General features: G+C 41.9%; 1 protein-coding gene across 1 annotated transcript; it reads right to left on the bottom strand.

Moving 5' to 3' along the window:
* Window positions 1–37337: 37337 nt before the first annotated feature.
* Window positions 37338–120680, bottom strand: LOC104350435 (N-heparan sulfate sulfotransferase 4). The gene is made up of 13 exons (XM_086463968.1): window positions 119700–120680; window positions 90128–90215; window positions 84964–85118; window positions 75906–76091; window positions 74075–74203; window positions 50250–50432; window positions 48436–48532; window positions 47159–47282; window positions 45411–45585; window positions 44130–44300; window positions 42307–42416; window positions 37811–37913; window positions 37338–37457 (listed from the first exon to the last, which is right to left on the bottom strand). The coding sequence occupies exons 1-13, from the start codon at window positions 120678–120680 to the stop codon at window positions 37338–37340; spliced, it is 2622 nt and encodes an 873-aa protein (XP_086320094.1).
* Between the last annotated feature and the right edge of the window lie 23499 nt (window positions 120681–144179).

Genomic DNA, 144179 nt, shown 5'->3' with positions numbered 1-144179 from the left:
CCTGTGAGGCTGGAGGATGCAGGAGAGAAACGTTTCTGTCTTCCATATTGGGGAACTGGACTGTGAAATTAAGCATATGGTTTTGCAACCTTGTTATTTTGCCTTTCTATGGATATTCTTTTCCTAGAGTAATGTCACTCCTACTAATCCCATTGGATTGTTTGTGAAGAAATGCTCCGTGTGATTTCTAACCTGCAAATGGCTCTTTCAACAAGTTCCCTCCAGTCCCTGTGCCATCAGCAGGTATTTGCTCCCTTGCCACCTTCTCCAGAGCGTGGAAGTCTTGCTTGGCCACCGAAAGGTAACCTCGGGGCTTTTTTTGTAAGCTAAAGAGTCCTGCTTTGCTTTGTTTCTCTCCAAATGGAAATCCTTCAATGCTGTTTCAGGTGCCTGTTATCCTTTTGCCTCCATTTTTTTCTTCTCTATGCCCTTTTTTTTTTTGCAACTTTCTGCAAGAGCTCCCTGCCTCTTTGGGAGGTGCTCAGAAGGAGACACAAGTGTGGCTGGGGGACACCTGAGCAGATGCAGGAGGACAGAAACTGTCCCAGGCACTGTCTGTTCCTGATAGTTGTATTGTACCTTTCGGATGAGCAAAAATCGCTTTCTCTGCATAGGAAAATGTGACTTTCACAGGCTTTGAACTTTGATTTAGTATTAGTATTATATCAAAGTAAATGAGGTGTATAATAAACAGCGATGCATAGAAGCTTTTGTGGTTGTTACTCTAAGCTAGGAAAATAGCCTTTCTTACACTGCTTCACTGAAATCTTGATGGTTTAAATAATTTTACTGGCCAAAGGCTTTGAGAAGAATATTTTGTCAAATTCCTGATTATAAAGAAGAAGTAGAATAGACTGCAGTCCTCAGTTACAGAAGTGATTTCAATCACTCTTCTCTTACAAAAGGAGTACTTAGACAGTTGACATATAACTAAATCCAAATGTAAACCAGAGATTTCATGCTGCTCATGAAGTGGGAGCCTGTGGAGTTCACAGCTGAGGCACATGAGGGAATAGAGAAGTTTCTACATGGAAGATGTTTTCGGTAACATCCGCATTTACAAAGTGTTCTGCCACATTTTGGAGATGGACCAAATAGATTATAAAGAAAAGGTTCATTTACTCTGGATGGATGGTGCTTTCTAAAATAAAATGTCATCAGATAGATTTTTATCTGACACAGAAACTACCTTGTAGACAAGGTCTTCACGATGGATGAATCTGGAGCTCCAAGCCTGAGCAATTTGGCAGATCTCCCAAGATGACCAGAATTTCATATATTGCAGCTATTTTCTCAGCGCTTTAGCACATCCCATAGCTGCTGCCTGAATGTTTGCGCAACACAAGCGTGCTCTAGGGGTCTGGTGGCCTCGCAGTCTGTTTGGGGCAGTTTGTCTAACACTTTTAGTGAGGATAGATATAAACATGGGGAGGCGCATATTCATCTTCTCTGCCATCTTCTCCTTCATACTCCGGGCACCACCAGTAAGGCGTGACAGAGCTCAAGACCAGTTCGAAAAGAGTCTAGAAAATATGTTCCCAACTCTACTGCAGGTTTCTGTGCATTTAAAACCTTAGCAGAAGTTGCTCAGTCTCCCCAAGCAGGGAGTGTTGATCCATGGCACGCTTGCCCTCCAGCACACTAACAGTCCTACAGCCTTTATGGGGAATATTTACGTGCCTGAGCTCACATTTGCATTTCTTCTTTCAGGAATAGGGTCTAAATGATCGTTCTTGTAGGATCAAGCCCTGATTTAAGGAAGCTCTGCCACTGCAGCTAGCCTAGTGTATTTAAACTGTTCAGCAATGAGAAATGCCCAGCATGTTCTCCTTTGTGAGGGCCACCAGAGTTGTGTTGGTGTTAATCCGGTTCTTGGTGATAGATACTGGAAAGGGATCTGTTGGGTGGCATTTACTGCGTGTTCTTGCTTTCAGTCACTCATAAAAATAATAGAAACTTTTTTTTTTGCACTCTACTAGTGGTACTTCCTTAATAATCCCTTCTTCAGTTATGTTTTGGAGGAAAACATGAGGAAAGTGCAAAAGACGTGTGCCAGTGAGCCTGTTAGGCACCTGGGGATCAAATGGTGAGGGAAGATGGGATGGAAATAGGCAGGGAGTTGAATGCAGTTGTGAAGAGTAAACTTAAGCACAGTGGAGTGGGGGGAAATCTTTCTTAAGACTAAGATTTATGTGAGTTCTTAATTTCTTTTTCTCAAAAGCCTGTAGCATTAGTTACTGCTGGGATTTATACTGTGAAGTAGCTGATTGACAGTAGGGATTGACATCTTGTGAGTGAGTTCAGTCAGTGGCTTTATTTGCAGAGAAATTAAGTGTCCAAAAACATGAGTCAAAATTTATATATAAATGAGGACAAACACGCTAAGTGCATTGACCCAAGCTTCACGCTTCGTTCCGCAGCCTGTCACTGTCTTGTGGAGTGTCATTGCATACGTCCTGCTTCCCTGAATCATCGCCTGCAAAATGGCGATACTTCTGATACGGTTAATAAACCCGTATGGAAGATCTGGGGATTTGCTGTCAGACAGGAGGAGGGCAATGCCAATACTGGCTAGTGAAAGCTGTACTTTTTGTTTGATTCTTGATTCCCCAGAGGCAGCTGACAGAACAGTGACAGAAAGACGACAGTCTTCGTTATTGCAAAGGGCTACCACTACGCAGCACGCCAGGAAAATGAAAAATGCAACATGAACAAGAGATACAGAGTCTGCAAGACACTTCCTACTGTTTTCACTTTATAGTGTGTTTACTTGTCAAGAGCCCCACAGGTGGTATAATGAAACCCTGCCAAATTATTCTTCTGCAATAAACTGGGGACATGGAAGCAAGACTGCCCTAATTGCAAATATCACCTCGCCTAGCGAAAGCCTCCCTGATACCTGCAGAAGTGCTCAGAGCAGCTCGGTGAACATCAAGCACCTTCAAGGCTACCAAATCTCCTGGGGTGAATCCTTGACGATAGCTTAGAGTTAAACAAATACTCCCTTACAAATGTGTTACACTCGTTAACCAAGGGTCTTCCATCTGAACTAGCTAAGGACACTCACCACCAGCTCATGGTCTAAATTCTTGGCGTCTTTCTTGGAGCTACCAGAAGAGAACAAATAACTCCACAAAAGGCTTCTCGCTTCCGTGTTTCTGAGAGAAGTGGGAACAATGGGGTGAACCTATGATTTTACCAACTGGAGGGTGCTGTCTCATTTGAACTGAACAAATGGGACATGGCCTGACCAGACCTGGGGCAGAGACTTCTGACAAAAAAGGGGAAGCAGCTGCCTCTGTTATTCCAATGCTGAAGTGAGATACCATTATCTTTTTTAAGAGTGGCTGCACAAATGGAGGAAAGTAACATTTATTTTTTTCCTAATGGATAGCCCAATCACTATCTCTACAGATAAGTATTTATAGAAATTATTAGTTTACAAATAATTATAAAATGCATAGTAACTGCAAAGTAAAATGTATAAATATTTGCAAAATTAATTGCTGTTTGTTCCCAGTGTAGCAGATGCAAAAATTTCTGTTAAAATGTTCCTTCATTGCTCACTAAATATATAAAGAACATATTCAAATCTAGTGATAATAAGAGCTTAAAATAGGTTATTCATTTTTGCTTTTACTTTGCCTGTGTGCCATGAAGATTAAATCAGAATCAATCTTTACATTTGATTGCCATCCCAAAGAAGAGTAATACTGAGTAGGCTTCAGCTTGCACTACAGAAAATATGCTTGAAACCACACATTTTGACCAAATTATCTAACTTTGCTGGTGGAAAAAATTAATAACTTCTGTTTATTGTCTGAAGCACAATCTCATGACAGAGGCCTTTGTGATAAATCACACCGGTAGCTATATGTTATTTAAATCCTCCCTTTAAACACAAAGTTACACTAGTTTGTCTTGTCAATCTTTGAATCACCAGCTGGAAATGGCAGAGCCAGGGAGGAGTGATCATGCAGCGCGAGCTGAGATGGCCAAGCAGCGCTCCTGGGTGTCTGCAGAGACCTCGCCGACAATACATGGCAATAATATTTCCCAGCTGTTATTTCCCTTGTTTCAAAGCAGCACAGCTGGTGCGTCCCTTCGCGATATGGACTTGTATTCCTCTCCCACCACGGACCCAAGTCTCTCTTTCTCCTTTAGAGTGGGACTTCTTCTCCCATGGACACAACAGAAGTCCTATCTTTTTTGAGCTAATAGGATTGAAATTGCCTTTATACTAATGACTAAAATAGAGCAGTGCTTTGTCTTCTCGGGGGACTCTCCTGCTTTGTTCTGGCTGAAGCTCATACAGTCCTCAGGCTGACTGGGACCTGGCAAGGCCACGGGTTTTGTACCTGCAAGGATTTTCTCTGTAGACATAGTGAAGGAGCAGAGCGTGTTAAATCTGCCAGCCTGTAACTCTGAGCGCCTGGTGCTGCTCCCCTTGGGATTTTGTGGCTCCGTAAAACCTTCCGTTATCCTGCAGATAGCCTCGGTTTAATTCTAGTTCCTCCCTTGCTATGAATCATCCTAACGAGGATGGAAAACAAAAGCTATGGGAGCAAAGGAGGTAAAGGACAGCAGGCTTCTTCTCAAAAAAGAAGTTCGAGACATATCTTAAATTAATGGAGGAGTTCAAACAAGGATTGGTTGTCTCATCTGATCACTCAGCCTGTGCTGATACCAATTATGTGCCTCTGTGTAAGACGGCTTTCTATTGAGAGAGTAATTTTATCAGTGTGGTCACTGAACCCCCTTACATAAAATAATAACTGCTTTCATATTTCTCATGCACTTATATCTGTTGCAGAATTCTTCATTCTACAGGAAAAAGGGTAGCGTGCAAAAATTGTATCTTCATCTTTACCTCGTGACTGAAGATTTCACGCGGTTTGCTGTTTGGCTCCCACGCTTGCTGTTTATTTCCACAACCTCCTGGAGGGGCTCTTTTATCTATATATTGAAAAATATTGAACATGTTTCAAATAACCTCCATCAAATTAGAAGCTGAGTGGGAAATGTTCCCACAAATGTTCCTTGGAATTCATAAAAGCTGGACATCAAAAATTATGAAATTATTTAAGGTTTTATTTTCTGCAGCTAGAACAACACACGATAAATCAGAGGAACGACATAATGTTTTCCAAGTGTCTGGATCCAAAGCTTTTGCAATTTTGTGTGCATCTGTATACCAGAGACCGTATCTATTTCCCCTTCATTCATATGCAGATTTCTCTTGCAATACACTGGGAAACTAACACATCTGATATTTAATGGGTAAACATTTACAGAACAAAGTATTATAGTTCCCAAAATAATTTAAAAATTGGCCTAGCTGCAAATTACGTTGAATGATGTTCATCTGTGGGCCCAATCGGATGCAATTAGCATAGGCCAAAGTCAGCAGAGCTGCAGGTGAGGGTGCGAGGACGCTGAGGAGGATGCCTGGCCTCGCAGGAGGGGGAAGAGGAGCTTTGGCATCAACTTCCATCTGAAAGCCCCCTTTGTCTCTCCCAGTGGCTATTTGGCTTGGAGGGGACCTCCTCCAGGCCCCTTGCAGGCCGGTTGCCGGTGTGCCTGCTAGTGACCGCTAATGGCTGCAGTAGATCTTGGTCATCAACTGAAACACGTGGGAATGGGCACTGCTCAGCCTCTCCCCCAGTGACACCTACTGATCGATGATTTTCAATGGCTTTAAAGCCAATTTGGTTAAAGGGTAATGTTTCTTTTCTACTGAGTGTGCTGGACTACTGTGGTACCTAAGATTACTGAGTAGCCCAGTCCAATGCCGTGGGGTAGCAGGTAGATTTGCTGCTCAGGAAAGGGTTGTTTGGCAAGCTGGACGTGGCAAAATAGGTAAGAAACAAAGCATTTTTCAGTGGAAGTGACAATAATAGGTCTGTTTAGCACAAGCCAAGGTAACTAGTTTTATTCAGGGAATGATTTACCTGTCTCTTATAATACTTACACATTGAGCAGCAATGCTGCATGCGTGTGAGGGTCTTCTATTACCTTTAAATAGCAATGGCCAGGTGTTGTCCATCGCAAGATACCTTTGCCCCTCCTCAAGAGTTCGGGTTTTTGGATTCGTCATTGATTTGCTGGAACATGTTGTAGTTGTGTTAAGACCTTCGTAACTTTTCCCCTGCTGAAGTGTTACTATGAAATGTGTATGGAACAGTTGGTGGAGACTTTATGAAAAAAGAAGCTCTGAATAATTTGAATCATGGTTATAAAATCCCCTGAACTAAGGAAACTCAATTAGAAATTCAGAAACCTCTTTTTTTAAGGAAGTGTTTTATGAGGTGGCAGAATATTGATGAATATAGCTGATGCTAAGCCATCCTCCCAAGCAACAGCAAAGGCAGATGGTGTTTGCATCAGGATCGAAAAAGGGAGCCCCAGGGCTGTGTGGACGGCTCTGTTTCAGCTATAAATCTCTCAGAGCTTGTCTTCATGCTATGGCTGTTACAATTCACATGTACTGGTGAACTGTCAGCACATTTCTTCTTGTTAATAAGAAGTCTAAAATGGGTTTTATTTTTCCTTTCTGAGTGTGGAAGATTTCAGATGATGCTAAAAAAACAGATCACGACATTGTTCTCAGAGGAGGACGCCAGACATTGTAATTTTGTGTTACAAACGTATATAAAGGAAGAGAGAGAATTAATTACAAGGAAAACAAGTGTGTGAAAACCAATTCTTTTTCAGAAAATCATCTTTATTTTCCATTAGAGATCATGATTCAGATAGACACTTAACCATCTGCCCAAAATTTAAGTCCAGGAATATTCCACTGTCACCTCTTCTCTTGCTTTAAGCTAAGTATGTTCTTGAACACCTGAGTGCCTTGCTTTGGAAAGTGGAGATAAAATTTATATGGCTGACTGCATAGAAAAAAAAGTCAGTTTGAAAATGTATGACCAAAGTCAAACTGCTCAGGTTGAAGACCCAGCAATCCTCAAGAGAAAATGTGTCTGTTGAAAACTTTTCTCTCCGTGAAGTGTTAAGGAGAGGAAGTTCTAATGGAGTCTTGTGGGCACAAGACAATCAGCTCGTGGCAGCTATGGCTGCAGCAGGGGACAAGGGAGAGGTGAAGACGTGGCGCCTCCCCAGCACCCTTCTGTTTGCTCTGCAGGTACCATTGCTGCAGATGAGAGTTAATATGGGGAGTTGCGAGGGATGTGAGACTAATAATTTGACTGCAGAGGAAAGGAGAAAAAAAAGGAACAATAAGAGTTCTTTGTTCATGGCAGTTTTGTTGACCACTTATTAAATTTCATCTGTTGTATGATTTGAAAGAATTCTTCCTTTTATCTCGACAGCCATCGGGATCGAAACAGTAATAAAATTCTGTTGACAAGTGCCATAAAGGTGACTTTGTTTTCGGAGTCCCTCTTAAATTTCTGCTTGATCGGGGAGCAAATAAACCCAATGAAGTTCTCACTGGGCAATTTTAGGAAGAGGAGGAGTGTTGTAAATGCTCGTTTTAGTTTTGGCTAACTCTACTGGAAGACAAAAGAGGTGCTTTAATGGCAGATTACGTGTACATGCTAAGCCTGCAAAAGCCAGAAGTTGAGGCGGAGAGGGTGGTGCACTGGTGACAGCTTTGTGCAGATGACTCAGAGACTCAGTCTGTTTAACCAGCGCTGCTGAAAGCCCCTGTTATTTATGCTTCTTTGGACAAACTTCTTATCAGGGCAACACACAGGGCTGCAGTGGGGGTCTGCACTGCTGACTCCTCTGCTCCGGGTGTGTGAGGGCTGCCCGAGGCTCGCAGCAGGAGATGCAGGAACGACCAACTCACAGTAAAGAGAAATGACACCGTCCGATCTCTCCCTAGCGCTGATGACAAAAGGCATTGTAGTATCATGACAAAGTGCAATCTTCATGGCTATTTTTGTGTAAGTGTTAGCAGGATTTCAGGGGGCTGTGTATGGGGGTCCTCTTTTCCTCCCACCTCGCTCCACTGACCTCCGTCAGCCTGCTCTCCCTGGGGAGGGAAGGGGCAATGGGCTTGCCCCCAAAGCTTGGGGGGCCTGTCCTACTGCAGCAGGCATGACAACCACAGGAAAACTCGGGAGAGATTTCTCCCCAACCTCAGGCAGAGGCTGGGGAGAGGTGCTGCTGGTGTGCTCTTGTCCTTCACCACTGGAGCAGAGAAGCCTGCAGGGGCAGGAATACAGCAAACCGAAGCAGGCAGTGTGGCACATGTATTGCAGGTATTGGAAATGGCATCTGATAATTCTGAGTTTGCTGAGGATGGTGTACGTTTAGAATCACAATATCATCATACCGATAAGCTGCTAATCACTGCCCATCACAGAGGTGAGTAAAGAGAGCAGAATGTGGATCACCACACCCTGACACTGTCTATATGAACACTCTATATATACCTATATGGGGTCACCAGATAGTTTATCACATTTTTTGACTCAGTACAAGACATTTTATGACGAGACTAGCAGGTGCTAAGCTAAGAGCAAAGCCTCCTACCTGGCAGCACGTAATTAATACATAAAAAGTAAAGTCAGGTTCTCTCTTCATCAGCTTCTAAGTATTCCAGGCATTGCAGTGTCATATACTTTATGACAGCTTTGAGCTTAAGCAATAATAATAATAATAAAAAAATCTATGTTCAAGAATTTAATTCTAAGCATTTAGAGATAATAAACTCTGAGGGTGAGAATTTCTCCTTGTACCTTGTACGGTGTCTGTGGAAAGCAGGGCTCAGTCTCTGCCTGTCTGGCTCAATAGTGTTTGCTACCTGTGGAGGAAATGCCGACCCCTAAATTGGGGCCTGATTCCGATTTCTAATGAAAGAGCAATGTAGGTTCTACAAAATTGATAGAGACAGGTTGGGGGAAGACCAGAAGGACCCACTTTTGCGGCTTTATGCGATGTGATGGGATGCTGCTGGTGGGAAGAGTCTGTCATCATACTCTGGAAGTGGTTCATCAGTATTCTGCTCCTGGCAATGATCTAAACACCAGCAGATTTCCTAGCTCAGTGACTTCCCAAACCGCTGCTGGAAAGCTCCCAGGAGAAGCCCCAGCGTGACCTTGTGCAATCTCCTTTTGCCAGGGAAAATGGTCTGTCAGTCGCCTGTTCTTACAGTGCATCGGTGACAGGCCAGGGATCAAGGCTCATGCACACGGGAGGCCATTGTGAGTCAGCAGATAAGAACAGCTTAAATTTAACTTTTATTTATGCCTTAAACGTGGAATGATTTTTTTTTTTTCTCTGTATATTCTCGGAGCAGCAATTTGGGGGAGAGTTTGGAGCGGGTGCGGAAAGTCCCGTCTCTTCCCCACCCTTGGCTATGTGCTAGGCAGCTGGTCGCTCACCCCTGCGAACCCTGGCATTTGGTGGTGAGTTTTTGTGCTGATCGTTCAGGATACATGCACCTAAAATTCTCTTCCACACGCAGAGGGGAGAGAGGGGCCATGGTCATCTCCTTGCTGCACCTCTCCCCCTTGCTACAGATCCTCCTGGCAGGCCGGTGGCTTCAGCATGCTCCCCAAGCCAGCACGTTCAGGCTCGGAAGGTAGAGACACAAACAGTGTACAGCTGAGCACAGAAGAGGGTTTGCAGGTTTTGGAAACTTCATTAGGTGCCGTGGCTCCTCTCGGTGACTCTGAGAAATGGAGCTCCTTGAATCCAGAGCGTATCGCTCAACGCTACCGAGTGCCCGCAGTCCAGCTACTGGTAACGATCGTGGTGCATTAGCCAAATCATCAGACAAATTAATCCAGCTGATAGATGGCACTGGGCAGAGGGGCGAAGTCCTGCAGTCCTGCCACGCAACCACCCAGTGCCACAGGCACAGGCTTTTTTTTCCTTCTAAATTAATTATTCTTAATACAGCTTTTAGATATCAACCGATCACATCTGAACCATGCGCCTGGATATAAGTGCTGCTTTCCCTTGCGAAGGCCAGCGCTGTCCAGGGGGCCTGCCAGCACCTATTTAACTGCTCCCCTCCCGCATAAAATACAGCACCCGGGTAGGCTTTTAGTAAATATAAATCCTTTATTTCCATGCTTTAGGAAATGAGTGCATTGAACTCATGATATGTGATTCCCTGTGCAAATGGTTTGAGGTAAGAGCTAGCTCTTACCCTTGGAAGCGCTCTGAGTTAGATATTTATTAACCACAAACCACCAGTGAAACAAGGCAAGATTTTGCTGCTTTATTTGTGGGTAGATAATGAGTACATAGATATATTTCTGGTCCTCAGGATGTATATTAAGATTCATTAACTATCTTGAAGTTCACCAATTTAATGCCATATCTTCCAGGAATAGCCTTTTGTTAAATAAGTTTCAAGATTTTATGGCCTTCCTACTTGTGGAATTTTTTTAAAGGGCATAAAAAGGATAGCTATCTTCTTTAGCTCTGCCCTGGAGAATTGACCTTCCTGCTAACAGAGCAATCTTTCAGTAGGAAATGTTTGGGCTCATTTTTCCTGCCCTTGAAGTTGATTTTGCTGAGCACATCCACACAGTCTCAAAGCAAGAACAGATTGTTGCTTTTAACCTTATGATGAAACTTGATATTAACATATGTAGAAGTAGTATATAAATGATTAACAGATGTTGAAAGTCTGTAGTGGCTACACAGCCTGGAGTATACGCATATTCTAGGTGGGTAGGTGCTTTTGAATGGGAGGTATCATGAAGTGCCAGCAACGCTTCAGTCACCTTTTTGACCTTACTTGACTCTCCAGGCTATTAATCATTTAGCATCTGTTGATTATACGCTGAATCTTTCTATACTGTACAGTATTCTAGCATAGCGGGAGCAACGCTTGTCTGATTGTACTGGTTTTGATGGGGAAGAACGTAAATGGACTGAGAGCCGCAAAGGTGTGGGTGCAGAGTCACCTCCCGCCCCTCTAAAGGTCTCACTTCTGAGCCGTTCCTCCCTCCATGCCCAGGGTGCCTCTTCCAGCACCAGGGATCCGTTTTGGCTTTTCAGCCTGCTATAACAGACCAAACGCTGCATCGTGCTGGTGTCGTTATCAGCATCCATTCCCGCTGCCGGGATCTTTGCACAGTGCTGAGAGCACTTACCAGCAGGGAGGGTGGGAGGAGATGGGGGGAAGGCGTAAGGCAAAAGGACCATTTTGACGTACAAGAGAGCCCAACAAGTCTGGAGCCCTGCTTCAAGGGGGAAGGTTTAAAGTGCGGTGATATTAAGGAAAGTTTAGTTGAGAGGGAAACACCCATTGCTTGGTGCTCTGTATAGGTGAAAATTGCAAGCCTGGCTGGAGTTAGAGGAATAAGTGTGTTTAAGTTAGCCTATTTGCTTCTTTCGTGTTTGTGCGGATGCTTTCCCAGCACTAGTTTCTCCTTGTTTTGGACTTGTGTTTGTACCGTGGTAATTTCTGAAAACTGAATTTTCTCTGCTGGATGTGAAGTTCCTTGTTCCTGTACTATTTCCCTGCGGAGGCAGCAATACCTCTTCCCGTGGAAAGCGCTTGAGGAGCACAAACTGTGTGTTCAGGCATCAAGGCAGCTGGCACACTCAATTAAGACCACAGGACACTGACTTTCTTGACCTCTGGTGTGACTTTTCCGCTGCTACTGTCTCATTTCCCCATCTGCAAAATGGAAATACGGTACTTTTGGACTCTGCCTGTACTCGGTGGCAATGGATGCCCTCCAAGGTCTTGGGGTTGGGTCTCCTGGCCTGGCAATGCAGCTGGGTGGTGATGGGTGCTGCTCGCCCTTGCACACCCTCCTGTGCTTCTCCCCAGGGGGTTGTTTTGCCCTGAGCTTTGTGGGGGCAGCTTAAATATGTACCTGAGTATGCTCCTGTGTAGTCTCAAGGACTACGGTAATGCCAGTTGCTTTAGAAATGCCACGTTTAAACAGATTGTTGTTATTACCTGATGTTCCTTCCTCTGTGTTTAGGATGGGGACAGTGGTCCTGGTATTTATTTCAAAACTATCCTCAGTGCTTTTTTGTGAGTTTTATAACTCAGCATATATTGCCTGGCCCAGAGGAACTGGTTTATCAAGGCCTTTGCTTCATCATCCAGTACCTGCTTGTTTGTTGGTTTGCACTTGCTTGCAGTTCATCAAAGTCTTTTTTAAATGAAGGGGGGTGTGTGTGAAAGGCAGAAAGTGTTTAGCACCTTTGGGATTGTCAGAGGTATGTCAGACACCTGACGATAACGTACACTTCCCGCTGCTCAGTGCTATTTTCAGTGCAAACAAAAACAATTTTCTAGAATGGGTCGAAAATGTGTGAATTTGCTCGGTGCTTTTTTCAGTCAGAGCAGCAAGTGCGATGGCCAGACACAAATTGGGTACGAGGACTAGGAGCATTGCTGCCTCATGTGGTTGTGTTTCCCCAAACCCAGGTCAGTAATGTTTATCCTTAGGTCTGTGCTTCCACCGGGGAGCTTCCTGCTGGCCCTGGATGGGCCAGTGCGGTGGCTGGGAGCATGGCCTGAAGATCACGGCCGGGCTACAGAGTGCTGTGTCATTTATGATAAGAGGAAAGGGTGTAAATCAAGCAGTCTTCCATGATCAGAGATCTTGTAAAACCAGAAATGCACTTCTGAAGTTAGAGAAATTCTACTTATTAGTGTGATGCTAAACATTGAATTTATATATTTGTTTATTCTGCATATATGTGCGGTACATTAAAAAATAATGGGAGCTACCAAGCTGAACAAGAGAAGTGAAGAAATTCAGCATTAAGATTGATTGAGCAATTATAGTTTGGTTTCCTTATTTGCATATATTAGGTTGCACTTCTGTAATTAAAGATTTCATTGCCTGTGTTGTGTCCTGGGTTACTCAGTGCTCAGGAGGAAGAGAGGCCTGAGAGTGTGAATTCGCTGGGATTTGTGGCGCATGTACACAAATACACGACACTAGGGTGCAGCGACTGAAGTGTCACAACGGTATGTGAACTCCCTTGCAAGCGATACTCGCTGCGTACACTGACTCCTTTTGTGTGACAGTGACTCTTATTATTCACAATGAATCGATGAGAAATCAAGAGTTGAAACGAGTTGCTTCATTCTGAGTATCAAGTAGGGATTTCATTTGTCAGAGAACTTTGCTTTGTGTAGCTCCCAGCCCAAAATGCAGCTGCAGGTTGTGAGAGCAGGGATGTCCACCCTTTTATCTGAGTGAAGAATTGCAAAAGCAATGCGTAGCTTTGGTACTGGGGTGACTACAGGGTTTTAGTTCAAACATCCCTCTTCCCCACCCCAAAAGTGTTTTGGACAAACGTCTCTTATGGAAAGTTTCTGTCCCTAATGCTAAAGCCTGGCATGATTGCAAGCAGTTTTCTAAAGAGAAGTGCTGGGTAACCTCCACCCTGTGTCACGCCACTGGCCCCAGCTGTAAGAAAGAATGTAGCTGATACTAACGCCGGTCTGACAGGGTAAGGAAGGGTATGGGCACGATAATCATGGCTCGGGCAACAGGCATTTCTGGTTTGGTTATACCCACATTGTAAAGCTGGTATTCACGTTGTTGTCAGTGCCATTTTGTAAAAATGGTGTATATATTAAGGATTTTAAGAATTCAGCCTTCTCATGAATAGAGTTATCTACCTTGGGTGACGAGGTCTGTAACCTTGTTATTTCGACCCTGTAAAACTCATACCGGAGACAGCTCCTGTCCCCAGAAATCCTAAGCAGATGTGCAATGAGTGGAAAGAGATGCAAAACATGAAGCGACTTGGAAATCAATGCTGGGGCTGGTTTTCTTGTCTTCTTCACAGCACCTATTCGCTAGAACAAACTGCTTCTACAGGGTATCATGCTCTGCTTAACCTAATGGCCAGTGATAAATCTTTTCTGGCTTTAATTCAATGTCTTGGCTGCCTGTCGGCACTAAATTACATTAGGAATGGCCAACATTGCTGCCGAGGGATGTGGCAGTGATATCTGTAAAAGAAAAGAGTGCCTGGGCCACTGATCACACGTGTGCAGCCTGTAGCATCAAGATCACTCTCTTGAAAAGCGAAGCTGAGTCTGGTATTCATCAGTCGTCCCACTGGTTTGTCCTCAGTGTGGGGTGGCTGGGAAGTCAAATTTAGAAATGACGGCGAAGGAAACATTGAAGAAAATCAGTTTATCAGGGAAGGAGCAAAGGGCAGGGAGAGAGAGGAAAGCTGGGAGGGGTAACATTACCTAAAAGGCTGTAATAAAGTGGACAAAAATCGGCTGTTTTCCATGGAGGCTGGAGAACAGTGAGGAGTTATGAGCTTAATTTATGGAGAAATCGGAGAGGATGGAGTGGAGGGCTGGCAGCCATGCAGTCTCCCTTGGAGGCCCTCAGGGTGCAGGTGGGCAAAGTGGCCGTTTCCCCCTGCCGCTGCTGGTGCTGGTCCTACTGGGGCAGCTCCCCTGAAGCTCACCAGTTTCCCAGTGGGATCTTATGGAGAACTTGCTGGTGGGATGGGTAATAAGACAGGGAACAGGCTGGCTGGGGATGCTGCTAAGGAGAGGGCTTACAAAAGCAGGGTTGGGCTGACATCTCCTAGTGAAAACCACTGTGTAACTGGTCCTGGTGCTGTAGCCAACTGGTGTTTGGTGGGCTCCCAAGGCCCATTTTGGTGCGGGGTTTCTGATTCTTTGATTGCACGTGAGGGGGCTCGGTGACATTTTAATAGTTTTTTTTGTTCTGTGCTGGCTGTTGCTTCCACGTTAAGCTGTTTGTAATACCGGTGTTATTGTTTTCCTTTGTGCTGCTCTGAATGCGAGCGGTATTGTCTTTCACATCTCTGTAGTGCCGAAAACCCACGCTAGGCAATTCTGGATGTGTTAATATGTAAGGGCTGGAATGGAATTGTTACTAGGAGCCCTATATAAACCCAGGAAATTCAATGAATACAATGAATGCTGCACTCAATAAATCCGGTAAGCTCCACTGTGCTATTTCTGCCCATAAATGCCACACTGAATACGTACTCGGAGCTCTGTTGAATTATACATCGCTGGTTAGCCGTGCTGCGTGGCGCCCTTCTCCGGTGCGTCCCCTTGTAGGCACGGCTTTCTGCTTCTGCACAGGCTGGACCCAAATCCCGTCTCCCTCTTGTGCGACACATTGGAACATTTTTTTTTTTTTCTGTATTCTTTATGAGAGTGAGTAACAGCCCGACCTGCGATGACTTCACTGCCTTGTGTTACCTTGCTGGGTTTTAATGTTAACCTAGTCTACGCTCTCGGCTGCCCAGATTTGCGTACGGTCTCTAGCTGCGTGGCAGCGGCTGTCAGGGAGGATGGCAGAGGAGGTTTTGGAGGCTGGAGGGAGGTGAACTCTGCAGTGCAAGCCCATAAATCACCACATTTCATACCTGGAGAACACATGGAGCCTGCCCATAACAAGATTTTAGGTCATAAACTGTGCACATGGCTGCTCTCCCCTGCTCCCTTATATATATATATAAAACCATATAAATGCCATACTCAGTAGCCTCTGAGAGTCCCCTGGGTACTTTTTGCCCCCACCTTCTCTCACAGGTCAACACAGCTGAAAAACCACAGGTGCTTATAACAGGAGACGGCCGGCTAATAGCAGCACCTGAAAGCTTTTGTAAGCCTGGGAACACTACCCAGGTAATTAATTCCCTGGGATGGAAGGGGAAAGTTTGGTGCCTGCATCAGGGCTAGTTGGTGGAAATGCGAGTGCCTTGTGGGTTTTGTGTGTGAGAGAGGTATTTGGTATTTATTTTTTTTAAATATATGTATTGTACACATATACTGTACATATAAATAGTGGAGTGGAGTGTGTGTGTGTAATATACAGCTCTTATTTGAAAGAGATGGCTGTTTCTGAAGGATATAGTGGCTAGTTTAGGAAGGCCAGATCTCTTTTAGAGAAGTTAGGAGCCTGGATCTGCATACCCGGGCTGCTTCTGGGGAAACTGAGGCAGGTCACCCAGCAAAAGGCGTAACAGGGATTTAACAAAAATAATATCGAGAAGCTCGTTAATAAGAGGGTAGGTTTGCGTAAGTCTGGGTGCTTTACTGCTAGGAGCGAGGCTGCGGTGTGTGTGAATGTGGCTCCTGGTGTGCTTGGGTGGCCTTCAGAGTTCCTACCGGTGGCTTTCCTGTGGTGTCACCTGCTGCTGGAGGAAGAAGTAATCGTTAGCATCTCTAAGCGGGAATGAGAGCAGCAAAATGCAGATGTGAATCTAGACCATATGGGTTGATTTATATCTGAATACAGGTTTTAGGTTAAGCTATCCCTGCCAGCAATATCCCCCTCCTTCTGATGAAGAGCTGTGTGTATCCAGAAGTTGTTATAGTGCTGAGCTCTTGTCCCAGGGACATGCTTGCTGTCTGCGGGGAGGAAGGCTTAGTGTTTGTGCCTTCGTTGCAACACCAGGATGCTCGGTGAGGCTGGAGGAAGATGGTCCAGTTCTTTGGTGCCTCTTGCAGCTGCTTTTGCTGCTGCAAAATAAGTGGGCAAGGTGGCACAGTGGAGCTTCTTACCCTGGGCGCCTGATAGTGTTAGTGGGAGCAGAAAGTGTATGTGGCTTTTTAGCTCTGCTTTTCTGCTTTACTTACTGCTACATCTCTTATCTTACATGAAATATATCTAAAATACTCCATTTTTTTTTTTTTTTTAAAGGAAATTAATTTGAACTTGAATAAATTCAGTTTGTACTGAGAATATTTAAGCTCTTAAAGGCGGAGACAAAAGAGTTAAGGGCCTTCTGTATAAGAAGAGGGCACCTTGTTAGCAAGCTAAACTAGCTTTACAAAGGTGTAAGCCCAGGAAAGGGGGGTGGAGGAAAAGCCCTCTTCTGAGGGCATTTTTGCCTTCTGTTTTTCCTGATAGTTGCAGGTAAATTCCTGCTGGTTTTTCATTTCTAATGGGAAAGGGCTCTGGCAAGCCCTGTGGGAGGAGCAGCTTTAAATACCTGAATTCACGGTGTGGACCCGTTGCCCCCCCTTTATTTTAATGCAGCTGCAGCAGGAGAGACTTCAACCCCCCTGTTATCCCTGTGTCTTTTCTGATGTGTTGCAACAAAACTGCAGCTTCTCTGGTTTGCTGCAGGCATCCTCTCAAATGATGAGGTCTTAGCTAACCGAGTTGCCACCCTGTAGTTTTGAAAAGGAGGAAAGCTTTTCGATCAGCGTTGTGTTCGGAGTTGAGTCGCTTGTGCCACGTGGGTGGATATTTATTGTTAGGATAATGATGCTGCTCAGTAGAAGCAATACTTGGTGATGCATGTAACCATGTGGATTTCCTTGGGCCAGTACGTGCTGTGCTGGTCGTGTGGTTGATTCTGCTGGGGCTCAGGAGGTGAGCGTACCCATTTCCAAGTGTTCTGGTGTGGGCACAGTCTTATACATTTTAAAGAAAAAAAAAAAACAACCAAACAAAACCAAACTAAAATCCAGTGCACCTCTGTAGTCACAGATCAGCAAGTACTTCAGCGCAAACCTGTCAGTATTATTTTGTGGGGAGAAGAGATTCTCTACAATTGGAGACAGACTATATCTCGCTCTCCAAACAAACCTTACGAGAGACAAATCTGCTCGATACTCAGTCAGCTACCATGAGCCGTAGTATTTATTCCCAGAGCTCTGTCTTCCCTAAATATCAGATCTCTGTAAGTATCAAAGGTGCTTCCAATCAATGTACCATGCCTTTGACATCAATGAAAGACAGGCACTTATAGATAACTCTTCCAAAATGGTTTTATAGCTACTTAATCAATATATCACAGCAGACGTATTGCCTTTTATTTTCTGTTTATACACCACCCAGGATCCTTGTATATAGTGTTGATGCCAGCACCAGAATACAGGAGCTTAGAGATCAATATGAAACACTTCTGCAAGTATATTGATTACCAGCTGCTAAGAAAGGGATGACAATAAATTTTTGTATATTACCGTTCTGTCTGTGCGCCTGTTAAAAGGAAAGAAATGACCTGTTTTTATTTTCTGTTTCTCTCTTCTGAGAAGATGAAAAAAAGCTGGCAAGAGCTTGGGGATGTTTGGTCTTTTATTTTTTCAGCAAGTAGGAGAATCTAATGTATTTCTTATTTGACTTTTTGTCCTCTTCTTCTGTCTTGGGAGGAGAGAAAACTAAGATGACAGCTAAAAGGGAAAGAATGCCAAAAGAGGGGAAAAAAACCCCACCCCAAACATCCAAACCTGAAAAGACAACTCCTGAAATTCTTCTATTAATCTAATCAGTATTTGTTTTAGTATTGAATTATTGAAAAAATGAATTGAATTACTTTTCATTGCTATGGAAAGTGGAGGCTGTGTACCGCAGGCTTCTGTAGCGCCAGGAGCTAACCTTATTTCTGCAAACACTCGAGACCTTTACTTGGCACAAATTTTCCCACTCAAAATGCAGAGGCTCTCGGAGCACGGGCTTGCTGGGTGTGCTCAGCATATTGCAGAATTAGGCGAGCAGGAAGGCCACCCGCTCAAGGACACTCGTCACCGGTTTATCTCCTGAATTACGCTGCAGGAGCTTGAATTGTTTCCATCGGCGAGCGCCTCTCGCGTTTTGGAGAAGCTCTGTGATAAGTGGAGGACACAAATGAAAGAAGTGGAATATTCCGAGCTTGATATCTTTAATAAAATTTAGTTGTTACAGTTAATTTCAGGGCGGGTGTGGGGATAGGGTTGACACTGAAGCGTTGCGTTGCTCTGCACCCACACAGCACCCTGAAGTCTCGGTGCTGCTCCCATCTGAGTCGGGCACCAGCTGCTTCCCCTTGCTCTTGGGTGAGATGTTCGTAGGGGAAAACAGCAATCAGAGCAGCGTGCGAGTGTGGCATCAGGTCCTGAATGTCTGCCCTTCTTCAGAGAAGGGAGGGAAAGCACGTGAGTTTGCTAAAGGACAGCTATAAAACAAAGCTTGTTCTTCAGATATGCCCTTTGCTTGTCAGCGAAGAATTACCATGCAATCTTTCGAGATTCAGAGTGTGCCTCAGGATCATTTCATAAAACCAGCTGCAGTTCACGTTGCCTCCTTTTTCTGCCGTTCCAGTGCATGTGTTGGAAAGTGAAAATGATCCAATGATGCATATGTATGTGGAGGTCATAATTTGATTATTTTGTTAATATTTTCTTAGCCATTTTAGTAAATTAAGCTTTTTTGTTTGTTTTTGTTTTAAATGCCTGCTTTGGGAGAAGAAAGGAAGCCTTGACTCTGTCTTATGCTTTGAATGACCTGTACTGCCCAGGCTGCACAAGGAGGCTGGTCCGTGCAGCTCCAAATTAACAAGCCAAGTCTCAGAAACCGGTCGCTTTTGGAAATGAGGCTGTCTCTCTCAGACATGAGTTTGGTCTTTGCCTGTCAAAAAGGAGTTCGTGTCTGGGGATCGTAGCTCTGCAGCAAAACAAACAGTAAATCAGGTTAGAGCGGAGATGAAACCCGGAGAAGTGAGTGACTTGCTTAGCGAGGTCTTAGGGAGGAAAGAGCCGAAGCTTTGTGCCCTGGTTCCTAGTTCCTCATGAAATATTGCCTGTCACTGAAAAGTTCCCAATGGAAACATGTACGGCTGTGTGGCCGCTCACTGAGTTACATCTGCTAAAGTTTTTACCCCTATGGAGAAAATTATGGTCAGGAAAAATAACTATGTCTGTGACAAGTTAGTGAGCTTCACGGCATCATCCCCCGGCAAGGGGAGATCTCTGAGCCAGCGTGTGTTTCTGGCTGGAGCGAGCCGCATTAATCACCCGAGGAAGCAGCCGTGCATGCCATCCCTTTCAAGGGTGTTGCGGCAACGTCCTTAAATTTCACTTTGCAGACCTGCGCTTCTGGCTGGGCCTGCTGCGGGCGCTCAGCCAGAGCATCCCTGCATCCCTGACCTCCCACCTTAGCCTTGTGCTGAGCACCACCACAGACTGGAGGCTGTGGCCGTGCTGCGTGGCCTTGGATGAAGCTTTTGGGCAAGGGAAGCCACCTGCAGCCCAGTTTGGCAGGGCGGGGGGCTGCAGCCAGGTCTCGCCTGGCCACCTCACCTCCTGGCCACCTCCATTAATAACATAATTCGTATCGCTCCCATAACTGTTTGCTGGTGATGGAGTTAGGTATGAAAAAAATGAGCCTTGCTGAGCTGTGAGTTCTGATGGGAGGGTGGTATGTGGCTGGAGGGTGTGAGTGGACAGGCATCGGTAAATGAAAAATCATGTTTGCTGGGGAAAAAAAAGAGATTTCTACATTTGCATATGTTGTGAGTAGGGGCTGCCAGCGGTGTTTTCTGGGAGTGTCTAACACCAGACCTGTTTATCAAGTGTGTGATCTTCTAATACCTAGTGAAATCACCTAATTTTAGTTTTTACACGGATAATGGTGAAGTGTTAGGAGGAATTGGGAAATCTGGGTTAATGAGAGGCTGCTGATGAAGCTGAACAAAACACTCACTTTGATGGAGTTGAACTTTGGGATTAAAAGAAAAAGCTGGGACCAGCCAGGGGTGAGCAAGTGCGCTCCATCTGTCAAAACTATCACCTTTGTAGAGGATAGTCTGCAATCAACCAAAACCTAAAAATCCTTCCCCACATCGGTTTTAACCTTCAAAATGGAGGCTCTGCTGAATTTTTGTGTGGCATTTGTGAGCATGTGCATGTCTGTGGGTTGCCACCTGGGTAAAAAACCTTTTGTCATGTGCTCTGTGCAGCCTGCTTGGAGATCGTGTGTTTTTCTTGTATTCACTTTCAAAATATGTGTTACTCTCTCCTCTCATAAATACCATGTGCCATAATCTTACTTTGAGTGATGCTAGTGCCTGTCTCTGAAGTGAGCCGTTATGTGTGCGGCGAGGAAGGCAGAGGGGATGAGGTGTCAGGGTACAGCAGATCCTGGAGAGGTCCCGTTGTGGGAAGAGGTTCCTGCTGGGGATAGTGCTTGGGAAAAATCACGGTGCTCTTTTTGGAAATTTCCAGAGAAAATGGAATGCCCCAAGATATACCCATCCTCTGTTGGGGTCACAAGTAATGTTCTGTGTTCATTTGAATCCCCTCACCCTTTTTTTCATACTCTAAATAAAAGATAAAAAGGGTGGCTGCTTTTTCACACTGTAGGTGAGATAGGATGAGCCAGCACAGACCCCCAGGCTGTTTAGCTGGGGACAGCTCTGTGCCGTGTCCCAGGCACTTGGCAATCGGCCCCATCGGCATAGCCCAACTCTGCGGGCAGGCATCCAATTCATCATAGTCTAATCACACCAGGACAAGGGTCTCGCTGCTCAAATAACAGTGAGGCAATGCTGCGCTGGTGGTGTAAATTATGCAGTCCAATCTCGGGAAGGCTGCGGGAAAGACAGTCTATCAAAATGCCATTACACGGCGTGCACAGCTTGCTGCTGCTGGTGGCTGGGCAGGCAGGTAGCTGCAGACTCTGTTTAATGACAAATTTAATGATAGATTCCTGAAAAATTACTGTTGATTACTCTTCTCATGTTTGTTTCAACCTTTCTCCCCCTGGACGCAGACAGGCACACAGCAACCCTGTTTTAAATCACCCTCCAGCCCTGTATGAAATAACTCGGAGCACCAGCTGGAAATAGCCAGGTGTGGCTTTAAAGGAGGGAAAAAAAGGAAAAAAAAAAAAAAAAAGAAGAGAAGGAGTGTGTATATTAAAGAGCCAGATTGCCTCCCAGCAGAAGGGGATGCATGTGGGGAGTTAGAGGGGGCTAGGGATGCCTGACTGCGGAGGTGACCATCCCTTTAGGGTCTGGGTGGAAGGAGAGTTTCCTATTGCTTTATGTCCCAAATTCTCCACTTCCCAGGCAGTCCCTTGAATCATCTTTACAGAAACAAAACTCTTGGTTGCACCATCCCTGCCTGGGACTTCATCCAAGACAGGGGAAATGAAAGAGGGTGGGATCACTGGCTTGGGGGACTCTGGGCCGCTTCACAAAGTTTTGGAAATGCATAACAGAAAAGCACGTATATGTACGCTAGTGGTGGCCATAGCATCACGTCTGTGGGGGAAAGGTGAATTTGAGCCATTGCATCTTAAGTGACAACATGGCTATTAGAAATTAAAGCTTTGTTTAATCCCGTAGAATGACAAACATTTTTTCCCTTGTGGGAGAATCCTCCTTGCCTGAAAGAAGTGAATCTCATTTGCTTTGCGCTCTGTGCGAGGGACAGCTTTAGGTGGGGCATGAACAGCAATCCAGCCAAAGCCTCAACCTCCCCTCCAGAAAAGGATAAGAAATGTATATAATTACATTAAGATGGTTTGATGCCAACAGGGCTCTGGTCTACAGATCAGCTCCCTTGAAAGTACGTCATCTCCCATCATAGATTCCCCTTCAAACTTCATCATCGCTGTTCCCGGTGCGGAATGTTGCTCTTTCACGGCCCCTTTGTATTCCCCAATGTGACCGCCTCAGCTACTAAAAATAAATCGCCTGTGTTATCAGGGAATAAAAGCAGCTGAAGTATCCTGGGAGCTGTTCCTACGCAGAAAAGCATAAAGTCAGAAACTACCTTTCTCAAGACATTCGTAATTTTGTTACGATCCGTTTTGGATCACGTATTCAATAATTTCAGGACTGACTGCAAATCCTAAAAGCGCGTGTAGGAGGTGTCGGCAGGGTGGGATGGGAGGCTCGAGGGATGCACGGCTGTAGCTGCTTTCATGGGGACATCCAACCCTGGGTGTGAGAGGGTAGAGCTGGGCCAAAAGTGGTGTTGGGGTGGATTTGATCCCGGCTTGGTAAGAGCCTACTGACTCGAAGAGAGCTTTGGATGGGGTCCGGGAGCCTGTATTTCACTGAGTCCACCAGGCCAGTTGCTCAGGTGTCTGGTAACTAGAGATGGATGCATTTAGGCAAAGTTACGCTACTTTTCTTCTGGTATCTAATACTGATACCTTGAGATTGCTATTAAGACACAATTAGGAACATAGATTTCAAAATAATGTCATCATCAGTGCTGCTGCGGTGGGGGTGTTGGCGGTTGGTTTGGGGTTTTTTTGAGGAACAGGATTTTGCTGTAATGTTGTTTTATGGATTTTTTGCTCATTTTGCCTTTTTTCTAAATGATTTATGAACATCTCTGTCATCGTTTCATTCCTCCTGAAAAAGCTTTGTTTTTTGAAGAAGCTGCAGCATGTCAGATTAAAGTGCAAATACCCACTTCAAGGCTCTAACAAGTTCTGTGCCACTAAGAGCCTTTGATTTTTGCATTTAATTATGTCTCATTGGATTATAATAATCCTATTCCTCCTTGTTTCTCAAACTCAGTTTTCCATACTTGCGCTTAATTAAAAGTGCCTCCTTCGCTGCTAGGCTGGTAGTGAAATTAAGGCTGACACACGGGGAACTTTGCATCTGGAAGAGCCTTATTTTTAACCTCTAAAGCTCAGCACCTACCAGGTTCCTGGAGGGTGAACTTTTATTCTAATATTGTGAAATCTGACAAGAAAACAGTCCTATTTGCATCGCCGAAAGGTTGGATAAGGTTCCCCGGAGACCTGTCCCAGATGGTGCCCACCTTCCAAAGTGATTCAAAATCCACAGCGCCGTACATCATTCGCCTGGCTTTTGCTCTTTACGCTTGTAATTGCAGATGTGCCCCAGGGCTCAGAAAATAAGGGGGAGCTGACACCAAGCAGTGAGACCTGGAGGCTGGCGGGGTGCTGGGGCAGCAAAGCCTGGACCACCCGATTACCCCTGCTGGGGAAGCTGGTGGTGATACGGCAGTCTTTGCTGGCCACAGTCCCTGTTGCGTTGGGTGGATGGCTGACCCCTGGCCAGACCGTGGGACCATAGCCACCACCTCAGGGCTCTGCGCCGGCTGAGGACTCAAATTTTCCTCTGGCAGATCCTTTTAACACATAGCGTATTGCCATTGTGCTAATCTTAATCAAGTCTTGTTTCCCCATTTTCTTTCTGTAAATGTAAATCCCATCTATTTCATATTGCTGAGTATAATGATATCAACCGGTAAGGGTGTGCAATAACATGGATGCGATCAAGACATCTTGAAAGTTGTCTATTTTCAACACGTGTCGCGAGGCATAGATGGTCTTCAGGTTTTTGGTTTTGTTTTGTTTTTTTTTTTTTTGCTTTTCCAGTCCTTGGTCTGCTTCAGGCATGCCTCTTTCAAATGACAATGGTTGAAATTCTCAGCTTTGACTAGTAGGCTTTTCAGTACCTCAAGGGAAACCAGCTTTTCAAAAGTTTGGCATGCCTGCAGCTGCTCACACGCGCACAAAAAGGGCCATCTTGGGTTTTGGCGCCCCATTTTCGTTTTCTGGGAGCAAGAATACATATATTTAGCCCAGTTTCCATTCTTCCCTTGCATAAAGAAACACTCATCACAAGTCTAAAAAAGCGAAAGGTTATTCTGGAAACCTGCTGTTAAACATTTGCAAGATATTTAGAGGTGCAAAGAAAGAAAGAGTTGAATACTGTGCTAATTTCTAGCTAAATTTGGGTAAATTCTAGCTAATGTCTTGGCAAAGCTTTCTCCACCTCCCCTTTTTCTTTTAATAGTAACATTTTATGACTAGTGATGAGTTTGTCTTTGACCTTTTTTTTTTCCACTGTGAAAGCAGCTTTGTTAGTAGAGATGGAAGCAGCAGCAGCACTCAACCCTTTTCTGAGAGCCTGGAGCCCAGGCAGATCTGATGGACTTTGTGTAAAGCATAAAAACTGGTGTGGGGATAAGAAAAACAAAGCCAAAACACAACAACTTTGGGCAAGCGAGAGAACTGCTGTGTCTAAACCAGTGCTGTATTATGGAGAGGTCTCTGCGCCGGGGTGAGAGACACAGAAAGTGTTTGGCACTTCTGCTGAATGCAGGGCGCCTCAGCAGACAAGAAGATCAGTTTCAGAAACACTGGGCCAAATTTGACTGTTGTGCAGCTCCACTGCAGTGAACGAGAGTTACAGCAAGGAAAAATTTTGCTTGGTGCCTAAATTCAGTGCTTTATGGAGAATACTGATTACGGCCCATGCTGCATAATGCCTGCACGATGCTACGAAATCCATGGCGTTGAATGCAGATGAAGTTGGTAAAGTTCTCTGATTTGTGTGTCTTGTAAGTGCAGGGTTTACAGTGGTTTTGTCCCGTCTATGCTTGGTGTACGTGAATGCGTGGGAAAGAGCCCTCAGATTTAAGAGAGAGATTTTATTTAGTTATTTCACAAACTTATACTAAAATGTTTAGAATGCTCTCTTCAGGAAAATAATAGCTAATGCAGCGTAATAAGTAGCTCAGGTCAAGTGCTTTCAAACAATTTTTGTCAGAGCTGTATGCTCAGTAGTATTCTAGTAACTTAATTATAGGATTAAAATGTGGTTCTCGCATTACCCATCAACACGAAGTGCTGCGGGGAGACAAAGCAAATGTACTTTTGGCATTATATGTATCATTACATTTTGAGTCGGCAGCTGCTTTGAGGCACAATATCTGACTTTGAGGTCTGTGTTATTCATATCTAACTTACCTGGTAACTTTCTGCTGGGGCAGTTGAGAAAACTATTTAAAATTTTCCAAGTACATGCAGTTATTTTTTTCAGTTCTTATCACTTTATTTCAGTTTTATTCCATTCAGCGCAGTGAATTTTCCTACATGGCCTATGACTTAAGACCCTTGGATCATCCCGGCTTCTTGGGATCAGCCAAACGATTTTAGGGTGTTACGCTTCTTATTCCTGAAGCAGTGATTTGAGATTTTTGAGATTAACGCGACTTTTTCCTTTGCTCCCTATTGTCTCCTTGCCGTGGTGCTAGAAGGTGCAGATCTGGATGTGGTCCTCCTCTGCCCCAGCTGTACCCACAGCCACCTGGCTGGGTTTTCAGGAGGCTCTGTGAATTTTTCAGGAGGCTCCTCCAAAGCATTTCCAGCCCAGTCCAACTGCTGCGCTGCAGGGATCCGATCATTGCGCTGGCAGCTAAGGGAAAGCGTTTAAACTCTGCCACCGTAATAGGATTACGCTTTTATACACAAATGATTCCAGCTTCACAGAAGCATTTTTGAAATCAGATTTGGATTCCCAAAGGTTTTGATTATTTTGGGAACCTGGTGAGTGGTGGTGCCATTTATCGAGCTAATTACGTCGAGGCATACAGAGCGTAGGTTTCACGTTGGAAGGAGTAGAGCTTGCTGGAGAAAACCAGCTTTGGCTTTCCCAGGAAGGCCACAACCAAGAGAGACCTTCTTCCAAGCTGTCGGATGGGTCAGGACCTCCAGGATTGCCCCTTGTCCGCAGCTCCATGCGCGATGCACGTGGTGGGCCCCAGGGGCTCCCACAGCAATGGAAACTCTGCTGAGGTGGTTTTGCTTCCAGCAGGCTGGCTCATGTCTGAAACCAGCTCCCTCCTCTCACCCTGCTAAAACATTTAGTAATATGGAGCATTTAAAAGTGGCAATTGCTCCTCTGATCTAGTCCCTGTAAAAGTACCTCTTAAGGCAGGACATCTAATTTGACTGCCACTGAAATCCCTCTGTTGAGGACTCTTACTTCGTGCATCCACCAATTTTCTCCTACTCTCACTTGCTAAAATAATACATTGCACTTGCCTCTTAAATGAGACACCAGCCTAAACCTCTAACAAAGTTCACGAAGCCTGTTTGCTGTGAGGATAGATTCAAATGTGCCTTTTTTTTTTTTTTTTTTTTTTTTTTTTTTTTTATATTTGGGAAATGCCACCTATATCATGTCTGTCAGCTGGCTTTAACCTGGCAATTGTGGGGCTTGCTTTTCCTGAAATGGTTTGCTGTGACTCAAGGCTTTTTCTTTGCCACAGACAAAATCCTCTCTCCGAGCAGTGCTTTCTGTTTCAGGATGTGTTAGTCATTTCCTATTCATTATGGTTTTCAAAAACTTCTTGCTGGCATTGTGGTCTCCTCTTCATTAACACATCTCTGACTGTGGTGATGATTAGTAGCAATGCAGCAAAGGAAGTGATTAGTCCAAGCTGGATCTCGTAGCTTTTCTGATCCGGTGTGAGAAGATACTCTCCTGCAGTGCTCAGCGTCATGGTAAAGAGTTCTGTAATCCTGACAGAGAAAACTGTAGCGTTTTCCTTTGCCCTTTTGTTACACAGAAGTATGGGTATCTGCCCCAGAATTCAACTTGTCTTTTTCAACTTGGAAAAACAACACAGCTATGAAGGGATAAATTATTAAGATAATTAATCAACAGGTGGCATATGAAAAAGGAAGCCAAAATGAAATCGAATTATCTGTGGACATTTTTGAATTGGCTCTAAACTTTGCAATTGAAGGTGCAAGAGGGCAAAATTTATCATTGGTAGGAAACCAGAAAGTGGATGTACTTAAGGTTGGGCATTTATGACAGTAGTTTTATTGCACATTACCAAATTTTATAATATCTTCATTGTGTCACTGTTAAGTGTCCAGAATTCTTCTTGTTTAATGAGTAAAATAAAAATGTGTTTAATGTGCTGGTATTAAATGGGTCCATGGGAAAGTCTGCAAAGGATATTTCTACTTTAGTGCTCAATATTTTGTCAAATGATGTCTTAGGGAAGACATGGAAATAGAGAGCAAAGAGCAGGCTGTTGGTAAACGCTTCACTTCATTCTTCTCAGAGCTTAATTCTCCAGGGTGGTCTTCCTCAAGGAGGATAAAAATTAGTTTCTTTTTTTATAAAGGAACAGCGTAATGACTGCCGTGAAAATAGCACAGACAGGTCCGTGCACGGGTGTATCGGCAACTGGCTGCAGAGAGAAGGGTGATAAATATCATGGCATGTAGTTTTCTGACCATTTCTAATGGCTCTAGTTTTCAGACAAGTCAGACCTGTGAAGGCAGTGAGGTCTTTGTGTAAGTTTTATAAACACAACTGAAGTTTCCAAGGGGACACACAATTATCTTTAAGGATTTCAAGTTAAAATAAGCGTATTTTTTTTCTGATCTACAAAATCACCTTCAGAGGATTTTTTTCTGATTTCTGCCTCTGTTCTAAGCTCACTTATCGACTCAACCTGCCAAAATCACCAGTGATGCTGGAGTAGAGGACTAGCTACGGCAGCTCTGGGCTTGGGGGGTCAGCCTGGGGCGTGAACATGTTCTTTTTGGGGTTCAAAGAGGGTGTGGAGCTTTCTCTCACCAGTTGCAGCGGGAGGGTGGGTTCAGGCCCTATCCTCTTTTTCCTGTGGCATCACTGCTTGGCCACCACGCACACCTCTGCTACGGGGCCGGAGTGGATGTGGTTGTTAGTGTGTGATTCTGTGATTTTTGAGTGCTTTCTCTCATTGCACAATTCACCTCGTTGCCTGATTAGTGGTTGGCTCTGCTATGTGAACGTGCTGAGACTTAAGTAAAAGTACTCAGGGTTTATGAAAATATAAAGCTATTCTGAAAAAAAAAATCTGCAGCACTACAGAAACGATGATTTAGGATCTGCACTAAAACCTTCAGCTGCTGAGCAGGCTTCTGTGGTCATAAAAATTCTCCGTTAGACAGATGTTTCCCACACCAGAGTGAAACCACTGTTGCAAGGTGTCACCAATATAAAAGACGTCTGTCAAAATGTTCTATCTCAGCTTGTCCCACGTCAGGGGGCAAAACCCCCTTGCTTCTCACGAAATGGGCTTTAGAAAGAGCACCACAACACGGTCTGTGTTATAGCACTTACACTATAGCTTCCTACAGTGATCCAGGCAAGCCTTGAAATGTTTCTTCTTCAGCCAGATCTTCTAACACGGAGGGAAAGAAGGGAGCTGGCTTCCTAGCTGTGCATCTGACCTTTGGAAATTAATGAGTTTTAGTGCTGTGAGAAGGTGCTTGTCCGTTCTGATTGTCCCGGCTGCTGTGGATTGCCTCCCTGTATCTTCCTAAGCTGGCAATGATTTTATCTTGAGGTATTGGATCGTATCTTTTAAGAAGATTGAAGGGAATTAAGTCTCCAGGCTCAACTCTCTCCCCTTCCAAGCAGCTGACAAATTTTAGTATGTTCTGTGTGGCAGTAACTGGAAATAGCTGAAGTCTGCAGAGGGTGAACTGGGATCCATAAAAATGTTCTTTCTACTTAAGATGACAATTTATAATTTAACTGCAGCTCCCAACTTAACGATGGCAGACTTAGACATGATGCCATCCAACTCTGCCTTGCTTTATAATGAGTAGCTTCCCTGAGTGGGTACTGGGCATCTGAACAATTGGAAAAGTGTGGAAATAGTGCAGAAAAGCTAGCAACATCAAAGAAAATCTCAGCACGCTCCTAGTACACGTTGCCTTAATTAATTAGGATATTTCAAAGTAATTAAAGTGAGTGTGGTTTAGGAAGTGAAAGATGATACTTGGGAGATTTGCGTTTTTTCCTCTGTGAAAGCCAGGAGTGGAAGAAATTAGTACAGAAAGAAATTCAGCTGGTGTTGAATTTACAGGTAAAATAGTAGATCTTGATGATGAGAAGTAGCCCCAAGGAGGGTGGGTCGGCAGGAAGAAATGAAGGGGAAGCAGGCCACAGCACAACAAGGAAGAAGGCCTTTTAGGAGAACAGAAGACAATGTGTATCTAAGACAGAAAACTTCCTCCTTAAGTAAAAACTTCACAAGCCCTGTGTATCTGTATGATAAACAAATGTAAAAGTGAAGACTCTGCCAATACATTTTTTTATTTTCCTGTATGAAAAGCCTTCGCTTCAGTTCATATTGGTTTTTGTTGCCAGGTGCAGTATAGAAATCTCAGGCAGGGGTAGATGTGATAACTTTCCAAGACTTGGTAGGCTTTTAATCTCCTTCCCCACCCTGCGGAACAGATCAGAGGTCCCCTCACAGCAGGGCATCCACCTTCACTCCATGGATAAATTGATAAAATCACTGGCTTACTTGAATTCCTAGTCATGATGGGGTACCCAAAAGGTGATTTTTGCTTTATTTTATTTTTTTTTCTAAACCAGATTGCTTATGAAATTTTAAATGCTTCACGTTGCAGGATAATTTTTCTTTGCTTACTTGGTGTGATTACACAAAGCTCTGAGGGAAGATGTGCTGTAACTACAGTGACATTAAATAACATTTTTCCGTTTGTGGGTTTATTCTCTCCTTCATGAGAATATTTAATTGTCATTGATGCTAATGGGCATTGTATGTCTTTGGAGGGCATGCAGATTAATATGGAGATGATTCCCTGGCCAAGGCAAACACAGTGAAACAAAAAAATAATAAAGAAAAAATTCTGTAAATAAATCTTCGCCTCACAGTATGTTCTGCAAAAACTCATCCCCTCATATATCCTTCTTGTAGTTCAGATCAAACTATGAAGGAAAGTTAAATTACCCAACAGGGAATGTGTCTTACAGATAAGTTCTGCAAAACAGCAGAGCCGACACCAGAGTTAGAAAAGCAGCAAGTACAAAGTCAATTGAATGGCATGCAATTATCTCCCAAATTATAAAGAGCATTTTTCAACCCCCGTAGCGTTTTATGGAATTGCAAGTTAGATTAAGGAATCCCACTCTACCCGCTGCTGACCTTCCTCTGGCTGAAAATAACCTCTGAAAAAAACCCAGGATGATTCTAATTACCAGCTCATAAAGCTAGTTGACCTTCTGTGATGAAAACAGATTTGTGTATTAACATGTCACATTCCCGTTCCCAAAGAAATAGGAGTGCTATAAAACTAGCCCATGTTTGGTTAGAGTTAGCTGCGTCAGGACAAGTGGCTCTGTAAACGCAAAGTGGCAGATATGAGTTTGCTTAGATATTTTAAATGTTTTTCTCCCCACCCAACAGCTGCAGCCGACCAAAATGCAAATATCAATCTGGTTTCCCTAGGAAGTCTTTAATGGAAATATGAGGATGAATTGCATGTAGAATCCATTTCTGTAGTTCTGTAAATCAGTTTCTAACTGGAATTTGGATATTTACGTGCATGAAAAAGCGGTCTTCCTCTCCTCTCACAAACTGCATGTAGAAAAAGCCCTTTCCACAAGCGGATGAGCTCAGAAGTTTTTGTGCTTCCAGGTTGCCAGTGGTCTGGGAGGGAATAGTCTGATTCCAGAAGCTAGAAGGGAAAATGCAAACCTTAGTGAATTTAATAGAAGTGCTAAATTTTTGGAAGAGCTCCACTATCCTTTTACTCAGGCAGGAGACATGACTGAGCCTGAAAATTTTCTGTTTTAGGCAAAAACCATTCAGGTTCATTGGCAGGTTTCAGACGTGATTTCCACATGGCTTCCTTTCCCACCCAGGGAATACGGAGGAAATACAAGAGGTGGCCAAGAAAGGGCAGGGATCTTTGAGTGACAGGAAAAAACTGGGTATATATATTTTTTTTTTTCAGTAATCATTTTATTTAGATGTATAAAGGCATTTGGGATCCAAAGCACCAGACAGGCAAATGTCTGTGAGGGCTTTTAAAAGTGCCTAACTGTCTGACTGGACTGATAACAAATAAGGATGATAGAAAGCCAGTTGCTTTTTAGTTTCTAAGGGCCTACAAGTCTTTTTTTTTTTAAAAAAAAAAGCAACCCAGACTTAAAGTCCTAAAGTATTTTGAAAATTTTACCTACCGTGTCTGCCTTGTCTGAAACCATCAAGCAGATCTGGAAAGAAGCCAAAACTGGTATTAAGATGTCTGTAATGTCGTTTCTAATTTGCTTAACGATAAAAGCTCTAGCGAGGCGTAATTTGCTATTCTGTAAGGTTTGTACTAAAAATCCTTGACTTTGATATGATTTAACCTCATTCTGACATAGATCTGTAAAACAAATGAATATTTTATAATAAAAAGTAGAAACATTACGGTATTTTAGGGGGGCGGAAATTACCAGTATCTCTTAATTCTGAGTGCACCTTCAAGGCAATTTGCATCAGCTGAAGTCAGGTCCTTTTAAGATTCCCCATACAGAGCAGAGAAAAAGCCTGGTGTGACAATTAGAGAAAGAGCTTACACAGGGCTTTCCGAATATCCACACCTCTCACTGAGTGCAGGCGAGTAATACTTTTGAAAGGCAGGCCCATAAATGCACGTTGTGCAGCGTAACAAACATGTAAGTGTCAGACTTGCCTGGATTAATGTTCCGTGCCTGGGAGGTGGAGGAGGAGGAGGGAGGCAGAGGACAAGGTCGATGGCGCTCCCAGCGCTGGTGCAGCCGGCGCTGTAAATCCCCCAGCGCCGGGGACGCTGAGTCGAGGACAGGGGAAAGCCTCAAGGAGTTGCTTGAGGCAGGAGAAGCTGAGTTCAGTGCACGGCTTGAAATACATGGCCGAGGTTATTGAAGAGCAGATTTTGGCTCAGAAAATGGGAAAGAGGATGTAAAGAAAGAAGAAAAGCTTTCTCTATAATACACCATCAGAAGTGTTTATTCTGCGGCAGTGAGAAGAATCGATAATAAGGTGTGTGCACATCAATTTTTTAAAACAATTCCAGCAAATACAGACTTTGACCTCCCTCACCACCCCCCCAACAAAAATACTCCGAGTGACCAAAATTTATTTTAATTCCTTTTTCTTCAACACTTCAACTTTTTATTCAACTGGATTTGCTGTCGTCACGTAGGAAGGGCAAGAAAAAGAGAAAAAAAAAAAGAGCTTGGGCAAGACAGTGAAGTTTTTCTCCAGCTCTGTCAAGAGGATGTCTTTTGTTTTGAAATACTACAGAAATTATAGTAAGTCTTATAAAAGTTATCCAGTCAGTGGAGCACTGAACACTTCAGAATCTGTGTTGCCTGCAAATCCTTATTTATTTGTGGTAGCTTTTCTACATAGGATAGTGACGGAGGAATCGAATCCATAGACAGATCCACACCTTTGCAGTCACACTAAAGGATGAACTGAAAGGAAAAAAGAGAAAATAAAGACAATGTAAGAAATGTTGTCTGAAAGGGAAATTCCTATCCCAAGAAGATACACTTAAATAAAAAAAAGGTCTCTGAAGCAACAGTTCCTGGCAGATTTATGTGGAGATATATGAACTAAAATAATGATGGGCAAACTAACTGTTAAAGCTGAGTTTCATGATCTGATATCAATGAGGATAAACATAGTGAGGTGATTGTGTGAGAGTTCAGCTCTTTGAGTGACTATCTACTGGTAAGAGAGAGATGGCACTGCAATACGAGAGCTAAAATGGCAAAGCTAAATTGCATGTGCAAAGAGAGCTTCTCCTGACACCAGCAGAGAACTTAATCTTACTTAACTACAATAAAATTAGACACTTAGTCTCTGCTGATTTATATACCTATCTTGTACCTGTTTTACACAGCTGTCACACACTCACACACCTATTATAAACATCAATTTTAAAACCATTATAAACATAATTTGCTACTGATGGAAACTAAATGACTGGTTTGGATTTGATGGCTAACTTTAAGGTGGCCCAGCTTAGGTGAAATGAGCACCCTGCACCCAATTTATTCTCAGCCGATTGTTCTGGGGATGAATAATGTTCCCCCACCTCACGGGCTCTGCCCGTGGTGTGCTTTCCAGATGCACTGCGCTGGCTCAAAATTTAACACAAATGGGAAGGAAAAGGAGGAGGGGGAAGGAAGAGGAGAAAAATATTCAGCTTCTGCTTTTGTATTCAGGGCATGTCCCCGCTGCTTTATTATCACATCAGAGAGTCTGGACCCATCAGTGCTTTCATTACGCAACATTTTCCTCCCCCAAGAATTTATAATTCCGCCATCTTAATTTGTTTTGGGGACATTCGGCAGTCTGGTTCCCTATCGGAGAGAAAATTTGTTTTATTAGAAAACATCCATGAGCAGTTAATCCAGCAACTTTATTTTAGACCTTGAGAGGTCAATGCATAATTTAGAAGGTTTTGGATTCTGTTCTGATTGCTTCTCGCTCAAAGACAACTTCGATTATACAAGCTTGGTTTTCTGAGGGCCCAAGTCCTGCTTTAATCATCAAATATGCTGCCATAGACCCTGATGCCTGTGTCTGGCCCGCAGGGTTTTCTATTGCTCATAGCCAGCGAGGCAGGAGGATGGACGAGAGAGGGACCTGCGTGGTACGGCAAGACCAGAAGTGGTGCAGCCCCGTGGGGTGCTGGAGGTGGGGGACGGCTCACAGCTTCCACCATGGCAGAGCACCGACCGAGAGAAATGAGGGGAGGAAGAAATAGCTGCTAGGTAATAGAAATCACACTAGTGAGGGATTTCCAGCAGTGGTAGGGCTACGTGATGCTTGAACCACACAAATAGTGCCTTATGAAACCAGCTCTTGGGGCCCAACTGGGGTCTGCTGGAATTAATAGGAAGACTCCCACTGGTCTCCACGGGCAGTAGGTCAGGTCCTCAGTGCAGCAAGGCTCTTTCAAACCCCTACAGAAATCCGTATTTCCAGGGGAATGGGAGCAAACTGTAGCTGCAGCCCTCCAGTGTGTAAAACTCCTGTTGATTTACAGCCTGCACCACATGGAGGTATTGTGGAGATGAATCCGGTAGCTTATGAATAGGAAAGAAGGGCCAGCATGATCTTTCCCAGCTACAGCTCCCTTGCCATGAATAAATGTTTCATTTTCATTGCATTTGTTTTGCTGATCTTTAAGAATCCCAACAATTACGTGGTCAGTGATATAAAAGGCATAAAAGAAATCGAGATCATTTACAGCTAGTTCACAAAGGCTCCTCTATAATATGATGGTCCAGAGAAATTCTGTGTTGATGGGCCCCATTACAAGTGGAAGGAATGAAACTTTGAAATACTGTTATTTCATCTTTATATGACACATAATGAAGTCAATTCAAATGTCAGTTTTAAATGGAACACGAGATCTCTCAGAAATTTGATGCCCATTCAAACTTAAAAAATAACAATGAGGTATAAAAATATCCAGTGTGTTTTAAGGACATGATGCTATTACAGAGCTGAGAGTTGGAAAGACTTAATTCTTTTTTTTTCCTAAATGAAAAGCTAAGAACAAGAAATAATTTCCCAGATTTTATGGTATTTGTCTCATTTCCTTGAAAAACTCCTGAAACCAATTTTGTGTTTATTTAGCTTTTAATCAAGAAGTTATGAAGTCATCTTTTAATTAATGATGAGCCAATTCTAATGCATTTTAACAACTAAAATTTTATCAAATGGTTGATTTAGATATTCTCTGACCATTTATCCAAAACTGTCATCAAACTAGGCATCTTTGGCATTATCAGTGCTAAAATTTCAGCGTGTGAATTTGCAGAAAGTATGTAACTGACTTCCCCCTGCCCCTCCAAAAAAAAAAAAAAAAAAAAGAAAGCCAAAACCCCCCACATAAGGTTCCTTTTATTTGGCATTTAGTTTGCTCTCGCTCATTTTGGAGAGTCCTGGTCGAAATATAAGAAGTAGAAAAATGACTTTAGGAAAACTAAAGAAAAGCAAAACCTTCCCTCAGACCCTCCTAGCTCCCTCTCATCTTCAACAACTATAGCTGTGAGATAAAACACCGTCCCCTTTTCAGCTCACCTAATTTCAGACCTATACAGCTGAGCTCTTCCTCTGAACGTGTTGCCTATTGTCCTTTTACAATCAATAGAGAGGAAGAGCCAAGATTAATCTCACTCGTTTAAGAAGTCTGCTTTGTGATGAGATGAATGGTGTCCTAGAAGCACTGTTTCCCTTCATCACCTATAAAATAAAGTAGATGTCTCACTTGTGTGAGATGAATCCTGTTATCAATATTTAAAAGCAAATGTGAGACTGGGCAACGCTTGTCTTTCGGGCTTCTGTGTATGCTCGTGTGCGTCCCTGTGTCGGTAGGCTAGTGCAGCACCGGTGGGGTTGGGCATGTCGTGGTCCTGCGGCAGCCAGCAGCCGCTGGGCAGGGGGTACCTGTCCTTGCCTTATTCCCACCCCTGCTGTGGGCCCTCCTGCGGAAGGAGCGAGGCCTGAGGTGGAGAGCAGGAGCGCAAGGGGCCGCGCAGGGACTTGGTGCTGGTTGCACCTCAGCCTCTCCTCTGTGCAACCCCGTGGGTTGTGTGTGCGCGACCAAGGAGGGCAGTGCCGGCTCCTCGCGTGGGTGAGGGACCTGGACCAGGGCAGGGGTGGAACTGAGGGAAGGGCTGGAACGATGCAGCGGGGAAATGCAGCCAGGCATGTTCAGCTGGGAGGTGGTGGAGGAAAGTGATGGAGGCCAGGTGAGAGGAAACACTGGGGCAGGCAGGTGATGCCAGAGGAGACTCACCGGCAAGTGCCGCCGCTGCCGAGCTGGGAGCAGGATGGGTGGCACCAGGATAGCACTGGACTTAATCCAAAATAAGCTAGTGTTGTGATCCTGGTGGACAGTCTCATGATTTAGGAATTTGGAGCTGCCAAGATACATATCTACAGGTTTGAAGCCTAAATTAATTCGTTTAAGTGCACTTGAATACCACCATCCATGATGTGCTCTGATCTGTGCTCCCTGAGGCTAGCTCTCACTAGTCTGAATGCATGGTGCAACCCCAACATCCAGTTCTGCCTCCTGAGCTAGGAGGTGTTCAGGATCACATTCATGGGCAGGGGAAGCACAAAGCCTTTGCAGCACCTGAAATGGTGCTTGGCCGAGGAACTGAGACATTATGACAAAATATTTGATTTTACATCTCTGAGCTCTGTCACAGCTGCTGTAGGAACCCAACAGACATGATGAAAAACCTTATCAGGATGGCAAAGTGGCCACGTCCAAAAGAGAGGCAATGGATTTCACTGAGATCTGGGAGGAAGGCCACCTCACTGCCTTGCGCCTCAGCAACCCACACAACTCCAGTAAATTAGGATATATCTTCTTGTGAAGGGGGAAAAAACCAAAACCAACAGGAGAAAGGGCACAGACTGTCATCAGTTATTACAGGAATCCCAGGGAAGCTGGTCAGGTGAGAATTTAGCCCACCTCTTTCTATGGAGAAAGCAATGATGGTGCATTAATACTCCATATATCATAACCATTAGAGATCCTGACTGCAAAGTGCTGAATATCCCTCTGTAAGATGATAGGAAAACTTGCAGGGTTGAGGGAAACAACAGCGAAAACAAACATAGAAAAACCCCAGCAGATGACCAACCTCACAGTCCAGCGAGAGATGTTCCCATCCTTCGCTCGTGTCCTGACAGACTGCAATTTGTCATGTACGCTGAGGTCAATCCGTCCTACACACAGTTTCTGGTACTTCCTAGTGAACAGAGGAACCAGGCTATGCACGATCCCGGTCTGGATAAAGAGTAATGCCACGTAGCTCGGTGTTATTTCCTGGAAGCTGACAAAAGGGGTCGATGCTAATAACTGTCAGCGCGTGCATATAAACAGTTGTCTGATTTGTTTGATTTTTTTCTTTTGTGGTTTGTTTTGGTTTCTTTTTTAATAGAAAGAGCATTATTCATGAGGTCCTCTACTGACGATCACAAGTGAGTCGGAGAAGCAAGGGGTTTGACGGTGAAGGAGATTGTCCTTATGTGGGTCCCCCGCCCTTGCGTGCTACCTGACCTTCTGCAGCTCCTGTCTCAGCCAGGAGGGCAGGGGCTGCCCCAGCCTGTGCAGCAGCTTGGACAACTCCACGTTGTGGTCTCTGTAGTAACTCGACAGAAATGCTCGAGACTGAGAAGGGTGAGAAAAAAACAACAGTCAGAGAAGGAAACCCAGACGACAGCAGGTTTTGGCAGGTGCTCCCAGAGAGGGGCTCTTAACAGGGGGCAATTCATCTCCTGTTCTTCAAAGCTCATTGAAACTTTCTGATTTTTTAAAAATATAGAACCGCAGAATGGTTTGGGTTGGAAGGGACCTCAAAGACCATCTAGTTCCAACCCCCCTGCCATGGCAGGGGCACCTCCTTCTAGACCAGGTTCAAGCCAGGGAAAATAATCATCACCGTCATCATCAGTGTGTTTATTTTAGGAGTCAAACATGTGGTCAGTATTAAAAAATGTTAAATCTAAAATGTAAGCCCTTACCTCTTGGTCCATTGGTGGGTATTTTCGACCTTTGCTTTTTCCCAGGCACTTTGTTTTCCCTCCTTCCAATAACTGGCACCAAAAGCCTTTCTGAGGGTCAAACCTACAGAGGATTGTATTGTTTGTAAGACCTGACTACAGAAGAATCTGCCAGCTACTAAGACATCAGTGTTAGCCAACAATTATTGCTGCACATACCTATCTAGATGACTGAAATACTGAGGACAGAGTGGGAAACGGCTTTCATCTCTTGTGAAAGCTCTGGGAGTTCATTTTTCCCACAAGTTTGCCGTGGGAGCGGCTCACGGCAAGAAGTTTCTCACATTGTGCTTTACCTACAGTACCTAAATTTTATTCTAGTTGTCCAGCATAAAGAGTGCAAGTTTTAAGCATCGATCTGTAGGATGCCAGTCAAGGTCCTGAGCCTCAGTCTCAAGGATCTCTCGCAGCCCCACTCCAGACTGTGACTCACATTTTATTGTCTGGTTTTGGTCAGAGATTTTATTCATGTCAAACTGCTCCGTGTGTGTCTCTGGGTTGCTAATGTTGTGATCAATTGACACTTGAACGAAGAACATTGCGTTGAAAAAATTACTAATCAGCTCTTTTCCTGGAATTAGGTGCAGTCTGTTCTCAAGGACATTATCAGCTGTGCCTAAGAAAAGCTCCCCGCATGGCTAGCTGGAGCTGACGCAGTTGTAGGTTGGCACTGTCAGGGTGTGAGGGGTTAAAAAGGGCAAGCGGATCTATTTGCTGGCCTCAACAGGCAGAGACACAATCCCCAGGTCTATTTATGCAGAAAAGTATGTGATCGTTGCGTGACTATGGAACGATGAGAAATTTAATATTGAAATGTTTTATGTTGAATTTTGAGTGAAATAAACAGCGTTCAGGTCTGCTGAAAGAACTGCTGGTTGGTTGTTGATAATTTAACTGCACCTGAGAAGCTGCTTGTTCCGTATGATTAGATCTAAATATCATTTTCATTCCAAAGATGGCATTATAACATAAACACTGTCTTTGCAGTCTTATCTGAAATATGCAATTTGATTTTGCTGTCTAAAATTCAAAGATATAGGAATTTTAGATTAAGGCTTTCAAACACGTACCCACTAAGGAATGAACAACACGCAGCGTTAAGTTTTGAATTTATTGCTATGGGACTTGCAGCATGCATAAAACATTGAAAAGGTTCACATTTCTGCTATTCAGCAGATGTTTGAAAAGGGTGAAGCATAATTGGCTGGAACACGGAGTTAATTAGTTACAAACTACCTTTTTTGCCCTGGGTCTACCCCTACGACACGGGTGCACCTGCGATTTGCTGCTGTACATAAATAAACTAATTTCTGGAGAAGGGTGAACCTTCTTCACGGTTTTTTTCTTGCCTGGCCAATTATTGCAGGCCTGACCCTTGTTTCCTAAATTGTCTCAGTAGCTGTATCAATTAAAAATAATAAATCATTGATTAAATGGATATATCGATGATAGACTCGTTTCTACTTTGGCCTTTTCCATCTGCTCATTGCATGGTGAAGTACTTTAGCTGGCTTGCACTAATTTCCCAGGAGAAGCGGCAATATAGTGTGCTGGGTAAAAGCAAAGCTGCAAAGCTATGCCCCAAACAATTTTTCCGCCTCAGAAGGTGCATATTGAACATTATGACGAGAATGTGCAAATTTGGGGAGGGGAAAAGAGGGTAAGACAGCCCGGGCTGTCTTTGACCCATTGCGTTCAGGTATTATGAAACTCTCAGGACTCCTGGAAACGTAATTGGGCACAACGGAAGTATTTATCTAAAAATAGTGATAGTCTTAAGGCTAAACTTACAAGTGAGCTTTTTAAAGCAGTCGGCAGAAACCTGTTCTCCAGCCCTGCTTATCTTTTCTTCCCTTGCAGAGTAAGGCTGTGGGAGATGCAGGGTTGAACACCCGTACGCCCACCCCACCGTTTGGGAAGTCAACACCTGATGCTAGAGGTGGGGAGGGTCCCTGCAAGGGCAGGGCTAAGCGATGCTACTGTGAGGATCTTTCTCTTATTTTCTAACAAAACGTAGGAGCACTCCGAGAGAAAACATTTACTTAAGCATGCTCCCCTAATCCTGTCTTTTCCTTTCCCTCCTGTTGTTCACACGAGGGAAAAAGAGGGAATTCTCCCCTGGGAGGCTGGATGTGGAGCTGCCTCTGTGGGCAGAGCGGGGCGTGATGAGCTGGGCTGGAGGAAGGAGTGTTTTGGCTGCCCTTTGCCAAAGCCAAGTTCTGTCCTGCCTCCTTCCTTTGCTGTCTGCTGAGAACAACAAAGGAAGAAGGGAAACACCAGCCCACACTACCCTGGACCATGAGTCATCTGAGGATGTCGGGCATGAGATACATCTTCCTAGCAGTCAGTGGAGCTTTGATCGGGCCATCATGTGATTAAAAGGAAAGGTCTTTTCTAACTTTAGTCCCATGTGTCCTAGGTTTCTGTTCATTAAGTTCAGATACTTAAAAAATTTAAGCCCTTGGTCACTCTCTGTGAAAACAAGTGGATGGGGGAGAGGTGGGAAGCGTTTCTTCAGTGCTGTGTGGAAACTTCATGAAGCCACTGACTAGTTTCCCTCTCCTAGCAGTTTGTGCAGGGATCCCAATGTCTTTCTATTGATGGCTTTACTGTAAATCCTCGCAACACTAGTGGATTTTCCCCCTTTGTTTTCACTACTCTAATAAAAAGTGCAGGTCATACAATGACAGAATAGTTTGGGTTGGAAGGGACCTTTAGAGGCCATCTAGTCCAACCCCCCTGCAGTGAGCTGGGGAATCTTTAGTTGCACCAGGTTACTCAGAGCCCCGTCCAACCTAACCTTGAATGTTTCCAGGGATGGGGCTTCTACAACCTCTCTGGGCAACTTTTGCCACTGTTTCACCACCCTCATCATAAAAAATTTCTTCCTCATATCCAGTCTGAATCTAGGTCCTCTTCGGCAGTGTGTGTAAGGAGCGGCGACCTAGTTGCCCCTCTCAGCTGTGGCTCTTACAAACCCAGCAGGGTGTGCACGTCTCTCCAGATGCCTGAGCCCTGCCTCTGTCTACCCCCTGCTCTGATTAGTACCTTCCTTCTGCCTGGGTTGATTTTACTCTCCTGAGGGACATTCACATAATTACTCAGGGTGATGAATTTGTTGCTCACTAGTGTTTGTGGGACTGGGTCCTTAGGCTGCTTTGTGACAACTTTAAAAATATGTGGTATACAGTTATTAGGCAGTAATGACTAGGAACGATCCTATGCAATCTTTTTTACTTTGACAGTCCTACCATAAAGCAACTACAATGTTTAATGCATTTTCCTCTTCCATCCTATATCCATACAGGAGTGTGTGCTTCCATAGTACATTTGCATTCTTGATGCCTCTAAACAGTGGTTGCATAATTTTATAGATCTGTTTACAATCCATTTTTTCCTGTCCAAACAAATATGAGAGGCCAAATTTTTTTCCCGGTGTGCAGCTCCACTGACTTTAATTTAGTTACCAAAAGGAAGATATATACATGTGGGTGTGTTTTTTTAAAAACCTAGCAGAAGGCGCTGCAGATGTGCGGCAGCAGTTGTTCAAACATCGGTTGTTCATCTGTGTATTCAAACTCCGCCTCTATTTCATCCGCTTCGGAAACCAATGATTTAAAAAATTACATTCTGAAGTCCAAAACTTTTCCTCTAGAAAAAGACTTTGGCAGAGCAATATTCTTAAGACCCAAGTTTAGGTGTACAGACTAAATTCTTCTGTGCCGTGTGTCTGCCTACCACCAGGTAAATGCTTGGCAGAACTGGCTCAACGCTATATGAAAATGGGATTAGGGAATGATATGTTTGTCCTGCGTTAAATGCAAACAACCGAAAAAACCATCTGACCAGATGAACCTTATCATCCTGAGTGCTTTTAACCCAATCTCTCTTGCTAGACTCCTATAGGAATGTGATAAAAACGTTTAAGCCACACTTTTCCCACCTGACACTAAGTGGTCTTCAGCTTCTGGAGGCTGTCATAAGGTTCAACAGCCTGACGCGCAAACGTGTGCTGAGCTCTTACACGCACAACTCACACCAACCGAATGTACGTTTTAAACAGTGCAGCCATGCAAGCAAAACTGAGAAAACAAGTCCTGGGCATCCCCGACTGAATGCTCAAACGTAGCAGACACTTTATACATGACTCTGGGCCTTTGTTCTGCGCCTAACACAAAATATTGAGCAGTCGTTTGTTCTGTATGTTGTGCCAAGTAGAGTTTGCATGCGGAAATGTACGCAGTCACGCAGTTAAATTCCGTGATGTATTATATGTATGCAAGCTAAGGGGAAACTGGATGGGTGTTAAACATGACTTTAAGAAAACCCCAAGCTTTGCAAAATTATCATTGTTGTAGTGTGTTTTTTGTTTGTTTGTAATTAATGATCGAGTGATCTTGGTAGGAGGGGATGTACACTATGATCCCATGGGGCAGATAATAAAGGAACAGACTCACGTTAGAGCTTCAGAGTAATTATAATGAGGAGAGACTCCAAGAAACTTCTGCACTTCATCCATCACAGTAGCTGGGTCACTTCTTAGCTGCTGTCCATCAATAATAAGCAACTGTAGGGGTAAATATGTTAGCTATTTAGAAACAGGACTAAGGTTAACGAAAGAATGACATTATTTCCATTCTGTGACAAGATGGATTTAAATTAGCGTGTGACTTTGTACAGTGCTAATAACAATCATATGCGTGAAACTTTTTTTAGATTTACTTTTTACTGTATGATGTTGAGTTTGTATAGGTGGGCACCTTGTAACTTTGTGTGCGCTGTCGTTCAAATGCAAGAGTTATGTCTCACAAGCCAAACATGAGTCTTAGAGAATTCTGAGAAAAGGACATAAGGAAAGAATGTAAAAATGGTACTGAGGTTTACAATGTCTCCATAGAAAATCTGGTGTGGAATAAGAGAAATAACAAAAAGCTCATATATACCATAGAATTAAATGTTCAGAAACTATACAATTACATGCTCAAAAGTGATATTGTGGCAATTGATTTGATACCAGCGTATCAACCATATAGGCTTGCAAAACTGTTAGCAAAGGGCTTTTTTATGTTGTTTTTAATTGAAGATTGATGTGATGTAGAGGCACATGGACCTCCACAAGCAAATGTTAAGACAATGTGTCAAAACCTACTGGAGTACCAAGCCATATTACTAATAACTATTCTGGGCAGGCGTGTTTTATATTTATTGCGAAGGCTTATTATGAATTATTAAGTTTTTGAGTGCACAGGCCAAGTGAATGCACATTACTGAGTGCCCATTAGCAGGCACTGTGAGTGCACTCTCTGTTAAGCATTAAGAATGAGTGCATTTTGTTGTGTATCTTGTAAAATTAATCACTATAACTATGAAACATGAGTGGTTACCGGTTTTACAAGAAATATGTCAGTGTGCCCCTGAATGTTTATTTAGAGGGCTGCACTCGCTCTTCACTACAGCAGGAGAAGGAGAGAAATCTTCATGAGAAGGGGCGGCAGCCCTGGGTGAGGGCAGAGAAGGAGCACGAGTAACAGGGCACGGGATGTTCGGACCCCTTTGCGTGCTCTGAATTTGCCAGGACAGCCCCTTCACCTTCAGAGGAATAAGCTGGGACGTGGTGCCCTGTTTGCTCCTAGGGCAATACTGCCTGGGGATGGCCCTTGCTGCAAGCTCAACTGCTTTAGTCAGTACTCCTTCCCCATTTATGAAAGAGTGGAAAGGCCAGAGATGAAAAAAAGAAAGTAAATGACTAACTGAGACTTTCTCCTTTCTCCTGGAAATGGTATTGACCTGCTTCTCCTCTTTGTAGTACAGCTGAGACTGTACAAAAAGAAGAATGAGGATTGCAAAAAGACAGAGCTTCTATTTCTTTTTGTTTTTCCAGGTCCCTGACTGAATAGACAACACTCAGTTCTACCTCCTCTCAGCAAAATTCTGTTCCACATAGAGCGGCCTCTGGAGATACTTGTTGATTATGCTTGCTCATTAAATACTCTTTAACAACTTTTTATTGCAGTGGGTAGACATATGAACTGAGCTACGAATTTGTCAAACCTTCCCACAATATCTCACGCTGCAGCTGCTTGTTTCTTGGGACCCAGGAGCCTTCACAACCTTGGCTGATCCTGGAAGGAAACCCCAAAGTCCCCCACCAAGCCCATGGGGCCACAGTTCATAGCATTTTCCTGTTGCAAGTTTTCTATCAGAAGACAGAAAAATCAACACACTTCTGCCAAATATTTGAGGGTCGATGAGCTTGGTGAAACAATGGGTTGGGAATTACCTGTGAAGCAGGGTAATGAGTTAACCATCTTTCGATATGGACAGCATACCATCCGGGTGTCAGGCATCTCTTCTGGAGAGTCCTTATCTCTGAGGGCGCCCAATGGCTGGAGGTAATGACTTCATAAAAATTGAACTTCAGGGCAGCAGGGTCCTCATGGGATCGCTGATGCTAACAGGAGATATTTAGACACATATCACAAGGATGCTGAAGATTAAGCTGTAAGCTTCCTGCGAGCTTGTTGGAGGGCTGTGCTGGCACGGCCAGCCTGGCTGCAGCCCGCAGCAACCCCTCGGCTCCCCGCCGGTGCCGTTTCTGCCGGGTAGGAGCCGGGGCAGGGGGGTGAGGAAGCAGGATGAGGCCACCATTCAGTCAAAGGCCCTCCTGGGGCAGGCGGGAGGGGAGCTGAGGAGCTAAATTCTGCCAAAGTAGGCACAGGTTTTTTTACTGCTTTGCGTCTTGCATTGGCAGTTGTAAAGGTGCAAATGAGCTATCAAAAAGGGTGCGAACTGCAGCCCTGGGCCATGTTCTGTTCCTTGCAGAACTCATAATAACGGTATCAGAAATGGTGTATTTTATGTTTATTGCAAGGTTATTAATTTGTGTCTGTTTTAACAGTGCTTTTAGTATTTCCTTTCTCTGTATTTTACATGCATGCTTAAATGTCTCTATAAAAATAGGGTTTTTAAATAGAGAAGACTTTGTTATGGAAAGGTGTGGGCTTGGTAAAAGGCAAGAAAGAGCATCCTAGAGTTTCCTCAGAAAAACAACAGGCTTTCTTTTGTTTCCAAGGAGAGGGAAAAAAACCCTGCAACTCTCTAGACACAGCTCTTTTTAACTCCTCGGTAACTTTAGAAGACACTGCATACATTTGTACACCACCGCACACTGCTCAGCTTACAAGCTGGAGGAAGGATGAGAGGGACCAGATTCTCAGCTCCAAGAGCTCTGATCTTCTAGCTAGGCCATGCTTATTTTCCCCCGTGTATCTCCCTGGGCAAGGAGCACTGCTTTTCCTCTATGCAGTGTCAGCTGTAATTGAGATTAAACTGTTTGTTTACAGCTGGTGGCAGCTCTGTGCTGAGAAGTTTCATCATTTATGACACTGGTGTCACAGGTGCCAACTGCAAAAGCTGGCATTCAGCATCCTTCCACTTGTACGCCGTGCAAATGCTTTGCAATAAATCCCATTCTTGCTCAAGGACATCAACTCTCACTGATGCTGGCCATCATCCCCTGCTACTGGTTTCACTGTCAGTTTCTCGAAGGCAAGGTCCGTACCTGGTACCAGGAATACGCCCGGTCGGATGGGTCGATGAGGATGGTGATGATCTTGGCCTTGGGGATGAGGGAAGCAGCTCGCTTAGGGGCTTCCTCAGAATGGAAATAGTTGGCACTTTTCTCAAAGAGGAGGTCAGTGGTGGTGTTGGAAGGAGTGGGGAAGAAATCCATGTACCTGGGAGGTGAAGAAACTAGTTAGAAGTATTACAAAAGGGTCATATCCCTGTGCTTCCCATTTCATGGTAGGTGAAAAGGTGAGTTTTCAGACATAATTCTCAAGAAACAAAATTTAATTTCTCAACTCACTCCAGAACTGGAATAAGGGGAACACGTCTTGGCTTTTACATGGTGCGGGTAATAGCTAAAGCCTCCATGAAGTCAGGTAATTAGGTTTTTCCTTTGATGGATGGGATTTTTGCTAATAAGTTCAATGTCAAAGGGATATCTTTCACCAGTTTGGAGTCAGTTCAGTTTTAGCTGCAGAACAAAATGGGAAAAGCTTCAAAATGCCAGCCATCTAATTTTAACATTGTTGAAATATTTCATTTTGGAACTGACAAATCTTTTCTTTTAGACGGTCTCAGAATGCAAGATTTGAATTTTGGCTTTGCATGGTCTTTTGCACTTAAAATTGATTGGATGTGAAAGTAAGTAAAACAGAAGGTTCAACTGGAAGCATGAAGAATTCAAATGAGGCAGAAGATAAAGTTGGTTTGGAGGCATTTTGCTGTCCCTTTAATTTTGCTGAGCACTCTGGGAACGTCCAGTTTTGGTGGGACTAAATGTTTTTCGTCTCCTTTCTATGGAAATGAAGTGTGTGGGCCCTCACCCTGAACACAGGAAGCTACCAACTTCGGAACCTGCAGGCCAGTTTCAGTGAAGCGTGGCAGGAGAGGTCCCTGAGAGGCCAGCCTCTCCCTCTACGTGTTCTGCAAAGGCCTGCAGAGGAGAGACCCCTGCCCCGCATTGCCCCTCCTTCATCTCCGAGTGTATTACACTGCGTACTCTACAATAGCAGTGGGTTTCTCTTTCTTTATGCAGTATGGAAAAACATTTCTTTCCCTTTACTTTTCATGACACCCTGAACCGAGAAGCTGGTCTCTCAGTTGAGGGGACAGCCTGCTTTTATCGGTCAGCCTCGTTTGCTCCCCACGCTCTCCATGCCGTATGTGGGCAAGGACAACCGCTCCAGATTAATCTGTTTCTGTGTGGTGTGATGTTTGTCTTATATTTCAGTTTTCACACAAGGACGAGAACTGCTGTTCCCTGTGGAAGCGAAAGCCTTACAAAAATACTTTTCTTAAGCAAGAACGGTAAAAGCAATATTTAAAATTATGATAGGAATACGAGCTGAAATGCTTTACAGTATGGGTTTTTTTCTCGTGAAGAGACAAATTGAATCTTACTTCATGAAAAGCTGCTTTTGAAGAAAAAGAGTATAATTCAGTATAGATATGGTTGTGAAAAGGCAGAGATGCTATTCAGCACGAAGAGAAAACATCATAACTGAGCTGGCTATTGTATTCGATCGTGAAAAAAATAAGAAAATTGTTACTGTAATCTCTAAGCAAAATTAAGGACTTGATTAAATGTCCCATCATTACAAGTTAGTTTCTTTCTGTCTGATAAGGCCGAGCATAACAATTTCATCCAGTAATTATGTCGATGTCATACATGCTTCTGTAATTGTTCCATTGTGATTTACCGTGTATTAATAATGAATACTTCTTTTTTGTTATTCTTCTTACCAGTCAATTCCCTTGTGATAGTTGTTTCCATTGAAGAACTGAACTTCTTCAAAAGTTTTTGGACTAGGGAGATTACTGATAATGGAAGGATGCATCAGAAGAAATAAATAAAGTGCTGTTGTTCCTACAACAACAAAAAGAGATGCCATTAGGAAATAGAAAATAACCCCTTTGACTTTATTCATTCAAGAAAAGTACTTTAAATCGATGCATGCTGAGATACACAGGAAAATTAGATTACCATTTACAAGAAAGTTGCCTATTGATGCAGGGTCCATGTAAGCACGTGGGGGAGGGGGTGGTGTATATGTGCAGATTCTCTGCTCATCAGACTTCTCCCTCAGTTTCCAAACTCTGAATTCTGCTCTCTAACACAAGCACGATATTGCTGTTGATGCCATTGTTTGCTCGACTGTGTATTTAACCAGTGAGGGAATCTGGCCTGAACACGTTTGTTTTCAAACTGTTCATGTTGCACAAAACTTTTCCAAAGCACTCATTGTGGGATTATGCTTTTGTCTCTCCCAGAGCTGCACTTTTTTCCTGCGTGTATTTTTCCTGGGAGTCTGCTATTAAGGAATAAATTGTCTATTTCAATGCTAACAAACCTGTGTGCAATAAGTATGTTTTAAAATCCCAGTAACAGGACTTTTATGTTATTTCAGACATATTATCATATATATATATATATTTGTTATGACAAAACCAACTAGAAATTGTATCTGGTGGTAAACGAAATTTTGGAGAATATGTCTTTAAACTTGCTCTTCAGTGATTTCGTGCTATGCAAACTATCATTGGACTATGAATCAAGGCCTGCTGTCTCTTTGTCACGTAGCAGAATTTCTATATGATCTTGGATTAGTTATTTATTTCCCTGTCTCAGCATCCACTTTCTGTGGTTCACAACAGTAATAGCTGTCTTAGGAGTGGGAATATGTGGCTTAACTCAAATAATGCCCTGAGGCCCTCAGAGGCCTGCAAGGTGGTAAATATAGTTATTGTCAATTAGGGTCTCAAACGATGTTGAAATAATTTGTCAAAGAACTTAATAACACTCTTAACACTGGGCAGCCTGGTAGCATGGGTTTTTATGTGGTGAATGAATGCAATTTTACTACACAAACAATTGCCCCTTTCTGTGGGCAGGGAAGGAGTTACTACCTGAGTCCCGGAGGGATCGGGAGAGAACCATCTCTATAGCGGGGAGTTGGCTTCAGTTTACAGGACACAAATATGCAGATGCAAAAGTGGGGGGCAAATTTATTGTTTCTTACCTGTTTTCTGGGGTCCTATCACAAGAAATTTGGGTAGGTGGTCACAAGTTTTGTCTCTGGACCAAATATCCCTGTGTCGTTTATCATCACATGGATTCTGAAGAAGAAAAGGCGGTTGTGTACATCATGCTGGGGGTATCCTAAATGTTTGCGCGCGTTTGCAGTCTTTGCAGGATCTAACTGTTACGCACTGATGCCAGAGCCTTACACTAAGTAGTAAAATCCCACATGTCCTCATAAGGGATTATTTTTGATGGATATTGAGCACTCTGGTAAGGATGGAAGCATAGAGGGACCAAAGTCCTAGGTATCCTTCAGGACCAATCCTTCCAGGGGTCCCAGGGAAGTCAGTAACGCTACACATCTGTGCAAATCCTGGAAGGGTTGGTGTCAAAATCCACCCCCTGTGAGACTTCTCTCCGTTAGTCAGGCTCATTTCATAAACTCAGAGGCCACAGGCACGTAGGTAGGCACGTATGTGGTCCCTTTGCCTAAAATTCCATGTGTATATAATAGTTTTGTATAACTGAGGATGAAGTTCAGTCATTAGGAAAAAAAAAAAAAAAGGAAAAGAAAAAGAAGAAAAACAAAGATTGAAATGCTGATTTAATCAAGTTTTCATTTGAGGTTAAAATGGAAACCTGTGTTAGAATAGCTTCAAGGCATTACTTTCTCAGGTGACAAAATGGTTTCAGAGGCACAGGACTTAGTGCCAATTTTAATTTACATAAGAACCCCAAAGGATGGACGAAATAGAAATGTGGGATATTATTCATCTCCTTATCTTTCTACTACCTATGAATGCAAAATAAAAACGTGTGAACAAAAGACCCCACAGAAAAGGTTAGGATTGACTGCTCTTTAAAGCAGTTACCATATAGATACTGCTTTTGCTGGTAATAGGAGATACAGTTTGCTGGTGAATAAAGGTAGCAAAACATAATGGAGAAAATCATTAACTGATGCTAATCGCTGCAAGTCCACTAAACTCAATGGAAGTATTATGGGTTTATACTTCTTTTACATCTGGGCCAAAAATAATAGGGAAATTTTCTGCTCCTTTTTGCCAGTGTAAGCCCAAAATAACTGCACAGCTCTCTGTGGTGTCACTGTGGATTTATGCCCGCATAGTGAAAAGCACAGCGTGGCACAGCATATTCTGAATAAGAGAAGAGCCAGGTATGTGTAACAGCGATTAGGAAATCACAGTGCTGAGATTACAAGCAGCACTATTGTGCATTTGAAACAGAGATAGAAAACAGTGTGTGCCGAAATCCTTTTCCATTCTTAAAATAGCTGCCCACTCTGTGTTGGCTGAACTGACCCCTCCCGCCCTCCCTTTTCCTCGCTGTTTCATTGAAGAGGGTTCAGATGGTGGGAGATCCTCCTTGTCATTGCAGTGATCCAACGTTAGTGGCTCCCCGTTAAGGGGTGCAATGGATCTGCATTGTGTGCCTTGAGATAGCTGCTCTGCGGGCATCTTACCAATCGTGCCACGCGATCAGTTAACCCAACGCGGTGCATCAGCAAAACTGCAGACAGGAGGGACGGGAAGGGGAGCTTTCTCTCACATAAATGGCCATTAGGTGCTTTTACCATCCCTGATTTGGGATGAGTGGAAGCTAATCCATTTCTAGTCAAAAGCAGTCTCCTCTCAAGAAAATGTAAGTAACCTAAGAAGGCATGCAGGAAGAAATAACATATCTGAATGTGAAGCAGGTTTTTAAATTTTTTTTATTTTTATTTTTTACAGGAAAAGATTCTTATTTCAACAAGTGGATGGTAAGTGGAGGAGGAAGAGGATGTGACATTACCTGCCAAAGAGGGTCCGTCTGCTCCGGGAAGAGCTCAAAGTACTTCTGAGCCAGCTGAACTGGGGGCAGCGTCTGCAGGTTCAGGTTAGTTGAGCTCTTCACAAAGTTGGCTAGGTTCGCAAAGGTGTACAGGCCCAGGCGGTCGTTCCCGTAGTTAGACAAATGGGTCATGAAGATGCTGATCTGGGAGGCAAGAGAAGCCTTTCAGCCACAGGACGGCAGGAGATGGCAGTGTCTGGCTGGAAGGGCGGGCACGGGGGCTCGTGGGAGCTTTGCCAAACCCTCTCCCCCCACCCAAAACCAAAAGAGGGTGATGAAAACCTTAAACTAGCTGTACTTCCTAGCCTCTCTGCGAGCATCAGATCTCCAAACTTGTCACATATGTGCCATTTCTTTAAAATCCCTTATCTGAAGGGATGTATCACTCACGGGCTCCCCATGGACTGGCATTCAGGAGATGCTTTCACAGATATTTTTTTTTTATTCTTCTGTTTTCACTTCTTTTTGCAAACAACATCAAGATCGTTTCTTGCATGCCTCATGTTTACTTCAGCGTTCCTGATCCCTCGGCAGGCGTCCGGGAGGCACTGGCGTACGTGACCGCTCGGTTAGGAGTCCCCAGCGCCACGGCACCTCCGAGGGAGCCGCCCCTCGGACGTGTAGGCAAAGCTTAATTTCAGGGCTGCTGTTTATGGAATTGACTTGAAAATCTGACCAATACACTGTCTCCAAATGCAGGGTTGGGAAGTTTGTTTAAAACGGTGTTCCTGTAAGTAGATGCATAAGTTCTGACATAAAAATTTCAAGCCTTGGTGAATGATGATATCTTAGCTAAATATCTCCATCATTGTTTCCTCCTTAAAGCCAATATAACTTCTGCTTTTTTATCAGCCTTACTATGGCACTCCTTTACATGTCCACTGCTTCGTAGATCTCAGAATTCCTTTCAGAAGGATAAAGAGAATTTGTAAGAATAATGCGAAGAATATGTTTCCCAGTATTTTCTTTATATGAGGTGATCAAACTCAGTTTCATGGCTGCAAAGGCCTGGCTTATCTGTAGATTGTCGTTATTTAGTTTTATGAAGATGCTGTCAAGCTGAGTGTTGTTACTTGACTGTTTTACTCAAGTACATGGACCTAAGATAGGATGTGCAACGACAGTGGAATTTAATTACACTGTTATCAAGAAATAATAAACTAGTGGTAACTGAGCAGTGTATATTTTTCCTCTTTTCCAGCACCATCTCTGAAGTTGACAATAATATGCTGCAGATCACAAAAAGTACAAATTAACTGACGTGACCACAGCAATTAAACGGAACAGAAAGTCAGGTAGTGCACTTCTTAATAATGATACCATGCTACAAAGAGGCCTTGATGCAAAGTAAAAAATCAGAGGTGGAACGTTGGTTACAGCAAACTCCAGAGCATGGCAGTGAGGAATTTGGAGGTTTGCTCTCCTGCTGTAATGCAGAAAAATTCTGGAAAAGGAAAATAAAGCGTCGGCTTAGTGACGACCGCAGACAGCGATCCATTCACCCTCGGGTTGGGCTTGGTTCACAAGAGGAACATAGGCTCAGCACTCTATCTCCTAGCTTTCTGTCCCTGATTTTGGTTAGGTAGCTGGTTTGTAAAGCCTCAGGAGGGCTTGGTGCCTGAAGCCCAGCGTGAGCAACACTCTGTTGCTCAGCCACTTGTGTTGCCCGCGTTACCCAGCTAAGATGCAGATCTGCAGGCAGCGGTGTGTATTTTGGGGTCTGAAGCAGCTGACTGGAGAAAGTAGTCGTCAGCAGTGAGGACACCTGATTCACAGGTAAATTGCTTTGCAGAGGGAGATCTATGTCCAAGTGAGTCTCTTTTTGGATGATTAAGACTGGGAACTGACAGCACAGCTGGGGGCCGGGTGTGAGCTTATAAAGGGATGTGCAGGAGGGGAGGCAGCTTGTGCACCTTCCTTCTTTTGCAAGCTGTAGCAGGAGATCTGGATTTCTACTACCCCAGTTGTGTGCTCAGGTCAGTGAGCTTTTTTTTTTTTTTCTCTTTCCCCTCTACCTTGAGGGAAGCTGGATGTAGTTTGTGTGATGCCTTGAACAGCCCAGACACAGGGGACTGTGTTTAGGCTGCAGTCCTTCGAAGACTGGAGTTAGATATGCAGGAGATGTTGAGGTGTATGCTGTCCTTGCTGGGGGTAGGCTATGGCTGAGAAACCAGGTGGGCTGTCCTGGCACCCTGGTCCCTGAGTCAGAGCCCTGGGAACGTGCATCTCAGCTGGGTGGCAACTGGGCTACCCAGCAGCTAAACTGGTGGGAAGCGCCGAGTCTTAAAACTTGTGATCTTTATGCCTAAAATGGCTGCAAACTGACCGGTTATGCCTCAGGAAGGTTATTATCACTGATCCACGTGGCCAGGTCCTGCTGACTGTGAAGAGCTTTCCAAAACAAACCGCTGCTACCGCCTGAAGGTGCAGTTTGCCCTTCAGTGCGTTGCCGCTTTGCGGTCCCAAGCTCAAACTCTAGCAGAAGAAAGTACTGCTGACAAAAACACTGTCTGTAGCACACTATGCTGTCCTGACTTTCAAAATAACCACAGAATTAAAAAGCCACAAGTTTTCCACTTTCACCATCTTGCTCTGCCAACATGGTGCTTCTTTAAACATCTTCCCACAATGTTTAAAAACATGTCCATTAGTTTGTTAAATTATTGATAAGGCTTTTAGTACTCCTATAAGGTGAAGATGGATGAAGCTTAGGAGAAAGTGTCCCTTATGGCCCATCTGCAGTGTGTTTGCACTGTGCCCACGTTATTCTGAAAAAGGTAATTTATTCTTCATTTTTATTCTGTTCTGAGCCTCTGTTGAGCAAAGATTGGCAACTGTGCAAGAGCGCTTTTCTGTCAGCTTGACTTTGTGGAATCCAGTGCCGAGGCATTTTATGACTGATAGTGTTTGCCATAACCAGACTGAACACCAAAATTGCCCTGAACTTTGTGCACGTCTATATGTAGTACCCCAGAAATTTATAAGCAAGGTAATGAACATTCTTTGGGTTTCCAATTCACCTGACCATCTCTCCCCACCCCAAAAAAAACCCCAAACCACACCAACACAATTGTATCCTTTCTAGTTTAGAGTTCAACTCAAAATGTGACAAGTGCTTCCTGCAAACTATTTTGAAGTGATGAAAAGGAAAACACTTACAGGAAATGTTGATAGAGAATATCATCTTGTCTCTGAAGTGTTTTTTGATAAATGCTAAAGGGTCTGTCAATGACATTTAATATTATTGCAGCAATTTAATATTAACGCAGCAAATAAAGTATGCAAGTAAATCTGCTTGCCCTTTTTGCTTTTTTTTATACTTGAATTTGAGATTTTCTTTAATCTAAAAAGGTACTTACAGGAGATGGATTTTAGCTAATTTTAAGAGTTTTGTTAGGCTGTAGTCCAATCCAAAAGATCCAATTGATCACTCTTTATGGGGTCAAGAGATCTTGGCCATCTCTCTTGACTTCTTTTGCTCCATTGATCTATTTTGAAGTGGAAAAAAACCCCAAATATGATGCATTATACATGGGATAAAACCATATCTAATTCTTTGTTGTCTGTCTCCAAATCAGTTGAGATAAAAGGAGATGGGTATTAACTGTTCATGTTTACAGCATGGATGGCCACAAAAGTTTGTGCATCAGGGCATAGAAAGTGCAGTGGTCTAGAAATGTGCTGAGCTGGCATAATGCTGCTGAGTGCCTGGAGGCTGGCACTGGGGTACACAACACTGTCACACCCCTTTGCTGTGCTGTTGTGGTGCACCCAGAAAAGCTTCAGAACCAGCCTCAAGGGCCACAGTGAGGAAACCATTGAGAACCAAGGACTGTCCTCTCCCTCAGTGCTCTGAGCAAAATTGGTGAATAAAAGAGAAAGAGCCCTCTTTTCCTAAGTTCTGCGACGAAAAGTAAGCTACAGCATACAGGCTGATGCTAACCACCAGGCAGGACTTCATCAAGGCAGGGATAATGCTTTTAGGAAGGAGGCAGAGTGCCGCTCTGCGCAACGGCGCGGTGCAAAGGCAATAAATTGTTTCCAAGTCCTGAGGCTGGGGAGAGGGCTCTGGCTGCATTGCATTGCTTTAAGGTTAAACTAGCGCAAGCAAAGTGCGTTACACCAATGTGCAGAGAGGGGGAGTAAAATCCCTCGCTGCCACTGGACCATCTCCGGCCAACACGCTATGGGAAGCCGGGTCGGTTGTGTGGTACTTTGGCGCTGGTTGTGTTCCCCTACTCGTGCCAGGACACGGGCACTTTGCAGGACGGCAGCGTTCAAACAATGCTGTGGTTTGCACTGACGCAGCGGTATCTCACCAGCTTTGGCAATGTAGCGCTCCCTCTGTCCCTGTCGCTGCGATCACTCGTATGTTGAGAGGTGTGAAGGGGAAAGAATGCTGAAGGTGTAGGTAGGAAGACTTTCTTTTTGCTTTCTTCTCTTTCTGCCATCCACCTTCTGACCCGAATCTTGGTCACTGCCTCTTATACTTCATAATATGTTTTTCGCAAAATTATTCCCTTTTCTGCAGCCAGGGTCCTTTTGATATAGAAACACTATTTTTAATTATTTTTTTGACCCCTCGTTTTATTGTAAGAAACATCTACACATTTTAGCTTTCAAAGGCTTGCCCAAAATATGAGAATTCTGAGATTTACATTTTTGCTGTTGACAAAACTTAGGCACAGAGTGATGGTGTGATTTGCAAAGAATTAATTTCCTGCAGGGGAGCCTGCTGCTGGGCTGGTCTACCCTCCCTAGGCTGGCCCAGGCAGCACTTCCAGGAGCACCTTATTTATATCTATATTAAATGGAAATGAACGGAGAGCTGTGGCAAACAGACTGTGGAAATTCCGATTTTACTATTATAATGGGCTTTTCTGGTTTCTGTTGCCTGCTCTGTATTAACATTTCAGAGATGTCCACAATGGTCTGCAATTTCTCTGCTCAAAAGACAGACGTGGGAGGAGGACAGTGGTCCTAAGTTTCTCAGACCACCTGTGCAGTTAATACGCTATTCTGGTTGATAAATCATTATTTCCATCAGGCTGGGTGGGAATGGGGAAAGAAAGAGTGTTTTGCACTTCTTCCACCTGACAGAATCCAGCAGAAGCTATATCCTGCAGCTCTGCTGCTCCTAAACCATAACATTTGGTTAGTGGCTTATTACAAACCTGACCTGGTCATACCTATGATATGAGATTGATGATAAAATAATGACTGCACCACCACACCATTTTACTGTCTGGTTCTTGTTTCCAGGGCTTTTAAAAATTGGTTATAGGCAGAAATTATAGATATACAGCAGATTCTCTGTATGCAATATTTGTATATGCATGCTTGTGTTATATAGACAAAATGAAATCTAGATTAGTCAGTAGAGAATAATAAAGCACTTGTTGCAAAATTATTGGAGTATAAACCATGCTGGATCTGCTTGAAGTGCCCAAAACTACATTCTGTACTCAGAGTTAGTGTGCTTTCTCTGGGTGCGCAGCCCTGTGTACCTATTAATGCAGAAGATAAAGGTTGTTTTCCTCCTGAGTGCCAAACTCAGTACAGTCTTAACTAAAATCACTGTGTTTTGGATGAAGGTTAGCTGCCTGTCTCTGGAGGGCGCTAGGGTGCTAGTCGACTGGAAGTCGTATTTGTCTTTTTGGGGAGAATCACCCCAGAGAGCTGTAAACCACTGTAGCTCCTGCAGCGTGGACATAGCTTTAAAGAGAAGTTGGCGAAAAGCGTTGAACTCCAGTGGGATTTTCAGACTGGCTGGGTGATCCACATCACGCTAGCAGCCGCTGGGTGGCTATAAAGATCCCGTGAGCCACTTAGCTATGCTTCAGAGGCTTAAACTCCTTATTTTATGTGACCACCAGGAAAGTAAATATCCTGAAGGTCAAAGGGTAAAGTGACTTCCAAAACCAGGACATACTTGCTTTAAAAACTCTACCCTTTGTGTGTGTGCATGTGTTTACTGCAGGATTTAGTTTATGCTATACATGCAGCTTGGAGTGCAGGAGTGTTTGATGTTTCACTTCAAAGCTGTGCCTTTGGATGACTGAGGGTAAGTCCTACCCTCAGCTCATGTGAATCCTTCCAGCCTGAGTGAAATCTGCAGTTCTGGGTTTGTACAGGAGCTGATACTAAGTAAGGTTACTTCCCCTGTGTTCCCCAGGTGCCCACGCTCCATAAGCACCAACATTCTTGCTGTCTACCCTTGTGAATTAAAACAATTATGAAATTAGTACAAAGCCTCTGTTTTCTCCTTGAAAATAACACACGCCTGCATGCCAGGACAGAAATTCCTGAAAAAAAGACTGTTAGCGCTCCAACTTCCAGCTGAAGTGTAACCCAACCAATCCCACTGGCGTACCTGGCCAGCCTCAAGGATGGCTATCCAATATGGGAATCAAGTATTGGCTGATACCTTTATGTTGGTGTTTGAAACTATGCCTACCCATCAATCTAGCACTTGCAATGAAAAAATCAATTATAAAACTTATGTGTAAATGTGCTCCACTTCATCCTCCCAGCTGTTGAATAATTGAATAGGATCAATGTTTCCTTTTGGATCCTTTCACTCTCCTCGTCCTTTCCCCCTGCCTAATTGCTAGAAAGTCCAGGAGCAGAGATAGTCTTGTGTGCAAATCTTGCCTCTCTAAGAGGAACTTTTTGTTCACAGTCTTTAACAACTTTTTTTCTTGGTTCTGCACCTCTTAAATAAAATCTGCAAGAAGGGAGGAATTAATGCATGCAAAATAAACCAGGGGTATAGCCCAACCTTGTGTGAAACAAAGACGTGTTGGGAAATAGATGGTGCAGGCATGCTGTTCTTGTAGAAATGTGGTAGCATATTTACTGCTCCTCTCTGCTCCTCTCTTGCATGAATGTTCCCAGAAAAATGAATTTTACTATTCTATCTTTTTCCATTGTGCTCAGAAAATGCTGTAGAGTTGCTCCAAGAGCAAACTCTCATAATTGGATCTAGATGGCAGCATGTTGTATTTCTGAATGTGTAAATGGGATGTCATGGCTGAGAAATGCAAAACTGTCAAGTGTCCATTTACTAATACCAAGTAGCTCTATGCTAGGCTGACCGCAGAAATACCTCTTTCAGTTTCAAGTGTTTAATATATTTCACATCCTGACAGCCTCCTATTATGGATTACGGACTTTTCTTGTACCTTCGGAGCCAGAGCAGAGCCTCGTTCACTGATAATGAATCCCAGAACACTCAGGCCCTTAATGCAGCTGTTTGTGCAGCAGCACAAAAAGGAAGCCAGGAGTGAGATTTTTGTGTTGACAAAGCACTAATTTTAATAATGACAAATTGTTTCTCTAAAATTCAGCACTATTCATATTCATGATCCTTCTGCTACTGAAGTAAAATCATTTATATGCCTGAAAACCACTTTTTTTTTTTACTTTTACTCTATTTCCACTGTACACATCTTTTTATATTTTAGCATCCTTGACAGGATAATCAAATATTTTCCAAACATGATATCTCTAAGAAAGCAACAAAGGCAATGTTTGGAAAGAAACATTTTTGCCTCTGATTGAAGGGCAAACAAAAAGGTTGAATGGTGTTTTATTTCCCATGCCCATATTCGTTACAGTGTCTGTATTCCACCCGAAGTGCTCCCAGCGAAGGGAGGGGACGATGCTGTCGATCAGCGGTGGTACGTGGCCTTGGGACAGCTATACAAATGCTATAGTGGATTTTTGTTGGTTTAACATTCCCTATTCAAAGAGCAAAATTGTTTCTCATTTACCCAGGAACGCTTTCTACTTTTCCATTATTTAGTTGGCATGATTAAATGAATTCTTTATTATTGACAGAAAAATCCTGCGCGTTGTTCCTTTCCCTGTGAGAATAAAGTTGCTATGTTTGCTTTTTATTTTTATTTTCTAATATCTACCCAAGCCTCACTTCTGTTATAAAGGCTAAATCATGACCACGTTGCAATGCAGCAACTGTTTTCTGTGTTATTTACATCTTTGGTACAACTGGCATGTGGGGTCCTAGGTGAAGAAAGCTAGTTAGGAGGTTCCACTCCATTAGTTGCTTTTGGTTTGTTTTAGTTTTGGTGTTTTTTGTAAAGCCTGCAATTAAAAAAAGTGGGTTTTTTTTTTTACTATTAGGGCATGCTTTCAGAGCCTGTGAAAACATAACTGCTGCTGTTGATGACTTTATGCGAACAGTGCATAGCTGCATTAGGGTAGAAAAACTAAATGGATTTTTTTATGTCTGTTCATTTGTCACACTTGTATGAGTGATCAGCAGTACATCTAATTGTGGCCAAAGTTTAATGAATTCCACACAAATGCGCTGCTACTAGTTACATCTGTGGGCTCCATGAAGTCTTTGCAGAAGTCTAGAGCAATTCAGTCCTTCTGTTGTAAGTGAATATTTCAGTTTTTAAGTTAAATTAATGATATAGGAATTTGTTTTGTTGCCATCTGTTTTCTCATTGAAAAGACTTCCTTAGATTATAAACTTCACCTAAAAAAAAAAAAAATTATCTGGTTCAGACTCAAGAATAAACCTAACTTCAAATTACACAAATGAACCAGATGAAAACAGATTTGAGTACTATTGTCCGAAGTCAGATTTGTACACCAACAATTTCTGACAGTAATAGAAGTATCCTCAAAGATACAGCTCTGAGAAGTCTCCAATGGTTTTGGTCTTCAGTTTTCAAAGATGATCAAAGGAGTTTGAATAAGGAGGGAGCTCTCCACAACCCATTTCCTTGGCAGTCCGTTGCATGCTCCTCGTTAACTTCTATCAAGCAACTACGAAATACTGGTTGAGGCTGTCAACCTCTTTAGTCATAATCCTCTGCAGATAAAAATCAATTCAGCTTCAGTTTTGTGCAGTGAATAATGTGAGTATTCCTTGGCATCGGTTTATGATACCATGTTACATCCCACTCTGGCTGCATCTACCGAAAATCGTGACGTTTTCCTCCACTACTACACTGAAATGATAGCTCTGCCTTCCTGTTCTTCATGTCGCAAATATTATTCTGACAGTACCGCTGTCGCAGCAGGAAGGCTGGCCTGAGCTGAACCATGGGCCAGCGTTAGTGCAAGGTCCCCTGCAGTGCCTTTGAGTCGTGTGCTATCTTACAAGCGCTGTCTTACAAGTCTTGTATTTATCACAGTGTGGAAAAATGCAAAAATAAATCTACGTAATACTCTGTGCCTCTCCTGTATACGTGGATAAAGTAAAATTTTTGCTTTTGAGTCTGTGGGAGTGAAATAATGACAGGGCTGATCATTTTGGCCCCTCACTACAAGACATTGAGTTGCTGGAACATGTCCAAAGGAGGACAAGGAAGCTGGTGAAGGGTCTAGAGCACAAGTCTTATGAGGAGCAGCTGAGGGAACTGGGGTGGTTTAGCCTGCAGAAAAGGAGACTGAGGGGAGACCTTATCTCTACAACTACCTGAAAGGAAGTGGTAGTGAGGTGGGGGCTGGTCTCTTCTGTCAAGTAACAAGCAATAGGACAAGAGGAAATGGCCTCAGGTTGCACCAGGGAAGGTTTAGATCAGAAATTAGGAAAAATTTCTTCACCAAAAGGGTTCTCAAGCACTGGAACAGGCTGCCCAAGGAAATGGTTGAGTTGCCATCCCTGGAGGTGTTTAAAAGACGTGTAGATGTAGTGCTGAGGGACATGGTTCAGTGGTGGGCTTGGCAGTGCTGGGTTAATGGTTGGACTTCATATTCTTAAGGGTCTTTTCAAACCTAAATGAGTCTATGGAAATACACTCTAAAATCTAGTTTCTAAGATCCGAGAAGGAAAAGATGCACCAAATGGAAGGAGGGATACTGGACACTTAAAAGAATTTTATGGCCGTCTCCTCTTCAGGACCAGCATGTCCTGCGCAGCAGACTGCCTGATCTGTGGTGCTGCAAAATTTTGCTGAACCTTAGGTCCAGGCAAATGCTGGATCTAAACCTCTCCATGGGGGTCACAGGGGGATGGTGCTAATGAGTACTGCCCAGCAGCCGTGAGGAGCGGGTAAAGAGCCCTGGGTTAGCCCTGTTCTTCATGCAGGAGAGTGGGGCTGGCATGGGCTGGGGATGGAGGAAAGCCCCGGATTTGAGGGTTGAAGGTTGCAGCTTAAGAGAGCAACTGCCATCTGCTTATGCGCCTTGGATTTGTCTTCAGCAGCTCTGGCAGAGAGCTGTTTGGGCAGCAGGTGGGGGCAGCCCTACCTAACCCATGGAGACAGGGAGGGGGGCAGTCCCTTGCCCTGGGCTATTGCCCACTTCCCTGCATGAAGTCGGCTCTGCGGTGGGGGTGAGATGGCTGCATTTGCAGAGCTCCTGCTTTTATTTCTTAGCTGGCATTGCCCAGGTGAGAGCAACTGTGCACAGCCAGATGTGTCACAAACTCTGCTCTGCAACACAGAGCAGGGCTACAGAGGACGGGATGTCCAGGCAAGAGTTGTGAGTGACATTAAAACCCACCAGTTTAAGTGCTGGACTGGATATGGATGACAATATTTTGCTCAGCATTACACACACATGCATGTGGGGAGATGACAGATGACCTCAGAGTGCTCAGGCTGGAGGCATGACCATCCACCAGCCTGCAGGCTTTGCTGCTTCTACCCTCACCAAGTTTTCCCACTGCTTGGCCTTATTTCTGGGGCTGGGTCAGCTTTGCTCTCTTATTTGTGTGTGCTTCTTCATAAGTGCCTGATACCTAACTAAATAATAACATGTTTTAGTAGCATGTAGATATTACAGATAATTCAGGAGGGATCGCTTTTTAGCATAGATTAAATATCTTTGCAGCAAAACTAATTACTTTTCCAGAATTTTCAAAGTATCTTATGGGGCCTCTTAGTTGGGTGAGTGGAAAATAGTCAGAAAATGTCTTCCTGTTTGTCTTTTGTTTTAATGGAAATAAACAGCGCTCTCATTACTCTGAAGAAATCTGAATAGGATGCTTATGTTTTAAACAACATTAAACCTTAGTTATGTAGACCGCAGAGAATATGATGAGATATAATTAAGAGCGAGTTTGCTCTATGCGTGTAGTACCTGCATGGCTGTGATTCCTGGCTAAGGGGAGGAGATTCTGCTGCTCAGGAATCTGTGCAAACAATTAGACAGCCTTCAGCCAGGGGGGCCAGCCGTGGCCAGGCCATCAAACAGCTAATAACAGTGGTAACAAATATTTATGAAGGCTGTATTTGAGCCTAGCTGTGTGCTTGACTGGAGTCTCTCTGCATACACACCGTGGGTCACCTGGGAATGCTCTGTCAAATTTCTTTCACCTGCAATGACTTGGGGTTAAATTTGTCATCTTGCAGCTTGGAGATGTCCTCTGGCTACTTTGGGAGGTTCTAGGGAAGACAGTATTTCTAGGCAGGATGAAACTAGTCCTGAAGTAAACATGGACTTTAAGGTTGGTGGACTGAGCACCTTAAGACAAGAAGCATTTGCTGTAGCACTGCAGGTGCATAGTGTATTGCTTGGGGCCCAGGGGTGTGAATACCCATAGAGGAAGCACAGTATTTCACAGATCACAGCTCGGTACCACAGGCAAAAATGCAAGCTGCCCTACTTGCTTCTACAGGAATTCAGTAAGTTCAATGGTAGCCTGGCTGGCTGACAGTGCCTTTTCTTTAAATGGCTCTTCAGTCATTTTTCTCTCTATTTACCCTTCAATCCATGAGTTAAAACATAATCCTCTGAGCCGGCTGAACTTTGGGGGAAATGTGCTCACATGTATGCTAATGACAAATAATGGTCAAAATTATTATTAGTTTGGATAAGCGTCTGCAAATGACTGTTTCTCTGACATTTCTCTTTATAGATGTGCTTAAATGAGATCTGGTTCTAACTGTGCTTTGAATGATGGCATGAATTATGTCTATTGCCATTAACGAGGCTCTTCATCGTCTCCAGGCAAAGGAAGGTGAAGTCTCTCGCAGCAATACTGACATTGCCTATGGAAGTTACTGCCCAGGACCCTGCGCAGCACACAGAATTGTAGAATAGTTGTAAATCATCCCATTTAAACTAAGCCTTCTTATAAACACTGAGTAAGAGTTTTCACCAGGATACTTTCTTTCAAACGACGAAGAAAGAAATGCCAGGCAAGTTGATATAGATTGAAGATGCAGGAAATTTATCATTTGTTTTTATAACTGTTCGTCTGTCATGTTGCTATTCTAGCAGTTTTATGAAGAGCTGACTGCTCTGTGTTATAGAGTATTCATAAATGATGATTAATTAATCCATTTTGGTGGCCTACTCTGAGCAAACAAACCTCAGAGTTAATTTAATTCTCCACTCTTGGTTTCAGAGGAAAAAAAATACAGCATTTTCAGTTCACTAGAGGATATAATATTCTCAAATCAGCCACTTTCCAATTAATTTTGAATGGCGAACACAGCAAGGAAATTCTGTTCTTGTCCATTTACTTCTATTAAGGATTCATTTTCAATAATCAGAGAATTCTGAGTCAGCTCATTTTTACATTAAAGGCTTGCTCCTGTCACTTTAATAAATTATTGTATGCTGTGTGCTTGAAGGCAACAGATTCTTTTTCTCGTTACCCAATAACCCTCTTGTTGACACACAGTCATTTATTACTATTTCTGCCATCACCTAACTTGCTGGGAAGTAATTCTGATAAAGTACCAAAATGCATGGTGTGGGGTATCAGCTCAGTATCAGAAAGAAAGAAAGGAGGTGTGTTATCCTTGAAATATTTTCTAAATATGCTGGTGAAGGCTTGAGTTTCCATAAGGTAATATTTTGCAGCTGGGGTAGCCATGTGGGAGGAAGGAAAAAAAGGATGCTTTGCAAAGGGGGAGAAAAGATTCAAAAGCCTGAGTGACGTTGGAGTGGATTTAATCATACACCTGGAGTTGGAAGATAAAAGTGGCTTCAACTTCTGTGTTTGTACTGTAATATTTCTATGATGTTATCAGTGCTTACAGAACTTCGAGTTGCAAAAGGAAATATCTTTAGGGGAAGAGGTGATTGTGCTGTAGATACAGGCCCTTTTGTAGCATGCTAGCTTTCAAAAAAAATATACGTTGGTTTATTGAACCTTAGTATGTGCTGTGGCAGGCAGAAAACAGAAGTGTTTATGACACTGAACATGCATGGGATTTAAGTATTTTTCTGAATAAAGACGAGCTACTACCCTCTTTCTCAGGGAAAGGCTAGTGAATACGTCCTGCAGTTACACCGCCTGCCCAGACAGCTCTGGCTGGATTGCCCCTGGGATGGCAACCCCACAGTCCTCTCTACGTTCAATTTACGCAGTAAAATGATTCGTTATATTGTCCTGGCAAGTTAATGGGCCCAGGTACAAACAACAATAAGGCCTAAGTCTGACTTTTTTTAATTTGATGTGTTATGTTTGACTATTCAGACAAATTCTGATGTAGCTGGTTAATAACAGAACTCCCTTTTAACTTGGTAGAACGAACGTATCCCTCATGTCGTGTTGGAGAGGGTCACGCCTGTCCCCAGAGACAGTAGCCTGCTAATTATGGCTCAATAAGTATTGACATTTTAGTAGTGGGGAGGTTGCTTGCTTTCTTTTTCCTCTTCCTGAAATATGCTGAGATACTCTATTCACAGGACCCTTAGTAGAACGGCATTATGAATTACTTTTGGATTGCAGTGTATTTCCTACAATGTCAAGGTTATTTTTTATTCTTTCTACAGCTATGCTCAGAGAAACAAAGCAAATAAAAAGAAAAATATTATTAACACTCCAGATGCTTCATAATAATACTCCCGAATCTCCTGTGGAACGTATAAATTAACCCCTCTCTGCATTTACTTTTAATATTCTGAAGCAATAACGTGTGCGTCTCATCTGTTTTTGTGATGAGCGAGAGCAGGAAACAAGAACAAAATGTTCGAAGTATGGCACATGCGGGACATGCAGAATCTAGATCTAACAGACTGGAAATGAACAATAACCCTTTAGTTATGGTGGGAGTTTAAAAACGTAAATGCATTTAAGTGGCCTTCAAAATTAAAAGCATCCCATGACACTAACAAAGAACTTGCCTATCTCTGCAATGTGTGATCACGCCTTGTTCAAAGTTAGAATAATAATGTACCTTATTATGGTCTGTCTGTAGCTTCTCCTGAGTTGAGTTCAAAGTTACCTTTCAATCACAAGTCTGATTTCACTCTTGACAACCAGATTCCTGCAAAAGAAGCTAAGCTTCCTGAAATTCGTATGTCACGTTTCATCTCGGGTTAAACCTTCTTAGGGGTGTTTGATTGAAGTAGGAAGAGGAGTTTAAAAAAGTGTTTAACTTTTTCCTTTTTCTGCTACTTTTCCTTTTTTTAACTTTTTAAAAATGGCTTGATCTGTCAGTTGCAAATACATCTTTTTTTGTTGGCTTGGTGGACAAAAACCATTTTGTGCAGGGTATGCGTGTGTCTCTAGGTACTATGTGGTGATGCAGGCATAAATCTAGAGTAAAGAGATTTATGTGTATATATATATAAATAAAATGTAGGAATGGCTTGGGCAAGTTCTTTATGGTGGAACTATGAGAAGGAGACAGTGGGAGACTGAATTAAAACTCCTCGTAAGAAGGGGAAAGGAAGAGTTAGCCCAGCCAAGTTCTTGTGTGCAACAAGGGGCAAAAGGAAGGAAGAAAAGAAGAGAAGCATCCCATGAATTAAGACACTGGATATAAGTCACAATCTGATCCTTGGTAGAGATCTTCAATTTAACAACTTCTCTAGGGATATCTGACCTTCTCAGTTCAGGCTACAGAAAAATCTTTATTCCCTGTGTTCAGCCAAGACCAGGACAGAGACAGGAATATTTTGAGGTGGTGGGGGTCTCATATTAGGTTTCATTTTCTGCAAGCTTTTCCAGTGTTTGAATGTGGCCAAAGGTTGGTTCATACTTCGCAAGAAACTTTGCCCTTGCATACACAGCAAGGTTTGGCTTCAGCGCTAACCTGACACTGCCTCTCAGAAGGGGTTGGTGGCTGCAGACCTGCGATGGGGCTGGAGCGGAGCAGAAAAGAGGAAGGGCGCTGCTGAGAAGGGGGTGGCAGTATTAAGGGTTATCCATTGGCTTTTCAAGGTGAACAGGTAATGAGAAAAACATGCACCAGACTGGCAAGTAAATCCAATTAACTGACCACTCAACTAAGCAAGTGGGTCTTGCTGGTTCTTCTCAAAGCTTGATGCACTTATTTTTGCTTTAGGTTTGACTGAGGTGCCTTTTGTGCTGTCAGTTGCTGGCATAATAGAAAAGCTCTCTGGTTTAAAGATATTTTTATTTTTTTTAGGAGGAATGACTCGCTCTTGTTTGTAGGGGTGATAATATTTAGGGCTGTATTTATTAGCTTATCTTGGCTGTTAAATGTTTATGACTGTTCTTTATCGTCTGTGAAGCAGAGGAGTAAAGGAGACGAACTAGAAAATAGATACTAGAAGACCTTGTGGATGCTGAAGATGTGATATATAGAACAATTTGTAAAGGCATGCTTTAAATATGTCAGAGCATTTCTCAGGAGACTGAATGAAGGGCAACGGTCAGAGAACATGGACTGAACCCACTCAGTTTTGAGCCTGACATTTGGATGTGGAAAATCCTCCTTAAATTTTAAACTCCGACAGAGTTCCCTAACTTTTTGTATGAGAAACCTGCCTTTTGCTGCTGAAAGTGTTTCAGTTTGGGAACTGTATGTTATGAACTTTTTTAACAATAAATGCTTTACATTTTAAAACAAAGCAAGGGATTTGCTTTGTTCGTCTCACTTGCTCGCTTCACCTCATGTTCTGTGTTTATTCATGGTAGCAGATGAAGTGACCATGAATGTGCCTTAGAAAATACATTGCTCTGATTGGCACATCACAGCTTTTGTACCAAATCTCTCTTTCAAAAGGAAGAAAGTACCTTAATGCAGGTTGATTTTAATGCCCATTAACTTGTCTTTCTCTACCAAGCATGTCAAAGGCTGAAGTGTGTGTAAGGATGGTTAATGTTTGATGGGAAGGTATTAAAAAAAAGGGGAGAGGGGCAAAGAAAAGGAATGTGGCACTGCACTGGTAAATTGAACAAAGAGGAAGGAGGGTTTTAGGGCTTTCTGAGTCTAGGAAGAGAAAAAAGGAAATTATGATGTTTAAAAAGTAAAGAAATTAAAGTCTTAAGTGGACTTGTTTTTCCTGTTGAAGCAGTGGAATGCTGTACACCTGCAGAAAACCTAAATGTTTTTTCATTGCTACAATGCTGGTCGGAGCCAGAGGGTTTTCTACCACATTTAGATAGCTGGGTAGTGTTATATTCAGATTAAGACATGCAATTCTTATCTATGATCTTTCATATTAAATTCCTGGCTTTGAAGATATGTCATGACTAGCAATGTACTTTCTGAAGGGGCAATGCACTTTCTTAAGATCTAACTACAACTAATAGATGTGTGCTGTCGCAGCACAGTGGTAAGAATCTTAGTCTTGTGAGAAGTTTTATTATCAAAATCAGATCAGTTACAAAAGCAGTTCTATAAAACTTTGTTACGTTTTTGATTGAAGTTGTAGGTGTGTCTTTTTTTTTATTCTTCCCTCACTTATTTCTACAGATTGTGGTGGGTTTGTTGGGTTATTTTCACCACTGACATAAAAGTTTTTGTGTCAGCACTTCCAGGAGTTCTGTCCTAGTTAGGATGTAGTGAATAACTGATTTTTGATGTTGTTTGTCAAACCACAAAGTAAATAACATCGATGCTTATAATAACATAACACTGAGGATCTAACTTTGGTCTGGCAAGTGAGAAAAAACATATTTCAGTTGAATGTTTTGTTGCTTTCCATGTATCAAATAGTGAAGGAAAACTCCAGGAGCGCGGTAATGTCTCCTTTTCTGACCCAAACTTTTATTTATTTGTTTCTTATTTGTAAATACATCTGAAGCTCGTTGTTATTGTTCTAAGCCTCCAAATGAATGAAACCCATCAGAGAGGAGCTAGACTGATACCTTTTGAAAGAGTCGCACTATTTAGGTTTATTTTAAATGCAGTCCATTTGCTGAGACTCTTTCCACTCACTTTATTGAGCTTTGCTTTGAAGTGTTTATGCAAAGAATAAGTACCCCAGACTCTAGGCTTGAGCAGCCTTCTGCATTAGCGGCATCCTGGAAAGGTCTGGCTGGGATTCTTGTAACCCTGATTAAAACTCAAAGGAAAGTTTGTTTGATTTCTGTCTGTCTTAGTGGAATTTATCCCTCCTCTGCATCCTACTAAATCATCTCTGCCAGACATGACTCATCTTTAGGATTCATAAATTAGAAAGTGAAAATATCTCTCTGAGCCACAGAGTATTCAGTAGAAGTCATTTAAAAAAAATCCATTGGAAGATCCCCTTGACAATCTTCTGCAAACTCCTTATCCTAATGCAGTGTCACTTGGGCGTTTTCTAATTTAACCATCTGTGTGGCATTGCTCCATGGAAGTGCAAACATTTTTGGTATATGAGCTTAATATATATAAAATACATTCGCCGAAATTGCTGACTCCAGCCTCAGTAATGGATAGGGTTTGTGTAAACCACTTGGTTGTCAAGGGTCAGGAGGGGAAAGGAGAGAAATTCCCAGTTGCCTTCACTGGTGGCGTGTTTTATAGTCAGGAAAGGGTAGCAGGTATCTTGTTCTTGCCTTTTTCAAGATTTAGTTGCAGGTTTCCTACCTCATGTAAAAACTTCATTATCTCTCACCTGCTCCCTGCCAAGGCCACTCTCTGACCTTCTCGCATGTGAAGTACATGGAATATGTGCTCACAGAAGAAAGTGTTGCAGTCGATGTACCTCAGTGTCAATGTTACTGCTTGCCATTAGCATTAAGAGTTGCAGTCTGGCCCAAAATTAGTTGTAAATAAATTCTTCCTATCTGATACATCATTCCTACTTAGTAAATTTGCTTCTCTACATTTAATTATTCTTGAAGTGTGATTTAGTAATCAAACTAATTGAAAAAATGTTTAATCGAAACTCCCTTATTTCAGTTGTGTTCCTACTTGCATTTGTTTGAGGGAGTGGGATAAAAGATTATAGATGGATGTCATAACAGCCAAAGGAAACATGAACTTCTCTGTGCTATCTTTTACAACCCATCTTCACAGCTGAAATCCTGTTAAAAACACAACTACAAATCAAGTCACTGTGGTGTGCCTGGAAACCCTGGTCTACATCATCCAGGCGAGGCATTTTCCTGAACAAAGCAGGGTCGTAGTGCAGATGCCGTGCCCGTGGAATGAAAAGAACTGTGATCTATTACTTGTTTGTTAACTCTGCTGGGGGCTGTTGTAATTAGATGCGATTGACCTGTTCGATGTATCGGTGCCAATGCAGAAAGCGTGTTAGGTCGGTGGCTGTAGGGTTGAAAAGCAGGCAGTAGTTCTGGAAGTTGGCGTTGTTGTTGGCTTTGCTTCTGTTGTGCTTGGGCTGCTGTTATGCTAAAGCAAATTTATCCACCTATTGTGCATCAGCTTGTGTCACCACTTATTCACAGACTTCCAGGTTTCTGTTTGTTTGCCCCTGACATCTTAAGCTAGAAGGCCAGAAATAGCTGGATTTAGTTTGTTTTTAGACAGCTACTGTCTAAAACCCAACTAAATCCAGCAAAAGGTGGTATTTGGGCTGATTTTAATCAAGGCAATGGGATTATTTCTAAGGTTCGATAAAGTCTGAAGAAGATTGTCTTGAAGTGCGTGTGGGGCACCTGTAATAATTCTATTTACTGGGAAGTATGGCTTTTCCCTTCTGCAAGCCTTGCCTCAAAATAACTGTGGGCATGAACTGAACTATTCTCAGCTGTGCTCGTCCTCTCTAACTAGTGAATATATATGGTGCTGGTTGGTGTAAAGGGCAACTGTTGGACTAGTAAAATAAAGCAAGGAAGCTGATGCTGGATGATGAAGGGAAAAAGAGGCCAAACTGTGCAGGCCTTCTTTAGCTTGTGGTGTTAGTCTACTTCTTAATAACCAGTAAATTCACCTACATGCTTCTTCAACAAGGTAAACTGAAAGTGGGAGAAGTTTTTTGGTTTTAGTCCTCCAACAGCTTCAGTCACTTCCACGTGGTGGTAGGAGATGCCTTACAGCAGTGGTGCTTTGTGTGTAGGTGGGAGTATGAGATGTGGAGTGTCTCGCTCCTCTGTATCCACTCATGCCTACGCTGTTCCCACCACATAGTGTTTCTGCACATATGGCTCAAAAATACAACAATTATTTTGGTGTCGAAGTGTTTGAAATAGTGTGAGAACTATGTTGCTGCTTTAGAGGGATGTTTTTATGCACAACATTGCTAAGGTGTTGCACACTCAAGGGCATGGAGTAAAAGAGTGAGAAGATGTGAGGATTGAAAGCCTGCTGGGAGTGGTGTTGGAGGTCTGCAGAGAACCAAAGCAAATGCATGCTTGTCCGGACTGGTTTTTGGGAACGGTCCCTAAAGTAAACCATCCTCAAAACCCAGGAGCAAACAGACACTTGTACAATGTGTGGGAGACCAGCCCTTAGAGTAGCTGCTTTAGGAAGATGTCATTAAACTGCACAGCTCACTTAATTTTTGGTTTTAGAAGTATATTAGCAATTATTTATGGGTTGGTTTGTTTTCATAGGGAAAGCATCTGACTTTCAAGCATCTAAAGCCAAAATGTTGTTATATATCACATCTAAATGGGGAATTGTTGCCCAGCTATTGTTAGGTTCATCGACAGAAACATACCAGTGTAAAAACTGGCAACAGGAACAAAAAAAAACCACCACAAAACAACACAGAAATGAGACAGGCAAAGACTACAAACTTGCTCAGAAACCCTCTTCTAACTTCTAGTTACTTGATGATCAAGAAGGCACCTCATAAAATGATAACATAATCATCGCCTGCTGTAGCTGTAGAAAGGGCTCTACAAAACCAGATATTCCTTCCTGTTTGTTTTTTGTTGTGGTTGCCCCTGTGCTTTTTGAACCAGGTGGGGGTGGAATGACACTGTACACCACAGGGCAGATAACTAGCTGGGGATTTCTAACCCTATCTTGCGCTTGGGAATATGATTATTTTTTTAGGATAATAACACACATAATTTGTATTAACTTCGGTTGTCATGGTAGCCTGGAACATGCGTATGCCCTCTTTCTGCAAGCAGAATTAGGTTTATACCATCTTTACAGAAGAGTGCACCGCCCACACAGAGGGGTTCCCCTTTCCCCTTGCTGCATGCACATAACTCACAGTAACGGCAGTGGCGATTGCACTTGAGACCGGAGCCCGGTGAGCAGGAGACCTGTGCAACTGTGTGGTGGCAGAATTAACAGGAGCTACTCTACTCCTGTGAATCTCCTCCACACCAGGAAAGTGTCTGGCTGGTGTTTTTAAAGAATAAATGAAAAATATTTTTAAACCCTGTCAATAATGCAAAAATAAACAATGGTACAGCAATCCCTCTCCTGCAAAACTTGAAATAGGATAACTGCAATGATGTGTGAAGCAACCTACATGCTAGGGTGCACGGTGCATTCTGGTTAGGATTTGATTTCATGGATACGGTTTCTGTCTGTGGACTCAACAGAGGCATCTCAATCAATATGACTCAACAACAACGACAATTTTAAATTACGATTTTGAAAAAGCCTTTACATTCTGGACAGTTGTTCTTTTCCATAATCCATTTGGAGAGCTCCTGGTGGTTAAGCCCTGAACAGCACAGGTTGATACTCAAATACTAAGGAAGCTTATTAATGAGCAGAGGTGTGTGAAAAGCTTCTAGGATGTAAGATGGGAAGTCTCCTGTTGCTATTTCAGTATGCGTTGCTGCCAGACTGGAGAACACATCACATTGAAAATTTATTTTTTTTTTTTTTATCTCAGCTGAATTTGTGACTGGCCAGTGGAATAGGCACTCTATTGATCATTTTCTGAAGATACCATAGATTTTAGATACTAATCTGTAAACTTTTTCAAATTGACCACCAAAGCACTACACCTTCTCTTACACCAAACGAAAGAAAGGTCTTCCCATTTGTCCATTGGTGTGCTGTCCAAACTTGGTATTTAAAAAATAGAAAAAGGGTGGATGAATATAGGTGATTTTGTGTACTCTCACCAGTTTCCTTCTGAGATAAGGCTAGATTTTGCTTTTACTCTTGTCAGTCAGTGCATGTTTCATAGGGCAGTGTACCAACCTGACTTGAATGATGGTGGGGTTTTGTGGTATATCTTACTTCAGCTCACACATGATTGAATTATATTTCTTCTTGTCTGAATAAGCATTTATATTGGAACAGATTCATACTTAACTTGGAGTTAGGGAAGTGCATGTCAGTATTTCACTTGTGTTGCTTAGCTCAGTAAAATATCAGTTTTGATGAGTTAAAGATAGAAAGTCATAAAAGTGGGAGGGGGGAATCAAACATTAACAGTATAGGAAAGCTGTTCTTTTAAAATACCACCCAATAATATATATTGCACTCTCAAGTTATTGGAACATAGCTTGGTCAAAACAATGACTTCATGTACTGAAGAAAATCAAAGAAAGTCTCCCCCCCCCCCCCCTCTTTTCTTTGGAAAACTGTCTTCTAACTCTGTCATGAGCATCACAAATGCATGATTAAATCTGTAATGCTTTGCCTGCCATTACCTATTGCCTTCCTAGGAAAGGTTCTGTCTCTGCTGCATCTCTCCTGAGACCTAAAGGCAGATGATGGGACTGCTTCTCTCAAGTATTCTTTGTGTCATGCTGAGCGGGGCATCAAGAGCACCCATCTGTGCTGCAGGACCCGTCTAGGGAGGAATTTGGCCCTTTCCTGGGGGAAGCAGTTGGACTCAGCCAGGGGAAACCTCCTGCAGGGCTGGTGCAAGCAGCTGGGGGTGTTAGAGCTCCCAGAAGGGAAAAACTCTGGCACGTCCGAGGTTGGTCCTGCTTGGGAGCTGCCTAGAGAGCAGAGGCTAATGAATTATGAAGTGTAATAAATGTAGGCATAGGCCTCTCTGACTTCATTCCGAGTCCAATAATAACCTTTAAAATAATTTTTAGACTGATTGAAGAGCTACCCTTTCCCCATAGCCTCAGCCTGTCATGGGAAAGAACATCCGGATGCAATCATTTAAAAGATCCAAAGGCTGAAATTTCTAAAACAACCGTGAGCTTGTGTAGTCTTGCTTATTTACTGTCAGTAAAAAAGAAAAAACTGAAACTAGGGAAAGGGCAAGTTGTAGGGGAGGAAGTCACAGGCTTGGACACGGTGACTGAGGAATTGGGGCTATTCTAAGCATCTCTCATGGAGTAAGGACATGCTCTGCTACAGACTGCTGCACTGCCTAAATCTGGGGAAATCGTCAACTAAGTGAAAGATGCACAGGTATTGATCAAAGTATGATAAAGCTAAGGATGAATTCTGGCAGCATCCCAAGGCCGTGATAGGCCAAGTTACGCTTAAAGAAACAGTGGGAAGAAAAGCCAGCCTGAGACAACCACAGGTAATGAAGACACAGAATAAAGAGCAGGGATATTTTTTTATTCTCAAATTAGGTGTCACGTGTATGGTACGGAAAAATTCCTAATAGAAATGTCCCATTTCTTTAAGCCCACTGAATCTTTGACTCGGATGCCGACTTTGCTCCCCAGCCAAAATTTTCACTTAATTATATAATACTAAAATCTATATTTAGGGCTTTAAATAAAAATGACCTGGATTTCAGAGTTAGCTCTACCCAAAGTTTCTTTAACTCTGCAGTGGTGTGAATGAGTACTGCGATTTAAACCCACTGAAAATTAGGCCACCTGGCAAGACAAGGCATTTATCTTGTGAGTAGTATAGCTTGTTTGGGTGGACGAGGAAGAAGAGAGGACAATGGCAAAAAAATAATTGCTTTGTGAGGTTTTTTGTTCTGTCCTTCCTCCTTCCATCTTTAGGCTGCTGTCTTGAATGGCACCAGACTGTTCACGGGCAAGAGAAGTGTGACTTCAAACCACAGCATTTGCAGTCAGATAACTTTCCTCTTTGATCCTCGGTAAGCTAAATCACACCTATGCACCCACCTACATCATGTTGGTGGGGGGGTGTGTGGGTGTGTGCATGTGTATATTAGCACAGCACAGCGCAGACCGTTTTATTAGCAGAGACACGAAATTGCACGATAGCTCTGCAAATCATCATTAAAGTCTGTAGCACTTACGATTAAACCATTTATACACGTGTAGGTTGTTTATATGTGCACACATGCATACATACAAATAGCTTATGGTTCGTATAATGTTGACAAAGAAATGCAGCACTTAGCAAAGACAACAATGTTCATTAAGAGGCTATGTACTGCTTGGAGTACTTTTTAGCTGCACAGTGGTGGGGGAATGATATCAGGCCTGAGCCCTGAGGTTTCCATCGAGCTCTATCAGGAGTGCCTGAGAAGCCGAGCTTATGGAAAAAAGGAAAAGCAGAATAAGATCACACAGTTTTCTCTACCTTCACTGGTTGCTTTCTGTCTCAGACAAGTCAGCGCCCTTTTCTCTCATGGGGACCCGGCTTCAGGTTGGGAAACAGTACGGAGCTGAAACTAATGCATTTTCCAGTAACTTGTTTCATACACTTTTAGTTAGAAATTAGCAGAAGACACTTTGCTCCTTTCCTCTTAAACTGCTTGTTACCTCTGAGCCAATGGTCTTGTATTTTATTTCCCAAACAAGATCAAAGAAAACCAATCTCCCTCTCCTCCTCCCTCCCTTCTCCCCACTAGTCAAATGTGTCCAAAAAATAGCAAAAGAAGGTACCTACGGGATTCAGGAGAATGGTGAGGAAGAGTTCACCTCCTTGGATACTTTTGTCCAGCTCCTGAGGACCCCCAGGATATTCCTTGTAAAAAATAGTATGAGTGAAAAGGCCACAGGTCTGTCGAGGGAGCACCTGCAAACAAAATAACAGCTCCGTTGTGACATTAACTTCTTTCTGCAACCTTGCCCTGGCACAGCCACCCGAATCCCTCCGGCAACTCCAAGAAACAGAACTGCAACCCCTTCTGCCTCTGCTCTGGAGTGTTTATTTATGGGTTCCTTTGTGCCTCCTGTACTCTCGTGGTAAGCAAACGTGGTCCTGCAGATGTGGAGATTTCCAGATGCCAGCTCTGAAAAGCTGCGACACACATGCACGGAGGTTTCAATATACACGGTTTTATTCAGCTCATATGGTCATAATAAGTGTTTGTTTCCTGGCATTTGGAAGAGGAGGAAAACAAAAAGCCAAGCCTCTCTTCCCTTAGCAAGGTTAGTTTATTAGCAGATAACTAGAGCTTCCGTGCCATCCCCACTGTCTCAGGCAGTTAATCTTACTGTTCTTGAGACATTGAACTGAATTTGTATTCAAGGCTGTGGACCACAAAAGACCTGTTGCTTCATACTTTCCTCAGTCCTGAAAACCATCCTGAGCCCCTCATTCCTGTTTGCGAAATGTGTGCAGGACTGGTGGTCGCCTGAGAGCGGCCTGAGGTCAGCTCCCCGTCCCGTCATAAATCAAGAGGCTGCGTGTCAGCAACGAGCCAGCTAGCAGGCACGGGAAAACAAACTCATCTTGGAGAGCTAGATGGTGTCATTACGTTATCAGCTAGGCGCTATCAGAGGGCTCTGCTAAAGGCAAGACAACAACTGCCAGGGCTTATGGGTATTGCCTAATCTATGCAGAGACACAATTCACTTAGGGAAGGCCTTTTGTTTCCCTCCAGTCAGTGTTTTTGTTTTTCTACTCCGTTGAAACAGCAAATAAAAGCTACATTCAGCAGAGCACTTTAATACATGTGTAAATGCACTGCTGAATTTGAGTCTATTGCAATAATAATTGGACCCTGTGCAGTAACTTCTTGGTTTTAAGACACTTCTTTTGTCTTGTTTAGGGGATCACAAGTTTGACTTCATATGCATAGGCAATATTCAAGTCAGCTGGGACTTCAAAGCACCTTGGGACCTGCCCTTGAAATATTTCTAACTTCACTTACGCATATGCAGTTTTTGTTTCACCTGTCTACAGGGTTGCAGCTGGCTGGTAAGACAGGACAAATAATTTTATACATTTTCCTGCCCTTCACACAGTTGAAGTGTGTATGTCAGGAACCTTCTATTTCCTTGCACAAAAGCATGGTCTGGAAGGGTCAGGCATGTGTCTGGTCCCTGGCTCTGGGAGTTTCAGAAGCAAAGCTTGGAACAAAACCTCGGCCTCAGAAGTGTCATACTTGCTGGAGGAGATTACTTATACCTGCTCACCTTCCCAGGTGGTGGATTTCTAATCCTTTCATGCATAAAGATGAACCAGAGCTTGAAACATAGGTCTTAGGCAGTTTAATGAATTTCAAAGTATGCATTTATAACTCAGTTGATAGTTGATGGGACTACAAGTACATTTAGTTTCTGAGGATTACATTTGTGATTGCCTGAGTTTGTGTGACTTTTTTTTTCTTTAAAACTGACTGCATAACAAATGCACTGTTTTGGCATCCTCACAAATCCTCGATCACAGAGAATTTTAATGACTGCTGTAAAACTTGAAGCATTTGGTAAAAATAGCATACTTTTGAGTCACTTAAAGTACTATTGCTATGAAGCATGGAAATGCAGTGTACCATGATGCCATTGTGGATGAAGCCCCGTCTGTACCGTGCAGGCTTCAGGTGTGGGTATTCTTCTGTGCTGGTCACTCGGATGTGCCAAACCTTCTTCCAGGCCTCGTACAGCTGGATGTGAACCGGGTAGACCCCGGAGTGGTGTGGAGCCACTGCGTACCCCATGCCAGTCGGTATGCTGTGCTCCTGCAACACAGCGGAGGGAGGAATATATTTAGGAACGGAAAGAGAACATGTAATTATTCAAAGCTTATTTTTCCCGCAGACAGCGGCATCAGAGAAGATGTTGTCTTTGGATAGACTTGTATATATTTGTATGTAGCACAAGTTAAAGTGGGGGGAAGATGAGGGGAACTGGAATTACAGTTTGATAACTGCAGAGTGATAAATAATCCTCTTAGATTATGTTGTGTTACTTGTTACGTGGAATAGATTTGCCTGCCTGTTCGTTACATACTGTGTGTATTTTAATATGCATTCTACCTGTTTGTTTCTTTTTAAAGGTAATCCGGTAAGCTGGTGTTGCTTATTTACTAGGCTATCAAACAACATTAAAGCGGTAAACAGATGGAAAAGATTGTTGCAGTGATATATGTGGGATTTTTGTTTCCTGTTTCTGGAATTAAGAGCAAGATTCCTTCCTTAGTTAAAAAAAAAAAAAAATCCCCCATAGCTTCTGAATCTGCTTATATTTTCCATGGTATTAAGGTAGTATCAAAAAAAGCTGGACTTTGATGGACATGTTTTTCGTTTCATAAATATTTATTCATCTCACTTTCTCTGAGGAAATAATGTGCATTTTCATGAATATAATCTATAGGTTATCTTGAAAATATCTTCCGACAGCACAATGAGGTAGTTAATGTGCAGGCAGAAGGAATTAAGGAAGAAGCTTAACTGCGAGCGTGCTGGGCCCCTTCCCATCACTCCTGATGCTCTCTTGTCTTTGTTCTGCTCCTTGTCCCTCCCGCTCCCTACTTAGCGTGGGCTGTCTGAAAACCCCATCTGATGACAAGGCCTGATAACCACCTCTACAGACCGGGATATATTCAAAAGAGAGCAAATTATTTGAAGTGTAAGCTCTATATGTGAAAAGGAGGTAATTAGTTTCGTTGGTCGGAGTGACTATTCAGAACACATGCAGCGTTTGTCACTAGCTACTGGCAGAAAGAAAGGCTGAGCTCTGCCTCTTCTCCTGCTAAGGCTCATTTCCAACAGGTTCAGTAAAAGCGCTTTTCAAGCCTCCCATGGCGTCTCCAGGTTGCAGGGTGTCCTGCCGCTGTGGCTCTTGCCAGACCCCTTCCCGCCCTCTGGGTGTTTACTGAATTCATTTTACTCCTGGTACTACAGGATATATCAGCTGTTTTCTGTCCATATAAAATTAATGTTCAGAGGGAAATGGCTAAAATGAGATGATTATTTTTAATTTTTTTGTCCTTCCTCTTGCCCACACTATCCAAGAACTGTTGATTACTTCAATTCCAGGAACAGCAGGTTTTTCTGGGCATCTTCAAGTACTTTGCAAAGAAAGGGTTTTGTTCACTGACAAAAATTAAGGTAAATCTGTAGGGAACTGTTGTTTGTACATCGCATAATGCAACCACTTAAAATTATCCATTCCTTATTAGTAAAGATCTTAGGTTACCAGCTGATCTTGAAAAAAAGAAACCCCAAAATCACTTTTTCATGATTTACTGAGAGCAAAATGTAATTTCTGCTTATTAATGTTGTTACCTACCTGAAAGGCATGAGCCAGTTTAAGGGTGAAATGAGGAATAGCTCTATAATGAGAAGTGTTACTTTTTACACTCTCTTCTCTTCTTGTGATTTTTTTTTCCCCATGAATGTGTACTAAGGAAAATGCTATATCTGAAGATTTCTGAAAAATCAGGCCGTTTATTGCTCTGCCTGAGTAGTCTGTGATGCTTGTGCTGTCAAGTGCACTGTGTTAACTTAAATATGCTACATTAACTTGAATCTACAAACCTTCACCAAACTTGTGCTAGGGAGTAGGCAGACATGTCAATGTAAGGTGCATGTGTCCTGAGATAGATAGTGAACACTGCTCTGAATGATATGCCCAAAAGTAGGTATCTGGATGAATACATGTAAAATCCTGTTTATCTACTTACTATTTGCTGCTGGTATTGCCATAGCAACAGAATGGTGAAATGGTAATCAGCCACTCACAAATAAAGTAACGCAGCCTTTCATAAATTCTCCATATAAAAAGCTAATTAGCCTCTGAATAAAACCTGCACACTACATCGTTCATCACACGAATACATGAGAGTCATTCAGATACCCAGAATGATTTTAAGAAGAAACAACTAACAAATAATCAGATTTTCTGTGGTCCGTTCCATGTTCAGTTTACTTGAGTAAATTAAATATATTGTATGTCCTCTTCTGGTGATTCCTGTTGCTCTGTTTCCTTTTTTCCTCTCATTTTGTTAAATTTAGTTTTGGATTGGGAACTAATGTGTTCAAGGAGGAGCATACATTTGAATCTAAGCTCTTGGGCAAAACGGGAGGTGCCTGTAGTGAGTGTATTTTCTTATATGTTGTAATGAACAAGTTCCTACAAGATTCTATTGGGTTATTTTTACATTCAACATTTCCAATTTAATTTCACAATTTCTTCAAAAACTTTGCATGCATGCTTTTCTGGTTTGGAAAACTTCTGTCCCTTGTTGGCACTGAGAACATCAGCACTACATTCCTTTGTGTGCCATTAAGTCTGGACAGGTTAAATTTGTGTTCCTGTTTTCACTTGTGTGTTAAGAGACTTTCAATTCTAACTTAAGTGACAGTGTAAGCTGAAGATGCAGCACTGGATGAGTTCAATATTAAAGGAAAATCACTGTCACAGCCTGTGAGATGAGGGGAGGGAAGATTATTAAAACAGTTGTGGTTTTGGTAGAAAATTCCCCAAGTTGTCACTACTTCCCATGCCGTTGGTTTGCATCATGGAGCAGTCTGGGTGCCGACCTGATGTCTTCCAGGCAGTAGTGAGCACGTGGCATGCGGATCAGACTTCTACCAGCTCAACCCTCCCTCTGATGCCCACGTGTGGCCAGCACATCTGGCCAGTGGCAGCCGCCTCCTGTGGCAGAGCCCAGGGAGTCACTTGTGCTGATGCACCTAAGCCAGTGCAATGGGAGTTGGAACCCCATTGTCCTGCCAATGCAGCCTGGCTCATCGTTGCACCCTCCAAAATTACCTTGCATAGAGCCCGTGCGTAGGACAGGTACTTCTGTGTGTGATCTGAAAGGCTGAAGCAATCTGCCAAGGCTCCTTATCTCTCTCAATTATCAGCTTCATTCAAGCCAGTGAAGATTTGCTTGAAACTCCTAAATTCTTTTGACCTTCCTATTTGTGCAGAAATGAGCTGTTTGCCATGAGTCAGCGTGTGCTGTGTGTACTTATTCTGTGTTTGTGAAAAACCCCTCTGCTAAAGAAAGGGCAGTTAATGCAGAATGAGCACTGCCCTCCAGAAGGAGGTATATTCTCAACGAGCAAATTTGTGTTCTTATAGCAGATTTTTCTGTGAGCAGATGTTGGAAATTTGAATTAAAACCAGCATCTGGAGGACTGACTATATTAGCAGGATCTTGTCTGACAGAAACCTCCCAATTTTTTATTGCCTTGTTAAAACATGGTAAGAAATAAAATGGAAAAAAAAACCAACCCTGAAACTGTTATAACACAACTGGCGTTTTGCTTCTTAAAGATCACTGGTGAGGTGTTTTACAAAAACATCTAGTATTGGCCATTGTGAGGGAAAGAATAAAAAGGTGGTCTTTTATTTAAATTTATTAAATCTTATGGCTACTGTAGATCTCACGCAGCCAGTTGAACTGCAGGATTCCCTTTGGTGTAAAGACTTATATTAGATGAAAGAGTTAACAATGCAACCTCAGGTAAGTTTGCTAAACCTTTTGACTTTGTCCAACAGTAGGGGATAGAGTAAATGTAGTACTTTTTTAGATGTTACCTTCTGACTTTAGAAGACTTATATAAGCTTTGCATATTTTTAGTACCGGGATATATTTCTAATATTGCTCCACATTGGTGAGATTTCCTAGAAGAGATTATATGTTACTGTGTCGGTTTAAAATACTTGGTAAAGTTTCTCTTATTTGGTAAAAGAATTTGCTACTTTCTTGCTTGTCAGTACTCACAAAAATGTTGTATTGTATTTTTGTCCTATATGGACATAAGATTTTTTTTCTCAAGGGTTAAATTTCTGGATAATTTTTATTGAATAAATATTTCAGCCTTCAATTCTAAATTTTAAAAACCTGCTTAAGAGCTCTCTATTTAGAGAAGGTGGTTCAGTAAAGAAAAGGTGATTGTTATTGAGCTATAGGGGCTCTGTGTGTTGGTATTTGCTTTCACCGTTGTTTTTTCGTCTCTGATGTTCTTCCTTGCCCCGTGGCTGTACAATGCACCAAGCAGAGAGTACAAGGGGTCTTAATGAAGCGAGTTTTCTAGTGTCTGTGTCCGATCTGCGATTGACAGGGACATGGGAAAAGCGAGCTTTTCACCAGTCTTACATAGGAGTCTCCCGGCTATCACCATGACTCCTGTACTACACACGCCTCGCATCATAGCAGACTACCAAGAGGCTGGGAAGATGCTGGGATTTAAGATCTTAAGTTTTTGAGTATGTGAAATGAAATAAGGCAATCCAGCACCGAGGAAGCTATACATGACTAGGAAATGCATAGACTGCATGCATGTGGTACCAAATAAAGCTGAGAAAGCAGAGGCAGTCTTAGATGTGCTGTCATCTGATACAGGTGATACTACTGATAAGACAAAAGCACTAATGAGGATGGATTGTTTTTGAAGAACTTTAAGGTAAGGCAGAATAAACCTCATCCTGTTTGCACAGGACCATCTTGTCCTATATATGCAGACCATTTACAGAACACTTTTAGAGGCAATCTCCAGTGGGCATCCCTCCTTCCTAGCACTAACTACAGATATTAATAGTGGGACAAATCAGACTCTCTTTTCCTCACATGTAGATACTTTGGCTTTGATATGTGGTCACTGGTCTTCATATTCTTGGTATTTAATTGGTATATTAAAAGCTCATGTTTTCTTTGTGGTTTGGGCAGCTCTAAAGTTTTAGGCAGAGGAAGTGCTAATGCACATCTGTAGTTGGTTTATAAATAGGAGATAGAAAGCAAGGAGTGTTACTAGACAGGCTCTGAATTGATTTATTTGGTTTGTATGTGTCTCTCATATCAGATCACAGCTACCTTTTTACAGTCAATAACAGTTTTTGCCCTATTTCTACCGTGCTTTAGGCACATGAGCTCACAAATGAGCACAGAAGATAATCACTGAGCAAACAAATTGAGGGACAAAATAGAGCTACAGGCTTTGGATTAAATATATTCTACTTGGTTTTGTCAGATAAAGATGTACAAAAGTGGGGAGGAAGGATATCTTGCGATTAAAGGATGGCAGTGAAGACTTGGTTCATTTTATTTTTGGAATATGTGCTATCAGACTTCTACTTGCACAATTTGTTTACTTCTTTGTGTATCAATTGCATTGCCTATAAACAAGGGAATAATACTTGAGATATTATCAGTTTGCAATTATTCCAAGGCTTAAACCATTAGAGTCTTTAAAGGCTTTTGGCATCTTTTGATAGGAAAAAAAACCCACAAAATATGATTAAATCAAACCCAACTGATAATCAAAATAAATGTTATTTGCCACTTCCTTAGCGAGGCTCTGAAGCATACCATCCATATTTACATAAATAAAACGACATTGGGATAGCAAGGTTCTGGGTAGTCTGCAACTTACTTTTACCAGAGTTATAATCTCTGGCTCTTGTTCTGCTGAGGATATTGTGAAGCACTTAAGAGCTTTGGCAGCGAGGGCTATGGATGGGTCTGGCTGTGAGTCCCATCACTCAGGCATGCATGGACGAGGATTTTGCCAGGCAAAACTTCCTGCGCTGCCTGCCAGATGCAGAGCAGTGGGGCAATACCACTTATGAAAGAAAATCTCTTCCTCTCACCAACTAGGCATGAAACAGTAGAAATGATAAATGTGACACATAAAATACAGTAATTTGGAGGGCTCTTCTTAAAGGCAGTCTCCTGATTCACAAGCAATTCACATGTGAGGGAATCCTTTAAAGACTGTTGATTTTACTAAGCCGTAGATAGAGGTATACATATCTGCACTGACATCAAGGCAATTAGATACCTAATTAGCAATTAGTTGTATGTATACAAAGCTGTTTAGCTATCAGATTTCTACATGTGTCTTGTCATACAGCGTTTGAGGCAGGCTGCAATTGTAAGCTCTCATTTTACGAAGCATCGTTATGAGGTATGGGCATATCTGTGTAAAACAGAATGTGGCCTTTTATCTAGTTGCCAGCTGTAACACCTGTATCTCTTGCCTGTGTTCAGCAGCCTGCACGTGTACTTGAGCTCCTGCAAACCAAAGCTTATGCATACAGTGTAAACACAAGAGCCAATAAAAATTATGCTTTTGTACATTTATAGCTCTGTGTGATAATAGCCATGAAATACTGTTTCAGGTGCACTGTCTTGCGTTTACTATGCTTGACTTTAATCCACAATGCTCAAGAGAAGGACATTTCTCCTGTGAAACCTTTTCCTCCAGTGAACAACATCAGTCCTAAGCCTAATGCTCTCTTGCGTGGAGAAACTGCTGACTGTGATGGGATTTGAGTGCAGAGTTCCAGACAGTGTGTTCTGTTTTAGCTTTCTTCTAAAATGACAGAGCCGGGAGGACCCAACGGGTCTTAATGAACAGCATTTTTGTTGTGGTATTTGGGATCTTAAAGTGACCTGGACTGTTCTTCTTGGGCATAATGATGTGCTCTCCCATCTTGAAGACCCCATTGCCTTCCTACCCATCTTTAAAAGATGAATGAAGAACTGCCACATTAGGTGAAAAATGAATGGGGTCATACTTCCACAGAATTATTGTAGCTTTCCTTGCAGAAACTGACAAAAAGTTTCGTCTCTACTTGCAACTTAAAATGGGAAATGCAAGAGAACATGGCATCAGCATCAAGCTGTGTTCTTCTCATACTAAATAAAGATATTGAGCACAAATAAAACATGTATAACATCATGCAGATTTTCTAAGTATTGTTCTAGATCTCTTATTTAAATTTGGATCCACACTGTGAAGTCAAAGAATAATGAAAAGGGATTTGCTTTAACTTTGGAGGGTTTCTAGAAGTGCAGCTGTAGAACGGGGAGTGCCTTTCCCAAGTAAGACATGACGCTGTGGATGAGAAAGCGGGGGAGTATACAAACCTACTAGGAAGTCATGGCTGGGACCTCTCTGATAGCTATCAGGAAGGTTGTCGTATCAGGAAGATAAATTTCTCCCACAGAGAGGGTTTCACAGGAAGCCTTTTGAAGAGAAATGTTCTCATAAGTAAATTGTACAGCTCATATAGATTCAAGGTTAAGAGGTTGGTACAGCCGCTGTCCAAATGTTAGCAGGAAATAAAACTGTAATAACAGCAGCCTTTCATTGACATCAGCTCCTTATTTATAGGCACCCTAAGGAGTCTCTACCCTTCTGTGATGATAGAGACATGGGCTTTATCTGTCTGTAGTTGAAGTTGTGAACAGTTTCTATTACAAGCCCTGTTTTCAGGCTGTGCTATAGATTTTACTCCCAAAGGTGGTTTGACCTAGAGCACTTCATGTTTCCTGAAAATACTAGGAAAATTTCCCCATAGGTTTAAAGATGAACAGACCGTGTATTTTTGAGATACAGATTATTTTGAATTACTCTTGCATTTAAACTCTCAACTCTATTTGGGTCTCTGGGCTAGGCTCCACAAAAGGCAGTTCAGGCCATGCCAGGAATGAAGGCTGACAGTAAAGCAGAAATGTAGAAGGGAAAAGAAGTCGTCCAAAATGCCTCTGGACTAACACCCTGCCAAGCAGGAGATGGGAAGGAGGAGGAAGACTGGCAAGAAGAGTAAACAGTTAAGCCATTTTTAATGAATTTTCTTTAAAGGCTGTTAGGAAAATATTTTCATAAACAAGGGAATAATTTGCTTCCAGTTGAACTGATTGTTCAGGCATCTGCCTCTGCCATTTTCCTGATGTGCCTTGGCTCACGTGAGGGATGGGAGGAAGGGGCAGCTGCTGGCTGGCCTTTTTGGAGCTGCAAAGGGCTGAGACTTGTGTTCCCTGAGCTGCAGAGAAAGCTCCACTGTGTCACTCTGCTCTTTTGAGTGGCTCTGGTTGCTTGGCATTTCTACGTCTTGTCAAAGACCACACAGTGTCTTTTCTAAAGCAAGCATTTATAGATTTCAGGTTTTCTTTGTCATGCTCAATAAGCAAGCAGAATTACTCTGAAAGGACTCTAAATAGTTTCCACCCGACCTCGGAGTACAAGTACTCTGAGCTCTGGGCAATGCTAGGAGGATAGCTCTTGTAAGTTAACAACACAAATGAGCAAAAATGAAACATCATTATCTATAAGTATTAGCAATCAGTTAGCTATGTAAAAAGCATATTTTCAAGCAGGTCATCTTAAAAAAGCTCAGTGAAATCCAGCAGCTTCACTTATGTTCTTCATTGTCTTCAAGATTTCTCATAAACCATACACAACATTGAGGGTTCACTGTAACTTTCTCCCTCTCCTATTGAGGATGTTTGCACCAGACTTCAGGAAGCTGATAACCTGTGTATAAACCCCTTCCTAAAGCTTAAAAAGCCAGCTGCTATCTGCTGAATTTTTACTGCTTCTGGACCCTATGGTCTTGCAAGGTTGCTTGGGCGAAGGTCTGCTGCTTCTCCAGAAAGCCTGTGTCAGTCAAAAAGGCTAAGACAAAGTTCAGCTCAAGTTGGAGTCACAGAAAGGCTTTTTTTTCGGCTGAGTTTCCAATCTTGCTGCCTTATTTGCATATCTATGTAAGCATATATGTGTATAATATAAACAAACACAAAACCAGCTTGGAAAATATAGCTATAATATGCAAAAGTATCCTAGTAAACCTTTTGGCAACTTTTTTACTCACTATTGCAAATTCTTTGTTGAGGATCATCTGCTCCACCAGTGACGACTCGTTGTGGAAGAGGTGAGGCTGCATGTGACTCCACATATGGGGAAACCACCAAAACTCATCCACAGATCTCAACAGCAGGTCATCTCCTTCGTCTTCCTCTTCAGTCCCTGTGGAAGAAAGAAAGAAAAAAAGGGTAATAGAAAAGCAGCAGCGGAAAATACCCATAATTGTTTTCTAAACAGAAGAGGCTGCCATAAAACCTAGTGGGCTTGGCCTTACTGTGCTGCAGACGAGCTCTACCATGTCACAAAAGGAGTGAGGTGAATTACCACGGGTGGTAGCTATCCCTTTCTGTTCCTGGCATCATGGTGTTAACTGACAGTAATTCTGACAAGAATTAGTTTTCAAGGGCTGATTGTTGTGCTCTGTAATGCACTAGGAGTATTTAGAAGTTCAGGCTCCCGGTGAAGGTGGGGACTGGATGGACTTGTACCCACCTGCTTTGGTCCCGCCAGACACTGCATGGTTGTAGCTGGCCAAGGTGGCATCACAGAGAGTGTGTGCCGGAGTCTTGCCAACCCCATCACTGCATGTGTGGCCAGCTCATTATTAGCCTCCTTAAACTGAAATCTGGTAAGTTCTGGTAAAGTGAGAAACAAGTTTGCGGTGGTTTCACAATATAATTAGGTGGAAAACATCAAGCTGTAATAGGAAAGGGGTTCCAAATGTTGTTTCCTATGGTTCAGTATTCAATTTTTGCCAGGTTTAATCTTGAAGTAAAACCAATAAAAGCTCCTGTGTTAGTGAAGAGTATCTACTTCAGGCAGAAGCAAGCATGTGTGGTTATAATAAAGAAAACCTTCCATTTGAGTAATGATACAACGCTGCTTCCACATTCTGCAGAGATATGTCCGCTTTTTCAAATTGGAAAGCCAAAACTGCATTTCAGGAACTTCACCCTCAAATTACTCAACAATATTCTGTTTATTAGCAGCCTTCCTTCTTGTTCCTTTACCATCTAAATGCTTTTATTTAGCTTCAGTCAAAGAAATAATTGTCAAAATCACTTTACTAATACAAACATAGGTATCTTGTCTTCTTACAAGCCTTTCAATGTTTTGCAAAACTCACTGGAAGATGATGATCCACGGATGTCACTCTTTACCTTAGTGGCATGAGGCAGGAACATGCAGAGATGTCTGTTTGGTGCATGCACTTCAGCTCTTTGTGTTTATTTTTCAACTTCTGCAGTGTTTTTTGAAGAGTGCTACTACACAACAAGACTGTTTCTTTGAAACTTTCTCCTGGTGCCACTGAACCACTTTACTCCCCTCTTTGCAGCACCCTGCAAGTTCTAAGAAATTCGCTCGTGCTGGTGGGAGTGCTGCTGGAAAAAGAAAACAACCTTGTTTTCTAGGGAAATCCTTTTTCAAAAGAAGGGACCGAGGGCTGCTCCTCCTGTGAATGGCTGCTCCCCTGTGCGAAACATCTGTATATGCTGCATTTGCTGAGTGACCGCTCTCTTGGTTTTTGGGGGGTGTAGTTCACTTGCAGTCACCTGACACGTGCAAGGGAAATGTGATGGGGTGAAGAAACTTAACACAGGCTTTCAAAATGAGACAGAAGAGAAAGGGATAGGAGTTTGTGAACCTGATGAAGATCTCTGGTAACCCAAAGGGAGAAAACTGAAGGTAGGGAAGAAGAGGGGGAAAAAAGAAGGTATTGAAGAGGGGAAAAAAGGGGATATTTGAAATATATAAAGAACTACAATCATTTGATGTGAGATTTATGTCAAAGTATAATTTAGTGCCTCATTAACCTTTGAAGTAGGTTCTTGAAATAATTTCATTATTAAAAACTCTACTTAAAAATCTTATTTTTTCCTACTAATTTCTTTGTAAATTTAGATACAACTAGTCAAACTTTGTGCCTTTTTTTTTTGCTGTAACAAAAATCAAACAAGGTAAAGCATAACCCTTTCCAGTTTAAACAAAAACAACCCCACCCTGTAATGGCAGACCCGAAACAGAAAGGTTGGAAGGTTAACATGTGGTGGGGGTGTTGCTTTTGAGGATAATTTTCTTTTCAAGCCTTTAAAAAAACCTATTGTTTGATTTTATAAATTCTTAGGTAGCGTTAGTTCCAAATGATCTCAGGCAAAGGTTTAATGGACCATTTGGTGAGTGCTTATATTGTTTAAATATTTTTGCCCAGGCCCTTGTTCAGAGTATTGGATGCAAAACAAGGGATTTTTAACTTTTAATTTCTTATGCAATCAACATTCTTTATGTAACTTTCTTCATTTTAATGTAAAATCTGAAAAATACGGTAGACCTAAGATTAAGGAGGTGAACATACATCTGCTTTGCCCTTCACACAGGTAGGAAATAATTCAAGTTTTTTTGCAGATAATAAATAATTTTGAAACTACAACCATAAGCTGGAAGTCTCTTTTGAGCTCAAAACTGAAAATGTTTGAAGTTGCTATCAATAATCTTATAAATCTTAAATGCAAGTCCTGAGAGCATCTTAATTTCTATTGCCACAGCATGAACAGGTAGAAAGTGTTTGCTAGAACTGCATAAATAGGGTCTGCTCAGTTTTTTGCTAATAGCGTTACGTCTAAAGTGCATAGTTTACCAGTGTCGCAGAAGGGAATGGTGGTGGTGGCGAGATGATGAGCAGTGAGGCCGATGTGTCAGCTATTGTACTTGTACGGAGGCATACCAGCTTGAATTGGTGTTTGTAGTACAGATGTCAGCAACATCTTTTGATGAAAATGTATAACTGTTTAATCTGCCAACGCATTCCCATGCTCATCTCTCTCCTGTAGTTTTAAAATGATCCAAGATTTGGCAAGGAGAGCAAAATCACACATTAAGGAACGCAAGAAGGCACAGCAGTTGCAGTGTGCTAATAAAACATGTTGAATATCTGATACTAAGAGCCTGTCTGGGTAAACAAACCACATTTACAGTAATTAAAGAATACCTTTCCACGTTTTATTTATAATGAGTCAATAAAGTGTATATTGCATGGAGAATACTTTGAAACCTTTCCACTAAGCTGATATGACAAAATGCCACCACCAACCTGTAAACGAAGTTTTCACTTAAAAACTCAGATGCATCAGTGAGTACAGGCAGCAGCAGGTCCCTTAACGGAGGCAATGACATGCTTCAACTCATTAAGTAGTTCTGTGCTATTTTTGTGAGCCTTGAGAGCCTTAGGAGGACAGGCGCACATGCACGCTCTCCTGTTGTTTCTCTCTCTACAGCAGTGGCAAATCTGAAATTGGCCAGCGGTGTATGAGCTGGGCAAGAAAACCTGTGACGACAGTATGGAGGCTGTTGGGATGAACATAGAAAAAATGTATTGGCAGGTCAGGGGTTCGATTTTGTAGAAAGGCTGCGTGTTTTGTGCCAGCCACTGTTCAGTACGTCATAATCTTTATAATAAATGATCTCTTTCTCCACCTCCTCCTCTCCTTGAATTACGTTTCTCTGCAGTGGACACTAACGAGTGATACCAGCTTTACTGTGCAGATGGCCACAACTGAGCTGTATCCCACTTTAGAGTGGCTCAGAGCCTTTGGCTATTTTTCTTTATGTTGCTGTATTACGTGTGCGTCTGATTAATCTCCAGAAGGAATAACGACACAGGCAGGTCAAGATGAAGTGAGGAGAATACTGAAGTTCTGTCTCCAAAGTTGCTCCCTAATCATAGGTCTGCCACTGGCTTGTTATATGACTCCAGGCAAGTAATTCCATCTCTCTCTACCTCTCATTTTTCTCAGGCTCTCCAGCCTATATCTTTAGTCCGTAAGGTTTCCTGGGCAGCAGTTGCTTAGCATTATGTGCTTGCACAAGGGGAAAACAGCCTGGACTTTGAAAGCGACAGAGATACAAGTACATAGTTTTGGTTTCCTTCTCTCGATTCATCCCTCAAATGATTCCTCATCTCCCCTTCTCCCAGGGACCTCTGCTGTCTCCTAAGGGGTGGTGAATTGGAGACATAAGGGCTGGGTAAGCTCATCTGTTTGGTGTTCAAATACCAGCAATGAAAAGGGGAGGTTGGCTTTGCCTACTCTGAGAGGGGTGACCTGCCTTATTCCACAGCTGCCTCATGGCCCGTGACAGCTGGGGCTGCATTGTTCCTAACTGTTAAACTTACCCTCCCATCCTCTTGCTGCTGTAATGCCTCCTCCTCTGCTCCAGATAAGTTTCTCGGCTTCCCTAGCATCACTCAGTGAGTGTCACTAAATGTGACTGAATGAGTTGACAGGTGAGGATTTTGGAGCTAGTCTTCAATGGTGGGAAGGGTATGAGGTTTGGAAAGGAGAAGGACAGGAGGTGTCTCCTTTGAAGTGAGTCACTGAATGTCTTTTTTTTTGCCTTAGCAGTACTAGGGAGCAGCATGGCTCAGTGGCAGCAGAGAGAAACCTGAGTGGAGGTGCAGCAAAATGTTAAGGAGAAGGCAAAGGAGGAGGGGAAAAAAAGAAAATTAAAAACAAGGGATATTGTCCTGTAGAGAAGTGGAGCAAAAGAGAGAAAAGAGCCATGAGGAGGAGATGTAAAAGCACCTAATCCTCCACAGAAACACAGGGCAAGTGTACAACTTGTTACTGCATGGAGTGTGAAAGGAGCAGGGTTTCAATACAAATTCCTTTTCATCTTGTTTTCCTTTTATCATCCCTCCTGATTTGCAGAGCACTGAGATAGATTACCTCTACAGTCATAACAAAATCTTGTGCATCCTGTTCAAACACTTCTGCTTCTTCAGAGGTTATGAGACATGATTTTTCTGGTCTTTTTCTATTTCATCATACGTGTCGCACTGGACAAACCTTAGTAGGTCTTCTGTGCTGTCCTGTCTTTTGGGATGTTATAGAGATCTCAGCAGCTACTTTGCCTCCTTTGTAACCCTAATATTTAGTACCACACATCTTTCAGAAAAGCACCGAGGATATCTACGTGTTCCTGAGAAGCTCATCCGTAGAGTACATTTGCCCCTTTGGACACTGAATTAGACACTGGATGCTGAAATGGTGGAGCATCTATTTCCCACTGCTCCACTGAGTCAACGTGTTATTTAAAAAGGGCATGTTCAAAGCTATGTTTACAATCCTGTCACCTATTTAACTGCAGCTACCTGAGAGCATGAAGTTCCTTCTTACCTGTGTGGTAAAATTTTCCTGAAAATCCAAGGTTGAAGGTAAAATTTGCAACCTGAGTGCGCAGTAAATTTTGAGTCTCTAGTAAAGCCTGAAATAAATAAGAAATTAACATGCGTTTAGAAAAATTAATAGTAATTTTTGGAATGGCTCATTTTAAAAGTTGTGTCCGACTGAGGAGATACAAAAAAAAGATCTTGTTAAGTGTTCCACATTTTCTTTTGGGCTCATTCTTTTTATAAGACTGTTACAGTGAGCTTAATTTGTTCCATCAGATTTTGCTGGTCTGGCAATGCTAGTAATTATACCTAAGTACCAAAGTAGGTGATGGATCCGTAACTTGGACCAAGATACTACACATTGCAGTGATCTATGGCAGAACTTAATCCAGCTATTCAGAGGCAGTAATATGCTAAATCACTAAGTCACCCATGCTTTGGGTTATGTATGAAGCTTGATAAAATGTGCTTAAGACCCAAAGTAAACTTAGGAATACTACTTGCCAGCCGGGTGTGGAGGCATTGGGATTTACTTACCTGCAGAAAGGTTTTTGATTGTGTCTGAATACCAAATTCAGGCTTAAGCATGAATAAGCAAAGCTCTGGTTTTGACCTATGGCAGAAGTAGTGTTCATGTCAGAAACTAGATTCCTGCTTATTTTTATTCTCTCTTCCAAGCAACAGACAATGTAAATGGAACAGAGGAATTGCTTATAGAAGTCACCTATCCATTTTTTTCTTGGACATATTTCCAGCCACTAGAGAAAAAGAAGAGATGGTTCAGCCTTCGTGAGCTATCTACATTTACTGTTAGTTGTCAACTCTGCATTGCTTCTAAAGATAGTCCTTGCTGCACAGATATCTGTCCGCTTTCAATCACCAGCCCACATAATTTGGACGTGCTACATATGTGAGATGGATAGTGCATTTATTTCCCTATTGGTCTTGCCAATGTTGCATGGGTTATAAGCTCTATTTCCATCAATTTTCTATGTCTCCATTATGTGGCTCTTGAGAACTTTTCCCCTTACCTATTAATAATATTTCCATTGATCAAAAGTTCATGTTCCTGCACAGTTCAAAGACAAAATGAACACAGTGGTTTACACACAGTCTGAGTCCAGCTAATGATTCCCTTCATTTGAAAAAAAAAATTACATTTTGTATAGTCATTAGTAATTTCACTTAACATTGCAGGAAGATAGCTCTGCCCTTTTGCTCACACCACTGGCCCAATTTAAAAATGACCACCACCGCCAAACTCTACTTGTGACCACAAACCAAAAGTGTCACCAGTCCAGCGTAAATGATGAAACCAGGGCTTAAGCAGCTGGGACGCAGACTGACGGCCTGTGCAAACCTAGCCCAGAGAGGAGCTGAACTAAGCAGGTCAGGTTTCTGTGGTCTCATGATTTATCATATTTCCTTTGCACTGCGATGGGTTGGGAGCTGCTGTCAGCTACTGGCAGCATTTGCTGTAGGACATTAGCTTCTTAAAGTTGCTGACTCCCTCCTAATTACACAGATATTTGGGCACTGTCCGTGTTGGAGCACAAGCCTCTTCTTAAGCATCATTTGCTAACAGCCACCTTCTAACGAGGCATCATTTGGGCGCCAGGCAGCTTGGGAGTGTAATACAAAAGATTGTCAGACAGTGTGCATCTGCCTTCATTTTTTAAATAGAAACATTGCGTGTGAAGGAAGACATAAAACAAAGATAGCGGTTATCAGCTACAACAGTCACCAAGCAAAATCCTTTCCTTGCTAAAGGAAATAAAGCAATCTAATGACAGTAAATCTTGTGCTTTGGCATTAAATATTAAGATAGCAGAATGGTTTCCAGCCTATCTTGCCAGACATTTAATAAGTTGATTATTTCAATCCTGTGACAATTTCACATGTGGGACTATATTTATATAATATATAACAACTAAATGTTTGAGAAAATGTAAAACCTTAGAGATCAACACTTAGCTAAGACATTGAGGAAAATCCTCAGTTGGTAAAAACTGGCACTAAATTGAAACCATTAAAGTCACAAGCATAGAATATGAGTCATTATATTTTAGAATGTAATTTTCCAAGCTATCTAGAGCATTTTATGTATGTTGAGAAAGACTGATGGGCTGAGCAAAATCAATTAAATTTCCCTTTGAGGAAAGAACATCTTGAGAAATTATCATCGCTTAACATATAGTAAAGAAGGTACACGAAACAAACATCATTATATCACTTTGGTTTTTCTCTCCGATTTCCCGCACACTCACGTCTCAATAAGATGACAGAACTGCGGGATCGGCAGAAGCCTTCCAGCCCAGTGAGGTCTCATTAAAACCACAGAGCGAGGATTAAGATGTAAATCCTGTAACCTGCAATGTGTCAAGCATTTTTCTCTGTGTAAAGGGCAAATCTGTCACTCAAACCGGATTTGGCTTGGTCCTAAAGACTTTTTTTATTGCCATTTCCATATATGCATATTAATTTATATAATATGCAGCTAAACTTCATTTTCATGACCTTGCCTAGTTTTAATACTAAGAAGATATTGTCAGCTAAGTCAGTCCAAACTTACTTTGTCACGATTTGCCTCTTTGCAAAGTGGGGGCTAATGTCTTCCACGTGCTTAATATAAAAAAAACAATTTCTATTTAACCAATTAGGGCCTGCCTTCCCTGTTTTTGACAAATATATATTCAAACAAAATTGCTAATGACTCATACTACCTTCACTGGTAATTTTGCACAGTAAATAATGAGAACTTTTGTCTCCTGTAGGCACGGACCTTAACAGCACGCAACAAAGTGCCGCAGCAGGAGAAGAGCAGGCAACTTTCTTCCATCACCCTTCTCGCCCTCTCCTGGGTGGGTGAACCCCCGCTTGTGTGCCTGTTGGGGCAGCCACTGCTGCTCGGGCAGTCCTCCGGCTCCTGGATGGTGCAGGGTGGAGGAGCTGCGCATCCCTGGCATCCAGTGCCAGAAACCTTTCCGGGACTCGTGCAGCTTCCACACGAGGCAGAAGGTATTTGTTGAATTCTGAAGGGTTTTTCAGGGTGGAGATGGGCTATTGAATTTTAACAGCTGGAAATCCTACCCAACGCCAGGTGCAAAGAGAGCTATTCACACACTGCCTGGTCCTGCCGTGCTGCCCCCAGCTCCCCTTGGTAGCCCTCCTTCCCTGGGAGCTCCCCTGTCCCTGTCCCATCCCATCTCCATCGCACGCTGAGCTCGGCTGCCTTCACTAGGGGAGAAATGGCAGGAGCTGCCCACAACTTCAGCAGAGGGAAATTCATATAGTGGATTAAAAAAAAAAAAACAACCCACCCCACAACATGACAAATCTTATTTTGTAGAGAAGATTACTCTCCTAGATATTTCATCTGACCACAGTATTTAAGTTCTATCTGCCAGTGTGTGTCTCTTCCTCAGAGTCAGCGGGATTACTTTTTTTCCCCTGAGTCCCGGGGCTTAAAAGAACTGTAAGAGGAGGAAAGCTACTTGCATGTGAAAATACAATTAGCATTCCCCATTGGACTCGTAGGGGTGTGTTAAAGCAACAGCTGGAACTCACTGTTGTTTTGTTGTTGGACAGTTAAATAGATCGTGTTAAATAATTCTCGTTCTCCAAGGAAAGGACCGTGGAGCACACCTGCACATGGACAAACAGGCATGCCTCACTGCCAGGCTGAGCAAAGTGCGGGTTTTTATAAGGTAATCCGAGCTGTTCTTTCAAATACAAAACCTTAATTGCTTGGAATCTCTCAGAACTCAAGGGTTTGACTTTATTAATTGATTCTTTGCTTCGTCAATGAGGCTTCTCTCTGTGACATCCACAAGATAGGGTTTCTTCTTTACATTGCATTTACATTCAGTGGTCTTTTACATGAATCCATATAATTACCTTTTGTAGATTTGAAGTTGCCATGTCTTTATTCTTTGTAATTGGTGCATTTATTAAGAAGAAGTGATATTTTCCTGCTATGTCCTTGTTAATTATGACTCTATCCTTCATTTACATAATAAACTTTTTGGGGCAATTTCTGCAGTCACATTTCATGCCTAATAGGAAGCAATTTGCTTTCCTTTATTAAGTACATTAAAACTTCATGCCCCAGACATCATTGACTGTAAACATTTGATTCTGCTCAAATTTAATGCACCAAGGCATTTTGCTCTGCCATTTTAGGTTTATTTATGTGCTGTGTTCTGGATTGTTAGCTGCTAATGAGACTTCGGCTCTTATTGCTCTAAGGCCTGAACACTAACCTCATTTTAATGAGTTCATTATTTGCTGCCTTCTGAATGGAAGACAACAAATTTTCCTTTTAATTAAAGGTCAAAACACCTCTGGCTAAAGAAAGTGTAGAGGTTATCAAATCCTTAGAGAAAGTAAAAGAATGACTTTTTCTGATTTTGATGCCAAGCATGGGCAGGCCAGGCTGAGGTAGGAAGTATTTCTCTGGGGACCAAAACTCCAAATCTAAGTGATAAGAGCACTAAAACGTGATACTAGTCTTCCCAAGATACTGTAAAAAAAAAACCAACCTAAAAACACCACCACCAAAACAACCCTGAAAGTCAGCCAAAGTAATTAAAGAGGCTTGACTCCTAACCCAAAGGTCTCTGTGGATCAATACTACTGCTAAAGCATGAGCCCTTCTTTGCATGTGCAATGATTTATAGGGTGCAGAGGACAGATGCCAGATTAATTGGGCCAACAAAAACTAATCTCATATTTCTCATCGGGGAAAGTGAGGCAAATGTGATCAATATTGGGGACTGTTTGTCGTGAGACAGGTATATACAGCCGTGCATTTGTGTGTGTGCAAATGCACCTGAAGGTGATTGGTGATCCCTTTCTTTGAAAAAACAGAGCTGAAACTTAAGTCAAACCAAAAAAGGAGTAATTACAGGAGGTAATATGCAGCTCCTTGTCCTTTGTCTACCGTGTTATACCTGGTCACCATCTTAAAGGCAGGCTAACAGACATAGATTCATGTGCCTCTCATTCAAGAAGCTGCTCACATCGCAGGTAATAGTGTTAGAGACAGGAAGGGTATTATTTGGGAAAGAAAGGACCAGTGTCTGTGAGAACAGCTGGTGAAAACTTAAAATCTGCTTTTGGAGGAAAATCTCAACAGTTTGTGAAACATAGACACTGTTTAGTGTAAAATCTGAAACTGTCAAAATGTCTTTAAAGCAGCTCTAAATATTTTTTTCTGCAAAACTGAACCAAATCTCTGACTCTTGCAGGTGTGACCTTCCCAGAAGTTGCTGAACATGTCCGAGATCATTGGGAGAAGCCTAGGAGGGACCTAGGATCTGCAGGACTCAACATTATCCCTACGTGGAGCAGGAAGCCAAACATTTCCGCGTGGCCTTCCAGAGTCAATATTGTGTATGTGAAATTTGGGAAGCAGCAGCAACTCGAGATCTTGGAGGTTCCTGTGTCTGTGGCAGGGATCTCTCTGGTCATGGTGCCCATGGTCCCCAGCCTTTGGGGCGCTCCACTAAGTAGAGCTGCCCGAGGAAACATCGTCCTAAGTTACTACAGAGCCTGCCCGTGAGGAGAGGACTGCACAACACGGAGGGCAGATGAGGAAGGAGGTAGTTCTTCATGCAGTTTGGAAGGAGGCCAAAGAAAGGCGGGGAAGTCAGATATTTCTTCTTTTCAGTATATATATAACTCGCTGTCATCATGAATTGTTTATTTCCGCAGACTCATTCTAGGAAGTGCTTCTGGCACGGGAGGATGTGCCAGTGTCTGGCATCCCAGGGTTACATGGCCAAGGTTACGTTGCCCCATCAGCATCTGAGGGATGTGACTGAGAATCTTGTCAAAGATGGGCTAACTTGCTATTACTCAGAGTCGGCATTCGTTTGGGAATGGATCCTAGCTCAGCGTAGTGATTCCACTGCTGCAGGCTTTTTTTTTTTCTTGCACGTGTGTGTGCATAAAATAGGTATATACGCTCACTATAGGCACATTACTATTTATTTATATGTGCTGAAGTTATAAATATGTGCAAATATATAAATGTAGATATTCTTTACAATAAATCTTTTTATACGTGATGTTTATATACACTGCTTAGTACATGGGATTTTTGCCTGGGACAGGTTGCCCAGAGAGGCTGGGGAATCTCTGTCCTTTGAGATATGGTCTGATCTAACTTTGAAGTTACCTCTGCCTTCAGCAGGGGCTTAGACTAGATCACCTCCAGAAATCCCTTCCAACCAAGATTATTTTAAGATTTAATGAAAAACTTCCCTGTATTTTTCACTTCAAGACAGTTTTCTCAGGCTTCTATGGTACATGCTTGTTATTAATACCAAGAAGGCTTTTAGTGCATTTATTCATTTTTGTTCCTAACATCTGTCCTTAATGCTTTTGCAGTTATAGAGCCCTGAGGTTTATTCCTAAGCTGTTCTATGCAGAAATTTGCTGGTGGTCTGAGGAAAGTTGGAGGGCTACAAAGCAGTAGTTTTGCTCTTGATTTTCAGCTGAATATTTGTAGGGAAAAGAAAAAAAAAAAAAAAAAAAGCAAAGAATACTTTCAACAGTGTTTCTTTCCATTGCAAGCAGCTGCTGTCAGGATGTGACTTTTGATTGCCTTTTCCTACTCTTGCTCCCTCCCTCAAATCTGTGGTAGGAAAAAAAGTCTAACAATGCCTGATGTGGTCTTGGCAATCCTCAAAGATGATGCAGTCTCCATAGAGCTACCATGAAATAGTAATAATCAAAGTAACCATCGTAAGGATGGTGTGATATAGCTAGTCGTTGTTTTTCTGCTAGGAAAACTGTTTGGGGTTTTTTTGTTTTTTTTAAAGTGGTGTCTAGCCTGACATCACTGACAGGGTCACTGCAAGATCAGGAGGCCAGGTTTCTTAGTTTGAGCTTTTGGTTTGGAGCACGAATTTCTGCCATAAGAGGGACAATCAAATTGGCTGTATCTGCACTTCTTAAAACACAACTTGGTGGGGAATTTATAAACCCAGTGAAGCTGAGTCATTGATTTCTGTGTGGTGAGGATTTCAGCCCACTTCACATGCTTATAACAGAATTTTAAAAGAAAATTCTTTAATACTATGGTGTAGGAAGTATAAAGGATTCACATTATTGATTTGCTGGCTAGATTTTGAAAGGAGTTTAGGGGTGAAAGTCAGTCAAATCCTTAATGGGATTTTGAAATCACTCACACTGTTTTCCCTACGCCAAAACTGATTTGAATTGCTGTTAACCAGACCCCCGATCGATGGGCAACCATCAGCCCTCACAGATTTACATTCCCTCTTAAGCCACTTTTCAACCAGTGCGTTACAGAAATGGTGTAATTGCCAGTGCTGGCTGCAGACCACTTGCCACACCCAGCAAGGCGAGCAGGGCTTTGGCCATTGCCCTGCCTTCCTGAGATATGGGACATCACTTCTTGTGTTTATTTCTGTGAAGTACTATGCTAATCTATAGTGCCATATAAATAATTAATAGGAACGTCTCTGGTGCTGAACACAGCCAGCTCTGCCTGCAGATCTATTTTTTATTATAGAGCTATTACTTGAGTCTGTTCAGCATTTCCCTCGAGTAGCTGTCTTAGTGTGAGGTCTGAGAGGATGTGTGGGTTTGTTTGAAGCGAGAAAAAAGTTGTGTTTTGCGCTCATATGTAATATGTTTATTGCAAACAGAAGAATTTATTTTTCCTTTATGAGTGGAATACCCAATTTATCTGATCTACTTCTGCTACTATTTCGTGACTCCACCCTAGAGTCAGAAAACTGTCAGGAGTCTAATTGCATTTAATTCATCATGGAGGAATGCATCTGTTCCGGTAAAAGTAAGGCTAGCTTCAGCTGAATGGGGTGATATTGCACCTAATTTGCTAGCTACTCGGGACTAACTGGCTAAGAACATCACTTGACAACTCAGAAGGTGGCATTTGGTTCAATACTACAGGAGAGATGATGCTGCAACAGTGACACAGATACCCCAGCAGTGAGAGAGCACCTTGGCCAAGCGCACACCTGTGGGTGCAGGCAAATAAATAGCCAAGGCAATCGTTCAGTCTCTCTTCTTGGAAAAAGGAATTCATAGCCAACCATCTTGTACTTGATAGAAGATCTAGCAACAAAAAGCTCAAATGAAGAGCAAGGGGACAGTCTAACAGTGCAAAAAGTATAAATTAAAAATGAAGAGCATTAATAAAAAGCCAGGGTTTATTTTAACTGGGACCACATAGGTGAGTCAATGCAATTGCTTCCAATTCTCCAGCAGTATCTGGCTGGGGGAGATCAAAGGCATGAAGCACGGCAGTGAGCAGCCACGGGATGTGCTGCTGGTGCTGTAGGAGCAGGGTATGGCTGCAGCGGTTACCTGCTAGCAGTGATTGCTGTTCTGTGTCGGTGTTATCCGCCGAGAAGATTTACAGCCTATTTGGGAAGTCACTGAGGGTCTTTAATATTAAAGTCACTGCTGATTCTGAAGGATTTCTTAGGAATACTAACTAAATCTGCTGACAAATCCTGGAAGGGGAAAAACTAGCACGTGCCCAAGCTGAGAGTGGGTGGTGATTCCCTGTGGCTGGGCAGTGGGGATGACAGCCTGCTGGCGCTAGCCCCGCTGCTGACTGAGGTCCCTCCCCGCAGGTTGCATGCAGTGGGGACAGGAGCCAGTGGCACTTTCAGCAGGGCAGTGAAGGGGCTTAGAGCTTATTTCTTATCAATTCTGATTTTTCAAAAGCTTAAGTGTTTTCAGCAAAAGAAATTTTTTGAAGAAAGGCTATTCAGGCTTGGGAATCAGGGGAAGGTGATCTGCCAGCTGTAGTTGAAGGATTTTTAGTCCAATTTTTAAAGCGAAGAACATGATCAGGAATGCTTAGTCTAATTTAAATAGCTCTCCCATACTCTCTCAGGCCATCTCTCCACTCAACAGGAGGCTGTGATATTTTGCTCTCTGAGATGACAAGCCAGGTATAGTGTTCTTGCAAGGGCATGATTTCTTCTTCCTTGTTTGTAACGTGACAGCAATATCAATGTTAACAACATCGCAATTAACTTTTCATCATTTGTGCCAGAATTTAGCAGCTGTAGTAATAGCTCAGCTTTCTGGGAAGGAACTGAAGAATCTACATGATGTCCATCAACCTTTTCTCCTCCTATTGTTGCAAACTGTGCTGGAAAATATGCTGAAATGTGAGATTTCCCCACTATCTATCTCTCTTAATCTGTTCAGCTGCAATGGTTTGGTAGCCTCCCAGCAGAGTCAGTAAAGGCAGCCCTTCATTAAGAGATGCTCATCTGAAAAACAGGTCGAGGCTGCAACTTTCTGTGCTGGTTCCTTCTCCCCTTGGACATAAGGGTCTATTTGTCTTGTGCCTGGGTCTGCCGCTGAACTGGGGTCCTGCAGTCTCCCACCTCAGACTTTGAGCCCACGGCAGCTAGCAGCAGGACGCTGCCTCATTGCGAAGCTGGCTTCTCCTGCCCGTAGCCTGCGCCCAACACAGGCTTGGAATGACGGGTTGGAAGAAGGAGCTGGTCCCTGCTTCCCCTAGTGTGGAGGCAGGCAGCCCCGCTGCGGGGTGTGCTGTGAGAGCCTTTCCTCTGCCAAGACGCGTGTCCCAGCCCGTTGCAGAGACGAAGGCTGTTTCTCTTTGCAGTCTGATAATTTTGCTGGCAGCCTTATGCTGTTTTCTGCTACTTTCTACTCCTTTCAGAGGCTGCGTGGTCTCTAAAGAGCAAAAAGCCCCAGCTCCCATGCTCCCTGTGGGTGCAATTCTGCTTGGCCAGTACAAGGAAAGGGTTGCTTCTCACATCTTGCCCAGTATCCACACCTACACAAGGCAGGTGGGGTTTGTCTGGCTGTAATTCTATTGGAGTGCTAGTGTGAGAGAGGCCAGAAAGGCAGAGGCAGAACCATCATCTAGCTCTGATTAATCATAAAAAAAAAAACCCACCTAAAATAAGTATTGAACAGGAAAACTATCTTGAGGCTTTAAAGGGACGGTGTAAAGATTTAAAATACTATGTTAATAAAAAACTCACGTTCAGCAATCGTGATCCTGTTGCAGCAAAATATTGGTGTCAGTCATTGTGCTCCGTGTCACTAACAGTGAAACACAGAGACGGGTATTTACAGTTCCTCTCAAGTAATGTTTGGCCTGTGCCAAAAAAAGATCAAAGCATCCCCTTCTTTGGTATGATAGGAATACATGATAAAGGATAAGTAACATTAACAACTGCATTTCCTTTTAGTTGTATATGCTATCTTTCTTTCTCTTGTTTCTTGGTTGTTCGGAATTGCTTTTTAAAAAGCAAACAAAAAAATCCCAACCTGTTATAGGTGGGCACTCACTTGTTATAAATTATTTAAGGACTGGACTAATGGAGGCTGCCTTATTTATCTTCTTTAATTTATGGATTTGGATGTACTAAGGTTTAATCAGTATGGTTCTCTGCTCCTTTACTGCCTTTGGAAATCATTTACTCGGGTAACCTTGTCAAAACAATAAAAAAAAATCTTTAAAATTCTCATCATGGACATTTATCTCAAAATTCTGAACTCCTACCAGCAATCTCAAATTTCTACTTTAAATTTATTGCTTAAAAACTAACTGATGTATATGCTTTGTAGTGGAATTAAGATTTATATGTTTTTAAACACACATTCAGTCATAAAGGAGAGATTGGAACAGAGGTGATATATTCAAAATTCAGGTCTGTCCTTCAGTTTTTAGAATGGGCGTGTTCGTGCGATGACGGGTATGACTAGTGGCTTTAGGAGGTACCTCCATATGTTTCAATGAAGGGCTTCTAAAGCTTTCAGACTAGGAGGGGAATAAGGAAACCATCGTAATTGCTAATTTCTCTGCTCCTGTTCCTGCTGTCAGTGGTAAAAAAAAGGGAATGTCCAAAATATCCAAATGCAGAAGGACAGAGCAGAAACATGGCTTTCCTCGGCACTTTTTTATCTGTGAACAAATGTTTTTAAGCTCATACGCTCAGTGTGCAGTTTTCCAATTTTGTTGTCTTTCTTATTGCTAATTGCTGTCTTTCCTTATAACCCCTTCTGAAGTACGTAATGGGAATCTCAAAACATTCACTCAAATCGTTTCCACATACCTTTCCCATCACTTCTAGCAGCTACACAGCACCTGTGTCTGTGGTCTGCTATTTGTTTTCCCCTTTGCAAGTCTGTCCGTTGCCCACCCTTTCTGTAAAAATCAGAAACCAGGAATTTTAAGTTAATGGAATACTGAGGAGCACCTGAGACTTGTAGAAATATTTAGGTTGGAAAAGACCCATAAGATCCTTGAGTCCAACCATTAACCCAACACTGCCAAGTCCGTCACTAAACTGTGTCCCTAAGGGCCATGTCCATATGTCTTTTAAATGCCTCTGGGGATGGTGACTCAGCCACATCCCTGGGCAGCGCAGGGCAGGCACAGCACTTCTGCCAGCAGCTACAAAGTGCCTGTGGACACTGTAAACGCTGATGGTTGTGCTGAGGTGTTCTCAGAAGCTTTGGAGATAGGTGGGAGCAAGAAGACAAGCAGTCGTTGTCCTTTCCCAGTCTAGCCTTGCCCATCTATTTCACTCTGCTATACAGGAGGGAGAGGAAGGCAGATCCTGAACAGGTAGAAAAAGACACACTTAGTTGCTTAGTTTCTCTCTAAGTGAGAGCATTCATGGCAGCAAAGTGATAAAACTGTTTTCTGGTATTCTTTTGGGGCAAAGAAAAAATGTCTTAAGATCGGGAAAAGCAGTTTATTGTGGAATATTGTGGCTATCTTTTAAATTATTGTGGAATATTTCTCAACCAAGTTACAAGTTACCCGTATCACAGTCTCCTTTGCATTTACTTCCAATGATCTAGGAATGCTTCTGTTTTACAGAAAGCCCAAATTGTATTAATCAATCTGTTAGTTTTACAGGTCCTCCTTTATCCTCAGTGGGTTACAATTAGACATCTGGCTGCAGTCTGTAAAAAGTGTAACTGTGCTAGAACTGAAGTCCCTAAAATCGAATAGACTACAGAAATCTGTGACAGTGCAAACTTTTTCTGTGTTCTTGAACAAAAGGATGGCTTACTAGGAAACTCCTATCACCCAGCTTTCCCCGGTGGTGCTGTGGAGACTTCCACGATTTCATCAGGTGTTCTGAAAACTGGAGTTGGCAAAATCTTGATGGGTAAGGATGTGCTTTAAAAATCACTAGGATTAGGAGTTGCACTTTAATATTTTTGAGAAGTTTGATGCTTATCTAACAGAGCTTAACTTTTGTGACCCTTCTTCCTTCTTCATGACGCTGTCTTGCATTATCTAGGGTGCTCACTTCAGTGGTTTGATCATGTTTGTTAAATGGAATTAGAAGTTTCTGTAAAATGAAAAGTGAATTGTAAGCAAATGTTCTTGCTTTATACCATTCTAATCTCTTTTACCAGAGGTCAGACTGTTCTGCCACCCCCACATCCTTCAAGTTTAGAGTAGAGGGAGATAAAGCCTGTTTTGTTCTCGAAGACAGGTTCAAAATTCCTCTGTCCCCCAAAAAATCCTCTTGTTTACCACTGCTTTTTTTATCCTTCACAGCTTGAAGACAGCATAGTAGGTTGTACAGAGAAGGAAGCTGGAAGGTCCAAAGAAAAATGGCAAAGCCCATGGTAAGTTTCTACTCAATTCTTTTGAATAGAAACATCAAAAGCCGGTATGTTCTCCAATAAAATCAGGTGACCAAATGAGGCTGACAAATCTGAACTCAACCATTTCAGAGGTTCCAGTAGGTTACTTTTTCATAAAAAAAATTAATTTTAGGTAAAATTGAGAGAACAAATCTCTCCAAGAGACAGAGGAAATGCTTCAGGTCATAGATGTATGGTTAAAAATTATCACCGCACCTTTCAAAAAAATGGGAAAATTAGAGCAAAACTGAAGTACTGACCTTCTTCAGATCACTCTGAATTAACGACTTGAAAAAAACCCCTCAAACCTGCTCCTTTGAGAAATTTAAGTGGTACGATGTAACTGTCAAAAAGTATGAAGAAGTCTTTCAGCACTTCCAGTGACTTCCTAGGAAGGAAACTTCTGATAACAGGGAGCCCTTCTACCTGGCACCACAACCCAAGGCAAATCCAAGGGCAGCAGATAAATCCAGGCTTCTGCTGGTTGTGACAGATGAAGCTGGATGCCGAGATCGCTGGATGAGTTTCTACACCCCGTTATTTAGGATGTCACACCAAATTATCCCAAAGGTCCCCTGTGGCTTTCCCAGCGTAACCTTGTGTAGATGCTTGTGCCAAGCCAGCCCATCCCAAGCCCCCGGAGTGGTGAAGAGGACTGACTGCTCACTGGGCTCTGGAAGAGACCCTGAGCAAGCAGAGTAGCTGCTCCCTTGCCCCATCAGTGGGTGGTCTGGCAGGGAATTTCAGCCAACAGAGAGAAGAAGAGGTTTTGGGTGAATTTCCTACTGTCTGATGGAGCTCATCCCTTTCTAGATATAGCTAAATCATTCTTGACAGGGGTGACTTATCCTGAGGGCTTCTAAAACTTCTTCTGACAAACAACCTTTTTTGGCTTGGAATGCATTGAATTTCCCCAAGTATCGTGCGTCTGCGAAGTATTTCCTGTTAGAAAGTTATGCTTGAGCTCTCTTCAAGTTCTTCATCCCTGATTTTCTAAATTACACAGGATGAATGCTGTGCTATGCCGTAAGTACACAAAGTGAATTATTTGAAAGGGAGAGTAAACATTTCTAGCAAGCCTTTTTTAATCAGAGAATGTTTACTGATGTCTTTTTATGACATGTTTTCTTGGCTGCATGGAAGAGAATGGGAACACAATTTTGAAATTTCTTATTCTTTTCCCTAACTTATCATTTGTATGAGAACACATTCCTGTGGTATATAAAGCCTTCTACAGGGAATAGCTTTTGGTGAAAGATTCAGCCCACACCTTAGAAGAAGGGTATATGTTACAAGCGTAATAATGTCCGATGACAATAATACAGTGAAAATCAGTGTTTCTAATGTCTGTGATCCTTTCATAAGTCTCACAATAATTGAAATTTTTATTTTTTCTCTGTTCTCACATATATGAGAACACCAGCTGTTAATCTTTATGGTGAGTAAGTTTCTAGCACTCATGAACAGTGAAGAAAGTTAAGCTCACCAGCACATAAAATGCTTGAATAGTATTATCTCAAAACAGAAGATGTACAGAAAGCGGAGGGTGGGGGGAAGGGGAGTTTCATTTAGGTTTTTTGTTTTGTTTTGTTTTGTTTTTTTTAAATCTTATTTCAAAGCCATTCACATGCATTTTGGTGGCAGACAGAAAGTGGCATTACTGAGCCAGTTAACTTTTAAATCTGATTGCTTTTGATCTTAATCGGTATAGGTAGTACTTTTCTCTTTAAACATTCCCATTGAAAACTGTAGCTACTTTCAGTGTGAAGTATGAATCCACGTAACTTAGGATCATTAAAAAAAAGTGAAAAATATGTTCAGAAAAGTATCAACCTTTTAGTTGTAGATGTTACACTAAATTTCCACTTATTTCTGAAGCGAGAGGTTCTATTACTCTCCTAGCTTTGGAGGATTGCCATAATTTTATTTTATATGGGAATAGCTGCTGAAAATCATAAATACTGGACTGTTCTGTTAGGTTTTACTTGGTTAATGCTCTGCTACCCAAATGGGACTGTTTGACAAAGTGTACATTCAAATCCTGAAAAGAATTTGCAACTCTAAGATGAGAAATAGCTAAAAGATAGGTTGTATTTTTCCATTGTGAAAAGTTTTCCTCATTTCTCAAGCTGTTCTATGGGCTCTGCATTCCCCCTTCTTCGCCCCCTTTCTCCCCTGCTGGGGTTTAGCACACCTCAAACCTTTGCCAACTGAGCCTATAGCACCAGCAACCAGCCACTGAAACTACTAAACCCATAATATTTCTAGATGATGATTATTAGCTGGGTTTGATCAGTTTAATGGCAGAAGAATATTAGAAGACTGGTTTTAGGTTTTAACCATCCTACAGTGAGCTCTTTCCAGCCTTTTGAATCCATGTAGACCTACAGGCCCATACCTGTGTCTATACACATTGCGATGAACTGTAGCTTTTCACATTTACAAGCTCGTCCTCTTACACTGGCATAGCACAGGATATTGTCCAATACAGCAATAGAGGAAAACAAGGACAAGCACTTATGAAAGTACATGATTCAGCCCAAGATCCCCGCCCCCCCCCCCCTCCCCCCCCCCGTGTTAAGTCAGTTAAATGGTTTCAGTGATTTTACTCTAGCCCAAAGGGTGTTCAACCAGCACTACCCTGGCCTGTTGTACCCTCATGCCAGTGGATGGACTTTCTATTGCCTTTGAAGAATGCCCAGTGCAGTATATAGGGGCTTGTTGGCTGTGCCCCGCATCGGAAACCATAACAATGATGGTAAAAGAGTAATAAACTCCCTTTACTAAAGACAATTTCTTTTTCCCTATGGCTTAGTCCACAGTAGTATCAGCTATCAACGTGCAAGGGAAGAGAAGGGAGTTTCCTCTTATTCTTTACAAAGGGTAAGTTGAGCGTAGGTAATTTTACACCCAAGTCTCAGCTGAGATCCTGATCTTTAGATATTTCTAAACCTCCCATCGGTACCATCCTAAAGTCCTGAAATCAATGTGTGTATTGTCAACTCGTTTCCTTATATTAAGCAAACAAATGAGAAGGCGTCACTAGTCTGAGGCCTTGCCTCTTGTTCCTGAGCTTTGAAATGTACCTGCTGCCTGAAGGCTGAGAGTAAATCCCCTGTGGTCTTTAACATAGAGCTGCTCTGTAACACCCACCTTGCAATATTTACACCAGTGACGGGTAGCTTTTATTTCCTGATAATGTACTGGCAGCCTGTTCCCAGTTAGAAGAGAAATAATAGTGAAAGCATACGGGAAACCTTATTCCCTTTCCTAATAACAAATACAGTGGAATTACACTTTATAATACCATAGACATGTTTGTTTATGATGCACATAAATCTTGGGATATGTTACTAGGAAGACACATGCAGAGCTCTTTTATTAAAAAATTCACATTCTGCAGCTGAACCTACTTTTTTTAAAAAGAAATGCATTATTATTATTAACCATGCAGAGCATAGCCTCAGCAGTTCACACTTATGCCTGGAGCTCCATTAAAGATTTCCTAAATAAGATTACAGAGTATTTAGTCTCTATTAATTATAGATACATATAGATTAATGCTTATTTATCCATGTATATTCAATTAATTTCCAAACATCTGTGCTAATTTGTTGAAAAACCTACTGTAAATATTATTACAAAGGAGGTCTTCAGTCTTTATAGTCCTTAGGGACTGAACATTACTGGAAAGCAGAGAGAGCCTAGCCCTTGTCCGGGGTCCACTTTGATCCTCAACCCTTGAGCCTCTCTCCCGTGTTCTGTTCTTCACCAAGCTGCTTTTCCCCGGGTACAACCTGCTGCCTGTGGCATCCTAAGCCCCTTCCCAGCTCCAGTTCTTGCCTTTCTCTCCTCCTCGCCCATTCACAGCAATGAACCAGGCAGAGGTGGTGGATCTGGCCTATCTATAGGAGAAGGGGTGGGGGGAGCACCCAGGCACCCCAGAGGTGGCCAGCTGTGGCCTCCTTCCTCTCCAAAGCCCTGAGGTCACTGTCAGAGCTGCTCTTGCAGAGAATATCTTTGAGGCCAAACCCTCTTGATATTGAAATCAGTATCAAAACTTCTACGAACTAAAATGATCCTGATCTTGGCTTTGTATCTACACTATCAATGAGCAGACTAATGTACAGAGCTACAGATTTCTGAGGAATTTAAAAACCCAGGGAATGGAAAATTATACTGAGATTTATGCTGTTAAAACAATTGGACCTCAACCAAAAAAGCACTTGTGCTTTCAAGAATCCCGGGCGCTTTTAAGAGGCAGTATTTCATGGGTTTTGGGGAAGGCAAGCAAATATGGTATGCTGTCAAAAATGTGAATTCAAACATTCTTTGTACAGCCTATACTTGAGGGTCTGATGTTTTGGGGTGAAAAACGGGTCCTCGAAGCCCATGACTTTGATTCAATCTGATTCAATCAAGGCACTTCAAGTATAATATTGAGACAACTTTTAGAAATTGCTTAAGTTGATATTTTGGATTTATTATATACTGTAAAAGTTACATTAATAGTTCTGGCTTTTACATAATATAAAGAGGCAGTAAAAACCTGAAATATCTATTTCCTGGGATATTCTCATATTTAAAAAGTCTCTCAGCAGAGTGTGAATTATTTGCATTTTTTACTTTCTGGAAGATCAGCCATTTCAGAGCTACATTTAATTATGATTCTTTTGAATTTTTTTAATATTCTTAAAACTGTCCACTTCTCAGCCTACCAGAGCAGATGAGCTGGCAGAACATAATTTTGTTTAAATCACATTCCAGTGGAACATTCTGCATTAATAAATCAACATTTTGCCCTGGAAAACTGTTTCACTGGAACAGTCCAAGTTGATCAAGTAACAAGAATATAAGCTTCATTTTCCCCGGCCTTGCCACTTTGACATTTTGAAAGGATTTTTCACTCATTTAGTCCAAAGATAAATGGCTAAACAAGTTGGAAGGAAGGAAAACTAAAATCCTAATCTCTAATTCTTTGAATTTCAATTTCACCATACCTTGGTCAGAAAGTATTGGGAAGTAGGCACTAGTTTTAATATATTTAATTTGTGATGTTTAAAAAAATAAAAGCAAAAATGCCAACTAAATGACTACATCAATTAAAAAAATTAAACTCTCTCAGATAACTACTTCAGCCTTCTCCAATCAGAAGTGTTAAAAATAGTGTGGTTGTCATGTGCTAGGGAAGCTGAGTGTATATCACACCACAGATCCCACTTCTGTTTGGGTGCTGTCTGGATGAAAACGTGAAGAGCAGATTAAAAGAGTGCTGGTAATACGAAGAAAGAACAAAACTGTAGAAAAGCTAAGATTTGTAGATATTTAGAGACACTGTCATGGCTTGGTAGATGGTATTTATAATTTGTGCTCCTGAAGAGGAGGGGACGAGGGTGAGGGGTGGGAGTGGGGAAGTCATTTGTGGCTTTATTTCCTCAAGAAAACATCTTATCAGAGGTTAACACTGAAGTGATGTTTTGCTAATAGAGCATGTTGGGGATGGGCAGGCATCAGTTTCTTTCGGGTGAAAGTTAAAACAGCCCGTCACTGGTTGTGCTTTTCTAAAATGAGCCAGAGATGGGATAATGGCTTTACCGCTCAAATTCAATAGCCTCAGAAAGGAACAGGCTGTTCTAACCTTCTCGAGCTTGTCGTAAATCTTACTGTTAATTAAACAAAAAAAGGAGATTTTTTAATATTTTTTGGAAGGAATCCAGGATTTAGGAGATCCTGTCTCATAAAAACCAAATTAAGGGAAAATAAAAATCTTCACTCAACTGCAGCAATTTCAACTTGTTGAAAGTACTTTCCTTCCCAATTGTATCCACATATACTTTAACCTGCCCATGCTTGTGAGCTCCATGGACCTGGACAACAGACCTGGGTAAGACAAACTCTGGGCTCTAAACAGGCAAAGTCACTCTTTTTAGTGTGACTTTTAGTCAGAGTTTTAAATCAGAAAGGTTTAATACATGCAATGTGTTGCAATAAATCAAATCCTGATGAACAAAAAACACTGTTCAGAAAGCTCCAGAGTGTTTTTACTAATACCCTGGTTTGCAGGAAATTATGAATAACTTATCCTTTCATTTTCTTGTTGCTTTTGAAAATGAAATTCTAGTAAGGTTAAAAAAATAGTTTTGTCTTCATCCTGGCATTTCTTGAGAGAAATTCTTAACTTTTATAAGAATATTCTATATAAAATACTGTAACTATCGAAATTATAATCTATCACATTTAATATCTCCATTACAAATTTAGACATTTTTTCCACATGAAATGACATGTTTAAATCACTATATAGTCTTCTATTATAATTGCCCATGAGACCAAAACATTCTTTTGTACTTTTTTTTGAGAAATGAGTTAATAGCAATGAAAAAAAATCATTTTTATAAGTATTGTAGAACTAGCAACGTTTTCTTACAATGTCATATTCGATAGTAAAACCAAGAATGTGAAAGAAATATGATTTTAATAAATGAAAAGACACTTACACTGTAAGGTCTTATGCAGTTGAATCTTACAACCCATTAGAAACCTTGATTTTAGGACCACAGCATATTCTGGCACAGATAGAAGACTAAATGTAAGAAGTAGTATTACTTCATTAGGACAATGTTCCCAGGATAAAAGATTGCCATCAAAATAAAAATGCAATGTGTGGCTTCCTCTCTGTGGGTGATGATGCTCTGTGGGCAGTAGTCCTCAAATTATTTTGGCTTCTTATCTCTACAAAAATTTCCGTAGAAACATTGCCTTCTGCATTTGCCCCATAAGGAACAAAGTTTTATTCCTCTCGCCTCCTGTATTTATGTAGTAATTGAGTTTGCTGACTGCAGAAAATGAATGCAGCTGGATAAAAAGCTATGCTACATCTGCGTACCTCACTTGGAAAGGGTACCGCTGTGCGTTCAGAGCAGGTGCCCTAAAAGGGACGTGTAGATAGCAGTGCTAATAAATGTATGGATAAGACATTAAAGACCACAAAATGAAAATGAAGGGTAAGCTAAACCTGATGTTGGCATCCCGCTACCAAACTGAGAATAGACTGGCAATGAAGAAGCAGTGGGATTTTCTGGAGAACCTTGTTGCTGCTTGCACGTGTGCGGCAGTAAATAAACAGGAGCTCTCCCGACCTGGCGAAAGAGTAATCTCTACTGGCAGCTAACACACAGGAAAGAAGTGAGGGTCTCTCTGTGAGGGGGTTCGAAGGAGCGGGGCACCTAACAGTGACCTTTGCAAACGGAGTCGGGGTGCTCTGTATAGCAAAGTGTGGGGGGTGCATTTGAGATGTGTTAGCATCTGACCCCCAGCAGGTGCTTCCAGGTATGTCTGCAGCACACAGCAAAAAACCAAAGTGGCCTCATAAAGATCCTAAGGAAGGGGGCTCTGGGAGTCTATGGAAGGGGAAGATTTTTCAGTCACTTCCCAGCACTGTGGTGGGACCATTTCGTAAGTTCACGTGAGCATGGGCGAAGTTTCAGTGCTGCTGCAAACTGCTGGCCCCAAATAACCTCAGCACTGTGGTGTGTCTTGGTATAAATATTCCCAACTAACCCTAGTATAGAAACAACTGAGGCAATAGAAAAAGAGCTTTATACTTCCGACTGCAAGCACTGCCGGGCTCTCTGAGTACAGCAAACAGGCCGCCTCTCCTGGGACACTGTCAGTGGCATGCACCTGTAGCATGGGCCATGGTAATGGAGAACAAGGCCGTCTCCCACGTATTTCTGGTTCGATCTGTCTTGGCAATGACAAAAACCCGCCCCCTAGGATCAGTGGAAACTATAATGTGTACTGGAACCTGACCATACAGGTGGATGGATCAGCATTCAGTACTGCTGGTGCAGCGCTAACCTGGTGTGCACAGACGTTAGCCTTATTCAGGAGACTGGCATCTGGAAAGTCAACCATCTGATTCCTCTGAAAGCCCTAGAGATACCGCATTGCCACAGGGTCTGGTATAAAGCGAGAGACTAATAGACAGCATTCGGTGCCCATGACTCCCGAACGTGTACCTGTTCACAGGACCTGGCATTGCCGCCATGGTAGGTGCATCTACCAGCCTTTCACGAGAGATCCATTAACACCAGCAAATAATGAAGTGTTTACCCATCACTTTCTGTTGGTGCTCTTGGTTTTAAGTGGGAGGGCCTTGATTTATGTCTCCACAAAGGGGTGGAGAGTAGCCATGCTAATGGTCATAGGTCAAAAACTGACCATCAGGTCTAACCACTCGGTACCTGATGGAAAATCAGAACGCGTCATATGGTGCTTTATTACAGCTCGTCTTTTCAGAGCAAACCCTGGATGCTTTGCATGATTTTATCTTCTTTTGCTTGGCCAGTCACCAGAATATTATCTGGTGACATAAATACAGAAGGCAGAATGATTTTCTCATCAAATTTGATTCTTTGTGTGTGTTTATGAGCATTGCAAAAAAACCCCAAGAAACTCTCTGATGCACAGACATCCCCTTCAGCAGTGAAATAACTACATCAGACTGCCACAATTTCAAATATTCAATGAAATCATTCATTTTTGTTTATTTATTAAAGTAGCTACACACAGACCATACAAAATAAAATAGTTTCTTGTGAAGAGAATTTCTCCAGATGGATCAATGTGTTTGTATTCAAAGCACTATGCTCCGACAAACTCTGCTGAAAGCAATATATGACTCATTCTACTATTCCACGCTATGCATGACTCACTTTGAACGATGGAGTCAGAAGGTCGTTTGTTCTTATGTCTCTGTAAAAGTATTTGGACTCTGTATATGCCCAGAGGAAAAGGAAACCCTTATGAAAATTGTCCAGCCCTTTGAGGGAAGCCTAAATCTTGCCATAGATGAATGCACAGCTCACTAGAGGCGATGGTCACGGCCTAGGTTTTGACCAAGGGCGTTTTTTTTCTGAAATAAACCAGGAGGTTCAGCTTGAAGGTTACCCTAGTATCTGATATCGTAACCTGCTTACAGTTTACTAGTTTTGAAGTTTCATATGCTGGCATATGATGTTTACTTTCAGGAATGATAATTAATAGACAGCATCCATCTACTAGAAAGTAATTTTGTGCTTTAGAAGGACACACTGAGCCCAGTGTTTAAGGGGCAGTTCTTGCTAGACTCTTATTCTGTGTAAACTGGAATTTGGTAACTCTTACCTAAAAGTCTGTACGTTATTCTGCCTGTATAGAAAGAAGACAGGTGGAGATGTATAACCTTAGAAGTAAAAGTATTAGTTGAAGGGATCTATGGCCAAATTCATAGAAGAGACAAATAAGATCATGAGATTTAATTTGTGTGAATGTACGTGTATATAGATGTATGTATAGATGGATAGACAGATCTGCCTAAGAATTTGAAACCAGGCATAGACAAAGATTTATTTTCATACTACACAGAGATGGGCAGAAAATACCACTGCTAAAGATTTGAAGTTTCAAAGTTGTTCTTTCCTCTTTGAGGTTTTCTCTATTGTCTCATCTGTTTGTCCATCCTTCCATCTATTCATCCTTTTTCTGAGCATTGCCATGTTCAAATCATTTGAATAACGCTAATGATACTAAATTGAGCTTTTGCCCTAAGGTTGTTTCTTCTGCTCACATTTGGATGACAAAGGCACATCTAAAGTTGCGTGAGTAACACTGCTACTAAAGTAGCTGCTTTACGTATGCCATCCATGATAATGTGTTTATTGCTGTATTAAGTGCTTTTAAGGCAATAATCATGACTACTATTAAGTCTACATTGACTAGCTTTTCTAGAAAGGTATTTGATCATTTCATAGGCAGTCATTTTGCTATACAGGAAGCAATTGTTCTTGCTCCTTTTTAACTAACAGACATTGGTTTAAAACCCAGGTTAATGTAGGCCTCTTGAGAGACATATATAAAGTAGCCAGGGTTTTTGGCTTCTATGGATTCCCTAAATGTTATGAAAATTATTTAAATGAAATTAAATTAAGCTAAATTATACATGTACCATGTATGATACCACCTGTCACTTCAGAATTATTTTGGACAAGGGATTTGAGAAATCCCAGTACAAATCCAGGAAATTAGTGGAAGCTCAGACAGTGATGCTGAGCACAGGCTGTGAGCACTAGATATTTCTGAATTAGTCCAGTAACTAAAAAAGCCTGCACTTTCTATATTTTACAAGATACTATGCTGTTTTTTAAAATTTCAGAATTGTTAATCTTTTTCAAAATTAAGTTCTATCGAGTTCTTACAGATAGTTAAAAAGCTGGAAGAATGAAGGATAATTTTTCTCTGCTTTTTTAATTTATTCGCTTACTTTGTGAAAGATTAAACCTTTTTTGTTGCAAAAAACTCCAACATTCAGATTTGTGATAATTCTGTGGTGCTTATACAAACAATATGAAATTGCACTGCTTGGAGTCTTGTAACCCTGCAGACAAAAACCCAGAGTGCCTTCTGGGACAGGAGAACACTGAGTGAGTTTTCAAACTTTCAGGAAAATCTTGCTTAGACCATGTGTTAGAGGTACCCTTTTAATGTGTGGGGCACGTGGAAGGTACATAATTGTCTAAACCAATGAAATGAGAGAGCTAGAACCATCAGAACCATCAGAATTTGTTTTCTGGCAAGACTGTATAAAACACTGTTAAGACCTACAATACCTTCAGTGGGAGAGCTGAGATGAGAGAACCCCAAATGTACTATAATTCAGGCAGGGTACCCAGATAGACAGTCAATCTGCCAGGCTGCCAAGCAGAAAACAAAATGTTTTGCTGGTGGCAAAGGAATTGTGTTTTTAAACTACAACAGTGCTGAAATTCTGAATGAAAGAAAAGGCTTTACTGAAACAAAAAAAGGATGAAACGTTTTGTGTGATGTACCTTAACAAGGTGCCTGAGCAGTATCCAATATGCAAATTATTGCAGAAAGAATTGGGTGATTCAAGAGACCTGAACAAGGAAAATATTGAATGAGCTGTCATCTCTGCTGCAGCAGAATGGAAGAGACACTCCTGTTTTTAAAAAGATTGTCTGATTATTAAATTTTCTCATAATGCCTTCGAAGCAGCCTTTTAAATTCATTTTTAAAGTCTTTAAGACCATCCAAAAGTGGGAACTCCAGAACTTCACTTCATTGTGTTCTTCACAGCCACTCTCAAGTGCTTTAAAAGGTGACATAAGGGCACCACAGCCTATAATGACTAATGCTTGGCTGTCTCCTCTAGCTTCCTATGCTCGTACATCTTCTGTTTTTAGTTTCTCCCTGTATTGTCCATTGGTGTGGGTACTTTACTGGCAGGAGTTTATTATTATTAAAAGACTATAGGGATGACTATTGTGTCTCACATTATTGGCAAGGAAGCAATTGCTATTTGCAGCTTCTGCTGAAGGAAAAAGCAGCAGGTGAATGAACAATAAAAAAAGATTTGTTTCTAGTGCCTGTTTATAGCATCAGGAGTTTCAAATTTTGCTCAAGCACTGGGGGTTTGGGGGATTGATATTGAGTACATTTGGTGGTAACTGGATGCAGACTGACGCATTGGGCTGCTGCAACTTCCATCATAACCTTCCCTGCAATTGGGTGTTAGTATAGGATGGGTACAAGAGAGTAGAACATCCAGAGAAACTCTTCAGAAACCTGAGTTAGAAATCCAAGCATCCATTATAATCCTTCTTGGCTCTTAATTCTGCTCTTGACCACTGCTGGCAAATCTCTACAGAAAGCTCGGCATATTCTGTGATATGAGATGCCAAATTCTGCAAAGGAATGCAGAAAGGCGTTCTTGTCTTGTTAAATAGACAAAATCTTCCTCATCCACGTGCCCGCCTTGGGTCCGTACCACCAACTCCAGCCAGCATGAGAGGTAAGGCAGCCCAGAAGAAGTGAAGTAGGAATAAGCATTGGTCTACAACAGTTTAATAAATTCCTTCTTTCAAAGGGAATTAGACTTTGCTTGGACAGGGAGGAGGGTTTGCACAGAGAGCTTTACCGACCCTGGGCCCACCTGCAGCTTTGTGCTGACTATCGTTCTGGCAGTGCCTGGTGATGTGGCCCAGACATTTCTAATTATTCCGCCTGAAAGCAATTCTCCTTGCAGAAAGATCAGAAAAATCATATGCTGGAGAGATTCCGTTATTGAGCTCAGCCTCCTGCTGAGCCAGTACTCTTTAATTTGGCATTATCAGAAAAGATGCAACTTCAACATGAATTCTTGTCTTTAAAATACTAGAACGAGCAAGAAGTCACAGCCTTTAAGTGTTCAAAGCGTTTTAATGATGGTGAAGGTCAAAGACAAAGTGCAGACATGTGGAAGTGAGGAGGTGTCAAAGATTAATGTAATTCTTATTTGCACTGAAGTAAGTGGACTGAAGCTTAAAGTGGAAGAAAGTGGGGGAATGCAGATGGGCTGTTTGGTGCTGCAAGGAGAAGGAGGGACTGCAGTCAACAGTAACACAAAGGACATTTCCAAGCATTGCTCCATTATTTTCTAGTATCTCAGAAAGCCCTTATGGCAGCAATTAGGGGGGAATACATAAAAGGGAAGTGTAGCTTTTAGAGAAAGGGGCTTTGTGATACGATGGTGCTGGGACCAGCAATTTCTCTTATCAGCTTCAGCAGGAGAGTGGGTGAAGAGAGGGAAGCAGGTGGCTCCTGAGAGTGTCCACCTGGAAGAAGGCTATAGAAGGGAAGCTGTGCTGCAGTGCAAGTCCTAGAGTTAAAAGAAGGGTAGAAAGTGAAAGGCCGATGCTTTTTGTTTTGTTTTATTTTATTTTTTATTTATTAAAGAGTAAGAACCTCCTCTTGTACTGCAATCTTGCAGGGTTTTTTGAGTTAACAATAGAAAGTGTATTTATGAAAGGTGTTGAAAAAGCCCTGGTCGCTGCATTGAGCTCTTCCTGGGTAAGTAAATATTGTACTAGCTCATACTATGGAGACAAAGAAAAGATAGACTTTGGCAAGTTCTTACTGCCTGTTTGGGTAACGCAGCTCAGTTTGTGCTCAGTTAAAATGAAAGTTTAAAGGTAAAAGCTTTGTGTTCTTTCTGTATGGCAATCTCAGACACAGCATAACTGGGTGTTTCTAGGGGTTTTTTTGCTAAATCATTGATATCAGTTACCCTGGATGGGGCCGGGGGGGGGGGGTGTGGGGGGGGGGGGGAGGGGTTGGGAACCAATATAATTTGCAAATACACCAGTTAGGTAATTCTGCAAATCAGCTGGTGAATTCTTGAGTCTTTTGCTTTCTACAATCAAGCGGTGAGCTAATATATTGGTAGGAGGGAAAGGGAGAAATTCGTTTGCAGAGGCTTGCTAGGCTCAAGATAGATCTCCGCAAAGCTTGGGAAAATAGCTTTCTGTGGCTCTGCTGAGTTCCTGTTTAATTACTTAGCCAGATATGACCTTGCACAAATTCTGTAATACAAGGGACTAGGAGATCTTTTGTGGTAAACAGAGCTCATAATATCTCTGTTCTCTAATCTCATTTTCTCTAGCTGATGCCACCCTTTATAAAAAAAAAAAAATAATTAAAAAAAAAAATATATATCCCTCAAGCACCTAATTGAGAAATGGCTTTGTGAGGGGATAGAAACATTTGAGTTGCAAGAAGTAATTAGGCAAGAACAATGTTACTTGTCTTTTGAATGTTACATACAAATACTGTTATCAGAAGGCTAATTTCTAATTGTGTGCCCTTTGGGTTGGCCGTTGTTATACATTTAGTCACCAGAAGTAAATGCCTAAGAGGTTGAACAGAGTGTTGCTTAGTTGTATTTGTCATACAGTTTAGGAGGTGTGTAACTGTTCATTTGCAGTTTTCTTGCATGCACCTGGGAATCTGCCGTGTGTGAAAGCATTCCCAAGGGAAGTGGGTGTGCGTGGCACCTGAGGAGAGCCCAGCGGAGAGTCCGTGTAACTCTGCAAAGTTATCAAACAAATGTGCCGTAACAAATGCTAAGAACTGGAGGAACTGGAGAAGTAGTGATGAGGCATAATGCAGTGGATTGTACTGTGTTGAGAAACTGTTTCATTACAAGCAGCGCTTTAAATGGTTCTCTTGTTTTGTTTAGATTTTGAAAGCACTGTATAAATAAAAAATATTTTCTTTCATATTGGTGATGCTAATGTTTTAAATTTGCATTGCAAGGGACAGGATGAAATGAGTTTTGAGGCGCATGACATTACAAATGCGGACTGTGGGTGGGTTTATGTTTGGGGTTTTTTGTTTGTTTATTTGTTTGGTTTTGTGCTAAATACACCTGTAATATGCAGTTCAGGAAAGAAAGGAGATGGTCCAAATTCTGCCACATTCTTGTTGAACAACATACAGAGCCTGTGCTACTCCCTCTAGCCACCAGAGCCATTCACACTTCCACCCTTCTTACAGGATAAGCAGAACCTGTCCCTAAATCTCATGTGTCAGAAACAGCCGCTCACCTGCTGTGGGAACACAACTGGCCACTGAGCAGCTGGCCACAGCAGCCGCTTCAAAATGCGTGGTAATGCTTTGACATCACTTAAAATCAGCCTCTTTAATATTGTCTCCCTTTGCTATTTCTGCCTTTCAAGCAAAGAAGCTGCTCTGCCTTAAGGGATAAAGGCAGGCCCACTGGTTCTTAATTGCCTCCTTCCCCAAGTGACTTGGGAGATTGTTTTCTCACCAGCTGTAATTATCCTTTACTGTAAACTAACCGAAGTACAGTCTGATTTCAGTGTTCTGTTCATTAGCAAGCATCCTGTTTTGAATGTTCATGTATTCTGGGAATGTCCAGTCTACAAGAATGGACGGATTTGTCTAGCAAGTATTTGTGAAATCCCCTGAGGAACTGGGTAACTGATTTGAAATGAAACCCAGGCTGTCAAGGACAGAATATCAATGGATGGTCAAGTTGCAGAGTAGAGAAATGGGGGAAGAATGAAAGCTTCCCTTCATGTACCTTGACTCAAGCACAGTCCATGAAAAGAAGACTCACAGATATTGCTTTAAAAAAATAATTTCAAAAAAAAGTCTGAATCCTAGCACATGCTTTCTCTTGTTATTTGCAAGATATTCAGCAGTGTGGACTGCTCAGTTTTCAGATGGGTAGATGTGTGGAGCACATGAGTGATGCTGAAGGGTTTTAACAGCTACTGTTCAGCCATCCAGCTCCTACTCAAGCCCCTGGATCTGGAGTTTTCTGTCGTGTCTCCTATAATGAGCAGTGAAGCGTGGCTGCTCTGCCAGGCACAGGTGGAAAGGTTTGCTTAGTAATGTCGATTGCTGGAGAATAAAAGAGGTGACTTGGGTTTTTTTTCTGCCTAGTGAGATTACTCCCATCAAAAGTATGATTTGAATTTCCAAGTGACTCTGTGTAGATGCTCTTCTTATAGTAATAGGGGCTCTTTAACCACTGTAGAATAATAGACTTCCTTAGTGGAGCAAACCACATCAGAAAAAGACACTTTCAAAAATGTGCAGGCGGAAAGCTATTGCTGAAAAACTTGTTCCACAATTGCCTTTTCAGTTAATTTCCTCTTGTATACAAGCCCTTTCTCAGAGCATTTTACCATATATTTCCGGAGAGAGAGCACTTATCACTGAGCACAGTGCTCAGATCTCAAGACACCAGGCACTTGAAGTGCCTGGTGCTAGAAATCAGAGCTGATGAGCTTTCATACGCCTGGTTTGGCTAATAGAATTACCCAAACTGTTCTGATGTGCAAAATTGTTCTAATTGTATATGAGACTACTGCTTTTGCTGGGTATTTTGATACCTCTCTTAATGATCTGAATGAGGAGGCAGGTGAATATAGAAGTTGTAGAAACAGAAATGAGAACTAAGAAACCACATGGAAATGTGTGTTTAAAAGCAAAAGGCTTGCTTATTGTTCATTAAAGCATTGAGGTATTGACAGGAAAAAACCCTCTAGAATAAAGGCTCGAGAATGCAATATTGCATGCTTAGGAACTTCAATTAATCTCTGAATATGACAATTCCCACGTGTGGAAAATGGCAAGGAAATAACTGTCATGCTATTGAGATCTGTCTATTCTTTCCAAGTTGCACACATATTTGAAAATTACTCTGAACAATTCTAATGGTGTCCCTGGATACTACAGACTGTGAAAATAAGTTTAAAAGAGCCCCTGAAGAATAGTCTGTGGGCTTTTTACCATATCAGATGGTTATGTCGTTTGCTAAAGTGTGGGCTACGCTTCTATTCTGTCACTGGTAACTTGCTAGTCTGCTAATAAAAATTATCTTGCTAATTCTTGGATGTCAAAATGTGACTAACTTTTTTCAGGCTTTTTTTCCTTTTGCTCTTTTTCTTTCTTTTTAAATATAGTCACTTTTATGCAAGATTTAAAAAGGCAACATCTTATATTGTTTGGTCTACTTTTCAGAAATAGTGAAAGAAAAAATACAGAAAATGCCTATAAATGGTATTATATATATGCCACATACATCCATGTGCATATCTGTGTGTGTACGGGGAAAAGCAAATTAATGCAGTGTAAAACACATGTTGTTATCTAAAAATTCAGATACCTCCACAGCGAACTTGCTCCAGAAACAGAGGTCCTTTTATTTAGTTTAAAGAAAGACCTCTGTTACGGGAGGTATAAAAAATCTCCTTCATTATCCAGGTGCTCTGGGCGAAGCCCTTGAACAGAACCTATATAAGCAAGAGGCAGCCAGTATCTGCACTGCTGTATGAGACCATCTCTATGCATCAACACCTGTACACATACACGAGTGCATCTCTGCATGTATGTGGGTAAACAGACTCTTAATCTCAGGTTATGGCTTCTGTATCTGCTAGCTACACTTGTGCACTTTCAGCCTTTGCTAGGAATCAGCTTCCCCGCTTTTTCAAGCTTTGTCTGTTTAAACACCCATTTGCACATACATATATCTGGGATGGTATCCCCCATTCTTGCCTTACCTTCACATCATTGATGTTCATCCTTGTTCCCTCCTTCCCAACGAAGATGTCATCTATGTCAACCAGGATGTACCTATCCAAGGACAGTGTGAGCCTCTTCCCCGACAGGAAAGAGATGGCATCAATAAAGATCAGTTTGTGCAACCAGAAGGTCAGGTTGTTTCCAAAAAGGACTCTTTGGATCCCATCGTGAAGCCCCAAGTCTTGGATGACGGTTGCATACAGAGCGGCCTCTGGCAATGCCGCGGGGGGCGGTCTGGAGGTTTGCAGTTCAGTTAAAAGCACGGGTTGATAAGTGGAATGGTTAAACTGGAAAACTGTCCAGTCTTCGCCGGGCAGTGGACCTTTCTCAACCCTTGGCGCTTTGGTAATGCGCAGCAGGGGAGACTGAGGGTTTACCACACAGTCTTTGAGGGCTACGTTATTATAAAGTTGTAATGGCAACCCTTTTAGTTTTGTACTTGGGGAGCTGTTCTCGTTGGCTTTATGAAAACCAATTATGCTAACACTGTATTCCACACAGTATTTCTCCAGAAGCTCTCTATTCCACGAGTCCATGGATACATACTTTAAAATATTCTCATAGATAACAATTGCGTATTTGCCTTTTCCATTGTCTGTGAGAGGGGGAATATCCCCCTTAGCTGGCGCGATGACCATGTGGTACTGAAATCTGCTGGACTCGAGGATGGCTATGATGTCTTGCCCCAGCTGGGAGTACTGGCTTTCCACAAACAGGAGGACAGTGGGATCAGTTTTGGATGGATCAATCGGCTTCGCCGTTTTCAGCTCGACGGACCTGTATGGTAGAATCTTGAGGTCTTCGCACTCCGCCTCTCCGGTGGTTTCCACAAGGGCCATTTCCTGCTTGTAGCCAGTGTAGAGGTAATAGGCAGAAATGACAATGCTTGCCAAGCAGAAGGTCGCCAGGAGAATGACCAGCGTTCTGAAACTTCTGCGGAGCTTCACAATTAGATTCATCTTTCGCAGGACTTCCAACTTCTATTGGACTTGCTGCTTTTTCGTTCTCTCTTCCTAAAGCGCCATAGGAATGAGGAGATGCAGAGGTGCCGATTCCTCTCCCAAGACGTTCATGTGACCATTGCAGTGCATTTATGAAGCTGCCAGGGAGGTTATAAAGCTGTTGGAGCGAGAAGTCAAAGGATCTGGAAAGCTAAATTGAAAGAAGTTTTCTCAGAATGCAGCAGCTGCCAATAATCAATGAAGAGGACTCTTAACATTATCTGCAACAAGAAGTAAAAGAGTAAATAAAATAAAATCTATAAAGCAATTAAAGATGCATGTTAATAAAGACAGTGATTGATACTGGTAATCTGAGTTAAGAGGGAAGTTTATGAACAGTTCAAGGAGCACTCAGTGTCACTTGCTTTCTTGATGTATTAGAATAAGCTGCATTAAACAGCTCTCCCATTCTTAGGTTATAAAAATAAATCGAAACAACTTTTTGAGGACATATATCTCTTCATTTATGGGCATTTCTTACCTAAAATGGTCCATTGTTATTGCAAATGAGAATGACTGAAGATTGTAGGGAAAAATTAGGACAAAGTAAATGTTCGTTTAATATTGGGCCATGTTCCATTGCAAACTCAAGCTACATAAGTGTTTTGAAAGGGTAACGAATTCTATGTTGGACTGTTAAATTAATAAAACCAAAGTGAAGGACACAAGAGGACTTTGAGGAAAGATTTGTAGGACTCTTCTCTCCAGTTTCCATTCTGTACCTGGAGTGGTCAGTACTTTACAGTCTGTTTAAGGACTGTCTGGAATGATAAAGATTGTGCATGGAATTTCCAAGTGAATGAGCAGGCTACGAAAACTGCAGGGTGGATGCCTCTGCCTCCATCAGGGATGAAAAGGAAGGTGGTACCTAGCATGAAAAGTACCCCAGGGGAGCTGTTTGATGAGTGCTGGGAGGGCACATAGATCTGTGCCCTGGGCCATGACACCTCCAGCTAAAGGACTGGGTCTTTGGTCTGTCCCTGCTGTGCTGTATGGCTGAAGTATGAGGTGCTTAATCCTGACTGCCTGGCCAGCTCTGAAGTCCTTGTGCAATTCCTAGTAGTTCTACTTTAATTAATGAAAAATTACTGTTGGTAGCAATAAACCATATGACTTGGAGGCAATTAAAACTACCTAAATAAATAGTCCATGCTGCTGTATGGATTTAAATAGGAATTAACATATTTCTGAATTATTTATGTTGTATACCTACTGGAATAATGTGAGACTGTAAACAATGGGTGATTTTTTTTTTTGAACTGCAAGGAAGAAACAGTCTTTCCAGGCAGTCGATGTGTCCTCCTCCATTAACTCAGAATACTTTTGAGTTTCATTCGGAAAATTATTCATTCATCTCAAGCTTTACACCTTGTAAGAAAAGTATTGAAGAAATTTGACTAGCAGTATATTTTTTGACTCTGGTATATACAGTTCTAAGGAACCTCTTGATTGAATCTGTTCAGGATCTTAAAAATGCAAGTGAAAAGTTTTAATTTTGCTTTAAATGCCTCGTATATCACTCCCCTAGTATAAGAGTACTCTACTGCTTTTGGGAGCTTATCAAGCAATGAACAGAATGCTGAAGTAATTGTGAATTAATAGGTCTACTTGCTCATGAGAGGCTTGTTGCTGCTCTTGCAGTTTGGAGAGAGGGAATTGTTGCTGAGGCCATTTGTGGCTTTGCCAGGCTCAGGATTTTAGCTGCTTTACCTTTCTCAGTTGGAAGCTTGCTAGGAGAGTCGTATCCGTTATTGTAGGCTACTCCATCAGTGAGCCTGCTGTGTGTCGCACAGCAGTTGGCCAAAAGGTGAGCAAGGTGAGGGGTTTCTCCATGGGCAGAAGTGAACAGAAATGAGAAAAATGTTTTGTATTTAGTAATGTCTTCTGGATGAGCGAATAAATAAAAAAGAAATCACAGCTGTCACTAGGAAGTGAAAATAATCCTGATAATTGTAAGAGTATTTGCCCCTCTTCGGTATTTCCCTAGTTCTGCGGTTCTGTCTGCTTGCTGGGATCTCGCTTCTTATTAAACCTCCAATTAAGATTTTATCAAAAGATAAAACCGGATCAAGTGAAGCATCCCCTCTGAGGCAGTGTTCCAGTTTTGGTGACGTTGATGAGTCACTCAGTCTGACTCTGAGGGTTTATCAGATCAGGAGAATTGCTCTCCCTGGGAAGGGCAGCCTCGCTGGGTGGGTAATCTGCCCACAAAAGAGCTAATTGCAGCAAGCCTTAGTTTTAGCATGAGACAGGCAGGTATCTTGGAAACAATAATTAAAACCCCCTCTTGGACTCTGCATCCTCTGCTTGCTTTCAGCACTAGAGGGCAATATTTTCTTGCTTTTTAGCAGACAGCACCTGGTCTCACCTCGACTCACACAGCAGTCAGCCCTGCCTGCAGGCAGGCTCTTTCCAGAAGGGTTTCAGAAATCCTCAGGGCAGGTAAAACACCTTAATTAAGACTCTTATGTTTAAAAATAAATAAAACCCAGGACTTCTCTAAGGAATGTGCCACTGAAGCATACTGAATACTCATCAAATCTTAGCTTACACCTGTAGCACAAGGGAATAGCATGCACGGAGACCTAAAACTGCACATTTTTTTTCCTCACTGTTCTGTCATGCTGAATCTCCCAGGTACTGGTATTGCAAGCTGCCAAAATAATACACTTCACGAGCCAGATCCTTGCTGCTTGTATTACTTGTTTGTATTACTAAATTGTGTTATTGCTTGTATTACTAAAATATGAGAAGCCCCTGACTTCATACCAGCCAAAACAAAAATGTGGTCTTCTACCCGAATTGCTTGATCTAAATAACATTGGTAAAATCTCTTCCAGGCAAAATATTAGTGACGAGATTTAATGTAAACTGACACATTTGCTGTATGCAGATGTTATAACAAGTGCAAGTATTCACACTTATCTGGATGTCTAAATGTTAGAATTGGTAAGGAATTTAAACTTGCACATGGAAATCCGGCATTGGAGCAGATCTTTTTAGTTTGCGAATTGTGTTTGAACTGCTCCGTTGAACTGATTATACTGTTCAGTAAAAAAGTGTGAAGTAATTAAAGTTTATGAAAATAAATCAGCTATATTAGCCATTAGTGGGACATTTTCCAAGGCATAATTGGAAGTTAAGTGCCGTTTGTGCCTTTGAAACTCTCCCCCTTAAAGTTCAACAGCTTTATGTTCGCTCAGAAATTCAAATATCTCTGGAGTATTTCTGTGCTATATTAATTTGAAAGACATGAAAATAGGCCATATTTCATAATTAATGTTATTAATGTAGTTTCATTTTCAAAACTGGTGTTTATGGTTCTGTGTTCCTGTGGCCACTGGTCAGCATTCATTGACTCTTCAGGGGTAAAGCCCAAAGCTGGGTACATTTGGTCAAGGAATCAAGGTTACGTTCGTCCGGAGGTGGTCCTTCAGCAGATCTTCAGCCTTGCGTTCAGCTGACTGCTTAGACATGGGGCTTTTCCCCAGAAAGAGCAGAACTCAGTGGTTGGACTTGATGATCATAGAGGTCTATTTCAACCTAATGATTCAATGATTCTATAACTCTGCAATATAACTCTGTTGTGATGCCATAGCCATCTGCAGGAACCGTATTTTTTCTTTAATTCAGGCAGCCAAAGAAGAATAGAAGTTTAACAATTGCTCCCTCCTTGCTATATAATACTTCCTGCTTCCCCATGAAAATGCATTTGATTGATGATTAAAGCACGCTGATTTTGAAGTTGATTGATTGGGAGACTAGGACTCAACTATTTATAACTGATAGAACAATACTGAAGAGAAACAGCCTCTTATATAATACCATGTGTTAACGTTGCATCAGGAATTAAAGCTGATTCTCTCATGGTCCAGTTCCTATATGCAGATCTTCTCACAGGGCTTAGTGATTTAACAAGCATCTTGACCAAATTAGGTGCACCTAACGAGTGAGGGGAATACAGATATTGCAGAAGAAAGTTACCTATTGCAAAGGTAGCAGTTAATTGCTAATGAGTGCGAGCTGAAATGATGAAGTTATTGCCTGGGTAGATAGGGAAAACTCCATTTAGAGTGAAAGTTGCTGCTTTCCACCCTCCATCAGGAGAAATAGGTGATAAGTGAGCAGCTTGGCTCCAGCCAGTGGTGAGGACTTGGTGCATGGGCTGCCAGCCTGAGCAAAGGGCAGGATGAGCACTGCCTCACAGGGCTGTTGTGAGCTCTTCTCCTTTCCTTGCCTCTCCCTGTAGGCAGGCTGAGGATCTCTGATCTAGTTCAGCTTATGGGAAGCAGAGATATTGATGTTAAGTAAACAGTTGTGTTTATTAGCTCGATCTATAGGGTGGATAGACCACATCTGCAGCAGGTTAAGAGTGTGTCGCTGGTTACAGTGCTGCGTGGAGGAGCAGGACACTGGTTGTACCACCACAATACAGTCATTTCTAGTCTCCTGTCTCCACCAGAGTGCAAGGCTGCGTGGAATGCTCCACGTGTAATTCACCTGGAGGCAGGCCAGAGGTTTCCTCTCATCTTATTCCAGCAGAAATCAGAACATCTTTATTTTCTATATATAAAACTTCCCTTTAGGCTAAAAAATTAAACTCTTTCCTCTTTTCCTTCCTTTCTAAGATTGTATGACTCTTGCTGTTTATTAGCAGCCCAATGATCTGTGATACCTACTTGCTACTGCTTACATATGACTATTCATTCGATACGGAAATAAGCAAACTGATTTGAGTGAAAAATTACTCCTGTTGACCATTAGCTAAAGTTCAGGGTTTCTATTCATCGCAGGGGGAAAAAACAGCTGCTTTTTTTTTTTTTTTTTTCCCTCAGAAAAGTTTCCAAGAGACTTTTTACTGAGCTTATGAAACTTGGGTGCTTCTTGAAAGTAACTTTTTTTTTTTTTTTCCCAAGCTTAACAAAGTTACAATGTGTTTTGTGTTTATAAATGGGGCTCATGAAGGGTGTTGATGCTAGCTGCTCATAGCTTACCACAAGGTTTTAGAAAACTTTTACCTAGGATAAGGACAGCTTCTCAGCTGGTAAAAGCTGTTGCAGGTCTTCTAGATTTGTTCTGACTTTCTTTTATAATTTCTGAGTGGAGAGGCTGCTCGGCACTTTCACTTCTTCTGTTTGTTTTCAGTGCATAATCGTCTGTATGTTAGAACACCAATTGTTCAGTTTGTTCAGCAATTTGATCAGTCTATAGTGCACATATAGTTCTGTGTGATTCCAGAAAGCTAAATGATGCCAGAGGTTGAAGTTGATAATCAGTGAATATATGGCAAAATGTTTGAAATACCTCAACTTGTGCGCTCTATCATAGCTGGCACAATCTTGTGAATGAAACAGTACTTGGAAGCTACCCATTTGTCCCTTTTTATTTCTATCTTTCTTTGGCTTTAAACTTTTGCAGATGATTTCAGAATTTGGAGCTTTGAACAAAAAAGGCTCCCTGATGGAAAGACGGCTAAAGGCATATTCGGAGGCAGGTTTTACACATACACATATTCTCACACGTGAGTACACATATGCACACCACACCCCACTTCTGACTGTGTGTTCAAGATAGTTGGGAAGCGTGATGTAAAGCTACTTAGGAAGTCTGTAAACTCTTCACTTTTGATAAACTGGTAACATCTGATCGCTGCAGACAGATTCATGCAAAGCTAGCAGTTTGTCTCACTCCAGGACCACCAAAGTTGATCTGTCTTTATCATGGTTAGTATTGTCAAGTGTAATTTGAAGCATACCAAGGGAGTGGTTTTCATTGTTTTCAGTGTTTTACTTGTCTTTTGACTGAGTAGGGGAATTGTGATTAGAGAAAGCCTTGTAATAATTATTTCTATTCTGTTAATACTTGTGAAGGTGTGCAGATAGACACCACTAACTTGCCACAAGTCCTGCTTTCTCGAACATGTACAATAGATGTACTGTTGTAACAGCATGTAAGCAGACATATTTTGTTCTTATTAATTCATATGTGATCTGAAGTTGCTGACTCACCAAGTGTGACTTTTTTTTCTTATTGATGCTTTTAGACAACAATATGTAACCTCTGCTAATGAGACTCCCCACAAAGATATTCTACATGAATTGGTGGGACGCTTTTACAAATGTGAACTAATGAGACTATAAGGAAGGTATTGTTCTTTCTGCAAATCCTTCCTCGCCGAATTGTTGCCTCCTCCTTCAATTCTCCAGCCCATATGTAACACTTCATGTTGTTTAACTCCTAGTAGAAATTTATTCTAAGACTTAACCAGACCACACTTCTGTGAACATTGCCTGATGTTCAGGCTCAACACTTCTTTCTTTTGACCCATTAACTTCTAACAGTCCCACGGTCTTTTGGACCACCCAGAAATGCACATAAGTATCCCATCCATGATGTTTCAGTGACATTCCCTCCAATTGTCACAATCTATCAGTCTCTAACAGGTCAGTGGTTTTGAACATAAATAGTTGTGATATTTCCTCGGAGATCACTGACTGCTGATTTTTCTTGGATATTGGCTGTAGAAGCTCCTAGGTATCAGTAATAATTTAAGTATAGTCTTAGGAGGACCAGGCATGAAGAGAGAACCTATATATATTTATATATCTGTCTTATTTCTTAGCAGTGGCTATGGTCATCATCGCAATGGGTAGATGTTAATCACCATGTGCTCCTTTTGTGCAGCTCTGTTTGTGGCAAAAATGTTCTGTAGTGATATCAAAATACATCACTTAATTAAAATATACATAATATTTTGATGTCGTTAGGCAAAACACCTTAGCTTTGTGGCCTGTCTTCAAATAAATAATAATTTAAAAATGTATCATCTCAGTGCCATTTCCAATAAATGTGCCCATGTTCCCTGAGTGCTGGTAGTAAGATCTATCACTTTTCACCAGCAACGCATCAAAAATTTAAAAAAGCTAAATGGGGTGGTTATTGTGTACGGGCCTGACTTTTTCCAAGGTCATTTGGCAGACCCGTGGCTGAGCTGGAAGCAATACCCACTTGCTCTTGCATGATGCACTTCAACAGAGAGGTGTCTTTACAGCCCTCATGACATCAGTAGAAAAGTAACTGAACTACCAAGGATGAAAAGAAGGTTTTGAGAGATGATCTGAATGTCAGAAGCTGACTGCTTAAGCCATGATGACGGAGCCAAAATGTCATGGCAGAAAGTTGAGGCTGAAAACACAGCAGTCAGCTGCTGCTGGGGTAATGAACGTCCCATGATTTCCCCAGTCCTTTTGAATGAAGCTGTTGAATAAAAGCAGGCTTCACATGTTTTCTTGAGCCTGCAAAACATTCCTCCTGACTTGATGCAACAAATCTGATCTCGCTTGGTTAATGGCTCTTCATCGCTTTTCAATTCATAGTTTAATGCTTCAATGGAAGCCAATTTGAATTCATTTAACTTTTCCAAATAAAACTTTCGTGAGATGCTGTATCAGATGGTTTATTACAGTCCATCTATTCTGTTGCTGTTTTCTACTTCCATAAGGCTGTCAATTAGCTATCCCGTTTCGATAGAACGATTTGTGTTGTGAATTCAGTTGAGAGATGACATTTGTGCAATATAATGGCTGCCTAACTAGAACTCCTTAAAGTCAATCAATGCAATAGTCAAACTCTGTACATGTTGTTTGATCATACAGAAAAGCTAAGGCACAACAAATTTTTCTTTTGAAAAATCTTTGTATAATTCTATTAGCATTTAAATGACAGCAGATTTTTTTCATATCTATTTTGAAAATCTACCAAGGATTACAGATTTGCTGGATAGCTATTGAAACTTCTTGTTGGTTTCTTCTGCAAAAAAGTTTAAAAGCACCCTTTTTAATGAAGAGGCCCTTTGCCTACAAGACATAGTCACAGGCTCTGGAATAGCTTATTTGAAGCTAAACTCTTTGGGTTTTATGCTTTATTTTTTTAAATTATTATTATTTATTAGTTAATGGTTTCCTGCACTTCCTGTTTTCCTATTGCTTTTATGGGACATAAAAATGTTTGTCACAATACAAGATAATTAAAAAATGGCTCCACCCTTGTATCAATGACAATGTATTTCACTGAATAACATATTTTGTGGTGTCTGTATCCTGTCACAGGGACTAGTTGTGAGAAAGTCTGATGTGGTCACATCTGTGCTAGGAATTAAAAGGAGGCCACTAACTTATTTCAGAGAGACTACTGCTGTCACATAGTACTGATCTATTAGTACTGCAAAGGAAGTCTATTTAAACCCAGATAACAAAGACTTTGTACCTAAATTGTTAGAGCAGCACGTTTCACCACACGAAATTTAAACAGAGGTTTATTTTGAGTTTGCTCAAGCCAGGTTCCAGCCAGCCAGCAACCGTTTTCAAGCTCTGGGTACATTAACTCTCATTATAACAGCTTCCCTGTATTTATTCTTGAAGTAAATTCTGCTGCAGTCCCCTCTCCCTGTCTTTGTCCTCCTTGGCTGAAGGGTTTTGTTGTCACTGAGAGGATTTGGTAGAAAAATGAGTAGAATACATATTGAGTCAGTTTAGTCCCAGCAACCTCTGATCAGAGAAGGTGTGTGGGCTAGACCACCATCTAAGCCACCAGCGCTGGTGACAACCTGGCAGATCTTAGCCAGCAAATAGTGGTAATGGCTTTCAAGCAAATTAAGGCGAGTGGAATGAATGAAGACAGGGTGACCATCCACATTCCTCTGTGTGTGTGTGTGTGTGTGTGTGCACGTGCACTTTGTGGACTTCCAAATGGCATTGTTCTAAAGAGAAAAATTCGAACAGCTACTTCCACCTTGCTCATGAAATATTTGCACTTATCACTGCTTTATTATGTGACAGTTTGGGGACAGGAATTTAAGTTTATAATATCCCTTCTGTCTTTTCCATATGTATTTAAATTGCTTAAGTTAGAGTCCTAGACCAGGATCCCGGCAGTCCTCTGGAAAATTCTGGGTCTTATCACCAGTTCTTTAAAACTGGAAAGATTAGCTTTGTGTGGGAACCAGTTACGGCTGCACATATTACTGTTGTCAGTAAAACTAATCTAGACAGAGAAACTTCATAATGTACTAAAAATACTACAGTAGCCAACAGATTATATCTCACTGTAATGTATTTAAGTACTTCAGACACTACGAAGCAGACAAGAACAGTCCAAGGAAGTTTTATGGCAGACATTAATACAAATTCAACTTCTTTTTATCTTCAAAGGATTGGATAGGTATTGTTTGCTTATTGAGAAGAAAAATGCCTAGTGGTGAGAGGATAAGGCAGGGAGCTGAAAGTGAGTTCTGTCTCTTTCTGCCACCAACACCATGTATTGCCCTCTGGAGGCCTCTGATTGTTTTTTTGGGGTTTTTTTCAGTACTTCAGTTTTCCTGTCTGCATGTGGGAATAATACCCTTTTCTGCCTTTACTTGGGCATTACCTATAAGGTGTTCTAGGATGATCCGTGTTTGGTTCAAATGTATATAGCATGGATATTGCAAACAGTGCATTTAAGAAAGCCAGTGCAAAATTCATACTTTCATGTGCAGTCAAATGTATTTGCAGCGCTTGCTTCCTTTTTCTTCTTGTTCTTCATACCCTGGTTAAATTTCTTTATGTTTGCTTCTGCTACTGTTTTATGGTGTTTTCATGAGAGAGGCCACTTTGTCATGGAAGTGAAAGATCTCTTTTGAGATTTCTGGTGTGTTATCTGTGACCTATAGATACTGTTTTTCTTTTGGTTGAAAATATAAACAAATGTTTTCTTCAGAAAGATCTATTCTTTGTTTTGTCTAGCTAAAGTTTAATTTAGAAATGCTGCTAGTAGGAGAAGGGTCCTACTCAGGAATTCAAGGGATTTTTTTTTGTTGAGTCGCGCTAAGCTCAGAGACTGGAACTAGAACTAATACCATTAAAGCTATGTGATAGAACAGAGAGGTTTTGATTAACCTGTTGTTTTCGTGAAAAATCCTTGCTTATTGAACTACTGAGGCATTAACTTATTTTTGGAAGGGGATTGTGTGTGGAATTAAAAAAAAATCCAACTGGTTGTCAAAATCTTTCTGAACATACTGCCCCTGCACCAGGCTGGAATGAGTTCTGTTTCTTTACATTCCTATTCTCTCCTGTGGACTGGAGCACAACTATACTGTGTTTTCCAATATGCATCTCCAGGACGCATCTTGGAAGAAGAAATCCAGCCTGGCGTTCTGGTTTATGGAAGGGGCTTACAAGCCAACAAAATGATGGTTCATTAGTTGGCACATTGCGATCCATGAAGTTCTGGTTTAGACCATATATACTTAGATATTTAATTTTCTGCCTGAACGTAAATGTTTTCCATGGAGGAGAAAGCCTTTTTGGAGGTTACTTTAGTCAAAAACCTGAATATGCAGAATGACTGCTGCTGATTCACGCTGGCATGTGGAGCTTGCTCCAAAGCTGATGAAGAGTTAGTCTGATGGGAGTCTGAGTGTGTCGAGTGTTTTGAGGCAAGCACTGCTTTCTTCGCTTCTCATGCGGACAGTACGTGCCACAGAGGTCTCTTGATCTTTAATTGCGATTTTTTTTCAGGTACAAATTACAGTATCGTGCACTCCTGCAGGTAATTGAGAAATAGTACGGTAAGGGGAAACAAGACCCAGTTGATGTTGTGTTAGGTGATGAAGTTCCAGAATCACTGCTTTTCAGTTAATGATGAGCTAGACCTTCAGAAGGAGGAATGGTCGCTCTATCAATTCAAAACAAAACTGGACCCTCAGTTGCCAACAGTAGTTACCAGCTTGTGCAGTGCTCTGTGCAGGAAGGGATTGTACACCATGCCTGCACGCACAGTCCCACCCTTAACAGTGCAGTTGTACCGGGGTAGAATAGGGAAACCATTTAAAATGGCACAAATACAGTCTACTGACTAGTAATGAATGCAAATGCACTAGTCTATTATACCAGCTATTTAGGTAGGTAGAGTGCAAGTAGTCTGGCAAAAGTACCAAGGCAGATGGCCCTGCTTTTGTTTATTTATTATTTTTTTTAAAAAAAAAAGAAGCTATGATAGCGTTAAAATAAAAAGTGACCAGTAAGCGTAATTTCTGTATCTTACCCAGCAGCCTAGATGCTACTGGATTTTCCTCTCATTTCCAAAAATTTCTCTGAATCACTGACACCTACCCCTCACCTCTGGTGGTTTAGAGGGGTGATAAATATCCCAGTGAAAGAGAATAAATTTAAAGAATACCCTGAGGCTCTGGAACTCGAGCTCTGTCTTTCTTGCGAAATACGGTCCCATGAAAAAGGAAAGGATGTTGGATAAAACATCCCCTGAAACTAGAACATAGAAGTGGGTGCATATTTCACGACAGACTGTTTTAACTTTCCAAACAGTCGCCTCTTTTATGACCAGCAGCTACTATTAATTATTTATCAGAACACTTATTTATACACTAAAAGCTAAATGCAATCCTTTCAGTGGAAGTCTGGCAGAGTGTGGGTTGAAATAAGTAGCAGTGGATAGTCCTTCAGGAGGATACGTTTCGTGCACAGTTCTGCTCAGGGAAGAGCCCGTTCACATTATTCTGTCTGCTGTGCGTCTCTGATAATGATCTATATGTATGGGAGATTAAAACCCAGCCATTAGTGAAACTCAGTAGCTGTAGATGCATCAGCCCTGAGCATTAGCTGTGCGTGCGTTTCTCAGTGCTCTTGCGGGCTGTGACAGGATGGCAGATGCTCCCCTCATCCTGTGGCTGCGTAAGGACTAACTCTGAAGTTGCAAGATTGTCCTCGCTGAAATTCTGCAGCAGCAGCCTTGGGTACGAAGGCATGCACTCTGTAAGTTTAGCTACACCGTGGTCTGGGACAAATGCATCAGCAGCTGTATGTGTAGATTTTAAATTGCTGTTGGTTACCCTGTCTGTTTTGGGGCTGTGCTATGGAATACCTTCTCCTGGCACGTTTTGGGGGAGGAAAGAAACTTGCATGGTAGCCTCTATGTGACATGAAGAAGCAGGGAAAACAAAGATTTCCCTAGGCTGTGAAAAGCAAACCAGAAATTCATCAGGTTTTCCTGTGGCTAAGCAAAGTAAGCCAAGTACAGTTGTTTCATCAGCTTCCAAGGAAGAAGAGGGAGCCCCTTCCTTTTTGCTGCTTTTCTCATGAATGAAGCCCACTCTGCCCTGGCTTCTACTTCTGTATTTACTGTGGCTCTGCAAAAGCCATCCTTACAGCAGAGGAGGGAGGATTAATTTGCTCCACTTGCCTGCACTTGGGGAAAGCGGTTGTGACCCTTCCTGTAGCCAAAGGGAAGGAAATGGTTTAAATATTTCTCTGCTCCTTCCAGAACTGAGTTTAAAACATCTCATCACAATATTACTTCTGGTGCCAATGTGTTTTCTTCATCAAATACTGACATGGTTTCTACACTGTTGTACTGTTGCCATGTGATTCTGGTGGCATTACTGTTTAGATAAAATACTGTTAGTTTTCTATAGCAACTGTTAATTTCAGAAGAATCTTGTGATTTCCTTGTAATTATTACTGACAGTAGTTGTAATAAACGTTTTGAATTGATGTGCATGGTTTTCATTTTCTTCCAGCACTGATTTTTTTTATAGCTCAAACAATTTTTCTAATTTAAATGTTGACACAGACAGAAAATATGTTCTGTATTTGTATTTAGCACTCTTTCTAGGTGCTTACACTTCATGAAGAACATTGCTTTAACATCTCCATAGGAGAAGTAGACTTGTTGCTGTGATATGAGCATTCTTCAGCCTTCCTCAAAATGTGAGACAGGACTTTTTAATTAATGCTCCAAGCAATTTTCAGCACAGTGACCCTTTTTTTTTCTCCCATAGTCCAGCCCCTCAACTTGCTCTAATGGTCCTCAACTGCATCCCAGGGCTGAGAATAAGGGATCTGCTAAACTGCCACTTTATACTGTACTCCTTAATCCTTGCAAATGGTTTCAAGCCCAGGCTCCCCTCACTTTGGAAAGTGTGGAGAGCCCTTGGCTCATCTTAAGCTCAGTGCCCTGTCCCTGAAATGAAGCCACAGACTGGGGCAACTGCAGCTTTCTGTGCAATTCTGAGTTATCCTTTCCTTGAGCCACTCAGGCTCCAGCTCAAAATGCTTTGCTGCTCTTAGCCCAGGTTTGCTTTGTTCAGAAAAGCCCATTTTGCTGGTATGGAAAGCAGTTTCTTGGATGCACTTAAACTAAAGCATTATGAAAGCTTTGCGAAGTCAACACTTGATGGAAGCAAACATCAGTATATACATGCGGCTGAAGCTCCGCCAGTCCTATGGTCGTTGAGTCAGTCAAATCAAAATTGTTTGTGGGCTAAATCAGGAAGATTTGGTAACAGAAATTATCTTTGGTAAGAGATTGTGATGTTCTTTCCCTTATAGCATGTAGAAAAATAAGATGAGAAACAAATCTTTTCCTGGTGGCATATGGTTACATGTAATTTTTTGTTTATCTAACTGAAAACTCGGTCACAACTGCTAGTAACACATTAGCATTTTCTTTGATCAGTATTGCCCATGTTTTCCTTAAAGTATCTCATTATACCTCTGAGAATTCCTGTACTGTATGCCTTCAAATAAAAAATAAATCTTTACTATTAGCATATTTTTCTCCCACTCATACTGAATGATAGTTGAACTCTGGAGAAGCTCATGATTCCCAGCATGCTGCCACATAAGCGAAGTTTGATCAGTGCCATTACGAAGAGCAATATAGCAGATATCACAACCTCTAAACATCCATAAAGTTTTAATAGGACTTCCAGAACTTTATAGTGTGAGTTAACAGGGTGTTCAGACTGAAATGGAAGTGTGTGTGTGTATATGTGTGTGTGTGTGTGTGGGTGGTCAGTCACTCAAGCATCCTGTTCTGTGCTTAAATCTAACCCTTTGGATTTGATTTACTCTGACAAAATGAAAGTTAGAGGAGCATTTCTCCAGCCTCACAGGAAAGAGTGGTGTCAACAAGACATTAAGATACTCCTGCATTTGTTTCTGAGGCTTTCAGACATTAGGCGTTTATTATGAATCAAAAAAATAGACACGTTCAGAGGAAATGGCACAAGAACTAATACACAATCTTAAACTTCTGCACAGAGCAATGCCATTAGGAACATCTAATCTAATTGAGCAGATCACATTATTTGAATTGATAAGATTCAGAAGAAGACTGGAAGCCAAGAATTTCCTTAGTTAAATGTGACTTGGCATTTCCCCCACCCCCTTCTTTAGAGCAGCATTTCAGCAAGCGAGTCAGACAGTGCAGCTTGGCTGCTGGTAAAATGTGCAAGAGGAAAGTATGCAGACATGATGGGGTAAGACAGGGAAGCACCTGGCAACATTGCCAACTATTTAAACTTTATGAACAAGGAGATTCCACTATTATTCCACAAGCAGAACATCTTATAGCAGGAGGATCATAATTAAAAACTACTGAAGAAACAGGGTGAAAATGACTTATCTTTTTCTCTGATAACATTCAGAGGTAGAAAAGGTAGAATAACCTGCTACACAGGGTAGGCCAGATTCTGCAGCATTTTTTCACAGCGAGGGAGGGTCCAATCAATGTCATTAAAAGCTGCAGAAGTTAGTAAAAAACGATATGGTAAATTCCCTGGGGAAGAGAGAACTTAATGACTGTGGCTTTTGTATATACGCGTGGTTACATTAGTGTGGTGCTTGGAGGAAGAGACTTATTCACCTCTAAACATTTCTCCTGTGAGTGTTTATTCCCAGCAGCAATGACTTGGAGCCAGTGTGTCAGCTGTAAGATAAAAACACTGGGCTGCTGCTGTGCTCTGACTCTGTAGCCATCCGAGAGCAAACACTGCTTTCTTCAGTTTACCTCTTACTACCTGAAACAATCCTTGCTTCCACACTACGAATGATCATGCTGTCTTAAAAAAAAAAAAAAAAAAAAAGTTGCTGACTGATGTTTGGATATAAAACAGCTGGAAGAGAGCAGATCCGCAGATCTTGGCTTCCTCACAGGACAATTACTCTTACTTTAAATAGTGCACGTTTACTATATATCCATGGAAAGCTTTCACATTGCCATTTTGATACACTAGTTTTTCTTAGCTTTTGTAGATGGTAGCAAACAAAAGTGAAGTATATGGAGTAGACTAACGAAGAATTGCAGCCTTATCCTCTTTTTTTTTCCCTCACGTAGCTTCCCATACCCTAACTTCTGTGGTCTTTTGTATATTTAGCCAGACAGCTGTTTCCCCTTGGAGGGCACGCATCCTCTTACATTGAGGGCACTTGCATGCAAACATGGCAAAGACTAACTCAAACTTTCAAATAATCCTTTGAATGCCAGGCTCGAGGCAGCTTTTTCAAGTACTTACTGTACATAATCAGGTCCTAGGCAAAGCATTTTACACCCCATGTGGATATTTATACCTGCTCAGGAACTGTTTTTCTTGTTTCTGAGTACAGGCACTGTCTATATGGTTGTATGAACATATACCCAGAAGTATAGGTTAACACAGCAATATGTGCAGAAGCTGAACAATAGCTTACCTAGAGAAGAATTTCTCTTCCTAGCGTGCAGGGAAGAGACATCTGCTATTCAAATCTCTTCACATGGCTCCAGGTAAACTAGGGAGAGTTTTCGATTGATAGCAGCTGTCTGAGCGGCATCCCGGGAAGGTTCCTCTTGCTCCAGCCCCAGTAACTGAACTCTACCGGCACAGTCACATCTCATTTATACACAGACTGTCCTTTTCAAAACAAGCAGCCAGCTGGAATGATTCAAACCTCTGTTCAGCACACTGTTAAAAATGCAGCTTCCTTCTTGGACATGGGGATGACACCGGAGAGCAGCCAGGCGACAGCAAAAAAGGCTGCGAGAACTATTTAATCACCCAAATACCAGCTGCTCCCGTTACTACTGCCGGTGCTGCTGCCGTGCCTCCTGTTTGCTGTAGTCAGCCTCCCTCTCCCTCATATCTACAAGAGTATCGAGGCAGCTTTGCAGGGTGGTGATTGGCAGAAGCGGCCAATTCCTCCAGCTAATCAACCCCCAGACTTTCAAGGACTCGGAGCTGCTCTGATGTCATTCCAACCGAGGGGGGATGCTTCACGCGAGGATGCGGCGATGGAGGCTAATTCGGAGATGAGCTGCATTCCTCTCCCGCCGCCGTGATTGATTAGATGCTCCGGGAGGATTTGCATAATCTGTCATTGTGCAGTTGGACCACCTCCCCTCCTGCCCGCACGCCCAAAATGCAGGAGGAAAATGCCACTTTCAGCTTCTGATTTTACACCCAGAGTCAGCAACTGAGAGCCTGGGGGGAAAAAGGGAAAAGTTGAAAGAGTTATTTTCCCAGCAGGAGAATGCTCGAGCCCCCAGACCTACCCCCGCCCCCTATCCCCAGGTCCTAAAGAGGCTCAAGAAAATCACAACACTAGAAGGCTTCATGGGTCCTACTCTTCTTAGGTCACTGGTAAGATCGCCTGGTGCAACAAAAGGTGTGTTTTAACGCATGCCCAAAATCAAGCAGAGGTCGCCCAGCAAGTTGGTTACAAATGATCACCCTGACACCACCTCTGGGTGGATACCAGCAAATATGTGGCGCACAGAGGTGCAAAGTATTTTCCTACTGTATGAGACACAAATTCCACCTGTTCGTTGCATAATTTCTTATTAAAATTCTTGATCTTCTCCAGCTAGAGATGAAACCTGTCTCCATAGCCAAGAAACATGACTGTTATGCGACTTTAAATTATATTACAGAGGAAAATAGAAATACTTTCTATATTAAAAAAATTAGATTTTATACCAATCTAATTTTCAATTTTTGCCAGCTTGACACCTTTCACTCCAAAACTGTTCTTCGTACGATACACCTTGGAATTGAAATTCAGCCAATTCCGTGCAGCAAATATGAGAAGAAAATAGTTTTGTTCAAGGAGACTGGAACAAACCCATTCTGAGATGATGAATGATGCTGTAAACTCAGATTTGAATCATAGGAGGGTCAGTTCAACCTTTCATGTTTCCAAAAGAGTGTAAATAAATGGTGTTCCATGCAGTTTACCATTTACATCCTTCAGCTGGGACCTTCTACATAAGAGCTATTTACTCTCTGTGAATATCCAAGTTTCAAAGATGGTAGATATTCCTAACTGGGGACTAATTTATTCCTTCTGGCTAAATTAGAAACTGAGGGAAAATTAAAATTCAAAGTATATCTGAGTCATTTCCTGCAATTTCTAATTACAAAGCACTCGCTGGGGGTCTCTTAAAAATGCCTTACACCTATGTCTGACTCTGGATTTGGGATTTGTTTTCCAAAGACTATGGCGAAGGTTGGGTGCGGGGCACCCACTGCAACGGGGTGGTGAGCACACGCCTCCTTGCATCCTGCGTGAACATCAGAACTCAAGTCAGGCTGCAAACTAGAATGCTCAAAACAAGTGAGTCTCTTCCCAACATAAGGAAGACTTCTGGTACAATTGGTTGAAAACCGCAGCTTCCTATTAACTGATCTGATGGCGCAAAAAGAAAAAGTCCAATGGCTTTATTCCCCTTTCTGTTGCTGTCCTTTACTCCTAGCTATACTTCAAGCACTGGAGACATCCCTGTGAACGGAAGGGTTTGGCCGCGGGGCGCGAGTGTGCTGCAGGACGGCTCTTCGCTGCCGCCAGATGTGGTGGGAGCAGCGGTCTGCCCCTTTGAAGCTGCTGTCGCAGATGTTCCCGGGGCGGGCCAGCAGCCAAGTGGTTAGGCATACCATTGAGAGTGTATTTTAATTCAGATGCTAAAGTCACTCTTTGAACTTAAATCCTTGGCTTACGAGTGAGCCACACTAGATGAATTCAACATGAAGAAGCATGGCCGTTGATTCACGCTGCCTCGATATCTGCTTGCTTTATTAGCGATTCATTTTAAGTGGAGGAGCAGGCGACTTGCTATGCCAGGGTCTGCCCTTATTAGAAATGTGTGGAAATCAGTTGGCAGAACTGCTCCAACTCTCTTTATGTAACAAAAAGAGCACACCAACCCTTGGGAAAAAAGACAGTACAATTTAAATTTTCACTTCTCTCTCCTTTGGGTAGGAGCGAGAATTGAACTCTTCTTGCTCAGACACAAATGCACTTGAGTTACCTAGAATGTCCTTCCGATCATGATACTATTCTCCTGCTTTGCTTTAGGCAAAAATATATAAGAAAGAAAATGGTACATCAAGAAACAGAAATCAAGTATGCGTGGAGAGAAACAGTAAAAGAAGGGAAATTCTAGTAATAAAACACCGTATTAATAAGATACTACAATTATGCTGAAATCCTTGCCGCAAGGTGTGTGTTTTTCTGGATCTTACCTGCAGCACAGGTTTTGCATTAGCTGCTGGAAATTCTGTGTTAGTTAATACTTGTATGACTTATTTCTCCCCCTGTATAGATAGGCAATCACAACTGTCTAACCCTCCAAACCCAATAGTTCAAAAGCCATAGATGAAACCTACCAGTACTTTTCCCAAAACTAGTATTACTTTTCCGAAACATGACTTCTTGATTTTATAACTGTGGGTTTGTTGGGGTTTTTTTTTGTTGCTGTTGTTTTGGTTTTGTTGTGCGTTTTTTTTTTGTTGCTGGTGGTAAGGATTTTTTTGGGTTTTGTTTGGTTCTTTTTACTTCAAACTCCCTAGTGGAAGTGTCACTTTGTTCTGTGCAACTTTTCTTGGAGCTTACAGACATTACAAGAGACACAAATGCTTTACTTTTCTAAACCTAGTGCTTTCACATAGACTCTCAGCTTAGCACTGTGTAAGTTAACAAGACTTTGAATCAGGTTTGGTTTTTTTTTTTAAGGGGCATCTGCATTTGTGCTAAAGGCAACTGCTGAAAATTTGGCATCCTTCTCCTATTTAGATGCTTAAATCCAGACTCTAATGCTCATAGTTGTCTAAGTACAATACTATTACTACGTCTGCACAAATACTTTTAATGTATTTATCTTCACAGCACATTATGAGGTAGAAAAACACAATTCCTGCAGTTCTGTACTTAGAAACATGATAAAGAGCAAGCAAATACTTTCAGAAATTAACATGTATAATATATGACATCTCCCTGGTCTCTTCTAGACTATTTAAAAGCTTTCACTGAAATATTTGGACTGCTGTTCTGTTGTTTTGTGTCAAGCTTTTGTTTTCTCTGACTGCCCCCAGTTTTCTCACCTGTTATTACAGTGATCCCGTGACACTTTAAGAGGTACTCTCTACTTCTCCTCTCAAAGACTACCTTGCAGCACAAAGGCCACGCTTCAAAAATAAGTTGACTACAGTACATATGACTGTCTCTTTCAGCTAAAGACACCTTTATGATCTTTATTGAAAGAAAGATGGCTTTTGACACTTACGCTCATAATAAGTTTAAAAGAACAAAAAATGACCGTTGCTGAAAGAACCAGCTTTTCCTTGAGCTGTGGAGACTTCTTATGAACTTCCCTGTAATTTAACAACAGTGTGTCTTTTATTAAGCACACAGAGCGGTTTCTCAGCTGGTGTAAATTGTCAAAACATTCATTGATTTCAGAGGAACTATGGCAACTTATAAGAGTTATAGATTAGTCTCTAATTCTCTAGCAGCTCCTCAAGATACGCAGAACTTAATTACACTCACATCAAAAGTGCAAGAAACATAAAGGCAGAGCAGAATGTGCTTTTTTTAGAGTATTCAAACATATATTTCATTAAGAAAAGTCTGCTTGGTTTTTTTGATGTCTCAATAAGTTGTTAAGTTTTTTAATCTGAGTGTTTTGGCTCTGACTCAAAATGTGTTAGAGGTTTTATATACTCAGAAATGCAGGGATGAAATATAGATACACTTGGAGCTGAGTTTCATGCATCACAACTCAGTTAAGACATTCATGTGTCACGGGTTGCCTTGTCACGGTTTATTCTTATTTCCCAGATGACAGTGGAGAATATGCTACTAGTAGTCCACTTAAGCATGAAGCACTGATTTGAAACAACATCCACAGCAAAAGTGATGCAAAAAGTCCCACCAGCAAAATAAAACAAAAAAAAGCGCCAAAAATATGAATGAGATTCCCTGACTGCTGACTTTCTCCAGCTATAGTTTCTGTTCAGCTTCTGTTATTCTCCTCTGTTTATGGTTAGACACACTTCTGCAAATGAAAAAGGCAAATCAGTGCATACTGGTTCTGCAATGACCTTTATCTTAAACATTTATTCCTTTGTGAAACAACTTCGATATCCTAGTGTAGTTTTGTTCCTGCAAGGCTTTGGATGTATTAGTTTCAGAGAGTGTGTTGATATAAACTAATGTTGAAATATCTGTTAAACCAACATGCGTTCATTAACATCTAGCATTAGAGCTGTTCCACGTCTCTCTAATGACATTACTATTTTATGTCTTAAGTGCTTACTCAACTATAAAAACACAAACTCTGGTCTTTTAAGCACTGCTATCAAGATACTATCAAAGCAAAAAGAATGACTTTGTTCTGCTTAATCCACAGCCTGATCTGTGTCACCACTTCCTGAGTTATCAGCTCACTGTCACACTGAGACAAGGGTTCATGTTGTGTGTGAGAGAAGCATGTCTTTGTGTATCCATAAAGCCTTTTGGGCTCTTGCCCACAATTTTTCTTACAGAATCATGGGTTCAGCTTTGGCCTGAAGTCAGCAGAAAGCTTCTGGGAAGTAAATGAGTGTAGGACTGCAGCTTAGAAAGACCAGAACTTTTTCCCAGGCCACACTTTAATGCAGCAGGAGAGGCTGAAGCACCAGAGAAAGTTTATGTTCTGCTCAGCCCCTTTGTGATTTGTGTTTGCACCTGTAATGCGTTAGCAATGTACGGGAGCTGTTTCTCATTTGGTCTATTACCATGAACACTGCTCTTGTGACCTCCCTGCTGATATGCAAGTCAATCTATATTCGTAAATCCTCACAAAAACTAGACTAAAAGCAGGTCCAATTCATCCAACTGCCTCGCTTAGAAAAGCTTGCTGCTATCTCCATGGCATTGCAAACTCGCAAACACGGACGTTTTTTGATCGATTGAAATTCCAGTAATGCTCCCATTTCCCCTTTTTGTGGAAGTATGAAGAATCATTTACTGTATTTCTTCCTCCTCTGTGACTCATGAAGGTTATCCTTCATCAGAGATCATCATATCGTTTCTCTCATCCCCGGTACTGCAGACAGCAGCAATGGTGTCATTCTGTTGTGCATCAGCTGCGGTGCTGTTCTCCAGTGCCCGCTCACAACCCGAGTTCAGGCTGGGAAGTGCCTTATTTTAATGGGTAACACATTTTGTACAGCATTGCTTTACAGCAGCTTGAGGAACTCCTTACAAGAAGACTGTGTAGTACTTTTTTCCTATGTGAACTTTAGCAGATCTATTTACCAGCTCCTCAGGATTTCTGGACAACCCACCATGATTTGCACTGATTTGTGATTTCCATAAAATGGAAAGAATCCCCCTTGAATTGCAGGGTATGTGCTGCAATGAGGAACAGGCAAAAAATGCCAAGTTCGACTCTGCTTCCAGCGAGGGAAGAAGCCAACCCAAGAGACTAGGCGAAACTGCTGCTGCGGAGGGACTGGTCCTTGCTGGGTCACTCTTCTGCTGAGGTCATTTAAGCCTTTCTGCTTTCTCTCAGTACAAACTTAGTGGAGCTATTTCTGGAAAAAATAGAACTAACGGAGGAAATCAGAATGTGCTCGAAGGAAATGTTTGTAGCTTGGCCATTGGGGAGTAATATATATCCTTCTCTCTCCTCCTCTTGCATTTTAAGGGACAATTGTCTAACAAATTATGGTATTATTTTGGGAAAGAAAGAGGTAATTCATTCTTGCTGCTCTATCACAACACTTGGGGCCATGAGAACAGCTATCTCTGTATAATATCAACATTTGGTCATCATATGCCAGCTGCATATCTGAGCCTTGGTGACTTTCTAAGTAAAGAGAGAGTAATGGGTTTGTATCACTGCAGTACGTTGTTTTCCTGATGGATAAATCAGCAAGTTGGTACTTCAGATAAATTTTTTTGAGGATCCAATGGTTAACAGCTCATGCAAGAGAGCAAACAATATAAACAGTGAAGTTGTAGTAGGGTAAGATGCCTAGAGGAAGGTGGCTTCCAATAAAGAGGAATCCAAACCAACTGTTAGCAAAGCCATTATAACAAAGAACATCACCCATAAAACTAAGTGATAGCATTATAATCTTAAAACTAAGCATTTCTGCTGTGATTATTAAAAATTAAGAAACTTGAACTATTAGTTTAATGTATTAAGTGATTTAAAAAAAAAAATTTGTGAGTTACTCAAAGTGTGGAATGATTCATAAAGTAGCTTAATTAGACCATTGCTCCAATGGGAGTCCCCTTTAACATGTCTACAGAGGCTTTTAAATACTCTAATCCACTTCTGAATAAAAGGTGAAACCAGGAATGATATTTTCAAAGGAGAAACTACAAAGAGCATTTATCTTTCTCTTTTTACTTTTCTGTCCTTGCAATCTAGATATCAAGCTTCCATTACATTCTAAGGATGAATTTTTTCTAGGTTAGCTCTTGCAAGCATAGCTTTTTATATATCCTAATTTAAAACTTTAAAAACCGCTCAAAGTCAAAAATCCATTACTAAACCACTTTCAAACTGGTATTCTAGCATTACTGTAACAAATGGATGCTGTTGTACAGGTTGTTTTGTTTCACCTCTTAGAAATTTCTTTTATTTTAGATAATCCCATTATCATTTGTTTTCTGCTGCTTCTAGTCCTATAGGAGAAGGCCTCATGCTTATGAGCTACTTCTACTAACGCTCAAGCTAGCTTGGGAAATCTCGATATTGAACGAAGCTTTTCTAAATCAGTTTCTCCTCTCTTCTGCTCCCCACTTCTTTGCAAACTTCACTGCTCTGAGGCAGGTCCATGGTACTTGGAGGGACTTGTTCTTCCCTGTTTTAGGTACATGGATTTGTTCCTAGTGATTACTGGGTACATGAATGTTCTGCACTTCAAAAGTCTCCAGAATGTGTTGCACAACGTTTTGTTTTAAGAAAGTGTGTTTGTCTTTAGGTGTGCAAAAGTTTGTCTCCTGACAATAAGTACTTCTGTTATCTTCAGTGGGATTAACTGCATAAGGAAAATAAGTACTCTGGGTCCAATGTTTTTACAATAAGCACTAGCTGTTCATTACGGGAACACTTTCAGTATCATGACTTCAAAACTATGCCAGGATTTTGGCATCCTTTCCAGTCTGGCAGAAGCTGTAGCTTACGCTAGTACACATTTGGAGTGCTCCCTTCATTTCTCTCATGGACAGCAACACGTTATGCTGAACGCACCACTTTACAAAAGCCACCCCAAACCATAAAACATGACACACTAAAATGGGAAGATGGAAGTATTTGTCTAGTTTTAGACTGATGGAACTGTGCTGTGCCTCAGCACTAAAAAACCCCACA

Source organism: Leptosomus discolor, chromosome 4 (genome assembly GCF_034619465.1).
Source record: "Leptosomus discolor isolate bLepDis1 chromosome 4, bLepDis1.hap2, whole genome shotgun sequence".
In the NCBI taxonomy this organism is placed as follows: Eukaryota; Metazoa; Chordata; class Aves; order Leptosomiformes; family Leptosomidae; genus Leptosomus; species Leptosomus discolor.
The sequence above is the reverse complement of the archived record's forward strand: the minus strand, read 5'-3'. Positions and strand labels throughout refer to the sequence as shown.

Excerpts from the sequence above, each read along its gene's own strand:
- LOC104350435 (XM_086463968.1), bottom strand. The coding sequence starts at position 120,680 with ATGAATCTAATTGTGAAGCTCCGCAGAAGTTTCAGAACGCTGGTCATT. Across the intron at positions 85,119-90,127 it reads AGGAAAATTTTACCACACAG|GGACTGAAGAGGAAGACGAA; the intron begins GTAAGAAGGAAC and ends TTTCTTCCACAG. Across the intron at positions 45,586-47,158 it reads TATCACAAGGGAATTGACTG|GTACATGGATTTCTTCCCCA; the intron begins GTAAGAAGAATA and ends TTCACCTCCCAG.